The 144,179-nt window shown below is 37.2% G+C and overlaps 1 protein-coding gene across 1 annotated transcript; it reads right to left on the reverse strand.

Moving 5' to 3' along the window:
* Window positions 1-41,642: 41,642 nt before the first annotated feature.
* On the reverse strand, window positions 41,643-113,474 carry LOC149791213 (alkylglycerol monooxygenase-like). Its single transcript, XM_089969682.1, has 11 exons — window positions 113,301-113,474; window positions 109,452-109,579; window positions 106,022-106,173; window positions 103,286-103,389; window positions 65,916-66,011; window positions 63,487-63,619; window positions 57,753-57,832; window positions 56,149-56,283; window positions 55,733-55,849; window positions 51,873-51,955; window positions 41,643-44,842 (listed from the first exon to the last, which is right to left on the reverse strand). Exons 1-11 carry the CDS (start codon window positions 113,415-113,417, stop codon window positions 44,638-44,640), a joined length of 1,350 nt encoding a protein of 449 aa, XP_089825808.1. The 5' UTR covers window positions 113,418-113,474; the 3' UTR covers window positions 41,643-44,637.
* Between the last annotated feature and the right edge of the window lie 30,705 nt (window positions 113,475-144,179).

The following is a 144,179-nucleotide window of genomic DNA, read 5'->3' on the forward strand; positions in this document are numbered from 1 at the left end:
GTCCCATTCTATGCGGATTGGTCTTGTTCCATGTTTGCCACTTGTATAGTCCCAACTAGCCTATGCGGATTGATCTGATTCCAAGTCAAACACTCTTATAGTCCCACTCATCCTACGCGGATTGACATGATTCCACGTCAACTACTCGTATCGTCTCATCCTATGCAGATTGGTCAAGTTCCACGTATACCATTTGTACAGTCCCACCCAACCTATGCTGATTGGTTTAGTTCCATGCCTACCATTTGTATTGTCTCACCCAGCCTATGCGGATAGGACAAGTTCACAGTCTACCATTTGTATAGTCCCACCCAGCCTATGCTGCGGATTGATCTTGTCAGCTAGTTCTATATTTGTTGAAGTGCATTTATCGGCATCTAGACAAATTGATTTTGCAACACTAATTACTGCCGTGTTCAAATGCTATCCTACTAATTAATTAAACATCCTAGATAGACCGATCTTATCACATGGCATGGCATTTTCATCTGAGGTGATAGCTGTCGTACACAAAGGCAACATCCACCTTGTCAGAGAGCCGTCATAATTTTCAGACTTGTCCAATACTTGCAATAATACACATCCACAAAATAATTTTCAGACTTGGCCAATGCTTGCAATAATATACATCCACAAACTAGGCCGATAGGTGAAATGCCATACAAACTATTGGAAGAGTCTGTTGGATGTCGCATACTTGCATTAATTCATCGAATCTGATATACTTGACTTGACCGGCATTTGAAGTAAATGTACAACTTAATCCGAGTAGGCAGGTAACTCTCATTCCGTTGAAATTATATGATTAATTCCAAGGCAGGTAACTTTCATTCCGTTGAAATTATAGTATTAGTCCAATAGTTTTCGTATAAACACATTAATCCGTATAAGCCTATACGTACAATACAATTCAAACTCTTGGCAAACTATATTGTTATCGTAGAAATCCAGCATAATCGACAATGAGGACGGTTGTAATACTATTATGAATATAGGACTGGACCTATTGTTGTCATACAAATACACCAGTTTGCCTTATCGGATTGTGTAACTCCATAGCAACTATTGAACTTGACCTATAACCTGAATGGATAGATCCTATCCCATGGCACCGTTTGAGCTTCATGCATTGATGTCGCACACAACTGCCTTGTCAGGGAACCACAATTACATTGCAACTTTCATTCTAGTCAGAGAGTTATAATTAAAATGCACACCGAGGTTTTGACGTATCCATGGAAACAGTTGATTAGTTCTATAGCTGCAATACAAATAAATCAATCGACATAGGCATATCTATCTCATTAAAAGGAAATGTTGGATTATAAAATGTTTGTGCTGACAAAATGTCAACCAATATAGGAGAATAAATGCAATTAATAAAAACCATTTGGACTAGTCTGATATAATGTCATAGCAAATACTAGTTGCCAAGATTTGTTTTAAAATATATCAGATACAGTGGATAGATCTAATTGGAAAGTAACTTGTGTGATACGCGTTAAAGTGTGAAAACTATATGACTTTAAAGAGATAAACTGCAACAAACAGGTTCGTCACGCATGTTCAGTTGTTTCTGCACTGACACATTCGAATGGAGAGATCATTAGAAGGGGCCCCGAGTGGCCGAGTGGTCTAAAGCGCTCATCGTTACGGATCACTGCCATCTCACCTCTGTCTGCGTGAGTTCGAATCTCGGATTCAGCCAATGTGGGTATGTGAGAAAGCCTTCCAGTAGCTTCTCGTGGGTCGGTGGTTCTTCTCGGGGTTTTCCCGGGTTTTTCCTGAATACTGGCCGCCATGTATAGCCTATCCTGTGCTGAAAAAGGGCATTAAACCCTACAACAACAACAACAAGAGAACTTTAGAAAAGATTAATTCAGGAAGAGTAAAGGAGTACAAAATCAAGATCATCTAAGATACACGTATGAAACGCTGTATCTCGTCCAACCTCTAACTTCATTTAATAATTCAAACTGTACACATAACAAATCTGGAAATTCAAAGTAGAATATTTCCGAAATCAAAGATTTGGCTGACCTCTTGGTTTTAGTCTTCAACCTTTTATTTCAGATCTTATCTTGCAATATCTTTCCTCGTCTAATTATTCGACATGGAGACTGAACTGCGACGCGTAATTTACTCACACCTAGTAGGTTTTCATTCACGTAGCCCAGTGCTGTCTAACCCGCGGCCCGCGGGCTGATTTTAAATGGCCCGCCAGAGCTCGAGCAGCTATATACATGTAGTCGTTGCTTTTCAGTTTAGCAGCAGAGAGGGCGAACAGACCATAGAATTCTGACAAACAAATAAAACAAACAAAATAAAATCATCTCGTAGAAAGGTCCAGATTTTTGCAAATAAACGATTCCTTGAAATGATTTTACTTTTTTGTTGAAACCAACCCCATCAATAAAACCCTAGTTCGAAAAGGTAGCTGAAAAATAAAGTACTCTACGTGTTTATTTATTTTTTGTTTCATTTCCACGGACGACCATCGTTGGTAGGCGCCCTCTCTGCTGCTATTAATTAAAAAATTGTTATATTAAAAATAATGGTACATCCAGAATCTCATACTGCAAGAATAGCACGAGAACGATTAGAAGCAATTAAAAAATTTCTTCCCGTGCGAGATTCATTTAGAAAAAATCTACAAGCGCAGCAAGAAGCACGAGTTGAATACGAAGAGGACACTAAAAAACTGTTTAATCCCGTCACTGCAGCTACTGAGAAAGTTACAACAGTCATCAAAGAGGATCTTCTTCCGGTATCAAAACAAACAGCAGAACAAACCGAAAAAATAGCAAGAAGAACTAAACAGACAAAGAAGATTTTACGAGATCTTCCACCTGGCATAGCCAGGGAAATAGCTGCGGCTCAACCTTCAACTTTTGATGAGGAAATACTTGAAGAAATTGGAAAACTTCGTGATGAAGTCGCCAACGTGCAAAAAGAACATACACCTGAACCCGAACTAGTAGAAAAAATGTAGAATTGATTGCAAAATTTAGGAAAGGGTTTGTTGAAGAAATTAGAAATATTAAAAAAGAACAATTACCCGAGGTAATATTAAATAGTATATTTAATAAATCTAGTGTTTTAAAACCCCGTCATGAAAACGTAAATGATGATAATCTTATTAAATATATATATCGCGTATATTACAACAAAAAACAAGCTAGAGGTCAAGAATATAAAATTATTGAAGAAGTAAAAAGACTTTATAGAGAGAGACTGAAACAACAAGAATAACTCTCCCAGTATCAACTTCCTCCACCTTTACAACGTAAAAAAATTCCTGCGCCGGCAATGACATATTCACCGGTAGAATCACCACATGGATTTCAAAGAAGCGACTCACCGGTCACCACTGAAGTACTTTATCCTGTGATGCAACCACCAGTATTTAAAACACCTCAAGATGAACCTAAAACAGGATCTGGTTTATGTCCCGATAATATTATTAATGATGTGTCACGGTTAAAAGTTCTCACAGGAGGAAAACGTGCCGGAAATAATTCACCATAAATAATTAATGAAGCATCTGATATTTGTCGGCGATTATTTCAAGGGGGTATCATGGATATCGGCGTTTACCGAGAACTTATCGATGAACTTGCTGATGACTAGTTGTTAAATAAATGGTAAATTAAAAAAGATGATCATACATAATAATCATCGTAAACCAGTACAGGTCAGAGCGGTAAACTCACGATTACCAATCTACAGAGCTACTTACGGAGATGGACTTGGTGATGTTGTACGGGGATTATTTACAAGAATAGCTCCAAAAGCAGCAAAACAATTATCAATGAAAGCTATTGATATTGTTCGTGATAAAGCTCCTAGTGCAATTGTCAATGTTGCTGGTAAGGCGTTCTCGGCAATCAAAGAAAGACTAGCACGATTATTGCGACGAAAACAACAACCGGTAAAATTACCAAGTACTGAGGTGATGCCAGCAGACGTAAGTAAAATAATAAATCAGGCTGCAAATCAAAAACTAGCGGCGATATCTGAAAAAGCAGAAAAAATATAACAGCAAATTTAATAGCAGGAAGCGGTCTTCGTCGACGATGATTTAGATCATCATTTGGAAAAATGGTAATTATAATAAAAATGTTCAGGCGCGAATCAGACCCAGCATTTGATATGGAGGCACCTGTCCTTAAGTATGAATCTGTACGTGATTATCAGTTTTATTCTTATGACGCAATACAACCAAATCAGCGGGGGAGAATAGAACTACAGGTTCATGATACAAGTAGATATTTCTTGCCCGCTGAGGCGTTTATTGAAGTAGAAGGTAGACTTGTAACGAATGTTGTAGCTAATACGCCATATGCTGCTAATTTGCGTGTTGGTTTTGTCAACAACGGGGTTATGGCGTTGTTTGATAGCGCCACTTATATGACTGATGGAAAAAATATTGAATCGATTCAGAAGGATGTTGATGTTGCTACAACAATAATTGGTCTAGCGAGATATTCTGACGATTTTACAAGATCAGCTGGTCCAACAATGATGTTTGCCAAGGATATTACCAACAACGCTGATTATGTTCAGTATACCAAAATACGGACACCACGAGATACTGCATCTGATCCACAACCGGCTGACTTTGAGCACGCAGACAGACCAGGTGCTGCTTTTGATATTATAGGAAATGTCAATGCGACTTACAACTTAGGGTTTGCAACACGTCGAACAGCGTTGTCGGGAGATGACAGAACTTTTTCATGTGCAATTCCATTATCTCACATCTTTGGATTTTGCAGAAATGTTAGAAAGGTCATCTTTGGAGCTAAACACACAATTGTGCTCGTAAGAAAAGGTGATGATAATGATGAAATCTGGCGAGGTGCTGGTGTTCCTGATGGTAAAGTAAATATATCAAAACTTTCATTATGGATGCCAGTAATGACTCCATCAATTACTGAGGAACAAAAATTACTTTCTTTTATGGATCAGGATGGTAAATCATTGCTATCATGGTTAACAGTAACCACAGATGCCATTCAAAGTAATGTTAATGGTTTATTTACATGGCATATAGCATCACAACAGGGTGTTTCTTCACCACGACATATTTTTATTGCGCTGCAAAATAATGACCGGACAAATAATCAAGAACGTTCACATATGATATTTGACAATCTTGGAGTTAATGAAGTTTCCTTACGGATAAATGGACATCAAGAACCAGCTGAAGATATATTGTTAAATTTTGATCAAAATCATGTAGCGCGTGCATATCATCGTTTAATGTCATTCATGGGACGTGATCAAAATATAGATACTGGTTTGCAAATATCACAATTAGATTTTACAGGTCTATATCTTATTTATTATTTTTCACTGGAACATCTTGATTTGTCCAAACAGTCTGTCGTTGATATACACTTTCGAGCTCGTGTTACTAACCCACCAGGTGCTGGTGCCTTCTACAGAGCAATCGCGGTCATACTCAGCGATAAAGCCATGTTACTTGAAGGCGGTAGTGGTCGAATGAGAGTCGTTGATGCACCAGTGGAAAATATTTAATCATGTTATTTAGAAAAATATTATTTATATAAAAATGTCGTATGGTCATGTTAATGCTATTCTGACTCCTGGTCAGGTACAAAAGCTTCAATCAAAAACCGCCAACAAATGCGGAAATAAAATATCACTAAAACGAGATCAGATTAGTGGTGGTCCAAACAAATTATCGTTGACAAATAATCAGATTAAACATTTCAATAAAGCCCTAGAATCAAAAACTGGAGTTCAATTTCATCTTTCTCCGAGCGCCATCAAAGACATGATTAAAACGGGTGGTATATTTCCACTTCTTGCGGCTATTCCAGCGTTAATAGCTGCTGCTGCTCCAGCCGTAGCAAAAGCAGCCGCATTAGGTGCTGTTGGAACAGCTGCTGCAATGGCTCTAAAGAAAGCAACTGGAAATGGATACAAAGAAAGGGACGCGGTCTAAGATTACCCGGATCTCGTTGCGGAAGAGGTCTAAGGCTTCCACGTTAGACGTTCCAGCATCAAATTTTGATTTACTTGATGTTGCTAAAAAATTAAAAATAAAAACCTTTAGAGGTGTTTTTATGCGAGATCAATTACCGGACCGACCAAACAAACTTGAAACAGGTATTATTAATTTCGACTCGAATTCAGGACCCGGTACTCATTGGGTATCATACGCGGCTGATCCACGTGGAATCGTTTATTTTGATTCGTACGGGTTAGCTCCACCCGTTGAATTTATCAAGTATGTCGCACCACTCCACGCAAGAACCTCTGGTTCAAAAGTTTGGTACTCAACGCTACCCACACAAACAATGACAGATCCGCCAATATGTGGCCGTGAAGTAATTAATGTACTTAACGCTATATCAAAATCATCCAAACCGCCACATAAAGTCGTGCATGATTATACAAGCAACCGATTCGTTTCGCGTAAAGCGTTTTAAACAAGAGGTCTTATTATAATGGTCGATATTTACGGAAGAAGATCCTCACGCGTTAAGAGAACATCCGGCGACGTTGATCTGTCGAAGTATGCGACTAAAGATGAACTTGCTGATATCATGAACCTGGCTGGAGTTGACCAAGATGAAGTTGTTATTTTTCAAGATCGATATGGTAAACTAAAAACGAGCAATATCAGATGGAATGATATAGTTCGACGAGTACTCGGTGCAGTTACAGATAATATTCCCGTATTTACCGACGGCGGCAGAATCAGTGATTCAAGTATGTCGTTTGCAACCATCAGAGATGAAATTGCAAGAAGCGTTGCTAATCGTGTGAGAAACACCGGCGACACAATGACGGGTGAACTCAACATGAACGGAAATAAAATAGTAGTTTTAAGAGATCCGGTGAAGATGCTGCAACTAAAAAGTATGTTGACACGTAGGTAATAAATTATCCACGTTACGGGCTGAGTATGATGTTCACGTAGGTACATTTTCAAGATTTCGCAGAAACCATCAAAAAACCGCTGAAGATTTTTTTGGTTCTCCGCAAACTGTTGTCATAAAACTTTCTGATATCAAGACCAACATTGACACGATCAAACAAACACAGCAAGATATCAAGACCAACATTGACACGGTCAAACAAACACAGCAAGATATCAAGACCAACATTGACACGATCGAACAAACACAGCAAAACATCGTAGCGGCGATTCCTGAGATCGTGAACAAAACCAGTTTGATTAAAATTCCAGCCGGAATAACTCCCGGACATATCACAAACATCGTATACACGGTATCATCGGGATTTGCAACATGGTCTCAGCAAAATAAAACTATCAAATATACCGCAACAGTCACTGGCGTGTACAGGTTGTCTGTGTTCAGTGCTGAAAAATTTGAAATATTTACAACGTTTCCATGGCGTCATTCAACGGATAGGTTTTCCGGGGTTGTATCTGTTATATTAAATAGCGGAACCGAAGAAATTTTTATTCTGGAAGCAGCTGATAAGAAATTAACCGCAACATCTTACTGGTGGTGTTTGGAATTTGTAGCTGAAACACCTCAGTTGGTTACTGCATAAAAATATATGGACGGTGCACAATACAGATACAATCAAGCGCGTGAATGGCAGGCGGCGTTAAAAGATCAAGTCGAACAATATACAGTAAAAGTAAAAAGATATCGACGACGATTAGTTATCGTCGACGTGATTGTTTATTCAGTATCCGCTGTTGTTGCTGGAACGGGTGTTATATTATCAGCGGTGACAATGATGGCACCAGTAGCCGTAACTATTTGTATTTCAGCAGCAACAACTATTGCAGGTGTGCTGAATATCATCGCAAAAACAATATGTACTTGCACGAACGAAAAATTATCCGATTACATAATAAAATTACACACAGCGACGGTAGCATACTCGAAATTATCCTCGTTGTTATCAGCGAGTCTCAGTGATGGAATTATATCTGATTTCGAGTTTTCAATGATAACTAAAATATATCATGAAGGTATCGGTATTAAAGATACAAGTATTAATAATGACAGAATTACTCCAGCAGATCGTGACTAACACAACTCGGCCAAAGATAACGATGATCTCGGTAAGTTCATCTGATCCTGAATTTAGTATTAATTTTCCTACTGCAATTCCAGTAAAAGAAATAGCGTAAGCTCAATTACGGGTATATTACAGCTGGCCAAATATCAGATCAAAATCATTTCATGGTACATCAGCAAATAATTCGCTCGTATTTGCTAACAAGAACAAACCAGATGGTACTCCTGACTGGATAGATGTTGGAATACTCACTGGCAGTTATGAGATTGAAGATATCAATGAGGAATTTCAACGTAGAATAAAATCAATAACCGGAAAAGAAGCAAAAATATCAATTAACGTTCATGAACCGACGCTATCTTCAACGGTTGAGATACATTCTCCCGATTATGCCGTTGATATTTATCAATCCACGATAAGATCCGTACTAGGTTGGCCTGATATTCCCCCGGTGCATGAAGGACCACCAGAACCAACTCGGGATGATTTTACATCAACGAAAAGTTTTCATCATAATATTAAAATGAATTATACAAGTTTCTGGTGGAACATAGAAAAACGTGTATGGGATAAACGGGATCAATTTCGTGTCCATAATATTGGTGAGTACTATTGGCTCTTACACAACGCTGATGGCGGTAATAACCTGTATAATTCATTTTACGATATAAATATCAGTAATGTCATTAGTATCATAAATTCAGACCATAAAGAACAACTAGACAATTTACGTGATAGTTTTCGAGAATATTTGTCTGATTTGACATCTACGCGTGAAGAAATTATTAAACGAGTAGAAATTTTAAATCATATAACTGATACTATTGAATATTTTCATAATAGAATCATAAACCTGGTTTTTGAATCATCGGGCGATCATAGAAGGTTTTTTGCAACCAAATACAAAATACCCGAAGCTGACATTGTAACGTTTAAGTTTCCTGATTATAATCCAGATGGATTAAGAAAATCTGTCAATGATGTCATTGATGAACATTTTCCTAAAATACTCGATACATGGAGAAAACTAGCACCACTTGCAACTGTTCTCAGACATAATAATGATCCACATGGCGGTGGCAGACACGTTTCTCCGGGAATCGTTAATATAACCAGCACGATCGTGGTCAATCTGGTTTGTGACGTAGTCGATGGCAGCTATCAAATAGATCTCGGAAGATCAAATCAGGCTCAACAAGGATATATTTTATATACATTTACACCACAAGTTTCCTCTGGAAGTTTAATCGTGCAAGAACCAACTAATCCTGTGTATTTGCGGTGTCACAATAATATGTTAACACGAATAAATTTTAAGCTCACAGATCACCTTAATCGCTTAATTGACATACGTGGAGAAGAGCTTGTGATAAATCTATATGTGAAATCTTAATTAATCAAGTAAATATTATATAATGTACCAGCACGTGAGGGTTTTTATACATGACAAAGAAGTACTTGAAAAAGCCATCAGAACAGTGTTTTCACAAAACACAGAACAAGTTAACGTTAATTTAGTTATTGATGAATACGGAAGTGAGGATTTCTTATTAACACAAGAACAGTTAGATGAGCTCCGTCAAAAACGTATTATCGAGATCATTTGTAGCAGAGATCAGATTCTAAATGATGCACATTCCTGTATTAAAGTCGATCAACTTAAAAAAAATAATATTCCAGAATAAATAAAATAAGGAGTGGAACAGAAATATTATTTTATTTTATTTTATTTTATTTTATCAGAAATATTTTATTTTATCAGAAATATTTTATTTTATTTTATTTTATTTTATCAGAAGTATTTTATTTTTTTCTGAATTTCAGTGAAAAATCAACAAATTTCGTGTTTTTGAGGGGTATTTTACCCATTTTGGGTGATTTTGTCTATTAGATCGTCGGGTAAAGTTGCCTTATTCTCTAATTGATTTTAATTGAATAAAATATCAAAACCAGTAAAAACCAGTAAATCAGTAAAAAATTACATACTTTTTGAGCTAATTTTACTGATATTTGAGCTAATTTTACTGATATTTGAACTAATTTTACTGATTTTTTGTAATTTTTACTGGTTTTTTGTGATTTTTACTGGTTTTGATATTTTATTTAATTAAAATCAATTAGAGAATCAGGCAACTTTACCCGACGATCTAATAGACAATTCAGAAAATAAAATAAAATATTTAGAATAAATAAATCTGAGTACCAACTAACCCATCAGAGTCATAAATTTGATCATTTTACATAAATCTGAGTACCAACTAACCCATTAGAGTTATAAATTTGATTGGTTTGTATGATTCTGAGTACCAACTAACCCATCAAATTCAGAAAAAATAATAATAATTCAGAAAAAATAAATAATAATTCAGAAAAAAATAATAATAATTCAGAAAAAAATAAATCTGAGTATCAACTAACCCATCAGAATTATAAATTTGATCATTTTATACAAATCTGAGTAACCCATCAATTTCAGAAATAAATAATAATTCAGAAAAAATATGATAATTCAGAATAATTCTGAGTACCAACTAACCCATCAATTTCAGAAATAAATAATAATTCACAATAAATATGATAATTCATAAATAAATAATAATTCAGAATAATTCTGACTACCAACTAACCCATCAAAATTATGAGTTTGATCATTTCACATAATTCTGACTACCAAATAACCCATCAATTTCAGAAAAAAAATAAAATATTTCAGAATAAATATGATAATTCAGAATAAAGAAAAAATTTCAGAATAAATAAAATAATTCAGAATAAATGAATAATAATTCAGAATAAATAAATATAATCCCAGAATAAATAAAATAATTCAGAATAAATAAAATAATTCAGAATAAATAAATAATAATTCAGAATAAATAAATATAATCCCAGAATAAATAAATAATAATTCATACAGGGTTGCTTTGGTCGTTACCTGCTGACATAATTTTTCTTAAGTATCTTATGCGGGTGCTGATTGTTTTTTTAGTTTGATACTCGCTGGATAATTTCGATCTGACCTTTTCTACTGCGACAGAAAGAGGAACAAATTCATTTACTTGATCATCGTTCACCATAGCTAGTGAACTTATATTGAGATGATAGAACATACTTATTTTCATTCTTAAGCTCTTCTAACGTTTCAAAATCAGATATTATTTTTTCAGGATTTAGTTCATCAGATATATTAATTCCGTTTTCTTCTAGTTTTTTGATAGCAGAAATAATGTCTTTGATATTTTCATGGTTCATTATATAATATATAAATCTTTAAAATAAATTTTTTTTATCCCTATAGAACCCCTATCGAGTCTTTAGCGAGTTCGTCGGGATGTTTCAAGGACAGTACAACATACACAATGAATGAAGAGCCCCTATTCGAGTGTATTAGCGAGCTCAGATTATGCATGGGACGGCACAAACATATATTATGAAATGAACTTCTATTCGAGTTTTTTTTTAGCAAGTTCATTAAGTATGAAATGAGATGTAATGAATGAATGAAATGAAATGAGATGTAATGAATGAAATGAAATGAGGCCATTTTCTCCGCTCAACAGAACACCCGCCCACCAAATAATCAACCAGTGGGAAATACAAAAACATGTATCTACCACGTTTGACATGGTAGGAGGGTGTTCTGAGAGCGGAGAGGGGCTGGCGGAGCCCCAATTAATTATAAAAATCGCAATTATGCGTACACCACCGACCAGTTGTCAGCCATGGGGATTCGATCCTGGACCGCGAGCGTCACAGTCCAATACGATACCGATTGAGCCATCGAATCTTGTTACAAACATATGTTTCGGAAGTTAATATATAGCTAAGGAACTAATTTCAAATATATTTGCACTAAAACAACGGTTTCTGAATAATAATAATTTCTACATTTAAATAACTATTTCTGCATTAAAATAACGGTTTCTGAATTATAACAGCGGTTTCTGAATATATCTGTATTATAAAACAGACTGCAAATACAAACCTGCGAAATCACTAACGGATTGTGAAATACACCTGTACACCATAACAACGGTTTCTAAGCTGATTGTAAATGCAGCATATACAGCAACCTGCGGATCAATAACAGCGGTTGTAAAATTGCCCTGATTTCTCGTAATGTTGTATGATGGGAAATATTTAAAAACCATAAATATACTTCTATGAGTAATTAATTACGACGTAATTAGTTAAACTGACTAATTACGATCATAAAAAATCAAAAATCTACGAAGAAAACTATATCTTACAAAGTAATCTCCCCTTTATATGATCAAAAATTCAGTAGTGTATGGAGGAAATACTGTGACATAAATTCGAGGTGGTGATGATAATTATTGATATCGGAAGGTGATTCTCTGTTTATATTTTCTCGAGAAAGCGGTTTTATATATATTTTCCGCGACTTTTTGTACCGAATGCGAGTGAATATCAAAATATTTCGCAGCAGAGCATATCGAACGAAATATAATTACTTCGCCAGTTTCTGTGTTTGTGGAATTTACCGCCCTTCTAGAAACTGTCTTACATCTTCCAGTATTACCACGTGTATTATTCTCAGTCTGTGAGATAGCTTGTAACTTGGATAAATTATTGTTTTGAGGATCCCCGTCAATATGATCAATAAAAAGACCGTCATTGATCACTCCGAAGAAACACTCGTACGTAAATCTATGACACAGATAATGTTTCTTTCCTCCCTCGTATGTGAACATTAGATAACCATGATTATTAATATAACCAACTGGTTTTTTTAACCTGCAGTGTCTGATCACACCATTAATATCTGATTCATAGTTTGTTATTGTGGGATGTGGGACAAATTTTTATTTTGCTCCTTTTATACAATAATATTATTTGTTTAAATCATTGTTTGTCTGAAATCTTGATATATAATCCTCCACGGATTTTATAGCGTTTTCACCATTATTATTTTTTTTGTCATGATATCTTTTAAGTTCTCTGCACCGTTTTCCACCGCACTTTCCACATAATTCTGTTTTGTCTCGCACCCCAATACCACACCGCAGACATGGTATTGGTCCTAGATTTCCTCGTCGTATGCCCTGTAAGTGCATCCAACAAAATTCACCTCTACAAGATTTATTGCATCGATTTACTGAACCGATCATCAACCATCTGCACTGAGACATTGTATATATAATATTTTATATTTAAATATTTGTTTTAATTATATGAACGAGTTTGAGAAATTATCCCAAACTAGGCCTGTTAAATATAAATTTAATTTCGACAGATTATCTCCTAACTTACCAGTACGAGATCTGGTTGATCCGAAAAATAAAAGTTTGATCTCGAAAATTCACGACGCCAAGAAAGAATTTTACACGGATGGTGCATCTCATACATGGTCAACGTTCAAGATTATTCGCGATACTGTCAAGGACGCTGCAATGAATGACAAGCGAGCGGCAACTATCATTAACTACATCGCTGAATACGAGGGCAATCAAAAATATTTCTTCAAAGTAAAATTTATTGTATTAACAGAAACAGGTAGTTGGATTATCCGTGACAAATATGATCCTGTCCTTGGTAATAATAAAACTGTCATATTAAGTAAAAATTCCAGACCGGGTCTATTGACGGGTATTGACAAACCGTATTATGAGCGAGCGTATCCTGTAACAGCGGTTATTTATGGAATCTATGAGATAAATAAAAAACCCAGCGTTGATAGGCTGGCACCCATGAAATTTTCAAAAATAAATTGTGTAGCCGAACGAGTAATAGAACACTTTACAAACGCGATGCGTGGAAACGGATTAACTGATTCAAGGCGTGAAAAAATAAACTCATGGGCTGATTCAGTTAAGGATACCGGTGCTGCAACGAAAGATGTTGCTGAATTAGGAAAAATATTAAAATTTCCAATAAATGTATCAACAATAACGGGAGAAGTACTGTACCAATCGAAATATAAATCGAAAGGAGCTTCATTAAATATTATTGATCATAACGCGCACGCATGGACTAGCGCAGTAACAATATTTCCACGTGATCGAACTGTTAGATTTTACCCCTCAGATAATTCTGGGGTAGATATGTTTGATTTTATTAACGAAATAAGTAAAAACGATCCTGTATCAGTATGGTTATTTAAAAGTAATGAAGAAGGTGGATTTGATCAGTTTGTTAGACCAAACGGTGAAATATATCGAACAGAATCTCTCCATGACGAGATGAAAAATCTCGCGGAGAAGTTTTCCAAGTACAAGCACACGGAAAATACTGACAAATTACTAACTAATTGTTTTACCGTTCCATCTGTTGCGGCTCATTTCGCTAGAGAAAGAAATTCATGGAAACCAACACGATTTGATTTACTCGAGGACGTACGCGCAAGTTGCGTCGAATACGGACACGGCGGATTGCGGAATACCAAATATAATTACAAAGATGTTATTTCGGTTGATATGGTTGCATGTTATCCAGGAAGTTTTCTAGGATACGGAGATTGTTCTATGTACTTTAAAAGATTTGGTCACCCTACAAACGAGATGACGCGAGTGGCAATTAATGGACCATTACCTGATTTTGATCTGACTGGATTTGCTTGTATTGAATCATTCGAGTTTAATGAAAATCTTCACAAGATTTGTTATGTTTGGTTTGGCAGACATTTTTGCGAAAAACGTTGGGTGCCTATAGTTTTATTACGATATATGCTAGATTGTGCGATACTGACATCGTTGGTGGTCAGTGAGGCGATTATATCATATCATGCACAGACCGAAGTTTGGTTGCCCATGCCAGATTCTATCAGTATTGATGAAGTTATTAAGGAATTTAAGGAAAAATGTCCTGATGTTTCCGAAGATGATATTATCAAAGAAGCTCCTAAAATTCTCGAGATTAAACTTAAAACCGCAAAAGATCTCGGTAGAAAAATTATAGGTAAATTTACTCAAGGTGGTGCATACGATCATAGAAGACATCACGCACGGTTAATTTTAGATGATGCCGAGTACGATTTTATAATCGCTGATACAACAGCGAGAAATATATTTGTAAATCGAGAAAGTGTTTATTTATCCGACGGAACAAAATTGGGTACGATCGTTAGTTATATAAATGACGTCTCCCCACAATATACTCATCTAAGATCTTCTATGTTGGCTTATGTTTCTATAAATTTATTATCGATGATTAATAGATTTCCTGAGACCGCAGTCAGAGTCGCAACAGATTCGTTTTATATTTCGAGTAAATATTTAGAATCTGTTATGAAATTTACAAGTAATGATGAACGATAGGGTTCGTGGAGGTTAAAAAAAGAATTATTACACAATTATACAGAATCAGCAGATGTTCCAATGAGAGATTTTTATCGTAAGGGTAATAAAATATCAGAAATGTCGAAAGCACCATCGTTGAGTGATCCAATAACTAGATATAAGACAGTATATCTCAATGGACCTGGTGGTTGCGGCAAAACGACTCGAGCGATTAATGTTTTTAGAAATTCAGACATGATCGTGCTGACACCCACACATAGACTTGCACGCGAGATGAAACAACGGCAAGTACAATCGTGCACGTATCATAGTTTCTTTCGATGGCGCGGGGATACATGGACTCCTGAACGAATGGGAGAAAAATATATACCTAAAATAATTATTTGGGACGAGATATGCACGGTGTCATTGGATACAATAAAAATGTTTCTTGATTGGTTGTTGACGAAAAATACCGCTATAATAATGTGTGGCGATCATGGTCAACCACCGCCTTTTGTTGGACCATCTCCACATGATTGGTTAAAAAATTTCGTTGATTATTACGAAGAAATGGATGATGATCATAGAGCTCTCGATGCAAATTTAAAGGAGTTTAAAAAATTAATCAGATTACAATCAAACAAAATTCAGTGTGAAATAATACGTGGAGTGATCTCAGAGACCTCAATGAGTAATTTTTTAAATTTATGGAGACCCAACGATTTGATAGTAGCAAGCAGAAAAATAATCAGAGACGCTTTACAACAGCAGTTATTTCAACTACAAAAAGAAAAATATTCAGAATTACCCGTACCGTTGTGTTATAGACTTTCAGATACACGAAAACAAAATATTAATGTTGATATTCCAGGACAGACTAAAAAACAGAATCTCGTATTAAATGATATTGTCGCCGTTGATATCAGTGTAGTCGAAGATGCATTACGCGCTGACAAATCTTCATGGGTGTTGGGATGCGCTATGACGATCCACTCGTCTCAGGGATTAACTATTTCTGATACACGAGTTTGTATTGTGGACGATCGCATCGAGTGGTCAAATTTAGTTTATTTAGCGGTATCGAGGGTCAGAAAAATATCTCAATTACGGAGAATTATAATTCCTGAAATCGTTGATAAATTTGACATCATTGATGATGATATAATAAGAAAAAAATTAATCGGATACAAACAATCTGATAAAAAAAATAAGCGCGACTTTGATCTTGATGTTGAATTTATTATTGAGTTAAAACAGCAGCAGAATAATCATTGCGCAAGTTGCAATTGTATAATGTTATGGCTGTATTCGAGTAATGATTCAAGACAATTTACCGTAGATAGAAAAGATAATAGTCGCGGTCATACACGAGAAAATACCATGTTGACCTGTCTTGAGTGTAATCGGCGTCGCGGCGCCAGCGCCTTGGGTGCTAGTTAAGTGATCGCCGTGGTAGTTGTGTATCATCGGGGATTATTTGTAGTTGTTCACGTGTAAATCCACGTTGAGGAGCAGCCGAATCGAATCTGTAGATTGCAGGTCTACCTGAGGATCTTGTCACGGTGGATATTTTGTGTGTGGTAACACTCCAAATAGGATCAGTCGCTCTTTTTTTACCACCTTCAAGTTCACCAGGCTCATACAAATATCTAACTGTAACATCACCCAAAATTTTTTGTTTTTCAACATCTTTTCGTTGTGTTGGTATATTTTTTTTGTAATTACATTAATGGGTTTCATGTTGGTTGTTCGTGTGATCTCGCTATTTAATGCAGCTATCACACCTGGTAATCTTGCAACCCATTCGCGAGATCTTTTATCTTGAATAAATTCCCTCGCGTATTGATATCCAAATACCCGCTCGGCGAGTGTTCGATTAAATCGCTCAACAATTGCCTGATCACGATGAATTGCAGTATGACCTCGTCGTATTTTGGTATTATGTTGTTTCATCAACGATGATACTGGACCAAGAAATTCCTCACCACTATCAACCTGTAATAATTGTGGCCATCGTAGACCACTTTGTGGTCCACCACCTTGTTGATAAATTCGTTCAAACGCATCGGCTACTTCAGATGATGTTTTCGTTGATAGCGGCTCTGCCTCTTTATACCTACTTGCAACATCAACAGCGGTTAGCGCGTATTTGTATGTTTTTCTGCGTACAGTATCATGCGGTAAAAACAGAATATCAGCTTGATGAACTTCGTTAGGAACATTAACATCGAAATACGCGTACTGAATTCGTTTCGGTGGTGGTAGATAAATTTGCCATATTGATTGTTTGGATAACCACGCTTTAGCAGTAGAATGTTTAACCGCTGCTGCATCAGCAAGTTTACTAATTGATGCTTTGCCTCTCCAGTATCCTCTTGGTGAATAATAAATTAATTCCATTATATATTACCAGACCCTAATACGAGTTTACTTTTCATCGCAGATCTTACTAACCAATTAGCTAATTTTTCTTTGATATTTTTATTTTTTTATAGAATCTAGCGTGCGAATTAATTTCACATCTGCAATATGTCTATCTTGTAGATTTTTACTTTTATAAGCTACATCATGAGCGTGACAAGCTCGATCAAGAGCGTTTATTGGTTTCTCGCCTGGTTTTGGTTGATCTTGATTATCGAGCCTGATATCAAGTCTGGTACCAGGACCGCAATAATTATATCCTGGTAGATGTTTTTCTCCGCTGTATTTAGCCCATGGAGTACCTGGAAACTTTGACATCAAATTAGCAATATCACCACCGCGCTTATTAGGTAAAAATGAAAATTTCTTTCTACCGCATACAGAACATTTTCCACCATACGCTATGTTTTTTATTTTTTGTTGTAACCGTAGCTAAATCAGTAGTTGGAGTTTTAGATCTACAGCGTAAGCAATATAAATTCATGTTATAATATATATGGATATAATTGATTTCTCAGCGACAAGAAAACGAGAACCTGTTAAGCATCATCCTGCGCTACCCAATTCCATCAGAATGATTATCATAGGACCATCTGGATCGGGTAAGACGCAATTATTACTTAATCTGATAATGAGATGGTTAAAATGGGATAAATTATATTTAGTAGCACCATCCGCTGATGATCAACGATGTTATGATGTACTTAAAGATTTCAATGAAAACGCAAGATTACTGGATGAAGGTAATGATGTTATAGAGTTTATAACCGATATTGATGAAGCACCGTCCGTAGATGTTTTAGACAGATTTATTAATAATTTAGTTGTATACGACGATGTGATGCTGGATAAACAAACAAATCCAGCCAGAATATTTTCCCGAGGTAGACATAAAAATACAGATGTGATCTATATTACTCAACGATATACACAAATTCCGAAGGTGATTAGAGACAACTGCAATATTTTAGTTGTGTTTAATGGTGTAGACACACACACGCTGCGAAATATTCATCAAACTTGGTGCAGCGGTGACATGGATATAATTAAATTCAGAAATTTCTTTTCACGAGCGCAAGTTACTCCGCATGGATTTATAACAATAAATTTACATGATCCTAGAACAAGATATCGTGTGGGTCTTGATAAAATCTTTTAATTAATAGCAGCAGAGAGGGCGCCTAGCAAGTTTGTCGTCCGTGGAAATTAAACAAAAAATAAATAAACACGCAGAGTACTTTATTTTTCAGCTACCTTTTCGAACTAGGGTTTTATTGATGGGGTTGGTTTCAACAAAAAAATAAAAACATTTCAAGGAAACGTTTATTTGTAAAAATCTGGACCTTTCTAGGAGATGATTTTATTTTGTTTGTTTTATTTGTTTGTCGGAATTCTATGGTCTGTTCGCCCTCTCTGCTGCTAGTTTTCTGCTGCGACACTCGGCTTCAAATAAAAAAAAATTCAGTGGCCCATGGTGTCAAAAAGGTTGAACAGCACTGACGTACCCTTTCATGCTGAAAGAACAACGGAGACACTGAGAATAACAAGAAACAAGAGATACTAGACATATAGTACAAAATACTATTTGGACTATTTTTGCATTAGTATGCTACATAAAAATATCAGTTACTTTCTATGGAATAAGATCAATCACCCTAAAATGGTTTATGAATAGCGACAGTGTCACAATGTTAACTCTTATGTCTCATCAGCCATGGAAATTTACGTTTTGTTGAGTCAAACTTATGAAAGTTGGTAGCAAAGTTTGAGTATACTTTGACACCGGCACAATTTTATATCGAATTAAAAACAAAAATGTTGTCGTCGAAAATTGTGCAAAGTGTATTCGGTCTGTTTAGATGGATCCGCCCAACTGATTAAGGTATCTGCACGGCATCTATCGGTTTCGCGTGAAACTTCTTAAGATCACAATAATCTGCCTAGTTGTCTAATCATCTAGTTGATTTTGGATTACGTAGATCCGCTAATTAATGTCTCTGTACGACAACAATCAGATACATTATTAACTGATCGTTATAACCATTCTCCAAGGCTGATTGATGTACATGGATGTGCATGAGCTTTATGGGACTAGTTTGGTATGGACTCTTAACGTTATGGACTCTTAACGATCAGCATCGATTCATTGATGTGAAAGATTTATGGGACTAGTTTGGTACACGTTATGGACTTTTAACGATCAGCATAAATTCATTGATGTGTAAAGATTTATGGGACTAGTTTGGTACACGTTATGGACTCTTAAAGATCAGCATCAATTTATTGATGTGTAAAGATTTGTATGAGAACAATCGGACTTGTCCGATGCATATCATGTAATTATAACTGTATGCATGCCTAAGTTGACTGATGTGTATATATGTATGTGAGATTCGTCTGACTTGTCATATACTTGTTATATGGACTCACAACTATCCTCATAGTCTGACTGATGTTCATTGACTTGTCCAAGAACTATTGTACTAGTCTTACAATTGCTATGTAGTTACATGTATCCACTAAAGCTAATTCATATATACAGATATGTGTGAGATCTGACTTGTCCTATATTTGCTATGGAATCACAACGATCTTATATATCTGAATAGTACACGCAGATCTGTACGAGTTCTATCATATTATCATTTACTTGTCATGGAATACTACAGATCTGTACAATCACTATCATATTATCATTTACTTGTCATGAAATACTACAGATCTGTACGAGTGTTATCATATTATCATTTACTTGTTATGGAATATTACAGATCTGTACAAGTACTATCATATTATCATTTGCTTGTCATGGAATAATACAGATCTGTACGATTGCTATCATATTATCATATTACTTTTCATGTAATACTACAGAACTATACGCGTGCTATAATATATTCATGTACTTGTCATGGCATACTACAGATCTGTACGATTACTATCATATTATCATTACTTGTTATGGAATACTACAGATCTGTACGAGTACTATCATATTATCATGTACTTGTCATGGAATACTACAGATCTGTAAGACTACTATCATATTATCACTCACTTGTCAAGGAATACTACAGATCTGTACAAGTACTATCATATTATCATTTACTTGTCATGGAATACTACAGATCTGTATGATTACTATCATATTATCATATTACTTGTCATGAATACTTTAGATCTAAACGCGTACTATCATATTATCATTTACTTGTCATGGAATACTACAGATCTAAACGCCTACTATCATATTATCATTTATTTGTCAATGAATACTACAGATCTAAACGCGTACTATCATATTATCATTTACTTGCCTCGCAATACTACAGATCTGTACGAGTACTATCATATTATCATATTACTTTTCATGTAATACTACAGATCTATACGCGTGCTATAAGATAATCATGTACTTGTCATGGCATACTACAGATCTGTACGATTACTATCATATTATCATTACTTGTTATAGAATACTACAGATATGTACGAGTACTATCATATCATGTACTTGTCATGGAATACTACAGATCTGTACGACTACTATCATATTATCATTTACTTGTCAAGGAATACTACAGATCTGTACGAGTACTATCATATTATCATTTACTTGTTATGGAATACTACAGATCTGTACAAGTACTGTCATATTATCATTTACTTGTCATGGAATACTACAGATCTAAACGCGTACTATCATATTATCATTTACTTGTCAATGAATACTACAGATCTAAACGCGTACCATCATATTACCATTTACTTGCCTCGCAGTACTACAGATCTGTACGAGTACTATCATATTACTTATCATGGAATACTACAGATCTATACGCGTACTATCATATTATCATGTACTTGTCATGGAATAAATACAGATCTGTACGATTACTATCATAATATCATTTACTTGCCATGGAATACTACAGATCTGTAAGAGTGCTATCATATTATCATGTACTTGTCATGGAATGCTACAGATGTGTAAGAGTGCTATCATATTATCATTTACGTGTTATGGAATACTACAGATCTGTACAAGTACTATCATATTATCATTTGCTTGCCATGGAATACTACAGAGCTGTACGAGTGCTATCATATTATCATGTACTTGTCATAGAATACTACAGAGCTGTACGAGTGCTATCATGTTATCATATTACTTGTCATGGAATAATACAGAGCAGTACGAGTGCTATCATATCATCATATTACTTTTTCATGGAATACTACAGATCCGTACGAGTAATATCATATTATATTACTTTATCATGGAATACTACAGATCCGTACGAGTAATATCATATTATATTACTTTTTCATGGAATACTACAGATCCGTACGAGTAATATCATATTATCATGTTACTTTTTCATGGAATACTACAGATCCTTCAAGCTCTTTGATGTATACAGATGCACATTATATATCTGTCGGACTAGTCATTTGCCTGAAATGGAATCACAACGATCCTCCAATAAAAATACAGTGTTATTTAATGAAATACTGTTGGGGGGGGGTATAGGCTAACACTCTGTGGGGGAAGATGTCTAGTTGGATAGCGACAAGAGTATACAACACACAGGTTGAATGTATTTTATTTGCACATTTAACGCCTCGTTAGCATTATTATTCCACGGGATTGTGAGTCTTTTCCAATAAACACAAAGAGACAGATTGTCCGAGCTGGGATGAGTGGGTATCGAACCCGCACTCCTTGGATTACTAGTCCAACGCTATTCCATTCCAGCTGGGCCAATTGCTCCTTCACAACGGTTAGCCTCGATGAACACTTGCTGTTGTGCAAACATGTAGGCCTAATCTTTTGCTGTTGTTGTTTCTGAGTTTCCTAATTATTGTTTGTTTGTTTCGCAAAATAAACAGTTTTGCCCTTGTGTGATTTTTAACCGCAGATTTTGAATTATTGAAATAGGCATGGCAAATCGGAACAATAACAAAGTGGGCGGAATCTAAAATGCAGTGCTATGACAAATGTAATGATGTAGACCGGTGATCAGTTTGAAATACATTCCTCACTTAGAACCATTCCGACAACAAGCCATGTGTTGATATGTTTATACGTCAGCAAATGTGATAAAACGACTCTGTATTGACCTGAATTGTACGTAATCTCGTGAATGTATGCTTGTGCTACTAATAAATATCCCTTCTCCTAACCGCACCCAGATGACGTCATAAGCAACGCCGCTGACTGCACGTACAGTTTGACCACATAATCGGTATCGTTTTTTGATGCATCGTTTCTGTCATGTCAACAGTACATACTGGAAAGGTTCAAAGCATTTGACAGGGTTAGATCTGCATGCCTGAACTTTAAATATGTTATCCTTTACTTTAGGCAAATTCTTTCGAATGCAAGGTTCACTTGATGACGAAAACAAAATTCTGCAAGTTTATGGCAGATTTCAGCTTGTGTTAGTGGCAGTTGTGTTATCGGAGCTGTAAGGGTAGGTAACAACTGCGAGGATTATCAAAACTTATCTTTCCCGCTATATACTTTAGCTCGGTGCGATTAAGCTTATTGATACAGTAGAGAATTTTAGTGCCCACTCTGTCACGGATTTTGACGTTAAACTAGGTACATTATGGAATAAGAAATAATTATGTACCTCAGAAGAATTCACTTTAATGAGATATGCATAATATCGATTGCAATTTCACTCCCACTCTGTTTGTACCACAGTCCTACAGATCATGATGAGTAATATCAAAGACTAAGTCATTCAGAAACATCAAATTCTCTCTCTCTCTCTCTCTCTCTCTCTCTCTCACACACACACACACACACACACACACACACACATGTACCTAACAACACTCCCATCTCCACGCAGATAATCACATCCATACCGCCTACTTCAACTTGTCATGCTACGGCCCATTTTTACATACCTGTCATGATACACTCTACTTCTATTTTTCATGATAAAGTGGTATTCTACTTAATATGATACAATATACTTCAACGATGATACAGTCTACTTGTACTTGACATGATACAGTCTAATTCAACATGCCATGATACAACCTACTTTAACCTACCATGATACAGTCTACTTTAACCTACCATGATACAACCTACTTCTACTTTACATGATACGGTCTAATTCAACATGCCATGATACTGACTACTTCTACTTCAACGATGATACAGTCTACTTGTACTTGACATGATACAGTCTAATTCAACATGCCATGATACAACCTACTTTAACCTACCATGATACAGTCTACTTTAACCTACCATGATACAACCTACTTCTACTTTACATGATACGGTCTAATTCAACATGCCATGATACTGACTACTTCTACTTCAACGATGATACAGTCTACTTGTACTTGACATGATACAGTCTAATTCAACATGCCATGATACAACCTACTTCTACTTGACATGATGCAGTCTACTTGAACCTACCATGGTACAGTCTTCTTCAACCTGCCATGATACAACTTACTTTTACTTGTCGTGATACAGCTGCCGTCTCGTACCTTCCATGATACGGCCTACTTGTTCTTTACAGGATACAGCCTTATTTTACTTGTCATGATGCAGACTACGTCTACCTGCCGTGATACAAATTACTCCAACTTGTCGTCATACAGCTAAGTTGTTACAGCCTACTGCTAATTCAGAAGATAAAGTCCATAACGTGTGATACAGCCTACTTCTACTTGTGTAGGATACATCCCATTTCAACTTTACAGAATACAGCGTACTTCTACTTTCCATATTACAGCCTACGTCTACTTTTCATGATACATCCCACTTACATGATACATGATACATCTAATTGTACTTTACATGATACATTCCACTTCCCTTTTTCAATATAATGCCTACTTCTGCCTTACTAGATACGGCCTCTTGCAACATGTCATGACAGCCAGCTTCTACTTACCGTGACACGGCCTACTTCTTTAACATAGTATGTAATATATATTGATGTGTAAAATCAACGGTCACACTCGTTTGTAGTTTGCATGGATGCTTCGACCAAAATGATAATATGGCATGTACTTTCTATGAAAATTTCAAATCCATGGATGACATGTTAGTTATAATTTTTGGATGGCTTTTTAAGGTCAGTTTGAGTACATATTGCCAGATATATCATGCCAAGGAAATCGGAGTATTGTGCCTTTTCCAATATAAAAACACAAAGTCAAATACAAAGAGACAAAACACTTTAAGACTCAAAACAAGTAAACCGTTTGAAAAACAAAGCCGACATGTACTCAGCAAAACACTGAGGAAGAAAATTGTATACCTTTCCCAAAATGTATAAAGTTGGTAATATCTTGGAGAAAGTTGGTAATATCTTGGAGACAGAGAACCTTACATCACTGAAAGCCAAGTACAAAATAGTTCATTGCGGAATTTTTCTAACTGTTCTGAAAATGTTGGCATGATTGTTTCAAAAGAAAAAGTAAAGCTTGCTAATAACTTTGAATTGCCGCCTAGACTGCGCTCGTGGCAATGAGGATGTTTCTTAGCGTGTCGAAATATCTGATATCTTTCAATAAGAGTCACTTCCTTATTGAACACGGGGTTTACCATCGCTTCACTGATATCATATAACATTTTCTGATTGTACTATCACAACTTCCTAGTATCAAATAAACAAAGAATATTTTATTGGACACGGGATTGACCATCTCTTGGGCTGATATCATACATCATGTTCAAGTTGTAATTTCACTTCCTAGTATCAATTATGCAAGTATTTCTTGTTTCAAATAAATATAGATTTAGGCTGTTTATATTCAGAGCAGATTCTTATTATTATTAAACAAATGCATATTATGGGAAACATGTATCACTTGGTTTGTTTTATTGATAAACTTCATTATGGAAAATATGGATTGCTTGGTTTGTTTTATTGATCATTGCGGTATAGGAAACATGAATCTCATGGTTTGTTTTAGTGATAATATCTAAAGTGTACACATATAAAGTTTTTTAACAGTTTCATAGAAGTAAATAACCGTGTAGCTTGCTTCCACAATGTAAAGTATTCTATAGAGAAAACGACACGATTTGCCATCCAGCGCATACGATTTCGAAAACATGTTCTATAAAGTGGAATGCGAATAACTGCGAGCAAATAAAAACATAATTGTGTTAAGCAGTCTAACTCGACGTGGATTGTTCATTGAGATCAATTCTTTTAGTGTAGTGCACAGGCCGGATAGAGTCCGCTCTAACAATAACTACAAGTAACAACTCTGTTCTTAAAAGGAACACATCTATAAACATTTTCGGGTCGTGGAATGATTAGATTGAGAAGAATAAGATTTTGTATAAGTACGATCATTTCCACTCTTGGAAAGCTTCAGAAAAGCGAGTTACGGGTGTCTTTTTATCGGATTCAGACACGTGTCCGTGTTCAAGTCGAGGTGAGCTTTTGCAAGCCGAACAGATGGTAGTTGCCTCCCAGTTTTATGATAGTTGTTGTTGTTGTGAGGTTTATCGCCATTTTTCAGCACACGATAGGCTATACATGGCGGCCAGTATTAATGGTGGAGGAAGAACCCTGGAAAATCCCGGAAAGAACCACCGACCCACGAGAAGCTACTGGCAAGCTTTCTCACATACCCACATTTGCCGAATCCGAGACTCGAACCCACACAGACAGAGGTGAGATGGCATTGATCCGTAACGAAGAGCTCTTTAGACCACTCGGCCACTTTGGGCCCCGTTTTATGATAGCAGGGTTACGTCAAACATTGCTTGTTCGCATGAATTTATATGTACGTTTGAGTACCTTATATAGCTTGATAACGTTCGAACTCTTGAAACTGATAACGTCTGAACTCTTGAAATTGATAACGTCCGAACTCTTGAAATTCATAACGTCTGAACTCTTGAAATTGATAACGTCTGAACTCTTGAGACTGATAACGTCTGAACTCATGAAATTTGAATAGCACATTCCTACATTATTAAAGACATTCAACTTACGATTCCAATACTTCCAGTAATTATTGATTTAAATAAAATGAAATTTCAAGTTATGCAGTGCGATTTCAATGAAAGTTTTCTACTAATTTCCTTTCATCAATGTAACTATCAGGAAGTATTAACCGCTTTAGGAACTCGGTCATCGTGCTCGGTTGTCCATTATAGCATATTTCTATGTTGTATTCAAAAGGATACAAATAAAATCGCCGTGCATTTCACTGGTGTAGGCATATTTGGAAACAACGATCGAAAATGAGGACTCATTTGAGTTACATACGTATTCTAATCAAGGCAATTCGATTATGTAATATTCAATTTCACTTCCTTATTTCAAAGAGTCATGGACGTCTAGATTCAAGCAATTCTGAATCTGGCTTTTTCCTTTTCTTTTCTGTATTCTTAATTTGACGGGTAAAACAGCAAATTTGTAAATCACTTGATATATTTCATTATTAATCCAGTACTTACGTACAAACAAACAGACAGATCTGACACATGTATATTTAAGTCGGTAAACGTAATCTGAATCGTGCATGCTGGGTATTAATGTACATTTCAAGTCGTCTTTAAATTACAGGTATTAATATACCTTTCAAGTCGTCTTTAAATTGCAGGCATTAATGTACATCTCCATTCGTCTTTAAATTGCAGGTAATAAAACAAATATGCATGTACGTCCATGTATTTGTATGCTGATAGCACATTACTGTAACTAACCTGAAGTACATCACGTGGTACCTAAGCCAATGGTTTAGTGATGTAATAGCTTTTAGCGCCGTATGTAACCCGATATATGTAACTTGCAAGCTGGTCACATATTACAGCGCTGTAAATCTTCAAATCAAAGTTTCACTTAACGTCTCCGAATTTCTTCCTCAAGACGTTTTGATATATTTCCAAATGTTTTATTGACATCAATGAGTTTTGACAAGAATATTGAGCAGACATCATGGACAAGAATACTGACGTAATATCCTGAGGTTTTCCTATACGGAATATTGCTTCATCTCTGAGAAAAGTAATTGGTATTGTCAAAAATATTAAGATAATATAGAATCCTCGTTCAAGGGGAACGTTTGGGAATTTTAATGAAACTGTGGCCTGATATGCATATAAATTACAAGCTATACACACATTATAGTACTGTAAATAAGCCAAATAACGTGCAAGAGAAGCACACATTTCAGTTTTGTAAATAACCCAATATTCATGTAACGTAAAAGAGAAGTACACATTATCGTTTTGTAAATAACCCAGTATGCATGTAGAGTACAAGAGAAGCACACATTATAGTTTTGTAAATAACCTAATTAATGAAATGTACAAGCTAAGAACTTACTATGGTGATGTTGAAAACCTGATGCATAGTGTAGTGATGTAAATAATTTATTATGCATGCATCGTACAAGTTAAACACGTGGTGTTGTGAGGTAATTAATTTATTATGCATGCATCGTACAAGTTAAACACGTGGTGTTGTGAGGTAATTTATTATGCATGCATCGTACAAGTTAAACACATGGTGTTGTGAGGTAATTAATTTGTTATGCATGCATCGTTCAAGTTAAACACATGGTGTTGTGATGTAAATAATTTATTATGCATTCATCGTACAAGTTAAACACATGGTGTTGTGAGGTAATTAATTTATTATGCATGCATCGTACAAGTTAAACACATGGTGTTGTGAGGTAAATAATTTATTATGCATGCATCGTACAAGTTAAACACATGGTGTTGTGAGGTAAATAATTTATTATGCATGCATCCTACAAGTTAAACACATGGTGTTGTGAGGTAATTAATTTATTATGCATGCATCCTACAAGTTAAACACATGGTGTTGTGAGGTAATTAATTTATTATGCATGCATCCTACAAGTTAAACACATGGTGTTGTGAGGTAATTAATTTATTATGCCTGCATCGTACAAGTTAAACACATGGTGTTGTGAGGTAATTAATTTATTATGCATGCATCGTACAAGTTAAACACATGGTGTTGTGAGGTAATTAATTTATTATGCATGTGTCGTATAAGTTATACACATGTTATAGTCAGGAACTAATTTGTTATGCATACAGCATATAAGTAAAACACATGGCATAGTGAGGTAACTAATTTGTTATGCATGTATCGTACAAGTTCAACACATGGCATAGGTAATTAACTGTCATGATGTATGTAATGTACAGGCTATGCACATATTGCTGTACTGTAAGAAACTTCATTCATGTAACAAACAGTATAGCGACGTAAATAACCTCATTCATGTAACAAACAGTATAGCAATGTAAATAACCTCATACATGTAACAAACAGTATAGCGATGTAAATAACCTCATACATGTAACAAACATTATAGCGATGTAAATAACCTCATGCATGTAACAAACATTATAGCGATGTAAATAACCTCATACATGTAACAAACAGTATAGCGATGTAAATAACCTCATACATGTAACAAACAGTATAGCAATGTAAATAACCTCATTCATGTAACAAACAGTATAGCGATGTAAATAACCTCATTCATGTAACAAACATTATGGCGATGTAAATAATCTCATACATGTAACAAACAGTATAGCGATGTAAATAACCTCGTACATGTAACAAACATTATAGCGATGCAAATAGCCTCATTCATGTAACAAACAGTATAGCGATGTAAATAACCTCATTCATGTAACAAACAGTATAGCGATGTAAATAACCTCATACATGTAACAAACAGTATAGCGATGTAAATAACCTCATACATGTAACAAACATTATAGCAATGTAAATAACCTCATGCATGTAACAAACATTATAGCGATGTAAATAACCTCATACATGTAACAAACAGTATAGCGATGTAAATAACCTCATACATGTAACAAACATTATAGCGATGTAAATAACCTCATTCATGTAACAAACAGTATAGCGATGCAAATAACCTCATACATGTAACAAACAGTATAGCGATGTAAATAACCTCATACATGTAACAAACAGTATAGCGATGTAAATAACCTCATTCATGTAACAAACATTATAGCGATGTAAATAACCTCATACATGTAACAAACAGTATAGCGATGTAAATAAATTCGTACATGTAACAAACATTATAGCGATGCAAATAGCCTCATTCATGTAACAAACAGTATAGCGATGTAAATAACCTCATTCATATAACAAACAGTATAGCGATGTAAATAACCTCATACATGTAACAAACATTATACATGTAACAAACAGTATAGCGATGTAAATAACCTCGTACATGTAACAAACAGTATAGCGATGTAAATAACCTCGTACATGTAACAAACAGTATAGCGATGTAAATAACCTCATTCATGTAACAAACATTATAGTGATGTAAATAACCTCATTCATGTAACAAACAGTATAGCGATGTAAATAACCTCATACATGTAACATAAAAGCTAGGCACATATTATTGTGCTGTTAATAACATCGCATCTAACATTATACAGTACTGTCAACAGCCCAATAAATCTAGCAAAATACTGTAATGAAAATAACCTGATGCCTTTAAACATGCAAGAAAAACCATACGATGGTGTTGTAAATAATCGGACTTAGGTAACGCAAATGCAAACCGCATTCTATAACGTTGTGTGTGTGTGTGTGTGTGTGTGTGTGATTTGGATTTTTAACGCAGCTTTCACAATCTTTCAGTCATATCGCTACGATGTCTGCAGTGTGGCAGTTTATAGTCATGTCTAGCACTGGGGCATCATGCCGCAGACATGTAGCATGATGTCCCACCCAGTCACATTACCCTGACACCAGGCCGACCAGTCCTAACACTAACCTCTTAATGCTGAGCGCCAAGCAAGGCAGCTGTTAGTACCATTTTTGTAGGGGCCCCGAGTGGCCGAGTGGTCTAAAGCGCTCTCCGTTACGGATCACTGCCATCTCACCTCTGTCTGCGTGGGTTCGAGTCTCGGATTCGGCTAATATGGGTATGTGAGAAAGCTTGACAGTAGCTTCTCGTGGGTCGGTGGTTTTTTCCGGGGGTTTTCCCTGGTTCTTCCTCCACCATTAATACTGGCCGCCATGTATAGCATATCCTGTGCTGAAAAATGGCGTTAAACCCTACAACAACAACAACAACAACCATTTTTGCAAGGCTTTGGTATGACTCGGCCGGGGATCGAACCCACGACCTCTCGCATCCGAGGCGGACGCTCTAACCACTAGTCCACCGGAGTGGTTATAACGTTGTAAATAACCGGATACATGTAACATGCATGCTCTTATAAAGTATGTGTCACATTCTTTTAATGAAATGAACTATCTTTAGTATAATAATTAAATAAATAAATAAATATTATTAGAAATAGAGAGTGAATTTCATTTGTAAAGTTATATAGAGTACTTTTAATAGCAGTCTCAATTCCAAACGTTTTATGGGGGCCCCGAGTGGCCGAGTGGTCTAAAGCGTTCTCCGTTACGGATCACTGCCATCTCACCTCTGTCTGCGCCGGTTCGAGTATCAGATTCAGCCAATGTAGGTATGTGAGAAAGCATGCCAGTAGCTTCTCGTGGGTCGGTGGTTCTTTCTGGGGTTTTCCCGGGTTCTTCCTCCACCATTAATACTGGCCGCCATATATAGCCTATCGTGTGCTGAAAAATGGCGTTAAACCCCACAACAACAACAACCAAACGTTTTATTCATCTAAATAGGAATCCAGAATATTTTTCAAAATTATGAACGCAGACCTCGTCTCTCTTTCTCGAATACTGAACGTTATTCGGTTATGTCTAATAAGATAAGATAAAAAGGAAATAAAGAAAACATAAAAACAATGTTCCGAACGTTGTTAATTCACCAAAGTTGACATTAAAACGTGGAGTCCCAACTGAACAGCAGTGAAAACAAATGAAACACCACTAATTTTGTCGCAATAATCGCACTTTAAAGGCATCCATTATTTGCACTCGATTAAAGAACATGCTTCCATGTATATATGAACTAAGAATAGTTGTGATATACATATAATTTTCATCAATTAAAGTGTTTTAGCAAGAGGTACAATATATAAAACCCACGGATTCCATCTTGTGGAGGCAGCTGCGACCGCCATACAATTTTAGTCTTGCACATATCAAGGTCTTTCCGTCCTTATTCTTTCAAAGTTGTGGTACATCATCTCTTTCTTGTCTGTATCTCGTGCATCTCCAATCTGATTATAATTATATCTTCAAAGTCATGCGTAAAGATGTGATGGAAAAAAAGAGGTCCAGTTCTGTTGACCTTGTAGCCCACCAATTAAATCACAACTTTAAAATGTTTGAACGTGACACAAGTCATTCGGGGCATATCGTTACTAATGATTACCTTCCCGAGCGCGAACTTGTAACGCTTTATCTGATTGGCTACAAAAATAAGTGGACTGTGAAAGGTCACTGAAAAATAAACTTGTATCGATGTCTGTCAGATTTACACGTCTCATTATATTTGACCAGGTAGGAAAAATCGCTTTCATCCGTCGCTAATCAGCCCTTGCTATGGATATTTTATCAAATATTTTACAAAAATACATACTTTATACGCATATCAGGCCATGTTTTCACTAAATGTTTCAAACGTTCTCGTAAAAGAAGAATTTTACATTATCTTGTTTATGATACTTCAGACAGTAACAATTACTTTTCACAGAGTTATATATTAGTGGAAATAGACGACAAAATTAAGGGTATTTTTGGTACAAAATTTAACTCAAGGAAACCTTTATACTGTAAACTTAAATTAGAGGAAATCCTGTAACTTTTCTCCGAGATAAGGCAGGACCCCTTTAAGGAAAATCCAATACATGATGTATGCCGAATATTCTGTGCATAAATCATTGCTACCAATAAAGTAGTTCGAGATTGATCAAAAGGTCTTGAGGAAGAAATTTGGAGTTGTCAAGTGAAACTGTAGCTTGGATAATTATAGCACTGTACAATATACATAGCTTGTAGGTTACATGCAACGATTTACTTACTTGTATATGTTCAGCACTGAATCAGAAAAACTTGTGAACATTCTATTTACCAAATGTCATTGAAGGAGCAAAATCGTTGAGGCAGGTAGCGAATTAATCGTAAATGGTACAAGGTAAACACATTTATCTCCCCTGAGGTCAAAAACTGTTACGCGGAAATTATACTCGGGGTTTGGTATGGTTTGCAATCGTTTCTCAAACTTTCAGGGAATGTTTTTCTGCTTTTTTTTGAAAAGAAACCCATCTTTGGTAGAAGATACACGTGTCCTTACATTTTATGAGGTAGGAGAGATCACTTTAATCCTTCGCTTATCAACCTCTGTGATGGATATTTTTATAATAATTTTACAAAAATGCCGTCTTTCCCTTGGTTAGGCGTTTGGACACCTATACAGTTTGTACTATAAAACATACAATCGGACAGGAACCTAGTAGGACACCTATACAGTTTGTACTACATAACATACAATTGGACAGGAGCCTAGTGGGACATCTATACAGTTTGTACTAAATAACATACAATCGGACAGGAACCTAGTGGGACACCTATACAGTTTGTACTACATAACATACAATCCGACAGGAGCCTAGTGGGACACCTATACAGTTTGTACTATATAACATACACATGTTAAATCTTTGTTTTGAAATAGATCCCCGCAAAATATTTCTTTGCTTTTTTATTCCCTCTTACGACCGGCAATGAACCAAGCAATTAATATAGTTGGATAAGGGTTCGGACATGACTTTAGTGGGACATCTATATAGCTTGTAATGTACAATATAGCTGGTAAAATGTTCCGACAGGAGTCTAGTCGGATATCTATACAGTTCATATCTTGTAGCATAATTTCTAATTCATCTAACCTTAATACTCCTCCTCCAAGCTTGATATTTACACGCATTCAGTAAGTCACCACATATTTGTTCTAGGTGATAATTTAAATAAACATAGTAATGCTGATTCCAGTCTGATCAATCGTTAATTGTTTCCTCGAGATAACTGCCAAAAGTGTCAAAGGTTTAAGTAAAAAGGTTATTATTAATGCCGAAGAGAAAGTTGTTTTCAAAGGTTTATACACACACAGATATATATATACTGTTACGACTGTGTGATCTTAAACTAAGTAACATAAAAGAGCAAAAACCTACACTTTTTTTAACTGAACGAATAATTTAGTTACCTAGAATGAAAAGCGAAAATTATATTTAAAAAATGACAGTATAGTGAATTGAATCCCAGGTAGTCCTAAAAGTTCTATCACGAGTCCAAACGAATTCCAGTGGTAATCCAAATGAATTCCAATATCTGAATGTGCTGATGTACCCGTAGCATTGAATGTACTAATGTGTCGAAAGTTTAGCTGTATATCAATGATATAATCCAAAATATCCTAGAATGAATTCACAATAGTTCCAAAATAATAATTTAGTCCAAGAAGTATTAATGATCATTTTACAATTCTAGTGAATATTTTAAATAAATCCACCTAAAATTGAAAACTTAACACAATAATAAGACTGATTCTACTCAGGATGTTACGGTAGAAATAAGGAATTATAAGGTAATCAACTTTAAAATAAAAGCATCAGCCACAATTTAAGAAACAGGATGAGGATAAGTCTGGTCTCTTGCCAATATTTAATAATGAACACGTAAAACAGTAGGTTCACCAGGAATTTTCAAGAAGAACACCAATGTCCTGAATTCAAACTCAAGTAAACAGATATACCTCCAGTAATAATGATCTGAATATTGAATCTATATAGAAAAAATAGCTATTTATTATGTTGATTACAACCAAAAATGCCACTAGTCAGGTAGAACGTTTACTTGATTACCGAAGTAGATTATATGCTATAGATTCACATAACATAATTTTCAGAAAAGCCAACACACAATGCAAATTATATATATATATATATATATATATATATATATATATATATATATATATATATATATATATATATATATATATAGTTATGAGCGAGCCTATGGTTTTAAAATAAGTAACAGAAAAGAATGAGGACAACAAGCTTTGCAAAATTTAATAGATAATTTATTTCCCTAGAATACAAAGTGAAATATGAGAAAAAAGAACTTACGGTATTGCTAATTAAATCCAAAAATAATCCGTGAATTAAAGTTACAAGTCCTAGTTATAAAAGTCCTGAATAAAACTCAGTTCAAGTCCCAAAGAGGTCCAAAATTGAAGGCAATAATGTTATCTGTTATGGTCTGCTTAGTGCTGATGTGTCAACAGTCTGTTTTTGAATCACAGAAATATTATTAAAAAAATCAATTGACAATAGTCAGATAAGACATTATAGTCAGGCAAGGCTCTATAGTAAGGCAAGTCACTATAGTAAGGCAAGGCACAAGTAAGGCAAGGCACAATAGCAAGGCAAGACACAATAGTCAGATAAGACATTATAGTAAGGCAAGACACTATAGTAAGGCAAGGCACAATAGTCAGATAAGACATTATAGTAAGGCAAGACACTACACTCAGATAAGACATTATTGTAAGGCAAGACACGATAGTCAGATAAGACATTATAGTAAGGCAAGACACTATAGTAAGGCAAGGCACTATAGTCAGATAAGACACTATAGTAAGTCCAGACACAACAGTAAGGCAAGACACAATAGTGAGATAAGACACTATAGTCAGATAACACATTATAATACATCAAAAAACTAAAGTCAGATAAGACATTATAGTAAGGAAAGACACTATAGTTAGATAAGACATTAATATATGTCAAGACAAAATAGTCAGACAAGAAACTATAGTCAGATAAGACATATTAAGTCAAGACACAATTGTAAGGCAAGACACTAAAGTCAGATAAGACATTATAGTTGTTGTTGTTGTTGTTATTGTGGGGTTTAACGCCATTTTTCAGCACACGATAGGCTATACATGGCGGCCAGTATTAATGGTGGAGGAAGAACCCGGAAAACCCCGGAAAGAACCACCGACCCACGAGAAGCTACTGGCAAGCTTTCTCACATGCCCACATTGGCTGAATCTTAGACTCGAACCGCCGCAGACAGAGGTGAGATGGCAGTGATCCTTAAAGAAGAGCACTTTAGACCACTTGGCCACTCGGGGCCCCAGACATTATAGTAAGTCAAGACACAATAGTAAAGCAAGACACTATAGTCAGCTAAGACATTAAAGTATGTCAAGACACTATAGTAAGGAAGGACACTATAGTCAGATAAGACACTATTGTAAGTCAAGACACAGTGGTAATAGGGTTCATACAGAATTCTGAATGATAAATTCAAAGACTTTTCCCAAATTTTCAAAGACCACAAACATAGATTTCCAAGACCTATTTTCTTACCTTTGGCATGGCTTGTAAGGTCTCCTTCTCCCATCAAAGCCAAGTTGTCTTTTTACACAATGTATCAAATACCTTTCTTTGTTTTATCCATTTTCAGCCATTCCTTGTATTTCTCTTTTTTAAGCCAGATATCATTGAAAGAGCAAAGACCTGGCATTTTTAAACATGAGGTGAAACAAAACTGAAGATGTAAATCGACTCAACAAATTTTGAATCCTCTGATGTTACTTTCGTGAACTAACTATGAGGAGTGAGTGCTTGTTCAATGTAACTAAAATTCAATTGGCTGAACAGTCTCGTTAAAAAAAGTCATGAATTAGTGCAATGAACATTTCAATTGGCCAAAGCTGATGGACTTGTACAATCAAATTGAATGATTCATCAAAAGAAAGAAGCCAGGAAAACCGACTACATCCGAATCTAACAACTTTAGGCAATTTTATTTGTGATCATAATAATAAGAGTAACAATAATAATGAGGACTTTGTATAGCGCCTTATCTTTAGAAGCTCTAAGTGCTTTACAACATTAGACAACACCTAAAATCATATATACTGATATCATTTTAAAAAAAAATAAAACACTATGAAATTAGAAAACAAAAACGTGCTGAAAATAGTTATGGTGCTGACTTCCTTTGATAAAGGGTGCATTGTTTTCATTGAAGATTGTAGCCAGCTTGCTTTGATGAAGAGTGCATGTGTTACTGAAGTCGTCACCAAGGCCAACTTTGGATGGCTAAACAAATGCTTGTTTGTTATTGCTGTAGCAATGAAACTGAATGGGTCATCTGAAGAAAGAAACCAGAAAAACTTGACTACATCCGAATCTAACAACCTTGGACAATTTTATTTGTGATTATGGAAAGAAATTAAAATGTTTGGGTTTATTCAATTTTCAAAGACTTTTAAAGACCTCAGGCTAATCTGCTCGATTTTCCCAAACATTCAAAGCCTTGAAAATGCTACCTCATTTTCCCCAAACTCTCAGAGACCTTCAAAGAGTGTATGAACCATGTAGTAAGACAAGACACTATAGTAAGACAAGACACTATAGTATGGCAAGCCACTATAACAAGACAAGACAATATAGTAAAACACTATATAAAAGCATGTTACTAGAGTAAGACAACACATTCTATATTAAGGCAAGATGTTATATTAAGGTAAGACACTATAGTAAGACAAGACACTATATTAAGGCAAGACACTATAGCAAGAGAAGACACTACAGTAAGACAAGACACACTATAGTAAGGCCAGTTACTGAAGTAACACAACACACACTATATTAAGGCAAGACAATATAGTAAGACAAGACACACTAACATAAGACTGTAAGACAAAACCAACTATAGTAAGGCAAGTTACTATAGTAAGATAACACACACAATAGTAAAGCAAGTTACTATAGTAAGACAATGCACGCTATATTAAGGCAAGAAAATATAGTAAGACAAGACACACTAACTTAAGACTGTAAGACAAGACCAACTATAGTAAGGCAAGTTACTATAGTAAGACAATGCACACTATAGTAAGGAAAGTCATTATATGAAGGCAAGACACTATAGTGAGACAAGACATAAAGGCAATTGTTCAGTCCATTTTATACTATTGATAAACACAAATCACAACTTTTGGCAGATACATCTGAATGAATAAAAATGAAAGGAAACAATGAATGTAAGTGATAATTATAAAACCATAAAAGAAAATAATGAGACGGTTGCTAAAATGGAAACCTGCATGGAATGCAAATGAACTGCATAATGATCACAATTTTAGCACAAAGACATGAAGAAAAAATGTAAAGTTGGAAAAATGATCCCTTTTAGAGTCTGTATGTAGCATTTGTTGAAACTAATTAACTAGGAGCTAATTAACTTTATGAAAAATGTTGCAAATATAGATTATTCGTATTTGGATTTTACGAATCTGCCACTAAAACACAAATAGATGGACTGATTTCATTTTTTCTATTATCTTTTTCTTTCCCTACCCATTGGAGAGTAAACCCCATCATAACAGACACGTTCTATAGACAGAAAATCCAGAACATTTTCATTTTTTGACTTAGCAGACACCTGTTTATAATGGATACAAACAGTAAGTCTCAATAGGATCCATACAAAACTGCTTTACTGTATATATGATTTTTCTCCCCGCCATCAAATATTTACCACAAGCTGAAGCTTACACTGCATTGTGAACTAGTCCTAGTTGTTGTTGTTTTTTATTTGTTTACCGCCATTTTTCAGCACAAGATAGGCTATACATGGCAACCAGTATAAATGGTGGAGGAAGAACCCGGGAAAGCCCTGGAAAGAACCACCAACCCACGAGAAGCTACTGGCAAGCTTTCTCACATACCTGCATTGGCTGAACCCGAGACTCAAACCCACACAGACAAAGGTGAGATGGCAATGATCCGTAATGGTGAGTGCTTTAGACCACTCAGCCCCCACTAGTCCCATTAGTATACACTCTTGTCATAAATCACTGAATAATGCTAGCTTATAGACAGCGTTTTATACAGATATTTATCTAGACCAATTATGTACACAGACTGAATTTTGAATAGTTCTCAAAACTTTAAAATAACGGCAGGTAAATTAAATGCTGTGAAAGTTCCAGTAGACCCAGCAGGTGATGTAGAGAAATGAAGATGGAAATCGATGGGATTGGGAGGAATCTTCGGTTCAAGTCTGCAAGGCAGGGTGTCACTCCTTTAGGTATGATCTAACAACAATGAGGGAACTTAAAAAATGCCTGTTTCACCATTTATAGATTAAGGTAGCGATGCTGATGCCTCCTGCGCTACCTGTGAAGTAGTTGAAGAAGGAGGTCAATGATGGTGGCCCACTACACTGGCAGCACCTAGGAGTCTGATCCCATTACTGCTACCATGTTGCTAATTAGAGTATCTTGGGAGGCTTGAGAGCAAGTCAAGAGACATCTCTTGAAAACTTAGTCCCCGAGATAGCAGTAATATGTAGTTAGACTAATCCACAAGAGTGCCTGTAATGACTGAGCATTGCCTAGCAGCACTATGTGAGGTAGACTCAACCATGTCTAACTGGTTTCATGAGGTGCATTGCTACCAACCTTCCAGGCTCACAATTAGTGAAAACAGGGTAAAAATTAGCTAATTTGGACATGAATTAGTGAAAATACCATGACAATAAATCCATCTGCTCTTACGGTCAATACTATACTATATCAAGATTGCAATATTAAATGAATGTTTAATGGCAGAATGCACAGCCAATTATTGATATATTCCAAATTAAACTTCACTTTTTGAGCAATACATTTCTTTTTCCTTGGTGGTGAAGCCATTTTCAAGATCTTACATGCGATGCCGAATGGTAACTCAAATAAGTGTTGGTGATGCATGTACAGAGCAAAATTCCAGTTAGGCCCCAGTTTCTCTCAAAAGCATTTGTAAAACTAATCTTATACATATAGATTAAAAAAGGCTAAAATGCTTGCTACCGGGCCAACTGTACCAATCGGCTGTAGTTCTACTAATATTGCCACTGGACCGTTTTGGCAACTGCCAATATCACGACCAGTGCTTAACGGGAAATCGGCTATTTTATTAAAGATTTAAAATAAATGAGAATTGGAGAATTCATGAACTTTTGGCTTGCGGCGTGAATCCGCGAATCACTGAAAAAGTCATGAAATTCATGCCAAAATCGTAAGGGCTGGCAGCTATGAAGGTGGGTTCTTGAGTATTATGGTACTAAACTGGTCATCATACTCGTGAAGAGCTTGGCAGCACTATGCAAGTCATGGGACTGGACAAGTTTGTTTACTGTCTGATGATACTGTTTTATCGATTGTGGTCATGACCCATGTAATCAGAGTTATATGGTCAAGTCTGGTCATGAAGAAACATGGCCACATTGGCTGACATGATGTCAGTATCTATGGTTAGGATGCAGTATGAGATATTGATCCAGTTATCCAGTCCAGAATCGTGCTTGCTGCTGCTCTCCATCTTGCTGCCAGGAAAAGATATTTTGTATGAAAGTCTGACAAGCAATCAAGAAATGAAAACCATAGAAGCTACACATACTGAGTGGTTTTCAGACTGGCCTTACCCAGGGTCTAAATCTGCAATACAAAATAGAGCAGACCCTCTATAGACATAGTGTACTAAGCGTCCAGCTTTATGAACTTGTGAATATCCATTCAGATTTACCCACTATGATCAATACCTGTACAGGAGTGGGAGTACAAGTGACCTGTTGAATCAGAGCATTGCTATTCAATATCAAACTAGAATGCTAATCAATCTAGGTCTTTCTAATCTTTCTTTAATGGTGTACCTTCCAGCATGATGTATGCAGTAACTAACGGAACCAGCCTTTTTACCGAGAAGAGTCCTTTGATGATATTCCAGGTCTTCATATTTTTAAAAGAGATTATACAAACTATCTGACTTTTCATTTTAAGGATTTTACCTTTTTTGACTTCATCTTTGTCATTCTTTTTATATGCCTGCCATAAATGTATTTATTTGTCAGTCTGTCTGTCTGCCCATTTGTTCCTTATTTCATATCTACAAAAAAGCATCTACCATTACCACTCCCTTAATCCCTAGAGGAAACTAATGACTCATCCTTTTCGGGATGAGCCCTGTAATGATATTCCAGCTGTAGTTGTTGTTCTAGGGTTTAACACCATTTTTCAGCACAAGATAGGCTATACATGGCGGCCAGTATAATTGGTGGAGGAAGAACCCTGGAAAACCCAGGGAAGAACCACTGACCCACGAGAAGCTACTGGCAGGTTTTCCCATGTACCTACGCTAGCCGAACCTTGGACTCGAACCCACGCAGACAGAGGTGAGATGGCAGTGATCCGGAACGGTGAGCGCTTTAGACCACTCGGCCATATTCCAGCTGTAAAGGTCTTGGTTGTTTTGAAAGAATTTATATAAGCTATCTGACTTTGTATTTTAAGGATAGTACCTCTTTTATATCAGATATCGACTTTGTATTTTAAGGATAGTACCTCTTTTTTCTCTCATCTTAATTGGGGGGGGGGGCAGGGCCTGTGCTGGGCAATAGTGCCCTGTATAAAATAAACATTTGGCACCCTGCCCTGTGCAAGGCAATAGTGCCCTGTATAAAATAAACATTTGGCACCCTGCCCTGTGCAAGGCAATAGTGCCCTGTATAAAATAAACATTTGCCCCCCCCCCCAAATCATTAGAATATTTGCTGACTCTTAAGAATGTGATGCAAGTTATGACCAAATAAAAAGATTTTTGAATGAAGAAAAACTAAAGATTTTTTTCTTTCATTTAACTATTTGTCTGTTTCTTGTGCCAATTTCTTCTCCAATTTTGAATGTGCAAACAGACTAATGACTTCATCGATAACGAGATGCATGCGACATCTATTTGTATCTCAATAAAGGCCAATCTCATTCCAAATGAATTCAGAAACAAATATTTCACCTAAAACTGTCACTAAGCCATGTCTTATATTAAAAACATGCAAGTTACCAGCCATGGTCTTCAATGTAACAAATAAAATAATGTACAAGGTAAAATGACTGTATTAAGTGATTTATTTCTCAATTTGTATGCTGTAAATGTTTACTACTCATATTCTGAGTTCCATGAAACAGTCTTAATTTTTTTGGTAGAGCAATAAAATGAAGGAATGACGCTACATGCAAATCAGGGCAAAGACATGTTGGCAATCTAAAAATAATTAATTATGCCTAAATGTAAATCACTGTCATAGACACATTGGTAAACTAAAAGTAATTAATTATGCCTAAATGTAAATCACTGCCATAGACACATTGGTAAACTAAAAGTAATTATGCCTAAATGTAAATCACTGCCATAGACACATTGGTAAACTAAAAGTAGTTAATTATACCTAAATGTAAATTACTGGCATAGACATATTGGTAAAGTAAAGGTAATTAATGACAATTACACGTAAATCAGTATAACTTAGAGTATAAGACTAACTAATGCATAAATCACTAGTACAGACATGTTGGTATGTCAGAACAAAACTACAAAATACTCAAGGATTACATCTATGTCTAAATCACTAGTATAGACATGTTGGTATGTCAGAACAAAACTACAAAATACTCAAGGATTACATCTATGTCTAAATCACTAGTACAGACATGTTGGTATGTCAGAACAAAACTACAAAATACTCAAGGATTACATCTATGTCTAAATCACTAGTACAGACATGTTGGTATGTCAGAACAAAACTACAAAATACTCAAGGATTACATCTATGTATAAATGACTGGTGTGGTCATGTTGGTTATGTTACAGTAAGACTACACAAAATGAACTAATGATGCCATCGTGTAAATCTTTGGTATGGACATGTTGGTATATTTGAAAAGAGTACACAACACAAGGATTATATCTATGTATAAATGACTGGTGTAGACATGTTGGTATGTTTGAAAAGAGAACACAACACAAATTATTGATACCTACATGTAAATCTCAGGTACAAACATGTTGGTAGGTCACAGCAAAACTATATAAACCTAATTAATGATACATTCCTGTAAATCACTGGAATGGCATGTTGGTATGTCTGAGCATAAATAAAGTACAGAAAATGAATTAATGACGACGACATGTAAATCACAGTTAAAGTCAAAATTTTTATGAGAGAGCAAAAATAGACAAAATGAATTTATGAATGATGCTTTTGTGTAAATCACAGATTTGCACTAATAATGTTTATATGTCATTTGTATAAGTAAATCACAGATATCCCCTAATGATTCCTGTATGTACATCACAGGTGTCCCCTAATGATTCCTGCATATCAAATAGATTCCCCTAATGATTCCTGCATGCAAATTATATATTTGCATTAATAATTGTTACATGTACATCAGGTCTGCATTAATATCTAAGATTTGCATTAACAATTGTTACAGGTAAATAAGATTTGCATTAATAATTGTTACAGGTAAATAAGATTTGCATTAATAATTGTTACAGGTAAATAAGATTTGCACAGATTTGTATCAATTCCAATGGTTTAGAAAAAAGTCTAAAATTACCTTAGAAAATCAGGCATAACTTTCAAATATTTAAACTGGATGTGTGTGTGATTTTACCCATCATGTTTAAAGTGGATTTCTTTGTGCCTACTTTCACTAATGAACGCATAATGTTTACCGTTTAATGAAATAGATTTCTTGATGCATACCCATTGATACCATTTGGATTATTATGTTCACACAGGTGACTGTACCAATGACCAAATAACAGCAAACAAAACTTAAATCATGATTATGGTAAATGTCTCAAGAATGATCCTGTAATATACAGGATTTTATTATAGCAAGAGTCTCAAGAATGGCCTTGTTATATGCATGTCCTAATTATAGCAAGAGCTTCAAAAATGACCTTGTAATATGCAGGGTCTAATTATAGCAAGGGTCTCAAGAATGACCTTGTAATATGCTGGATTTTATTATAGCATGGGTCTCAAGAATGATCTTGTAATTTGCAGGGTCTAATTATAGCAACAGTCTCAAGAATGACCTTGTAATATGCAGGATTTTATGATAGCAAGAGTCTCAAGAATCGCTGTGTAATATGCAGGATCCAATTATAGCAAGGGTCTCAAGAATGACCTTGTAGTATGCAGGATTTTATTATAGCATGGGTCTCCAGAATCTCTGTGTAATATGCAGGATCTAATTATAGCAAGGGTCTCAAGAATGGCCTTGTAATATGCAGGATTTTATTATAGCAAGAGTCTCAAGAATGACCTTGTAATATGCAGGATTTTATTATAGCATGGGTCTCAAGAATCGCTGTGTAATATGCAGGATCCAATTATAGCAAGGGTATCAAGAATGACCTTGTAATATGTTGGATTTTATTACAGCAAGAGTCTCAAGAATGACCTTGTAATATGCAGGGTCTAATTATAGCAAGAGTCTCAAGAACTACCTTGTAATCTGCAGGATCTAATTATAGCAAGAGTCTCAAGAATGACCTTGTAATATGCAGGATCTAATTATAGCATGGGTCTCAAGAACGACCTTGTAATCTGCAGGATCTAATTATAGCATGGGTCTCAAGAATGACCTTGTGATATGCAGGATCTAATTATAGCATGGGTCTCAAGAATGACCTTGTAATATGCAGGATTTTATTATAGCATGGGTCTCAAGAATCGCAGTGTAATATGCAGGATCTAATTATAGCAAGGGTCTCAAGAATGACCTTGTAATATGTTGGATTTTATTATAGCAATGGTCTCAAGAACGACCTTGTGATATGCAGGATCTAATTATAGCATGGGTCTCAAGAATGACCTTGTAATATGCAGTATCTAATTATAGCATTGGTCTCAAGAATGGCCTTGTAATATGCAGGGTCTAATTATAAAAGATCTTATAATATGCAGGTGAGAAAAAGAAAAGACAAAGAAGACAATTTATTGGGGATTATAAATTATCTCATAACAGAATTGATTGCTTGACAAATCTATCTGAACACTGAAATTTTTACAAGTTTTACACATTTTGGTCAGTTGATCTTAGCTTTTTCTCTTGACTGTAGTTTGAACAGAACCCCAATCCAGATTGATGCTGACAAAGTGAAGAAGATCCTTAGTAAATAGATGCTGACAGACTGCTCTCCTAATGAGTCACAAAATCCAAACTGGTGTAGAATAATTTCACAAAGAATGCAACCCAGACAACGGACTATCTCAAAATATACTCCAGACAGTCTGAAAAAAAAAATCAGAATAGATATATTCATAGGGAGAAATCTTTGCTTACAACTTAAATTATATTGTTAAATCATCATGGTAAATTATATTGGTAAATCATATTGGTAAATTATATTGGTAAATCATCATGGTAAATTATATTGGTAAATCTTCATGGTAAATTATATTGGTAAATCTTCATGGTGAATTATATTGGTAAATCATCATGGTAAATTATATTGGTAAATCTTCATGGTAAATTATATTGGTAAATCTTCATGGTAAATTATATTGGTAAATCTTCATGGTAAATTATCATGGTAAATCATCATGGTAAATTATATTGGTAAATCATCATGGTAAATTATCATGGTAAATCATCATGGTAAATCATCATGGTAAATTCTATTGGTAAATCATCATGGTAAATTATATTGGTAAATCATCATGGTAAATTATATTGGTAAATCATCATGGTCTTTATAACTGACATTATTTCAGTTCTTTGTGAAGATAATTCAACTGAATCTTGTCCAAAAGTGTGTTTGTGTGATTTGGATTTTAAATGTAGCTTTAAAAATTTTCAGTCACATTACAACAATTCTGCAGTGTGACAGTTTATAGTGATGTCTTGCACTGGGGCATCATGATGCAGACATGTAGCATGATGTCCCACCCAGTCACATTATCCTGACACCAGGCGGACCAGTCCTAACACTAACCTCTTAATGATGAGCGCCAAGTGAGGCAGCTGTTAGAACCATTTTTGTAAGTCTTTGGCATGACTTGGCCGGGGATCGAACCCACGACCTCCTGCATCTGAGGCGGACGCACTAACCACTAGGCCACCAGAGCGGTTTGTCCAAAATTAAACTGGAATCTACAATAAATTCTACTTGGACAAATGATAATAAATTCTCACTTGGACAAAATGAATCTTGTCCACAAGTGAACTGAAAACTATAATAAATGCTCACTTAGAAAAATTGAAAATGCAGAGTGAGTGACCAATAAAGGTGAGTGCCTTTTAAGACAACTCAGCTACTAGGGTCCTTCCCTGCAAATAAAGTTAAATCTTTGATTAATGCTTACTTGGACAAATGAAAAACAATCCACCAGCTACCTGCAAAACTATAATTTAAAGCTTTTCTCATGGTGACTGAAAAAATGACATTTAATTATGTCTTTAAAATTACTTGAAATATAAGAATAAATGAATAAGTTCTAGCTTGAGTCAATTCAAGAGAGTTACAGCTAGAAGCCCTTCAAGAGAGCTCTAGCTTGAGTCAATTCAAGAGAGTTACAGCTAGAAGCCCTAAGAGAGCTGTAGGTAGAGACCCTTCAAGAGAGTTACAGCTAGAAGCCTTAAGATAGCTGTAGGTAGAGTCCCTTCAAGAGAGTTACAGCTAGAAGCCCTTCAAGAGAGTTACAGCTAGAAGCCCTAAAAGAGCTGAAGGTAGAGTCCCTTCAAGAGAGTTACAGCTAGAAGCCCTAAGAGAGCTAAGGCTACAGTCCCTTCAAGAGAGTTACAGCTAGAAGCCCTTCAAGAGAGCTTTAGCTTTAGTCCCTTCAAGAGAGTTACAGCTAGAAGCCCTAAAAGAGCTGAAGGTAGAGTCCCTTCAAGAGAGTTACAGCTAGAAGCCCTTCAAGAGAGCTTTAGCTTTAGTCCCTTCAAGAGAGTTACAGCTAGAAGCCCTAAAAGAGCTGAAGGTAGAGTCCCTTCAAGAGAGTTACAGCTAGAAGCCCTTCAAGAGAGCTGCAGCTAGAAGCCCTTCAAGAGAGTTGCAGCTAGTGTCTCTACAAGAGAACTATAGAATTCTACAGCTAGGCTCTGCTCAAGAGAGCTAAAGCTAGAATCCCTTCCAGAGAGCTATAGCTGTAGTCCCTTCAGGAGAGCTATAGCTGTAGTCCCTTCAAGAGAACTATAACCAGAGTTCCTACAAGACAGCTAATGCTATAGTCTCTTCAAGAGACTTACAGCTGGAGTCCCTACAAGACAGTGTTATGCATATTTGGTTTAATTTATATTTGATTTAATTTAAGGGCTTGTAAATTTTAAAATCTTTTTATATTTTATTTCATTACATGTCAAAGTAACGTAATTTTGTTTACTAGGAATTTGATATTTTCCACAAATTAGTTTGACCTGACTGTTTTGTCGAAAACACCTAAAAATAGAACTTTGTATCCTAGTTCCTGACCCTGATTGAAAATCCTTGATTGAAAATCAAGTAAACAACTTCTAATTTTTTTTTATTCTTAATGTGTGATTGATAATAGTGAAATCGAGGCTGACTGGGACTACATGACTTTAGACCTAAATACTTCTACCCTATTCTTGAAATTCTGGAGGGTTGACCCTCATCCGGGAATCTGTTTTGCATCTTAAGTTACTGTATAACCTGTCTTTATAGAGAAATTAGTCAGCTCAGCTTTTACACTGGAAAGTGTTTGTTTGTGACCAGTTTTGAGTCAAAATTTTATGTCTTGGAATTATTCTTTTTCCTTGAAATATTTGAGTGCTTATGCAGAATTCTTGAACAAAGACATTTCTTGAAATTTTATTCGCAAATTCAAACACCAGAATATTATTGTCTGTGGAATAACTTTAGATACTACAGCATCATACTAACAACAGTATACATCATCGCCTTCCATTTTTTGTCAGGACTCGAACTTGAATTCATTAGAACATTTCATTACTAGGACTTCTAAAATTTAATTCATGGATTATTCTTGGATTATTTCTGGATTATATTTCTTAAAACCGTAAGTTCTTATTTTTTCATTTTTACAGTGTTTTTCCAGGGAAATAAATTATTTGTTAAATATTTCAAAGCTTGTTTTTACTCTTTCTTTGTTACTGTTTATTAGAACCTAAACACATAACATAAGAATATTGGAAACAAGATGGCCGCTATCGCTTAACCGGCTTGAAGCAGCTGTTCCATTTTTTAGTGCCGTTTTCATGATATTTGTGCCTGTTGCCTGTCTTCACCTATGTTATTGTGTTCATTATGTATTGGCTGTTCAATTCGTATGTGTTTCTTCATAACCTTGTTTTGGAAATGAGAACAATTAGACTTTTTCTCAGCTGTCTTGCTCCACTGTTTTTGAACAAACTGCCATCATGTGATACTCGCCAGTCAACCCGTTTGTGCTATGATGACCCTCATTAATTGCTTTAAATGATCACTCCTTGGCTCTCCACGCTACATTGTGCTCTAGACTAAATGAACTGGGACTACATTCATCATTACCTAAATGTAAACTAAAGTGAAAAAAGAAACGTTGTTTCAAAGCTGGCCAGCGTAGAAAAGGAAGAAGAATTCCAGTTATCTCCCTTATTTTGGCTCAACAATTAAAAAAAAATTTGACCGTTACTTTAGATAACCTAATTCAAATCCCTACTAATTTGTCAACCTTTGTGTCAACTATCCAAGAGATACCTCTGCGTATTGCATTATTCAATGCCCAGTCAGTAGGACCACCGGAAAAGCGCACAGAAATAGTTAATTTTATCAACGACCAGAATACTGACATCTTTTTCCTGACAGAAACATGGTTAAAAACATCAGGCGATAAGCCCAAGTGTGTGGATCTAACATTCACTGGTTACTCCATCAAGTCATTCCCCCGTAACTCTCGTGGAGGTGGAATTGCTGTCATCACAAAGAACTCCATGATCAAACGTCTTAACCACACCACAACATTCAATTTTGACCACACATCGTTTGAACTAGTCCAAACCACATTCACAATGGAGCAAAGGTCAGTCCATTTTTTTCTGCCTATACCGCCCTCCTCCTAGTAGAAAAAGCAAGCTGGCTGAATCTCTCTTTTTGGAGCAGTTTCCGAATCTCCTGGAGTATGGAAATTCGATAGGTGGCAACCTGATTATTTTTGGAGATTTCAACTTTCACTTTGACTGTCCCGGAAACCCAAACACATCAAAACTCATAGATTCCATTGTTTTCAACCTTAAACAGTCAGTTAGCCAACCCATCCATAAACATGGTCACATTTTAGACTGGATTCTTCATAGACCTGATGATAACATTCTACGGTCCTCCCTAGTATCCCATGACCTTGCATCAGATCACCTCTGCATTATATGCCATCTTGATGTATCCCTAACCCTCCACCTTTATCTGCTCTAAGAGAAATCTCCGTATGATAAATAGAACCAAACTAATGTACAACTTCCAAGCAAACCTAACAACTTGCTTACAGCAGAACAACTCAATAACTGCCTGCGTTCATTGCTTGACAAACATAAGCCAGCTACCAAATGCATTGTATCAATTCAAAAGTGTTCTCCATGGTATAGCAGTGTTAGGGACCAGCTTCACACTGCTAAAAGAGACCACCGTAAAGCTGAGAGGCTTTGGCTATCCACCAGTCTCACTTTTCATAAGCAAATCTATAAAGCCATTAAGAAGAATGTCACAAATATAGTCCATGCAGCGAAATCAGCCCACTACACTACTAAGATCATGGAAAGTTCCAGCTGCAAAGAGCTCTTCGAGATTACTAACAAGCTAATGTCAAGGAACAAATCTACACCACTTCCAACTACCTTCTCTCCAGTCGACCTTCCGGACATGTTTGCAAATTTCTTCTGTGACAAAGTACAAACCATTAGAGATAAGCTTGACACCACAATTTCAACTGACTCATCGTCACCATACAGTTGGGATACAGAATTTGAGCGGCAACCATTAGCAGCATTTGAACCTGTCTCTATGGATTTCGTACGTACAATCCTAATGAAGAGTGCACCAAAGTCATGTGAACTTGATCCAATTCCAACATCACTGCTGCTTGAGTGCTTAGATCCAGTTTTGCCTTCACTAACTGATGTTATTAATACCTCTCTCTCATCTGGGGAATTCCCATCATTTTTCAAAACTGCCATTGTAAAGCCTCTGCTGAAGAAACCAACACTAGAGCATAACAATTTAAAGAACTACTGCCCAGTTTCTAATCTCCCATTTATGTAAAAAATCTTAGAAAAGGTTGTTCTATCCCAGCTTGTATCTCATCTGAATTCAAACAGTCTTTTTAGCAATGTACAATCTGCATACCGTTCTTGCCACAGTACTGAAACTACTCTTCTAAAAGTAGTTAATGACATTCTCTCTGCGTTGGATAGCGGAAAGATTACAGTCCTCACCCTCCTTGATTTGTCTGCAGCATTTGACACAACAGACCATGATATATTACTTCACCATCTCCAGCATGTATTTGGCATTCATGATACAGCCTTACTGTGGTTCAAGTCCTACTTGGTCAACAGGACACAAATTGTATCTGCAAATGGAATACACTCTAGCCCAGTTGATCTATGTTGTGGTGTTCCACAGGGGTCTGTTCTTGGACCTGTTATCTTCATTCTATTCACTCAGCCGCTCTCAAGTGTCATAGATCATCATCCAGTGTCTCACCAATTGTACGCTGATGAAACCCAAATATACAAATCTAGCCACCCAACTGAAGTTGATGCTACCATCCAAGGTGTAGAGAGGTGCATTTCTGATGTGAAATCATGGATGACATGTAACAAGCTGCAGATGAATGATGATAAAACTGAGGCCATTCTGATCACAACACAAAAACTTTCTCATTCACATCCTTTACCTCAAACAATAAATATCAGTGAAACCACATTAAATTCACACAATCAGTACGAAACCTACGTGTTACTCTGGACAGTACTCTCACACTGCACCAACATGTCATGAACATATGCAAGGCTGCATATCTTGAGCTGAGACGCATCAGCTCCATTCGCAAATATCTTTCAGATGATGCCACTAAAACACTTGTGTGTTCATTTAACTCAATTCTGTCTGGTTCATCTCAATATCAGCTCCAGAAACTTCAAAAAGTTCAAACACAGCTGCTCAGATCATACTTAGAGTACCACGATCAGAAAACACCTCCCCGCTGCTCTGTACCCTATAGTGGCAATCCATTCGATCCAGAATCAAACACAAAATTTGTTCTCTGTGCTACGTTTCAATGTTGGACTCTAGTACAACATACCTATCCGACTTCACCAATGTGTACACACCAGCAAGATACTTACGCTCCTCTTCTGACAAGCGTATACTCATTATTCCCACTATGAAAACAAAGTCATATGGACAGTGTTCTTTTGCATACCAGGGCCCAGCAACGTGGAATTAATTGCCCACTGAACTTAGACACAAAGACACAGTGATCACTTTCAAAAGTGCTCTCAAAACTCACTTATTTCGACTGCAAGAACAAACTTAAAGACCTAATAATGTTTCCTACCTTAAATATTCTCAGCATGTTTTTTTATGTTTTCTAATTTCATGGTGTTTGTTTTTGTAATCATATCATTATGTTTTTTATCTTATAGGTGTTGTCTAATGTTGTAAAGCGCTTAGAGCTTCTAAAGATTACGTGCTATACAAAGTTATCATTATTATTATTATATATAGCTAGAGTCCCTTCAAGAGATCTACAGTTAAAGCTAAAGTCCCTTCAAGAGATACAGAGTTAAAGCTAGAGTTCCTTCAAGAGATCTAGAGTTAAAGCTAGAGTCCCTTCAAGAGATCTAGAGTTAAAGCTAGAGTCCCTTCAAGAGATCTAGAGTTAAAGCTAGAGTCCCATCAATATATCTAGAGTTAAAGCTAGAGTCCCTTCAAGATATCTAGAGTTAAAGCTCGAGTCCCTTCAAGAGATCTAGAGTTAAATCTAGAGTCTCTTCAAGATATCTAGAGTTAAAGCTAGAGTCCCTTCAAGAGATCTAGAGTTAAAGCTAGAGTCCCTTCAATATATCTAGAGTTAAAGCTAGAGTCCCTTCAAAAGATCTAGAGTTAAAGTCCCATCAAGAAAGCTATAATTAAAGTTTCTTTAAGGCTATCAGAATAATCTATATAGCACTGATGTTTTATATTTCTCAGAGTTAGGAATTTTCCTTATGGTGTCAAAGTGAAACCTTCAACTAATATCAATATCAGGTAATGTATATCAGTTTAATGTATCACATTACATATGCATTTACTTCACTCACTTTCCATCCAGTATCTGTCCAAAGCAGGTCAGGGACATTCCGATGTAAGTAAGAGATAGAATTACTGCAGTCTGTGACAAGCCCTGTGAATATAGAACATCAAACTTGACATCAATGTGTTATGTTCCCTATTTGATTTACATCAGATTCGAGTCCTATGTTCCCCATTTGATTTACATCAGATTCGAGTCCTATGTTCCCCATTTGATTTACATCAGATTCGAGTCTATGTTCCCCATTTGATTTACATCAGATTTGAGTCCTATGTTCCCCATTTGATTTACATTTGATTCAAGTCCTATGTTCCCCATTTGATTTACATCAGATTCAAGTCTATGTTCCCCATTTGATTTACATCAGATTCGAGTCTATGTTCCCCATTTGATTTGCATCAAATTCGAGTCCTATGTTGTTTTCTTTAACAAGATTTATTCAAGAAATCATTTTCTTGCATGATTTATAAAAAATATATGGGGCTTGAGTAGAAAGCTGGAAGTTTGTTAAAAACTATCTCCCCTATTATAGAGAAATTTTAACAATCAATATTTGTCTACCGACATAATGTAGATGAATCATATACAAATATAAAATTATACTTAATCAGTTTTAATATATATAATTATTTAAAAATATCATTTAAGGGTAAAAAAAAAGATGGAATGCACTTGTGTGTTCATGACCTGTGTGTAAAATTTAAAATCATTTTGATAATTTTATCAAAGTTTGAACTGCCATAAATATTTGCATATTAATTTCATCAGAATACATTGATTGTTGAATAATAAAGTCTTAATTGTAAACTGGGTCAGTAATGTAAAGAGAATGCAATGTCTCTAAGTTGTATATTTCTGAAATTCTAACAGAAAGTGTTCATTTGTTTTCTCTTGTTGGCACGTGCATTACCTACTGTTAGAAACATGATTCAGGAATAAATCGTTATTTAAGTTACAGCGTCTGGTTCTCAATTCAGGAATAAATCATTATTTAAGTTACAGTGCCTGGTTCTCAATTCAGGAATAAATCGTTATTTAAGTTACAGCGTCTGGTTCTCAATTCAGGAATAAATCGTTATTTAAGTTACAGCGTCTGGTTCTCAAATCAGGAATAAATCGTTATTTAAGTTACAGCATCTGGTTCTCAGTTGCATATGCTGAGCTTGATCTGTCTGAGCATCAACAAAATAATACAAAGAAATTTTATTTTTATTCTGATTCAGGAAAGTTTTAAAATTCTGAGTGGATGGGTTACTTATTATTTGAATCAGGTAATGTGTTCCACAGTTGAATTGTGGACAGCATAAATGAATTTTGATAAAGTCTCATGCGGCACAAAGGTGGTAGAATAGCATTTGATGATCAAGTGGTATAGGTATCATTGTTAATAACGGGACGTTGAATTCTACCTTGTAACTATTTTGGAGCAAAACCATCGTATATTTTAAACAACTGATTTAATTTATGCTTATAGTGTCAATACTTCAGGCTGTTCCCACATGCTGATATACACTAACTTACAGCAATCACTTTATCCTCTGGTTTTTAAAAGAAAGGAAATGTAAAATATGATTTGGAACTACTGACACCTACCTATGTTGAGAATAATTTCCAATTAAATCACACAATATGGAGCCAAAGGAGACATAAAACAAATCTGAATATTGTTCCGTAACATCGTTTATGGTGATCACAGCCAGAAGCAAATAAACTGTGCTCATCAAACTTGTGTGAATTTCTACAGCTTGGTTTTCGGGTTTTTCGGACACTGACAGAAAATGTCAAGTGAAACTCCTTTCAGCAGGAAGAGATATCAAAGACAACCCTTTCATTACTCAGCCAAATGGTTCTGTCAAATTCCAAACTAGACAATCAATCAAGTGTACAAAATGAACAGAGCAAAACGGTTTGCTTATAGGCAGGTGGTGGGAGCAGGATTGCAACTGTTTTGGAAATCTTTAATTGTTAATTACAGCTGGGTTTATTTAGACATGACCTGTTTCAGACCAGTACAGAATTTTAATTGTTTGGAAATCTTTAATTGCTAATTATTGCTGGGTTTATTTAGACATGACCTGTTTCAGACCAGTATAGAATTTCAATTGTTTGGAAATCTTTAATTGTTAATTACAGCTGGGTTTATTTAGACATGACCTGTTTCAGACTCATACTGATCAATTTTATACTTGAGTTTTTTCACAGTGTAAGGCTGAAATGAAAATCTTTGATTTTGACTTAAGCTTTTAAATCTGGTGGCCTAGTGGTTAAAGTGTCTGCCTTGGATGCAGCAGGTGGTCGATTTTGATTTAAGCTTAATTTTGAGCTTTCTGTATAAATGAGTGCAAATGAACAGAATTAACAGCAAATATCAGATACATAAAGAATACCCAGACTAAAAAAATATGTAAGGTTAAATTTAAATACATTCATATGCTTTTTTGAAACGACATAGGATCAGGAAACAAAGGTATCAAGGATACATTCTACTTCTATCCCATGTTTAGTAGTCATATATGTTGATAATATATTTTTGTGCAATAGTTTATAACTGACAATCTGAAGTGAAAGCCATCTCCTATCTATGTGCATCTCTCTTCTATGACTATTACTGTAACTATTATATATATATGTGTGTGTGTGTGTGTGTGTGTGTCTCATTTCACAATTCAAAAAGATATTTGAAAATCCAGAAAAAGTATTATCCATGACAGATTTTTAATTGACAGTATACTCAACCTCTTGTATCTTAAAATATGGTCTATTTGTAGCATGAATCAGAATTTAACTATTAAAAAATAAACTGGACTGTAAAATGAATATTACCCAATTTTTACTTTCTGAATAGTCAGATCGCTTAGAAAATATTTGCTTAATTTAATATGATATTTAAAGTCATTCTCTTCCTTTGTACTTTGTAAACATTTATTATTTTGTTGTCACGAACATTTATTTAGAATAACACAGTTCTCAAAGTTTACAAAGGAAAGAGCAATTGGCCACGAAATCTGGACCAGCAGGACACTTTACATGTAAATTTCTTCCAAATCAGGACACTTTACATGTAAATTTCTTCCAATGCTATGATTGTATATATTATGAAAACAATTGTTTTAAAGTTACTATATGCTTCTATATCATATGTACAATACTGAAAGATTTTTATGCCAAGATACTTTCTGGTATAATTGGTCAAATTCCAGGATGCTTTCTGGCATAGCTGGTCAAATTCTATAATGCTTTCTGGTATTGTTTGTTAAATTCCAGGATGCTTTTTGGTAAGGTTGGTTAACTAGCTGATTATCATTTGCATATGCACAAAAAGTAAAATTTGTAAATGTGTATTAGACGTCTTATGTTTACAGTTTCTGCAAAAAACAATATTCACAGATTTTACCTTTTACATACACATTTTTTTTCTAATTGTCCCAACATGGTTGTAGTCATCAGCAGCTTTTGTATATGAATTACATACTGAAGCTAATGAATGGGAATCTTGAATTCTGTGCAGTGTTTTTGTATTAATTGGTACTTTTTGTCAAATTCTTTTTTGAGCAGATCAAAAAGTCGCTTGAAATTGCTTCTGTTTTAAGAATGGAGGCCACATCTGAATATGGATCGGCATCGTTTTGTATACAACAACAAAAACCAATTTATTCTAGGATGATGTTAAATTTGTTCAATTCTATATATCAGTTTTTGAAATGTTGAAAATCCAGATTGTTGACAAATACAAAAGAGATAATGGATGCAGTACCATACAATTAGCTCACTTGGTCTTATGGATACATGAGATAATACGATGTTAATAAGCCAGCTACAACAAAGCTCCATTAATACATGCTATGAAAATCTCCAAGCAATATTTACATCTTTTCTTGCCAATACTTCTTGGTACACATATAATTCCACAAGAAAATGTATGGCCACGTAGATGTTGATCCAAAAGTTTACATGAGGTCCGTATCTATTTACCGGTGCTTTTACCTGAAACATAAAATTATTTTCATTTGAAGACTACAGCAACCATGTGAGAAAAATATATAAACATATCCTGTTGTGGTTTGGATATTTCTGAGAGAAATGGACACTTTCATTACATATAAGCTCTATATATATTTTAATAATACCAATAAATTGTACATCACTTTCTACTGCCACCCTTGACAATTGTGTCTTTTCATATATTTAATAATATCAAAAAGCTACACTCTACATATATCTTTCTTGAATAAATATAAATAGGAACTAGGTCAGAAAAATAATAATCTATGTCAGCATAGAACCTTTGGAATATCCTCTATATCACCAGTTCTTGGTTTCCCAGGTAACCATCCTGGACCACATAACAGAACTCCCAATTTATTCAGCATCCCTCCTGTATTGCGAATCCTGTGTAGAAGGTATCCTATGTAACCAAACTAATGAAAAAGAAACAGTATATATTGAAATATATATATATATATATATATATATATATATATATATATATATATATATATATATATATATATAACTAATCAATGAAATATTACAAAAATGTTTCAGTCATATGTATTCTTAAATACAAGAAGTTGTTTCGAATTGTTGAAAATGGTTTAAGTATAGCAGACTGTAAATGTTAGAGTTTCTCAATAAGATGTATCCCACCCCCAATTATGCTAGTGAGCTATAGAAAAACATAAGCATGATAAATTAAGGTACAACACTGTCCCCTATATGATATCTTAGAGTCAAACCCATTTACAAGTAATACATTATAACCTGTCTTGGGAGACCACCATTTCCATTTCTGCCAACATATTATGGTCTTTAAAGGGAGATCATTTCTCAATATAACAGACTAGTTTAACAATTGCATTAAATATCTGGTCTCACAAGACAGGTGGTATCTCTTTGGAAATCATTTCTCCATTATACATATTAATTCATGCACTGAGTATCTGGTCTATTAAAACTAGTGGTCTCTCCACTAGAGGTTATTTCTTTATATAACAATATTTTATGTAATGAGTATCTGGTCTCTCAAGTAAGGTTTGTTTCTCCTCAGAGGTCATCCTCTATATAAAATATTTGTTTCCACACTGAGTATCTTGTCCAAGAATGAGTGTCTCTGATTGGGTATAATTTCTCTATCTGACATTTTAGTCAGTCTCTCAGTGCAGATAATTTCTCTATCTGACATCTGAATCAGTCTCAGTGGAGATCATTTCTCTATCTGACATTTGAGTCAGTCTCTCAGTGGAGATCATTTCTATTTCTGACATTTGAGTCAGTCTCTCAGTGGAGATAATTTCTCTTTCTGACATTTCAGTCAGTCTCTCAGTGGAGATAATTTCTCTATCTGATACTTGAGTCAGTCTCTCAGTGGAGATCAATTCTCTATCTGACATTAAAGTCAGTCTCTCAGAACAGCTGGTCTTTCATAGCAGTTGACTTTCAAGACAGGTTTTACTGTATAATCTTGACTAAAGTGTAACTTAACACCTAAATATCAAAATATTATCGTACTGATTATAATAATCACACTCTGCGGTTACCATCATACAAAAAATGTCTCCAATCCTAGACATCAACAGTTGCTATATATGAATCTAATTAGTATAGTGATAGAGAGAGCAGGATACAGAGGGAGAATGAAATAAGCATTGATAATACTGATCACATGGTCTACCTTCAATAAATTTAATATCTGTATAGCAGGACAACTCCAGAACTTTGGGTCACTCCAGAATTATAGCACCATTTCCAGAAATTTAACGACAGATGAAAATGTAATATTTTAGCAAATTCATGAAAATGAATACCCACAAAGTCATTCCCAGTAATGAAGGCTTTAAAGTATTTTTCTATCTATAAACAGTTTCAAACAGTTTATGACAGAACAGACCTGGACAGAAAAGGGCTCAAAAGTATTGATGTTATGAGTCAGTCCATATACCACCTCTTCCTCCTCTGCCTTGAAAGTTCCTAAAAATAAATACAAGAAAATTGTGCTTTACAAAATACCGTGCACTAATAAGATACATTTGATGGATCTAAAGGATCAGTTCAAGCATGATTTAAATACCAGACATGAAAAGCAGATTTTTCATTCTGCTTTGTAATCTTTGACTGCTTTTTGTTTGGATGAATAATACAAGTTATGGCAGCAAAATGTAGTCTTAAAGCCCCAATAGCACCATTAAGTGCAAGAAGTCAGATATGCCAAGTCAAGAAGTTGTATGTGCCAAATCATCTGAATAACAGTAACTCTTAAGGACATTGGTCCTCAACATCACTGTGTTCATTTAAAACCAGATAATACTGATGTTTCAGAATACTGTGATCAATGTAATTTCTCCCTTAAAATGAGAAATCCCACAATTTTTCACGTGTATAAATTATTCCTATGTATATCAACAACATCCATGGGTCAACAAGCCCGGCTGAAGGCTGGAACATAAGATCAACAATGTCATCATTGTAAACATAAGAATCTAACACCCTGCCATGTCTTCAGCCCAAGTTCACCTAGCTGATCACCAATGTTCACCCAAGTCTTATTTTATCACATGCACACCTTTCATTATCAGATAACTTTAAATAAGTGGGCCTGCCTCTCTTCAGTCCCTCTTGAATCAATTTGTGTGCCATGTGCAAATGTTGTTGTTATTATATTACTGTCACTAATGACATTTGTCGAATGTATCACATCACTAATATTGCAGCACTCTGGAAAAAGACTGCACATATGAGGAACTTTGTTGACTAAATTAAGGGGAGGCACCCCCTAATTCTAAACCAAATATCTGAATGTTGTTTAAACCTAACATCTTGATATTTCAAATAAAGTCAAATTTATGATAAACTGCAGCATTGGGGCATTAAACTTGGATGCCATTTTGACAATGTCTCTGCCAGTCACAGATTACACCTGGATGTCATTTTGACAATGTCTCTGCCAGTCACAGATTACATCTGGATGTCATTTTGGCAATGTCTCTGCCAGTCACAGATTACACTTGGATATCATTTTGACAATGTCTCTGCCAGTCACAGATTACACCTGGATATCATTTTGACAATGTCTCTGCCAGTCACAGATTACACGTGGATGTCATTCTGACAATGTCTCTGCCAGTTACAGATTACACTTGGATATCATTTTGACAATGTCTCTGCCAGTCACAGATTACACCTGGATGTCATTTTGACAATGTCTCTGCCAATCACAGATTACACCTGGATATCATTTTGACAATGTCTCTGCAGTTACAGATTATACATGGATGTCATTTTGACAATGTCTCTGCCAGTCACAGATTACACCTGGATATCATTTTGACAATGTCTCTGCCAGTCACAGATTACACCTGGATGTCATTTTGACAATGTCTCTGCCAGTCACAGATTACACCTGGATGTCATTTTGACAATGTCTCTGCCACTCAGATTACACCTGGATGTCATTATGACAATGTCTCTGCCAGTCACAGATTACACCTGGATATCATTTTGGCAATGTCTCTGCCAGTCACAGATTACACCTGGATGTCATTTTGACAATGTCTCTGCCAGTCACAGATTACACCTGGATATCATTTTGACAATATCTCTGCCAGTCACAGATTACACCTGGATGTTATTTTGACAATGTCTCTGCCAGTCACCGATTACACCTGGATGTCATTTTGACAATGTCTCTGCCAGTCACAGATTACACTTGGATATCATTTTGACAATGTCTCTGCCAGTCACAGATTACATCTGGATATCATTTTGGCAATGTCTCTGCCAGTCACAGAATACATCTGGATATCATTTTGGCAATGTCTCTGCCAGTCACAGATTACACCTGGATGTCATTATGACAATGTCTCTGCCAGTCACAGATTACACCTGGATATCATTTTGGCAATGTCTCTGCCAGTCACAGATTACACCTGGATGTCATTTTGACAATGTCTCTGCCAGTCACAGATTACACCTGGATGTCATTTTGACAATGTCTCTGCCAGTCACAGATTACACTTGGATATCATTTTGACAATGTCTCTGCCAGTCACAGATTATACCTGGATGTCATTATGACAATGTCTCTGCCAGTCACAGATTACACCTGGATATCATTTTGGCAATGTCTCTGCCAGTCACAGATTACACCTGGATGTCATTTTGACAATGTCTCTGCCAGTCACAGATTACACCTGGATATCATTTTGACAATATCTCTGCCAGTCACAGATTACACCTGGATGTTATTTTGACAATGTCTCTGCCAGTCACCGATTACACCTGGATGTCATTTTGACAATGTCTCTGCCAGTCACAGATTACACTTGGATATCATTTTGACAATGTCTCTGCCAGTCACAGATTACATCTGGATATCATTTTGGCAATGTCTCTGCCAGTCACAGAATACATCTGGATATCATTTTGGCAATGTCTCTGCCAGTCACAGATTACACCTGGATGTCATTATGACAATGTCTCTGCCAGTCACAGATTACACCTGGATATCATTTTGGCAATGTCTCTGCCAGTCACAGATTACACCTGGATGTCATTTTGACAATGTCTCTGCCAGTCACAGATTACACCTGGATGTCATTTTGACAATGTCTCTGCCAGTCACAGATTACACTTGGATATCATTTTGACAATGTCTCTGCCAGTCACAGATTATACCTGGATGTCATTATGACAATGTCTCTGCCAGTCACAGATTACACCTGGATATCATTTTGGCAATGTCTCTGCCAGTCACAGATTACACCTGGATGTCATTTTGACAATGTCTCTGCCAGTCACAGATTACACTTGGATATCATTTTGACAATGTCTCTGCCAGTCACAGATTACACTTGGATGTCATTATGACAATGTCTCTGCCAGTCACAGAATACATCTGGATATCATTTTGGCAATGTCTCTGCCAGTCACAGATTACACTTGGATGTCATTTTGACAATGTCTCTGCCAGTCACAGATTACACTTGGATGTCATTATGACAATGTCTCTGCCAATCACAGATTACACTTGGATGTCATTTTGACAATGTCTCTGCCAGTCACAGATTACACTTGGATGTCATTATGACAATGTCTCTGCCAATCACAGATTACACTTGGATGTCATTTTGACAATGTCTCTGCCAGTCACAGATTACACTTGGATATCATTTTGACAATGTCTCTGCCAGTCACTGATTACACCTGGATGTCATTTTGACAATGTCTCTGCCAATCACAGATTACACTTGGATGTCATTTTGACAATGTCTCTGCCAATCACAGATTACACTTGGATGTCATTTTGACAATGTCTCTGCCAGTCACAGATTACACTTGGATATCATTTTGACAATGTCTCTGCCAATCACAGATTACACTTGGATGTCATTATGACAATGTCTCTGCCAGTCACAGAATACATCTGGATATCATTTTGGCAATGTCTCTGCCAGTCACAGATTACGCTTGGATGTCATTATGACAATGTCTCTGCCAGTCACAGATTACATCTGGATATCATTTTGGCAATGTCTCTGCCAGTCACTGATTACATCTGGATGTCATTTTGACAATGTCTCTGCCAGTCACAGATTACACTTGGATGTCATTTTGACAATGTCTCTGCCAATCACAGATTACACTTGGATGTCATTTTGACAATGTCTCTGCCAGTCACTGATTACACCTGGATGTCATTTTGACAATGTCTCTGCCAGTCACAGATTACACTTGGATGTCATTTTGACAATGTCTCTGCCAATCACCAAAATACCAATACACTTGATCTCATTCTGACATTATCTCTCTCTGAAATTAAACATCACCAGTCATCCAAACTGATTTATTCATTCATTCTCATCAACTGGTATTCTCTGATACTTTAATTACTACCAATAACCAATTCATAATCCAATTTTCACAATTGACTTACCTATGTGATCATCTATATATCACACTCATTCTCAGTTTCCAAGTCAATATCACATCTGGCTATGTTTATTTCTACCTCTTTTTCTTCTTCTTATTATCATTAACCTTTTCAGCAAATTGATCCCACCCCCAAACTGATACTAGTGACTGTGCACTCTATAACACAGTTTGCTTTTGCTTTACCTATAGAAATACAGAACAGGTATATATATATACATACATGGACCTCCACTAACAACCATGCAGGGTTATCTCCCTTGTACTGTGCAGTGTTTGGCACACAGAGTGAGAACAGGGTCACTTCTGACCCCATCAATTATAGGAAACAGTTTAAATATATTTTAATTCACATTTTCTTTCTAACTGTCTTCTTTGCTTTGTGTTCTTGACCTCTGAGAAAGGACTTGGTAAATCTTATTTGTACTCAAACTAGATAAAACTAGTTTTCCCTGCTTTGTTACTTGTGATTTTGTATATATATATATATATATATATATATATATATATATATATATATATATATATATACACATAAATTATAAAGATCTGAAATACAACAATTTGAAAGAGAAGGCCATTCTTTCATGTTAGGACTGTTATGTATATTTGATTTAATTTATATCTGATTTAATTTAGTTGTTTGTAAGTTTTAAAATTTTATTTTTAGTTTCATTACATGTCAAAGTAATGTAATTTTGTTTACTAGGAATTTGATATTTTCCAGAAAATTAAGTTTGACATGACCCTTTTCATAAACACCTACTATTAGAAACACCGTTTCTATTTTTGACTTAGTTTCTGACCTTGATTCAGAGATCACTGAGACAAAAAAAGAGACTTTTATTTTAATTTTATTCTTGGAGTAAAATTGGTTTTTATTAAGGTCATACTGGGAGTACGTAATTTTAGATGTAAACAGCCTCTATTTTGCAATTTTCTGGGTTTCCAAAATGGCACAGTATTTAGATCTAATAGTGATGTTCAGAGAGATATTTCTCAGTTTGGGCTTTTACCTTGGACACTGGAAAAGTGTTTGTTTGTGACCAGTTTGGAGTTATATTTTAATTTTTATTTAGATTATTTGGATTCTAAAAGATCAATTCTTTTTCCTGAAAATATTTGACTGCTCATAAAGAATTCTTGTACAAATACATTTCTTTAAATTTTATTCATAAATTCAAACACCTGAATATTATTGTCTGTGGAATAACAAAGAAATGTAGACACTACAAAACCATAATGACAGTATACATCATTACCTTCCATTTTGGATTTTTCTTTGGGACTCAAACTTGAATTCATAAGATCATTTCATTACTAGAACTTCTAAAATTTAATTCATGGATTATTTTTGGATTTGATTCTTAAAACCATAAGTTCTTATTTTTTCATTTTTACAGTGTTTTTCCAGGGAAATATATTATTTGTTAAATTTTTCAAAGCTTGTTCTTTTCACTCTTTCTTTTGTTACTGTTTATTTGAGCCTAAACAAGTAACATAAGAGGAACATGAACTTAACATTCCATGAAAATCCAAACATCTAGTAAACTTGATACTGCCACCACATAACCATTCTGCTTCACTTTCCGACTAAATGGGCTTTGTGTAAATGAGTTCACACTTTACTAAAGACAGCAAGAACATGGAGTTTGTCAATATAGCACACACTCAGTCTTGATGGAATGTTAACTTACCAAACAGCCTATCCCATATTATCAGAGTGCCAGCATAGTTTTTATCAATACAGTAAGGATTCCGTCCATGATGGACTCGGTGATGACTTGGTGTGTTTAAGATATATTCCAGTGGTCCCAGAGATTTAATATACTGTAAATACATATTTGTATTTATTAATGTGATCCTAAACTAGACAGAATCCTTAACTATAACTGTCATAAAACATACAAAATCCTTAACTGTAACTCATAAAACATACAAAATCTTTAACAACTACTGTCATAAAACATGCAAAATCCCAACTATAACTGTCACAAACCATACAAAATTGTTAACTATAACTGTCATAAAACACATATAATTCTTAACTCTGTCATAAGCCATACAGAATCCATAACTTTAATTGTCATAAAACATACAGAATCTTATCCTGGATATGCATTCGGAAGCAAAATTAAGTGTCCTATTAGCAAATGCTCTTTGTCCTAGCATCTACTAGCAGTCACATTCCTATTGGACTGGCATAAGACATTAAGCCCCTTGTAAGTTAGATATTTGTCAACAGAAAATGAAGACTGTTATGATGACTAAAATGGCAACAAGGAAAAGACTTGGTCTGGCCAAGTTAATTTTCTAATGTCACTCATCTTGAATCAGAAAAAAATGCACTCACCCAGAAACAAAACATATGAGGGACAGATATGGGACATGTTAAAAATATATGTAACCATTCACAGAGGGACAGATATGGGACATGGTAAAAATATATGTATCCATTTATAAAGAGACAGATATGGGACATGGCAAGAATATATGTACCCATTCATAGATGGACAGATTTAGGACATGGTAAGAATATATGTACCCATTTATAGAGGGACAGATATGGGACATGGTAAGAATATACATACCCATTCATATAGGGACAGATATAGGACATGGTAAGAATATATGTACCCATTCATTAAGGGACATATATGGGACATGGTAAGAATATATGTAACTATTCATAGACAGACAGATTTAGGACATGGTAAGAATATATGAACCCATTCATAGAGGGACAGACATGGGACCTGGTAAGAATATATGTACCCTTCACAGAGGGACATATACTGGATACGGTAAGAATATATGTACCTGTTCATAGAGGGAGAGATATGGGACATGGTAAGAATATATGTACCCATTCATAGAGGGACAGATACAGGACATGGTAAGAATATATGTACCCATTCATGGAGAGACAGATATGGGACATGGTAAGAATATATGTACCCATTCACAGAGGGACAGATACAGGACATGGTAAGAATATATGTACCCATTCATAGAGGGACAGATACGGGACATGGTAAGAATGTATGTACCTATTCATAGAGGGACAGATATGGGACATGGTAAGAATATATGTACCCATTCATAGAGGGACATATACAGGACATGGTAAGAATATATGTACCCATTTATAGAGGGACAGATATTGGACATGGTAAGAATATATGTACCAATTCATACAGGGACAGATGCAGGACATGGTAAAAATATATGTATCCATTCATGGAGAGACAGATATGGGACATGGTAAGAATATATGTACCAATTCATAGGCGGACAGATACAGGACATGGCAAAAATATATATACCCATTCATGGAGAGACAGATATGGGACATGGTAAGAATATATGTACCCATTCATAGAGGGACAGATATGGGACATGGTAAGAATACATGTACCCATTCATAGAGGGACAGATACAGGATATGGTAAGAATATATGTACCCATTTATAGAGGCACAGATATAGTAGGAAAATACGTACCCATTCATAGAGGGACAGGTATGGGACATTGTAAGAATATATGTACCCATTCATGAAGGGACAGATTAATAGAGGGACAGATACAGGACATGGTAAGAATATATGTACCCTTTCATAGAGGGACAGATATGGGACATGGTAAGAATATATGTACCCATTCATAGAGTGACAGATATGGGACATGGTAAGAATATATGTACCCATTCATAGAGTGACATATATGGGACATGGTAACAATATATGTACCCATTTATAGAATATGGCATTACCATCAATTTCCAAATTGTTTTTTTCTTCAAAGATATGAATTTCAAAGTTATCAAAATTACAGGAGCACTAGATATAACTGTTGATAACAAAATAGAGATAACTCTTTGCTGTGAATTTCATCCAAAACAAGTAGTCCTTCAACAAAAACAAAATTTCTTTTCTTAATTGAATATGTCTATTTTCTGTAAAAAATCTGCAAAATAAAAATGAATTAAATCTTCATATGTAACTATGAGCATATATACAAACTATAAATACCATAAATACGTTCATATATTTGTTTCTTTTTCTCTAAACCAGCATCCTCTGTCTGAAAGATATGAAAACTACAAAGAATTTCTCTCCACACTCACCTGTGTGTGAATCCAGAACTGGTACAAAATATTGAGCTCCATATGTACAAGAAACACTGATGGTGGGATGAAAAGGGCCAAGGGGAGATAAAACACCTGTAAAGCAAAGAAAACAAGAATTAAGATAGAAGTGCAGAAAACATCTGAATAAATAGGATGCTGCCGTTTTGGGAGTTTAACACCATTTCTTAGTACAAGTTAGGCTAATATCATGGCCAGTGTATCTGGTGAAGTAATAACCTGAAAAAAAACCCGGTAAGAACCAATGAACCATGGTAATCTAGAGTAAATATGTAAAATGTCATATATCCATATATTTATTACATACCCATTTAATTTTACATGGCAGATGTGGCAGCTGATACAGATATTCAATTTGTGATCTGTAGTGCACATCTACAATTTCCATATCACACATCTATAATTTCTGTATCACACATCTATAATTTCCATATAACATATCTATAATTTCCGTATCACACATCTATAATTTCTGTATCGCACAGCTATAATTTCCATTTCGCAAACCTGGAATGGAACTACTTTTACAACTTGAAATACTCAGTAACAGTCTACTTCTAAAATATGGGGATGATTTATTGCTATACAGTTTAACCTATTAAAACACAAGTTTGTAATTGTGAAAAATACAGCCATATTGGGTCAGAATGGCTGCTTTTGCCACCAAGGATAATTGGAAAGTACCATTCAGTTTATGCATCTTTCAACGTATCTACCGCTGAGAAATTAGACTAAGCTGATGTTGAAAATATTTTGGACAAAATGTTTGATAATGTTCAGATGAAGATGTTGTGCAAAGTGATACCAAAAACCAGAGAGGGAGAGAACAAGTACTTTGCTGCTGCAATTTTGTACTGAATGTTTAACAAATCAATAAAAGTAAGAAAGAGTCAGTGGGTCATGTCAAGATTTAAAGCATGGTTAAAAATACCAACATGGTTGGAGAAAATGTTACCCCTTTTTATTTATACACCTAAATTGATGTCTACTTGGTTACATTAATGAAACTGGATGGTTCCAATTTTTATGAACTGACCAGGTTTTCTACAATTTGATTGGATGTAAACGGTCACGTAATAACTGATCTGGAATTTTGTAATACTGCAGACTACTTTTGGTTCCCTGTTTCCAGGCCATTTTATGTGAAGTGTTATCTATATCAATGTCTTGCATCATAATAAAAACAAAAACCCACCTCCACCCCAGTGATATCCGATCAACATTTACAAGCCCCAGATTAAAATCGCCGATTAGAAGTTAAAACAGTGTACTTGCACAGACCATCCAGCATTCCAATACTCTCTCCTTTTGCGAGGAAAGCATATGACAGGCTTTACAAGCCAATCTTCAGAATTTATTGCATTTCACATTGATAACATGCTCCAGCAGCTGTTAAAGGTCAGGGTCACATCATGAGTTGGGGATCTCACTATGCTGTAACAACAGTGACCATATGCAAGTGTACTGTTAAAAACAGGAATAGTCTAGATTAAACAGCATCAACCGTTGTTTTTAATTAAACAAAATGATCGCAACAAGCTCCTAGGATAACTGCCACAACCTGCTCTGACACAGTACCAAATATTACTACATAAAAGTAAGACCACTCTTGGCTAACGAAGATGGGGCTAATTATTCTGATGCAGTGAAGAGGCTAATGAAAGAAAACTTTGAGCTACCTAAACACGAATGCTTTGTTAATAAAATCTGCTGATATGATGAGAGAAAGAATGTAAATGGGGATTTTAAGGATTAAATGATCATGATTGGGTATTTATTACGTGTAAATTGTTGCCTAATCACTTAAAAAATTTATCATAACTTTGTGACTGAATAGGTAACAATTTACACATTGATAAATACCCAACCATGATCATTTAATCCTATATTATTTATACACTTAAATTAGTGTCTACTTGGTTACTTTAATGGAACTGGAAAGTTTGTACCTTGAACCAGATACTTTTAATAGTTACAACACAGCATAGACAGATCATTATGAGACACACAGCATAGACAGATCATTATGAGACACACAGCATAGACAGATCATTATGAGACACACAGCATAGACAGATTATTATGAGACACACAGCATAGATAGATCATTTGGCAAGACTTCAACATCTGATCTTCAAACGTGTTTGCTAACTGCCACACACAACAACAATTTTTTCTGTATTTTTTTTGTCTGACATCTGCCATCAGTAATGTCAACAAAAAAAGGCGAAGAAATACTTGTTGGACTAATTGCCACAAAGTGTTGAATTCTGGGCACAAGGACCTTAAACAAAAAGGTCTAAGATAGCATCTGAACCACACACCTGCTGACCTCATTGTTCCCAGGTGCAGCACTGATGACAAAGAAATGAGACATTTCACAATGTAAATCATCAAAAAATATAAAAAAATCACTCAAAAACCATTTCAGCTTCAGTCTTTTTTTTCTTCTTAAGGAACAGGTTCAAGTGGAGGAACTTTCAATTTGTCTATTATTCGTTCTGAGGAAACAAATTTGTTTAGTAAATCTGAGCATAAAATGGATAAACATTTGCAAGATAAAGGTAGACATATGAAAAAGAGAGCAGCAGGTGGTTTGAGTATGACACAAATTTAGAAGAATTACATCTTGTTACAATGTTGTTCAGAGTTTTACATTACTAGGGTACAAGTAGGGAATTGTATGTTTGTTTACATTTTAAATTCTTGCAACCATTAAAGTAGGAAGCAAATTTTTAAGAAATTGTGTTTCTCCAAGAATATTTACCCAATCATATTACCTTAGGATTATTAGGCTGCTACCTCACAAACCCAGCCCTACTAAAAGAGGAAAATCATCTTTCCTGTCTATCTCCAACAGACAAAGGGCAATAACTCTTGATCATTGTCTCCTCTTGCAACCATCAGGAGTTGCTAGCTTTTAAACTTAGCAAGATAATAATGAAGACACTAGCATGGCAGGGTGGTTGAGAGGGCTTTTAATTATTGCAATTCTCGGAGAAAAAATTTTACTTAAAAATTGGCTTTTCACATTACATTTGGAAAATAAGTAATAGGAAAAGGGGATGCCGAGTATTCAACCTCTATTTCAGGTATCCTTCTAAGGAAGAATAGCTGGATTCCCCATGTGAACAATAACCCATTCTCCTAATTACATATGAAATAATGCCAGGGTTCCCTTGATCTTTGACCCTTATCTACAGTTAAGAAGATGAAGATTGAAATTTTCTTACCTACAAAATTTCAGTGGCAAATTCAGCAAAGCTAACAGGCTGTGTTGATTGATTTATTTGGGTCTTATTGCTGCCATTTTTCCTACCAGATTCAAGGTTTGCCTCTGCAATGCAAATTCTCTGTGATAAAAACTCGAGAAGGTTGACTCTGCATGCCAGCCAAGAGTCTCCATTATAGGATCAAAACATTACATTTGAACATGAGGCTTACAGATATGGCTGTAGTCTTCATGAGGTGACTGACTATGTGAGACTTCAGAGTACACTGTGTGTATAACCCACTTCAGCCACAAAGTAAGGGAAGAAGGGTGATGTCCTGTTTCCCTGCTTTCACCAGAAGAGGGATTAGCGTGCGCCATGACTTGTTTCTGTGAGTTTTAAGTAGTGCTTGAGAGCAGGATCTTGCATGGCTGCTTCTCTTAACATGTTTATGGAAGAGAAGGAGCAAAAGATTGACTCTTTGTTTACAAAGCCTGATTGTGTCAAGAGGTCAAAAGAACAATCCGATCAGACCTGAAGATGGTTTGGGTTAATGGAAAGGGCATGTAGCTTGTTTACCTTGCATGTGGAAGCTAAAGCTATCAGGAAACACATCTTATATGATATTAACTTTAGTGAAGCGTGCGCTAGAGGATAGAATTTACTCGAATTAAGCCATGTTAAAACCCATGACAGGTTCCATTTTGGAAACAGAGTGCAGGAGTTTGGTCGACTGAGATCAAAATTGACTAAAAGATCTGAAAGGTCTTTATCATGTGTGATTTGGATTTTTAACGTAGCTTTAACAATTTTTCAGTCACATTGCTATGATGTCTGCAGTGTCACAGTTTATAGTGATGTCTAGCACTGGGGCATCATGCTGCAGACATGTATCATGATGTTTCATCCAGTCATATTATTCTGACACCAGGCCGACCAGCCCTAACTCTAACCTCTTAATGCTGAGAGCCTAGCGAGGCAGCTGTTTGTACAATTTTTATAAGTCTTTGGTACGACCTGGCCAGGGTTCAAGCCTGTGACCTCCTGCATCCAAGGCAGGTGCTCTAACCACAAGGCCACCATAGCAGTTCTTTGTTATGCTGAATAACATATATAGCATGATGCCGGAATGTATCTGATATCACAGAGTGGTAACCTTTAATAGTGATTGGGGCCAACTGTTTTTCCTCAAAAAGCCAGAGGAAAAAGTCAGCCAGTTGAAAGACTGAGGCAATCAGAGTGGCAATATTATTGGTCTTGCAGCAGTCTCAAAAACATGCCACCTTCCCCCGCAAGTCTTCAGAGTGGAGGGCCTTCTTGCTCTCAAGATTCTCTCCACAATCAAAGGATTAAATTGTTGGTCTCAAAACGCAATCCTGATAAGAACCAAGTATGCAGAAGAAGATGGTCCAGGCAGGGATGGAACACCCATGACCATAATTGCTTGAGAAGATTCGGGTAGGTGGGGATCTTTATGGGCAGGTTTATTGCTAGATCGAGTAGACCCGCAACCCAGTACTTGTCCCATCTGCTTGAGAAGATTCGGGTAGGTGGGGATCTTTATGGGCAGGTTTATTGCTAGTTCGAGTAGACCCGCAACCCAGTACTTGTCCCATCTGCTTGAGAAGATTTGGGTAGGTGGGGATCTTTATGGGCAGGTTTACTGCTAGATCGAGTAGACCTACAACCCAGTACTTGTCCCATCTGCTTGAGAAGATTCGGTAGGTGGGGAGCTTTATGGGCAGGTTTATTGCTAAATCGAGTAGACCCGCAACCCAGTACTTGTCCCATCTGCTTGAGAAGATTCGGGTAGGTGGGGATCTTTATGGACAGGTTTATTGCTAGATCGAGTAGACTCACAACCCAGAACTTGTCCCATCTGCTTGAGAAGATTCGGGTAGGTGGGGATCTTTATGGACAGATTTATTGCTAGATCGAGTAGACCCGCAACCCAGTACTTGTCCCATCTGCTTGAGAAGATTCAGGTAGGTGGGGATCTTTACGGACAGATTTATTGCTAGATCGAGTAGACTCGCAACCCAGAACTTGTCCCATCTGCTTGAGAAGATTCGGGTAGGTGGGGATCTTTATGGACAGGTTTATTGCTAGATCGAGTAGACTCACAACCCAGAACTTGTCCCATCTGCTTGAGAAGATTCGGGTAGGTGGGGATCTTTATGGGCAGGTTTATTGCTAGTTCGAGTAGACCCGCAACCCAGTACTTGTCCCATCTGCTTGAGACGATTTGGGTAGGTGGGGATCTTTATGGGCAGGTTTACTGCTAGATCGAGTAGACCTACAACCCAGTACTTGTCCCATCTGCTTGAGAAGATTCGGTAGGTGGGGAGCTTTATGGGCAGGTTTATTGCTAAATCGAGTCGACCCGCAACCCAGTACTTGTCCCATCTGCTTGAGAAGATTTGGGTAGGTGGGGATCTTTATGGACAGATTTATTGCTAGATCGAGTAGACCCGCAACCCAGTACTTGTCCCATCTGCTTGAGAAGATTCGGGTAGGTGGGGATCTTTATGGACAGATTTATTGCTAGATCGAGTAGACTCGCAACCCAGAACTTGTCCCATCTGCTTGAGAAGATTCGGGTAGGCGGGGATCTTTATGGACAGATTTATTGCTAGATCGAGTAGACTCGCAACCCAGTACTTGTCCCATCTGCTTGAGAAGATTCGGGTAGGTGGGGATCTTTATGGACAGATTTATTGCTAGTTCGAGTAGACTCACAACCCAGAACTTGTCCCATCTGCTTGAGAAGATTCGGGTAGGTGGGGATCTTTATGGGCAGGTTTATTGCTAGATCGAGTAGACTCGCAACCCAGAACTTGTCCCATCTGAAAGGGGATATCAGTCTTCTTTTGCAATTCTATCCTTGTAACTACTGGATTATTTTTAGTATCAGGACTGTGGGAGGGTAGGCAAATGCTCAGAACCTCTCCCAACTGATTTACAGTGCATATATGGCCTAAGCTTCTGGATCTGGGACTGAAGAGACAAAGGAGGATAATTTATGATTCCACATTGTCACAAAAAGGATAATTATCGGACTTTTCCAGAGTGCACAAAACTTAGTGAAGACCCAGTGATGGAGAGACCATTCAGTGTGAAGGACTTGACCTCTCCTGGATAAAGTGTTTGCCAAGAAACTGTGTCTGCCAGGAATGTGCCTGACTTGTATGTTGATGTGGAGATTGTTGCACCAACATAGAAAATGCCAAAGCAGAACACACAAGGTTGGGTGATTTGGTGTCTCCCTGTTTGAGGAGATAGGTCAGCACCACCGAATTGTCAGAAAAAATGAGCACCGTTTTGCCTGAGATTTGATTTTCCCAGGAGTGAAATGAATTGATGACAGCCATTGTTTCAATAATGATGATGTTCAGAGGCTGCCAATGACAATGGAGAAACCTGGCAACAGGTGGGCACCCCAACCGTATGAACCAGTACATACCGTTCTTTCCACTTAGGGCTTCTCCAGTGGGATTCATATGTTCAGCCAATCAGGGTTGTGCCATTGATATGGGGATGATCAAATCTCAGGTATGATCATGAATGATTGAGAGGACTCAAAAAAGGGCGGTATTGTGCTAGCAATATCATTTGAAAGGGCATAAAAAGACAAGATGAACAGGATAAAGTTCAAATCATTTAAACCAAGGAGTTGCAAGAACTCTTTCACTGAAATCTAAGTCCTGTTGGAAACAGACTCGGCAAGTTTAACAATTTTTATCACATGAAAAAAATAAGGAAGCTGCACCAGATTCCAGTTGGTTAAGAACTCTAAAACCAGTTAGACAAAATTCTGGGACTGAGGTCTGACTTTTCCCAGTTCACTAGAGAGCTGAAATATCTACAAGACAGAGGAGACTATTCCTGCCTTGGAGTAGGATTGAACTGACCATGCGTTTATGGAGTATATCATCTGGGTACGTTACCGTCACTGTAGATTACATCAATCAGAACAAAGAGAATGGAATGCATAATCTGGCTAAAAGACCATTGTGGGAATTGATCAATGGTGTCATGGCAGGCAAATTTCTGCAACACAGGATGGATAGGGATGCAAAAGTATGTGTTGTTCAGGTTGAGACTGATGGCATACTCACCCCTTCAGACAGAGATGTGGATTTATTTCAGTCTTCATCTAAAATTTTGGGAGAGCAGTGAATCAGTTGAGGTGACTGAAGCTGATGATGGGCCTCAACTTCCAAATTAGAAAGAGCCTTGAATAAAACCACTGGGAATGTGATCTCTGCACTGCCTGAGTTTTGATGAGTGACCATATCTCCTTTTGTAGGCCATCCTTCTCACGATCTGACAGCACATCTGTGATGAGGGGAAAGGAGATAGGATGGGGTTCAATGCCTCCAAAACTTTCTGATTTGTTGTCCAAAAAATCAACATAGACCCATATGAGGTCATCTTTAAAGCAGGAGTATGATATGATTTGAGCGATGCGGACTGTAGATATGCAGAAGTGTGACATTATGATACGATTTGAGTATTGCGGACTATAGATATGCAGGAGTATGATATGATATGATCTGAGCGATGTGGACTGTAAATATGCAGAAGGATGATATTATGATACGATTTGAGTGATGCGGACCGTAGATATGCAGGAGTATGATACTATGATATGATCTGATTGATGTGGACCGTAAATATGCAGAAGTATGATATAATGATATGATTTGAGCGATGTGAACTGTAGATATGCAGGAGTATGATATTATGATATGATCTGAGAGATGTGGACCGTAAATATGCAGAAGTATGATATTATGACATGATTTGAGCGATGCAGACCATAGATATGCAGGAGTATGATATTATGATATGATCTGAGTGATACGGACCATAGATATGCATCCTGTTGGATTAGGTCTAAGTCAGCTGAAGCAGTCAAGGCATAGTATGCTGAGCTGCTGTTAAGGACCCAAGCAATCCTGGCCATCACATCCCAAGCATGGCGACTGTTGGATTATTCCGTGAGCTGGAAGATTGCCAGTGAGGCAAATCTAACATGGAAGATGCTATCAAGATATTCTGACACAACTTGGACATGGCATGAAATACATTCCTATCTACTTTGTAGTACCATGGAGCTGACATGTGGATGGCTGTTAAATTCTTGTCCAGAGCTGATATGTGGATGGCTGCTAAATTTCTGTCGAGAGCCGGAAGATCTGTACTGAAGGTGATGGATACCAGTGATAGGAGAATGTTGCTTGAATGTGGCTGTCTGAGAAAAATGACTTTTAATTGCCCACGTCACCAATCTGACCTTACAGCTGGTCATAGTCTCTTTAATCTTTGTGAATTGGGGAAGGAGCTGGAAGGACGGTGTCTCTTCCACATCCACCATTGCCTTGATTTTGTAATTCTGGGTGGCAGTAAGTGGTGGTGGTCATTTCAAAATGACCTGATTGATTTCCACGATGGCAGCTTGAAAGCTGAATTTAATCAGCTCAATTGTCGGATCTGAATAAGACTGATTTGCTGGCACGTCATCATACTCACTGTGTTTTGAATTCCCTTACAGGTCGACTTGTAGGTCTGTATAAGCCAGGTGGCATCTAGGAATCTGGCCAGTCATATCTGGAGATGTCACTAGCTCACCCTTGAGGGGAGGTAGTGAACAATTAAAAGTCAGACAATGTCTGCACTGGCAGCTCGTGTGAACAGCATATGGTCTGCCCTAATGCTCGTGGTTATCTAAGATGGTCTCGCTATCACCAGTATGGCTGCTACAAAGGCCTGGCTGGCTTGACATTCTCACTGCAGCTAGATGAACAGATCTGTCACTAAGATCCTCATATGATCTATCTGGCTGCACCTTTTAAACAAAAAGATCCCCATGCTGAGACGGCTGGATGGCCAGCTGGATGCCTGGTGATGTTGAGACAGCTGTTGATAGCATGGACAACCAATAACGGTGATGCAGTATTAAGAACTGGATCCAAGAGATCTGCATGAACCCAATGTGTCCAAACTTACAGGCCTGAAGGTCATGCTTGGATATGCAGGTGGGCTTACACCCACTGGGCTGCCTAAAATTGGGTGAATATTCCCCAATGAGTCAGAAAAAAGTATGAAAGCAAGTAACAGAAAAGGGGTAAAATTAGCCCTGATGTCAGAAGTTGCATCACTGTTACCTTTACCAGACAACACATCTGTTCTAAAGATGGCCGTAACCTTTCTGCATTCTCTTCCACTCGTGCTGCAAATGTAATTGTGGCTACTGGTTGCACCCAACAAACTTTTATTGTGGGGGAGCTTGCTGAGGACATCAGCGCTTTCCTTCCCCTTAGCTGCTTTTTGGATCACTACAGTTCAGGTGCCTTCCAACCACATGTTTACATATGCTGCATGGCAACAAAGAAGTACATTTTTGGACAGACAATGCAAGAATTGTGGTTATCCTACCTTACCTTCAACATTTTGCACTTTAAACACTTAAAATGACACAAGAAAAGAATAAAGCTGAAATCAGCAATGTATCTGAAGTTACTGGCTAGCTAAATCTTTTTTAACTAACAGAAAAGTGAAAAACTGTTGAATCTGGAACCAATGGCCATGCTATAAACTTATGCATAATGCTTAGTTTAACAAGTCTATCAAAATTATATGAAACAAAAACATCAAATAAGAAACCAAGTTTAAATTATCAATGCAGCACCGTAGAACAAACTAATGTAGCAGGAGCATATGTTTTATAATTTTATGGTCATGTTTTAATTAGGCAGAAGTAGGTATTTTATTATTTTATGTAGTTAATGTTATTACTGAGTGAAATACAGTCATCAGTTGCAATTATTGTGTTATTCTCAGTTCACACATATTTAGCCATTTAGGTAACCTTGAACCAGGATTACCTGTTAAGAGTTTTGTTCACTGAGCAATGCAACTACCCTGACTGCTGGTCATGCTGGGTTGTTCTATTGTATGACAAGTGGTAAACAACTTTCTGATTGGTTAGTTTGCTACTTGTCTGTATAAACAACATAGTATGAACAGCATATTAGTGGTCAGTCCATTAGAGTTTCTGAAGGGTGCTGGTCATGGCATTGCATTATAGTGCCTGATGATTCTTGTGCTTGCAAGATGCAAATTGGCCTTTGTCCCATATGATAAGGTAAATAGATTTATAATATGATTAATGTAATAGTTTATTTTATATGTACTCTGCATATTTCTCGGGAATGCATGTTGATGTATTTTAGTACATTTTAATAGGTTATCAACCTACATTTTATTATTAGCATATCGTTCTGTCCATACCTTTGTCTGTCTGTCTGTTCCCTACTTTTGCTCTAAACACTGACTGTTGTTTAGGTTTAGTTGATCCATTTTCTCTCTAGATGGATAATTAATAACTATATGGAGTTGTAAGTTATTCATATTGAATATACTGTAAAGAGAATCAATGTAAACATGCAGAACAATAATGCACTGATGACAATATTATTTATTATTGTAGTAAATGTATTTTTTATTGTATTTGTAGGGTGTATGTAACAAAGCAAGGAGAAATGTCTCAATCTCCACCTATGAACCCAATAATGCATAATAAATCCAATACTGAACAAAACACTGGACTTGTATTTTCTCATCAATGAGTAGAAGGCAAGTGCGGTAACACTAATATAAGCTCCGTTATGAAAGGATTAAGCCAAAAATAGTCAAAGTCATCCTAGCTTATAGGAGATCAATGACAGCATGGTGGGAAGGGGTCTTAAAAGACAAAGTCTCAAAAGTTGACAAATCACTTAAATTTGTAAAAATAATGTAAACAACCTGCAGCGGATTGATAAATCCTCAGAACAGATTGAAAAGGATCATTGGAATAAGAAGAGAACATTAGAAATAGAAGAGAACATTGGAATTAGAACAGAACATTAGAATTAGAACAGAACATTGGAATTAGAACAGAAACACAGCTTGGACTGTTGGAGGATAAACTGTACAATGTGATCAGTACAGCAGCGCAGCTAAAAAAATCTGGTGACGTCTGGGGAGGTAATGGGCAAGAGTTATTGCCCTTTGTCTATCTGAGAAGAAAAGAATGATTTTTGTCTTTTAGTAGGGCTAGATTTGTGAGGTAGCAAGCTAATATTCTTATTACAATGTGATTGGGGAACATACATTTAGAGGAAATGGAAACAAAATTATAATGTTCAGAATTTTCTTGAAAAAAATATTCAAATGATTATTAAATTTTCAGTCTGCATCTTAGAAAGAAAATGAATCAGGTTTTGTTAAAAATATGTGCTTAAATTATCATTTTAAGTTCAATGGATCAATAATAAAAACATAAAAATTGAGCTTGAATGTACTATAAATTAAAGAGTTTTCTGCATAAAACTGAATCCATTTTATAATTGTTATTATGTCAAACTTGCCTTGAAATGTTTGGAATAAGCAGGTAAAAATGATGCTTACTAGTCACAGGAAAACATGAATGCAGGTGCCTGAAAAATGTATAGTTAATTGTATAATGAAAAAAATAAAACAAAAATAAAAATAAAAAATAAATAAATAAATAAAATAATTTGATAATTAATGTATTACGTGTGCATGAGAGGGCAGACAAGAGGTGGGTTGTCATTGGTCACCAAAACTGATAATCTTGGTAAATACTGTATTATATCTTTATGAAAGAAAGAGTAGGTGGAAATAGTTAATGAAGTAACTGAACACTGACAAAGGAAGCAAAGATAAGGAGCGAAATTTGTCTGGGATACTGCAGACTATTTCAGGTGGAGACAAAACTGGAGATGGTTGGCAGGTTTGCCTACTGTGGTGTCTCCATAAGAAAGAAACATGAACAAACTAAAATTGTAATAATGAGAGTGACTTATAGTACAGTAGCTTAGAGGGCTACTCATCACTCCAATTACTAAATGAATTAGACATTCATTGACTGGATAGATAGATGGCTACTCATTACTCCAATTACTAAATGAATTAGACATTCATTGACTGGATAGATAGATGGCTACTCATTACTCCAATTACTAAATGAATTAGACATTGAATTGCACAATGACTGGATAGATAGATGGCTACTCATTACTCCAATTACTAAATGAATTAGACATTGAATTGCACATTGACTGGATAAATAGATGGCTACTCATTACTCCAATTACTAAATGAATTAGACATTCATTGACTGGATAGGTAGATGGCTACTCATTACTCCAATTACTAAATGAATTAGACATTGAATTGCACATTGACTGGATAGATAGATGGCTACTCATTACTCCAATTACTAAATGAATTAGACATTCATTGACTGGATAGATAGATGGCTACTCATTACTCCAATTACTAAATGAATTAGACATTGAATTGCACATTGACTGGATAAATAGATGGCTACTCATTACTCCAATTACTAAATGAATTAGACATTCATTGACTGGATAGATAGATGGCTACTCATTACTCCAATTACTAAATGAATTAGACATTGAATTGCACATTGACTGGATAGATAGATGGCTACTCATTACTCCAATTACTAAATGAATTAGACATTCATTGACTGGATAGATAGATGGCTACTCATTACTCCAATTACTAAATGAATTAGACATTGAATTGCACATTGACTGGATAAATAGATGGCTACTCATTACTCCAATTACTAAATGAATTAGACATTCATTGACTGGATAGATAGATGGCTACTCATTACTCCAATTACTAAATGAATTAGACATTGAATTGCACATTGACTGGATAGATAGATGGCTACTCATTACTCCAATTACTAAATGAATTAGACATTCATTGACTGGATAGATAGATGGCTACTCATTACTCCAATTACTAAATGAATTAGACATTGAATTGCACATTGACTGGATAGATAGATGGCTACTCATTACTCCAATTACTAAATGATTTAGACATTCATTGACTGGATAGATAGATGGCTACTCATTACTCCAATTACTAAATGAATTAGACATTCATTGACTGGATAGATAGATGGCTACTCATTACTCCAATTACTAAATGAATTAGACATTGAATTGCACATTGACTGGATAGATAGATGGCTACTCATTACTCCAATTACTAAATGAATTAGACATTCATTGACTGGATAGATAGATGGCTACTCATCACTCCAATTACTAAATGAATTAGACATTCATTGACTGGATAGATAGATGGCTACTCATCACTCCAATTACTAAATTAATTAGACATTGAATTGCACATTGACTGGATAGATAGATGGCTACTCATTACTCCAATTACTAAATGAATTAGACATTCATTGACTGGATAGATAGATGGCTACTCATTACTCCAATTACTAAATGAATTAGACATTGAATTGCACATTGACTGGATAGATAGATGGCTACTCATTACTCCAATTACTAAATGAATTAGACATTCATTGACTGGATAGATAGATGGCTACTCATTACTCCAATTACTAAATGAATTAGACATTCATTGACTGGATAGATAGATGGCTACTCATCACTCCAATTACTAAATGAATTAGACATTGAATTGCACATTGACTGGATAGATAGATGGCTACTCATTACTCCAATTACTAAATGAATTAGACATTCATTGACTGGATAGATAGATGGCTACTCATCACTCCAATTACTAAATGAATTAGACATTGAATTGCACACTGACTGGATAGATAGATGGCTACTCATTACTCCAATTACTAAATGAATTAGACATTCATTGACTGGATAGATAGATGGCTACTCATCACTCCAATTACTAAATGAATTAGACATTGAATTGCACATTGACTGGATAGATAGATGGCTACTCATTACTCCAATTACTAAATGAATTAGACATTCATTGACTGGATAGATAGATGGCTACTCATTACTCCAATTACTAAATGAATTAGACATTCATTGACTGGATAGATAGATGGCTACTCATCACTCCAATTACTAAATGAATTAGACATTGAATTGCACATTGACTGGATAGATAGATGGCTACTCATTACTCCAATTACTAAATGAATTAGACATTCATTGACTGGATAGATAGATGGCTACTCATTACTCCAATTACTAAATGAATTAGACATTCATTGACTGGATAGATAGATGGCTACTCATCACTCCAATTACTAAATGAATTAGACATTGAATTGCACATTGACTGGATAGATAGATGGCTACTCATTACTCCAATTACTAAATGAATTAGACATTGAATTGCACATTGACTGGATAGATAGATGGCTACTCATTACTCCAATTACTAAATGAATTAGACATTCATTGACTGGATAGATAGATGGCTACTCATTACTCCAATTACTAAATGAATTAGACATTCATTGACTGGATAGATAGATGGCTACTCATCACTCCAATTACTAAATGAATTAGACATTGAATTGCACATTGACTGGATAGATAGATGGCTACTCATTACTCCAATTACTAAATGAATTAGACATTGAATTGCACATTGACTGGATAGATAGATGGCTACTCATTACTCCAATTACTAAATGAATTAGACATTCATTGACTGGATAGATAGATGGCTACTCATCACTCCAATTACTAAATGAATTAGACATTGAATTGCACATTGACTGGATAGATAGATGGCTACTCATTACTCCAATTACTAAATGAATTAGACATTCATTGACTGGATAGATAGATGGCTACTCATCACTCCAATTACTAAATGAATTAGACATTGAATTGCACATTGACTGGATAGATAGATGGCTACTCATCACTCCAATTACTAAATGAATTAGACATTGAATTGCACATTGACTGGATAGATAGATGGCTACTCATTACTCCAATTACTAAATGAATTAGACATTCATTGACTGGATAGATAGATGGCTACTCATCACTCCAATTACTAAATGAATTAGACATTGAATTGCACATTGACTGGATAGATAGATGGCTACTCATTACTCCAATTACTAAATGAATTAGACATTCATTGACTGGATAGATAGATGGCTACTCATCACTCCAATTACTAAATGAATTAGACATTGAATTGCACATTGACTGGATAGATAGATGGCTACTCATCACTCCAATTACTAAATGAATTAGACATTGAATTGCACATTGACTGGATAGATAGATGGCTACTCATTACTCCAATTACTAAATGAATTAGACATTCATTGACTGGATAGATAGATGGCTACTCATTACTCCAATTACTAAATGAATTAGACATTCATTGACTGGATAGATAGATGGCTACTCATCACTCCAATTACTAAATGAATTAGACATTGAATTGCACATTGACTGGATAGATAGATGGCTACTCATCACTCCAATTACTAAATGAATTAGACATTGAATTGCACATTGACTGGATAGATAGATGGCTACTCATTACTCCAATTACTAAATGAATTAGACATTCATTGACTGGATAGATAGATGGCTACTCATCACTCCAATTACTAAATGAATTAGACATTGAATTGCACATTGACTGGATAGATAGATGGCTACTCATTACTCCAATTACTAAATGAATTAGACATTAGCAGCAGAGGGGGCGAACAGACCGAAACTATTTTCACAATAAACCCCTCCAGGAAACTATTCCTCGATAGAGGGCTTATTTCGACGAAATAAACCCTTCTATTCAGAATACAAAACAAAAAAAATGTCCCCCGAAAACTTGAAGAGTTTCCACGGAAACGCTCTGCGTTTCTCACGCGGGGTCGTTATTGAAAAATCCATGATCGGTCCAGCCCCCCCTGCTGCTCTACGAAGACGAAGATTTCCAAGGAAACATTTTTCTTTAACGGAATTAAATCATTGATAAATAAATAATGGCAAATATCGGAGAAGCACTCACAACTAGATTGGCACGACAACGACTAGCCGCGATTAAAAAATTTATTCCGGTCCATGATTCCGTTAAAAAAAAATTACGAGCAAGACAAGAAGCGCTAGTTGAGTTTGCAACATCTGCGGAGGAATTATTTAAGCCTATTACAGCAGCTACTGGTGAAGTTAAAACTGCAATTGTAGGAAAACCTGATCCTGCTGACCCTACCAAAACAAAACGAGGGTTACTTCAAGCAATAGAAGAACTTAAACAGCAACAGGCAGATGCAGGTGTTGTAGTTGATCCAGGTGCCGCCGGAGTAGCGACAGTTGCTAAGGAAACATTTATTAATAAATTTACCGAAGATGGTATTACTAAAATAAAAAATATTCCACTTACTAGCGTGGATGAACTTAAGGAGTTTTCTGCTTGGATTGTCTTAAATTATCCTAACCGGCAAGAATTTCTAAAACCAGGAACTGCCTCGGGTATAACCCAGGCTGATTGGAGGGATTATGTTTACAAAATAAACCGAGGTATTTCTCGAATATCTAGCACTGATGATACCTATAATTTTATAAAAACTGGCGTAATTGGGGTTAATAAGGAACTAAGAGACCAACAAATGAAGGCAAAGGAAAAGGAAAGGCAGGAAAAAATACAGGAAATGGAAATAAAAAAGCAGGAAAGGGAGGAAGAAAAGAAGAAAAAAATACAGGAAAAGGAAATGAAAAAACAGTCGAAACTACAGGGGAAGAAACCACCAGCTCTAAAAATAGACCCCGTAATGATACCGCCTGATCCAGTGCCTGAATTTTTATCGCGTGAACAAATGGGGGCTCCCGATGATGATGATACCACTCCTGTTTCGTCGCCCACCCCTCCCGATATATCAGAAAAAAGAAAAAAATTAGAGGGGGAACTAGCCAATTTAAATATTATATTAAACGAATTAAACAAGGAAATAAGAGAACAAAAAAAAATAAAAACTGCTTCTGGTAAAATGGTTTTATCACATAAAATAGATCAGAAAAATGATGTAATTTCTGATATTGAAAGGGTACAAAAGGAAATAGGGAAACTGGGAAAAGGATACACCGGTCGCGGATATAACAACCACATTTGTCCTGATAATATCATCAATGATGTGTCCCGGTTAGAAGTTCTCATAGGAGGAAGACGCGCCGGAAACAACTCTCCGGAAATTATAAATGAAGCCGCAGATATCTGTCAGAGACTATTTCAGCGTGGCATTATGGATATCGGCGTTTACCGGGGACTCATTGATGAACTCGCAGACGGTTACCACAGCGACTAGCAAATTTAGTTAGAGAAACAATAATTAAATAAAATGATCGTGCACAATTCTCAACCTAGACACGCTAGCGTGTTACCAGTCCGCGTAGTGAACTCGCGATTACCAGTCTACAGAGCAACCTACGGAGATGGTCTCGGTGATACAGTTACTGGTTTGTTTTCAAGAATAGCCCCTAAGGTGTTACCGATTGCAAAACAATTGTCGATGAAAGCTATTGATGTTGTCAAGGATAAAGCCCTTGGAACTGTTGGTGATCTTGCCGGGAAGGCATTCGCGTCAATCAAGGATAGACTGTTACGGTTAACTCGTAGATCAAAAAAACCGCCACCGGTGAAACTGGCCAGTACTGAACTTATGCCCGCGGACGTCAGTAAAGTAATAAATCAGGCTGCCAATCAAAAACTTGCAGAGCTTGTAACCCAAACACCCGAACAAATAAATACAAGCCTGATATCAGGAAGCGGATTTCGTTTTAGAAGACAATAATTTTATATAATGTTCAAACCTATATCTGATCCAGCGTTCGACATGGATGCACCAACACTAAAAGATGAGTCCGTGCGCGATTATCAGTATTATTCTTATGAGGCAACAGTACCTAATCAACGCGGACGAATTGAATTACGAGTCCAGGATACAAGTAGATATTTCCTGCCCGCTGAAGCATTTCTTGAAGTCACGGGTGAACTTGTAACAAATGTTGACGCTAATACAGCATACGGAGCTAATGTTCGAGTTGGTTTTGTTAACAACGGTATCATGGCGCTGTTCAAAAGTGCTTCATACAGCATTGACGGAAGAGAAATTGAAATAATTCAGGATAATGTCGACGTTGCTACAACAATCCTGGGATTAGCGAGATACTCAGATGATTACACTAGATCAGCTGGTCCGACTATGATGTTCGCTAAGGATAATTCTGATCATCCTGAACACAGATCTACTATTCAAGTACAAACAGCACGAGGCACTGCTTTAGACCCACAACCGGCTGGATTTGCGGCCAGGCCAGGTGATAATTTTCCAATATTAAGGCCTAGTCCAGATTACAATTTAGGTTTTGCTACGCGTAAATTAATGTTATCAGGTGAACGTAGGAGATTTTCATGCGCAATTCCACTGTCTCACATCTTTGGATTTTGCAGACATGTCAGAAAGGTTATTTTTGGAGCCAATCATACAGTTGTACTTAACCGAAAAAGTGATGACGTTGACGCTATCTGGCGAGAAGACGGTGTTGCTGGCGGTAAAGTAATATTATTCAAGCTTGCTTTGTGGATGCCAGTGATGTCCCCATCGATCACTGAAGAGCAACGATTACTCTCTTTCATGGACACAGGTGGTAAATCACTGATATCGTGGTTAACAACATCAACAGATTCCATTCAAGGTGCCGGTGCTGGGCAGTTCACGTGGCACATAGCATCACAACAGGGAATATCAGCGCCGCGACATATTTTTGTTGCACTCCAGCAAAATGCGAGGTTGGCTTCCCAACTACAGAGTAATATGATATTTGACAAACTTGGTGTCTCTGAGGTTTCACTGCGAATAAACGGGCATCAGGAACCATCCGAGGATATACTGATAGATTATGAGCGAAATGAAGTTGCACGGGCGTATCATCGTTTGATGACATTTATGGGACGTGATCAGAATATTGATACCGGGTTGCAGATATCACAACTGGATTTTACAACGCTGTATCCGATTTATTACTTTTCGCTGGAACATTTGGATCTAACAAAACAATCTGTCGTTGATATACACTTCAAAGCTCGTGTAGGTGAGTTTCCCGCCGGCCCGCCTGCTGGTTTTAGAGCGATCGCTGTCATACTCTCCGATAAAGCAATGCTGCTTGAAGGTGTTGGCGGACGAATGAGAGTTATTGACGCTCCAATCGAGAATATGTAACGCAATTAAAATCAAACTTAGGATATAATGTCATACAGTCACGTTAATGTCACCTTGACTTCCGGTCAAACGAAGAAATTGCAATCGAAGAACGCAGGCACGTGCGGGACATCAATAACGTTAAAACGAGATCAACTTGTTGGTGGTCCAAACAAGCTGTCGTTGACTAATACTCAGCTTAAACATTTTAATAAGGCACTAACAGCAAAAACCGGTGTCCGACTTGATTTCTCTGCTGCAGCTATCAAGGACATGACTAAAACCGGTGGAATATTTCCTCTTCTCGCAGCAATACCGGCGTTGATTGCCGCGGCAGCACCAGCCGTAGCAAAAGCTGCAGCGTTAGGTGCAGTTGGAACCGCAGCTGGAATGGCACTAAAGAAAGCAACCGGACACGGGTATAAGAAAAAAAAGGGGAGATCCACTCGCGGATCAGGGCTAAGACTACCAGGAACTCCACCATCATGGTATCCAAAAAAATTCTAACGCAGAAACTCAGAGAGTTTCCATTGAAGCTTCCAGCTTCTAATTTTGATTTACTCGATGCTGTTAAAAAATTGCGTATAAAACATTTCAGAGGAGTATTTATGCGAGATCAATTACCGACGCGGCCGAATAATCCAGAAACTGGCATTATCAATCTCGACAACAAAGATGGTCCTGGAACTCACTGGGTTGCTTACGCGATCGATCCACGTGGAATTATCTATTTCGATTCGTACGGTTTAGCACCGCCAACTGAGTTTCTCAGGTATGTCCGCGGAGTGCCTCGCACTCTCAACAGCAGATTTTTTAATATTCCAGTGTGGCAGTCGACGCTACCAACACAAACATTAGTTGATCCGCCCATTTGTGGAAACGAGGTTTTAAATGTTCTTGATGCAATCTCAAGAAATCCAGCAACTCCTCCGCATCGAGTAGTGCATGAATATACCGCATCGAGAAACGCTAGCGTTTCCAATGCTTAGCATTTCTGGAAGTCCAAAGGACTTCTCACGCATTTAAAAAACAGCAATAAGAATAATGGTGGATATTTACGGAAGACCTTTCACAAGAAAAGTCAAACCAAGCACAGATGTTGATCTCTCAAAATATGCGACCCGAGATGAAGTCGATAATCTTTTGAATATAGCTGGAGTTGACCCAGATGAAATTGCTATTTTTCAGGACAAGCAGGGAAAACTAAGAACGAGCAACATTAAGTTCAATGACATAATTCGCAAAGTTCTTGGAGCTACCAAGGATAACTTCGTTGCATTTAGTGATGGCGGCCGGATCAAGGACTCGAACATATCAATCGCAAGCATCAAAGACAGTATTGATAAAGGTGTTGATAAATGTGTGAAAAAAGCCGGTGACACGATGACAGGCGAACTTAGCATGAATGGAAACAAAATAACCGTTCTAAAAAATCCGGAAGGTCTCGAAGATGCTGCAAATAAACAATACGTAGACACCGTTGATGATAAACTAGCCACGTTGCGGTCAGAGTATGATGTTCACGTGAACGGGTTTAAAAGACTCCAAAGAAACTTTCAAAAAACTAGTGAAACCGTGGATAAGTTCTTTGGGCCTCCTCCAGTCGTCGATATGAAGCTTTCTGAAATCAAAACCAACATTGACACGATTAAACAAAGACAGGACCTGATAATATCGGGTATTCCTGATATCGTTAACAAAACCAGTTTGATTAAAGTTCCCACTGGAGTTACTCCGGGGCATATCACCAACATCGTATTCACGGTATCATCGGGATTCGCAACATGGTCACGACAAAATAACACTATCAAATATACAGCAACAGCCACCGGTGTTTACAGGTTGTCTGTGTTTTCAGCCGCTAAATTTGAAATCTTCACAACATATCCTTGGAGACATTCCACCGATAAGTATTCCGGGGTTGTAACCGTAATACTAAACAGCGGAACCGAGGAAACATTTATGCTTGTAGCCGCCGACGATACTTTAACAGCAACATCTTACTGGTGGTGTTTGGAATTCGTCGCTGCAACACCTCAATTGGTTACCGCGTAATTGAAAATCGGCAGCGATTTTTAAATAATATGTCAACGACGCCAGATGCTCAACAATATCGATACAATCAAGTCCGTGAGTGGCAATCTGAGTTAAAAACTGTCATCGAAGTAACCAGTCAAAAAGTAAAAAAATACAAGCGCCGCATAACAGTGCTGGATATTATGGTTTATTCAGTATCTGCCGTTGTTGCATCCGCGGGAGTAATACTATCAGCGGTCACTCCGGTAATTGCAGTCGCGGCCACGATCTCTGTTTGTACGACCACTACCGCGGCAGGAGTTTTCGGCATCATAGCAAAAAAAATATCCTCGTGTGCTAACACAAAATTACACGATTACACGACAAAATTAAATACAGCCACGACCGCATATCAGAAATTATCATCGCTGATATCATCATCGTTAGACGCGCAAGGTAGCGACGCCGCGTCGATATCAGATTCTGAATTCAAACTAATGTCAGATGTGTACAATGACTATTTGAAAACTAAACAAATAAATAATGTCACTGATGGCAACGCCACAGGAACTGCTTCAACAAATAGTCACAAACACAACACCGGTAAGGACCACAATGATCTCAGTGTCCTCGACGACACCAGAATTCAGCATTAATTTTCGAACTCCAATTGCCGTGAATGAAATCGCGTTGTCGAAGCTCAGTGCGTATCACAGCTGGCCTAATGTCAGAGCGGAATCATTTGGCGGTCAGCAGCCGAATAATTCGTTCGTGTTTTCGTGGAAAACCAAAGCCAACTCTGACGAATTCGACTGGGATACAATTACGCTACCCACTGGGAGTTATCAGATCGAAGAAATCAACAATGAGATACAACGCCAAATAAAACGAATCACCGGCAAGGAAGCCAAAATATCTATAGCCGCGCACGAACCAACGCTGTCTGCGGTCATTGAAATCTCAACACCGGGATACGCCGTGGATATTTATAGCAGCTCAATCAGGACCGTATTAGGATGGCCACAAAAACAACCCGGGTTCGTGCCGGGTCCGGAACTGCCACCGAAGTCGGATTTCACGACCACGAAGGAAGAAGTACACGACCTTGTCGACAGGGTTGGCGACGATGGTTTTGTTTTATTTCGACCCCAACCACTAATAGAAAAAGTCGAATTCACTGCAATTCACGAAGATGGTTTGGGTTTAGGATTTAATCCGTCCGGGAATCATTATCTCAAGATTCTACATGTAACCGCGATAGAACCTCAGATATTTGTTCCGATCAAACAAATGCATAAAGAACAATTGGAACTGTTGCGGGCATATTTCCAGGATTATATTTCTGATACGACAAGTGGAAACGCTAGCAGTTCTCGCACGAACATTATCACGACGTTAGAAAAACTAAACAAACTCGCATCCGCAATGGAAAAAACAAATCAAATAGTAATTCAAAAATTTCTGGATGATCCCGACAAAGGAATAAAATTTGCGACGTTGTATAATATCCGCGTGGAAGATATTCCTAGTTTTAAATTTCCTGGGTATAACGCACCCGTGCTGCGAAAATCAGTCCAGGATCTCATCGAGGAATCCTACAAAGATATCACTGACGCGTACGCGCGAACAAAACCGCAGCCGGTTATTCTCAAGCACGACAACAGCACTACCGCGGACGGCAGACACATCTCACCCGGGATCGTAAATATCACAGATGTTATTGCGGTCAATCTTGTATGTGACGTCATCGATGGCAGTTACAGCGCTGACACTACTACGACGGCCCAACAGGGGTTTATCCTGTATACGTTCACACCAAAAGACCCCCCCGGTTTTCTGATTGTGCAAGAACCAATCAATGTGGTCTATCTGCGGTGTAATAATCCGTGGTTGTCAACGATAAATTTTAAACTCACCGACCAACGGGGGGGGTTGTTGGACCTGCGTGGCGAGACTGTCTCCGTGAACTTACTGGTGAAGTCCTGAAACACGAAGAGTTACCGCGCATAGCATTTCCACATTTAAAAAATTACAGTTGTGTATAATGCACGAGTATATCCATGTCCGAGTTCGCGTACATGACAAACAAATTCTCAACGCGGCAATCAGGACCGCATTTGGAAACGCTAGCGTTTCTGCGGAACCTGACACTGTCGAATTCCCCGTCGGAATAGTCGTTGACGACCACGGCAACGAAGACTTCTTGTTGACACGGCCACAACAAGAACAGTTACAGAAGTATCACACGATCACAGTTTTTTGTGACCAAGAACACATCATGAACTATTCTCATTCGTGTATTGATGCTGAAACACTCAAGCAAATCCTGGAACTCAAAGAGTTCTGAGAAATCAGAGATTTCCACGATTGCTCAGAAATGTTTCACATTTCCAACGCTAGCGTTTCCATAGTAGAATTTCAAAGACAAAAAAAAATAATACTTTTTTTTTACCCTTGGAAACTCACAATGGGGGGGGGTCAAAGCATTTCTGAGAAGTCAAAGACTTCCAACGCGAGCGTTTCTAAGTCTCTTGGACTTCTGGAAACACTGGCGTGGATGAGAAGTCAGAGACTTCCAGAGAAACCCCTTTGACTTCTGCGTCTGAATTCTTTATTTGACTTTTTAACAATCTCACTCGGGAATTAATTAATTTTCGAGTCTCATACTCGTGTGATAGTGTGCGACGAATACTTTCAACTGCACGCGTCAACGGAATAAATTCAGATACCTGTTCGTGGGTAACTGTGGCAAGTGATCTATAAATGCAATTTTGCAGCATTTTAATGAACCTATATCTCGCGGGAAGAGTATTCTTCTTCGTTGATAGCTCATTCAAGGATTCAAAATCTGACATAATTGTTTTAGCGTCTGTTAAAATATTAAAACCCCGCTGCTTCAATTTTTGAATTTCATCAATTACGACATTAATATTTTCGTAATTCATATATTATAACCATTTTTTTTATCTAACTGAGAAGTCATTGACTTCCAGAGAAGTCATTGACTTACAAAGTTGAAACATTTTTCGTTTTCGAGTTATCGTCGTCGACGATATAACAGAATGAAATCTTCTGTTTGAGCTTCTTTGAAAATGCTGTTTTGTGGATCCCGGTTGCGACATTCTGTACAGAAGGTGGACAAATACCGAAATACCTACCGGCGGCGTTTATTGAGGGGAATACAATTTCTTCACCTGTAATTGCGTTTATAGATTTAATAGCTCTTCTTGCAACTGTTTTACAACGCCCTGTGTTACCCAGTAGGCAGTTCTTGCTCTGAGTGACCACGCGAAGATTGTTTATAGAGTTATCAAGTATGTTACCGTTAATGTGATCAATGACAAGACCTTTAGGAATCTCTCCAAAGAAACATTCGTAGATAAAACGATGGCAGTAATAATGTTTTCTTCCTTTTTCAGCAGTGAACATTCGATAACCAGTATTAGTTGCAAATCCGAGTGGTCGTCTTCGCGTGCAGTGTCTGACTATGCCGTCGCGTGATGCTTCATAATTTTTAATAGTTGGATGTGGAACAAATTCTTGTTCGGGGACGAATTCTTGATTCATTATACTATAAGCAAATCATTTGTCTAATTCATAATTTGTCTGAAAACTTATTTATGTAATCACGCTCCGAGAACGTGTTCGAGGCTGGATATTTTTTATCATAATACCGTTTTAGTTCTCGATAGCGTTTCCCCCCACACGCTGAACATAATTGCGTTTTTCCTCGTACTCCAATGCCGCATCTGATACACGGTATCGGTCCTAGACTCCCACCGCGGACCTGTTGAGCATGTTGTCCACAGTATTCGTGTCTGCATGGTTTGCTACACGGCGCTGATGAATTTAGTTTAATCCACTTGCATTGGTGCATATAATATATTTGTCTATTTAAATACTTGTCTTAATTATAATAATGAGTTTTGAAAGACTATCCAGAATAAAACCTGGAAATCTCCAATTTCCCCGAGGTCGATTCGATCTTGACCGGTTAACTTTTGATCGACGACGACGAGAACTCACACTCGTAATTGGTGTTATCAAGAACGCCAAAGAAGAGTTTCGTCGTGATGGTGCCGCACATGTGTGGTCTTCGTATAAAATCATTTCTGAAAATGCCATCATTGATGGTACCATCAACGATACAATCGCGTCGAACATAATTGGGTATCTCGATGATAAAAAATATTTCATTCAGATAAAATTTATCGTTGGCGTCGACGACACGGAAACAGGTGAAACAACGTGGATTATCAGAGACAAACTAGACCCTATTCTTGATGCCCGGCGGGGGAAAACCGTCGTCGTAACCAAAGACTCAAACCCGGGAGTACTTGTTGGGATTGATACACCGTATTATGCCAGAGCGTATCCTGTGACCGCAGTCATTTATGGAATTTATCCGATGAAGAAACCACGCGTTGATAAACTCGCCCCGATGAAGATGTCAGAGTCATTGATAAAATCCCCAGGGTTGAATTGTGTAGCCGAGCGAGTAATGGAACATTTTAAAAATGCCGCGCGAGGAAACGGCCTAACACCGCTAAGACAGACTAAAATAGCAGCGTGGGCGGCAAAAGTAGTGGATGAAGGAGCGTCAGTAAATGATGTTGCCGAGCTCGAACGATTACTAAAATTTCCTATAACGGTTTCATCGTTGACCGGTGAGGTATTGTACAAGAGTAAATATGATTCCCGTGGAGCACCAATAACTATTATCGATCATAACAGTCACGCCTGGACTGACTCGGTTAGGATATTTCCTCGAGATCGTGTTGTAAAGTATTATTCCGAGTTGGAAAATGACAATGGTGAAAATGAAAGTGGAAGTCCAGGGACTGAAACTCAAAGAGTTTCTGGAAATGCAAGCATTTCTATGTTTGATTTTATTTATCAGATAAGTAAAACCGATCCAGTGTCGGTGTGGTTATTCCGAAGTGACCTCGAGGGAGAGTTTGATCAGTTTGTGAAACCCAACGGGGAGGTATACAGAACGGCGGCATTACATCACGAAATGAAAAAACTCGCAGAAAAATATCATGCGACGGACACTGATACGTTACTGACGCAGTGTTTTACTGTCCCGGGTGTTGTCACGCATATAGCCCGAGAACGAAATTCATGGAGACCAACCCCGAAGAGTTTTCTCGAGGATATTCAACAGAGCTGTATCGAATACGGACACGGTGGTTTGTGGAATACCCAGTATGATCACCGCGATATGATATCCGTGGATATGACGGCATGTTATCCAGGAAGTTTTCTTGGGCGTGGAGAATGTAGTGAGTATTTTGCGCGGTTTGGTCATATTACAAGCTCGATGACAAGAGTTGCTGTGAACGGACCATTACCTGATTTTGATCTGACGGGGGTTGCTTGTGTGTCGTCGTTTAAACTCGCTACGGGTTTACATCCTGTGTGTTATGCTTGGTTTGGTAAACATTTCGTTGAGAAGCGATGGGCCCCAATAGTGTTATTGCGATACATGCTTGACAGTCGAATACTGCTGTCGCTGACGGTCAGTGAAGCGATTATATGCTACTGTCGTCAAACCGAAGTTTGGTTGCCAACTCCGCAAGTCATCGAAGAAACTAATAATTTCCAGGAGTATCCAGAATCTTTTATCGACACTATCATCGAAAGAACTCCTAAAATTTCCCAAACTGATGAAAGCGCCGCAAAAGATCTAGGACGAAGAATAATAGGAAAATTTACTCAAGGTGGAGCGTATGATCATAAACTACATCATAGTCGATTAATCATGGACGAGGCCGAATTGGATCTTATTGTCGCTGATGCCGCCACGAATAATACGTTTTGTACCCGCGAAGATGTGTTTCTGTCAAACGGGGAAAAATTAGGAACTGTTTTTAGTTATATCGACGGAGAATCATCTCAGTACACACATTTGAGATCTTCGATGCTAGCTTATGTATCAATAAACCTATTGTCGATGATTAATAGGTTTCCCGTTGACGCAGTGAGAGTTGCAACGGATTCATTCTATATCGATAAAAAACACTTAGCGGCGTTGAATAAGGTTATACCGAATGATCCATCGTGGGGTTCATGGAGAATAAAAAATGAAATGTTGCATGGATATTGTGAATCAGCTGATGTTGAAATCGAGGATGAATATCGCGGCGCAGAAATATCTGGGAAATTTTCAATTTCTACGACAACTTCGCTGCCGCCGGTGCACGATCCTGTTGTGAGACATAGAACAGTTTATCTCAACGGGGCTGGTGGTTCCGGTAAGACAACTCGCGCGATAGAATTATTTAGAAACTCTGACATGATTGTGCTAACACCCACACATAGACTTGCCAGGGAGATGCGACAACGGGATGTTAACGCGTGTACGTATCACAGTTTTTTCAAATACAGCGGCGGCACATGGACTCCTACGCGAATGGGAACGAAATATATCCCTGGAATAATAATCTGGGATGAGATAGACACTGTGCCGTTGGATACATTAAAACAGTTTCTGGATTGGCTGCTAAAGAAAAATACCGCAGTGGTGATGTGCGGCGATCATGGTCAACCACCCCCATTTACAGGTGAATCTCCACACACGTGGCTGAAAACTTTTGTAGATTATTATGAGGAAATAACTAACGATGTTAGAGCACTCGATGAAACGCTGAAAGAGTTTAAGGCGTTGATCAGGCTACAAACCAATAAAGTCCAGTGTGAGATAATGCGTGAAATAATTCCACAGACGGAGCTGAGCGACTTTTGGGAAACGTGGAAACCAAGTGATCTCATAGTGGCAAGTAGAAAGATAGTCAGGGACACACTTCAGCAGCGGTTATTTCAGTTACATCAGAAGAAATTTCCAATGCTGGTAGTGCCATTGTGTTATAGACCAGCTGATACGCGATTGCAGAATATTGATGTTGATATTCCAACGCGCGCGTCGTCGGTGGAGAAACAGAATTTAGTATTAAATGATATTGTCACAGTTGATATTGATGCTGTTGAACAGGCACTAGCGATGAATAAATCCCCGTGGACGCTAGGATACGCTATGACCATCCACAGTTCGCAGGGACTAACTATTTCAGATACAACAGTTTGGATTGTTGATGATCGCATCGAGTGGTCAAATTTAGTTTATTTAGCCGTGTCAAGAGTAAGAAGGATAGGTCAGTTACGAAGAATTGTATTAGATGATGTTGTCAACGACAGCATCAACAGCTCAATCGCTGATGACACAATAAGAAAGAAATTAGCCGGTTACAAACAGAGCGACAAAAAAAATGGTAACGAGTTTGATCTCGACGAAACATTTATTATACAATTACAACAACAGCAGAATAATCACTGCGCGAGTTGTAATTGTTTATTGCTGTGGCAGTATTCGAAAAATAATCCAAGGCAATTTACCGTAGATAGAATAGATAGTAATCGCGGTCATACGCGTGAAAATGTAATGCTGACCTGTCTTGAGTGTAATCGACGCAGAGGTGCTGCTGCAGTTATTTAAGTGATCGAGGTGGTAATTGTGTATCCGCGGGGATCACCTGAAGTTGCTCGCGTGTGAACCCACGCTGAGGAGCAGTTGAATCTAATCTGTAGATTGCGTTTCTCCCAGTTGATCTGGTTATGCTAGATATCTTATGTGTTGTAACGCTCCATATAGGATCAGTTGCCCTTTTTTTTCCTCCTTCGAGTTCGCCGGGTTCGTATAAATACCTAACGGTGACATTACCCAGTAGTGGGGACGCTAGCGTCGTTGGCTGCGTTGAAACACGTTCACTGACGCGGGGTATATATTTTTTTGTGATTGCATTTACAGGTCTCATGTTTGTTGTTCTGGTAATTTCATTATTCAGTGCGGCTATCACGTTTGGCAGTCTTGCAACCCATTCACGAGATCTCGTATCGTAAATGAATTCCCTCGCGTACTGGTATCCGAATAATCTCTCAGCGAGTGTTCTATTAAATCGCTCAACAATTGCCTGATCCCGATGAATTTCAGTATGTCCTCGTCGTATGGTAACGTTATGCTGCTTTGTCAGTGATGATACCGCGCCCTGAAATTCCTTGCCAGGATCAACTTGTAATAATCGTGGCCAGTTTAGAGGTCCTCGTTGATAAATTCGCGAAAACGCAGAGGCAACTTCGGACGCTGTTTTAGTCGCTAACGGTTCTGCTTCTTTGTATCTACTGGCAACATCAACTACTGTTAGCGCGTATTTGTATATTTTTCTGCGGACAGTATCATGAGGCAGGAATAGTATGTCAGCCTGATGAACTTCATTGGGGGTACTAACATCAAAATGTGCAAAATTGATTTGTCGAGGTGGTGGTAAGTAGATTTGCCATATTGCTTGTTTTGACAGCCATTTTTTGGCAACCTCGCGTGTTACTGATGCCGCGTTGGCGAGTTTATTAATTGCTGAGTTACCTCTCCAGTATCCGGCCGGGGAATAATAAATCGCTTCCATTGTTATTAATTATCCAGCCCCGATTACTAATTTAGATTTCATCGCTGATCTTACTAACCAATTAGCGAGTGACTCCTTAAATGATTTATTTTTTATGGCGCTTAGTGCATGAATTAATTTCACATCCGCGATATGCCTGTCTTGTAGATCTTTACTTCGATAAGCAACATCATGCATGTGACACGCTGCGTCGATAGCGTTTATCGGATACTCTCCCGGTTTTGGTTTAGATTGTTCATCAAGTCTGATATCTAGTCGGGTCCCTGGACCGCAGTAATTGTATCCTGGGAGATGTTTTTCTCCAGGATATTTAGCCCAAGGGGTACCTGGAAGTCGTCCGAGGGTTGCTGCGATGTCACCTCCGCGTTTGTCAGGCTTTTTTTTTGAAATCTAAATTTTTTTGTGCCACATCGCGTACACGTACCAGAAAGTGCTAGTCTGTTATTTTTTGTTGTAACCGTTGTTAGATCATTCGTAGGGGTTCGTGCCCGACACTTCACACAATATAGATCCATAATTATTATTCCTTATATACAAATGGAGATCACTGATTTTTCTGCGACGCGAAGGAAAGAACCAGTCAAGCATAATTCCGCGCTACCAAATTCTATCAGAATGATCATCATAGGACCGTCAGGATCAGGTAAAACACAGCTGTTGCTGAACATGATAATGAAGTGGATGAAGTGGGACAAACTATACTTGATAGCTCCGTCTGTGGATGATCAACGTTGTTATGATGTTATAAAAGATTTTAATGAGAGTGCAAAAGCGCTGAGTGAAGACGGCGAGGATGTTGTTGAATTTATAACTGATATTGAAGAAGCTCCGTCCGTGGAAGACCTCGACGGGGAAATAAATAACCTAGTAGTGTATGATGATGTGATGCTGGACAAGCAAAAAAATCCTGCAAGAATATTTTCACGAGGTCGTCATAAAAACACTGATGTGATTTATGTTACTCAGCGTTATACACAAATTCCAAAAGTAATCAGGGATAACTGTAATCTTCTTGCGGTGTTTAATGGAGTTGATGTTCACACGCTGAGAAATATTCATCAAACCTGGTGTAGCGGCGATATGGACATAAATAAATTTAAAAATTTATTTAGTCGCGCTCAAAGAAACCAGCACGGATTTGTGACAATAAATTTACACGACCCGCGGACACGATACCGTATCGGACTTGATACATTGTATGGTTAACATAAAAATGTTTCCTTGGAAATCTTCGTCTTCGTAGAGCAGCAGGGGGGGCTGGACCGATCATGGATTTTTCAATAACGACCCCGCGTGAGAAACGCAGAGCGTTTCCATGGAAACTCTTCAAGTTTTCGGGGGACATTTTTTTTGTTTTGTATTCTGAATAGAAGGGTTTATTTCGTCGAAATAAGCCCTCTATCGAGGAATAGTTTCCTGGAGGGGTTTATTGTGAAAATAGTTTCGGTCTGTTCGCCCCCTCTGCTGCTACATTGAATTGCACATTGACTGGATAGATAGATGGCTACTCATTACTCCAATTACTAAATGAATTAGACATTCATTGACTGGATAGATAGATGGCTACTCATCACTCCAATTACTAAATGAATTAGACATTGAATTGCACATTGACTGGATAGATAGATGGCTACTCATTACTCCAATTACTAAATGAATTAGACATTCATTGACTGGATAGATAGATGGCTACTCATCACTCCAATTACTAAATGAATTAGACATTGAATTGCACATTGACTGGATAGATAGATGGCTACTCATTACTCCAATTACTAAATGAATTAGACATTCATTGACTGGATAGATAGATGGCTACTCATCACTCCAATTACTAAATGAATTAGACATTGAATTGCACATTGACTGGATAGATAGATGGCTACTCATTACTCCAATTACTAAATGAATTAGACATTCATTGACTGGATAGATAGATGGCTACTCATCACTCCAATTACTAAATGAATTAGACATTCATTGACTGGATAGATAGATGGCTACTCATCACTCCAATTACTAAATGAATTAGACATTGAATTGCACATTGACTGGATAGATAGATGGCTACTCATCACTCCAATTACTAAATGAATTAGACATTGAATTGCACATTGACTGGATAGATAGATGGCTACTCATTACTCCAATTACTAAATGAATTAGACATTGAATTGCACATTGACTGGATAGATAGATGGCTACTCATTACTCCAATTACTAAATGAATTAGACATTCATTGACTGGATAGATAGATGGCTACTCATCACTCCAATTACTAAATGAATTAGACATTGAATTGCACATTGACTGGATAGATAGATGGCTACTCATTACTCCAATTACTAAATGAATTAGACATTCATTGACTGGATAGATAGATGGCTACTCATCACTCCAATTACTAAATGAATTAGACATTGAATTGCACATTGACTGGATAGATAGATGGCTACTCATCACTCCAATTACTAAATGAATTAGACATTGAATTGCACATTGACTGGATAGATAGATGGCTACTCATTACTCCAATTACTAAATGAATTAGACATTCATTGACTGGATAGATAGATGGCTACTCATCACTCCAATTACTAAATGAATTAGACATTGAATTGCACATTGACTGGATAGATAGATGGCTACTCATCACTCCAATTACTAAATGAATTAGACATTGAATTGCACATTGACTGGATAGATAGATGGCTACTCATTACTCCAATTACTAAATGAATTAGACATTCATTGACTGGATAGATAGATGGCTACTCATTACTCCAATTACTAAATGAATTAGACATTCATTGACTGGATAGATAGATGGCTACTCATTACTCCAATTACTAAATGAATTAGACATTGAATTGCACATTGACTGGATAGATAGATGGCTACTCATTACTCCAATTACTAAATGATTTAGACATTCATTGACTGGATAGATAGATGGCTACTCATTACTCCAATTACTAAATGAATTAGACATTCATTGACTGGATAGATAGATGGCTACTCATTACTCCAATTACTAAATGAATTAGACATTGAATTGCACATTGACTGGATAGATAGATGGCTACTCATTACTCCAATTACTAAATGAATTAGACATTCATTGACTGGATAGATAGATGGCTACTCATCACTCCAATTACTAAATGAATTAGACATTCATTGACTGGATAGATAGATGGCTACTCATCACTCCAATTACTAAATTAATTAGACATTGAATTGCACATTGACTGGATAGATAGATGGCTACTCATTACTCCAATTACTAAATGAATTAGACATTCATTGACTGGATAGATAGATGGCTACTCATTACTCCAATTACTAAATGAATTAGACATTGAATTGCACATTGACTGGATAGATAGATGGCTACTCATTACTCCAATTACTAAATGAATTAGACATTCATTGACTGGATAGATAGATGGCTACTCATTACTCCAATTACTAAATGAATTAGACATTCATTGACTGGATAGATAGATGGCTACTCATCACTCCAATTACTAAATGAATTAGACATTGAATTGCACATTGACTGGATAGATAGATGGCTACTCATTACTCCAATTACTAAATGAATTAGACATTCATTGACTGGATAGATAGATGGCTACTCATCACTCCAATTACTAAATGAATTAGACATTGAATTGCACACTGACTGGATAGATAGATGGCTACTCATTACTCCAATTACTAAATGAATTAGACATTCATTGACTGGATAGATAGATGGCTACTCATCACTCCAATTACTAAATGAATTAGACATTGAATTGCACATTGACTGGATAGATAGATGGCTACTCATTACTCCAATTACTAAATGAATTAGACATTCATTGACTGGATAGATAGATGGCTACTCATTACTCCAATTACTAAATGAATTAGACATTCATTGACTGGATAGATAGATGGCTACTCATCACTCCAATTACTAAATGAATTAGACATTGAATTGCACATTGACTGGATAGATAGATGGCTACTCATTACTCCAATTACTAAATGAATTAGACATTCATTGACTGGATAGATAGATGGCTACTCATTACTCCAATTACTAAATGAATTAGACATTCATTGACTGGATAGATAGATGGCTACTCATCACTCCAATTACTAAATGAATTAGACATTGAATTGCACATTGACTGGATAGATAGATGGCTACTCATTACTCCAATTACTAAATGAATTAGACATTGAATTGCACATTGACTGGATAGATAGATGGCTACTCATTACTCCAATTACTAAATGAATTAGACATTCATTGACTGGATAGATAGATGGCTACTCATTACTCCAATTACTAAATGAATTAGACATTCATTGACTGGATAGATAGATGGCTACTCATCACTCCAATTACTAAATGAATTAGACATTGAATTGCACATTGACTGGATAGATAGATGGCTACTCATTACTCCAATTACTAAATGAATTAGACATTGAATTGCACATTGACTGGATAGATAGATGGCTACTCATTACTCCAATTACTAAATGAATTAGACATTCATTGACTGGATAGATAGATGGCTACTCATCACTCCAATTACTAAATGAATTAGACATTGAATTGCACATTGACTGGATAGATAGATGGCTACTCATTACTCCAGCTACTCATCACTCCAATTACTAAATGAATTAGACATTGAATTGCACATTGACTGGATAGATAGATGGCTACTCATCACTCCAATTACTAAATGAATTAGACATTGAATTGCACATTGACTGGATAGATAGATGGCTACTCATTACTCCAATTACTAAATGAATTAGACATTCATTGACTGGATAGATAGATGGCTACTCATCACTCCAATTACTAAATGAATTAAACATTGAATTGCACATTGACTGGATAGATAGATGGCTACTCATTACTCCAATTACTAAATGAATTAGACATTCATTGACTGGATAGATAGATGGCTACTCATCACTCCAATTACTAAATGAATTAGACATTGAATTGCACATTGACTGGATAGATAGATGGCTACTCATCACTCCAATTACTAAATGAATTAGACATTGAATTGCACATTGACTGGATAGATAGATGGCTACTCATTACTCCAATTACTAAATGAATTAGACATTCATTGACTGGATAGATAGATGGCTACTCATTACTCCAATTACTAAATGAATTAGACATTCATTGACTGGATAGATAGATGGCTACTCATCACTCCAATTACTAAATGAATTAGACATTGAATTGCACATTGACTGGATAGATAGATGGCTACTCATCACTCCAATTACTAAATGAATTAGACATTGAATTGCACATTGACTGGATAGATAGATGGCTACTCATTACTCCAATTACTAAATGAATTAGACATTCATTGACTGGATAGATAGATGGCTACTCATCACTCCAATTACTAAATGAATTAGACATTGAATTGCACATTGACTGGATAGATAGATGGCTACTCATTACTCCAATTACTAAATGAATTAGACATTGAATTGCACATTGACTGGATAGATAGATGGCTACTCATTACTCCAATTACTAAATGAATTAGACATTCATTGACTGGATAGATAGATGGCTACTCATCACTCCAATTACTAAATGAATTAGACATTGAATTGCACATTGACTGGATAGATAGATGGCTACTCATTACTCCAATTACTAAATGAATTAGACATTCATTGACTGGATAGATAGATGGCTACTCATCACTCCAATTACTAAATGAATTAGACATTGAATTGCACATTGACTGGATAGATAGATGGCTACTCATTACTCCAATTACTAAATGAATTAGACATTCATTGACTGGATAGATAGATGGCTACTCATCACTCCAATTACTAAATGAATTAGACATTGAATTGCACATTGACTGGATAGATAGATGGCTACTCATTACTCCAATTACTAAATGAATTAGACATTCATTGACTGGATAGATAGATGGCTACTCATCACTCCAATTACTAAATGAATTAGACATTCATTGACTGGATAGATAGATGGCTACTCATCACTCCAATTACTAAATGAATTAGACATTGAATTGCACATTGACTGGATAGATAGATGGCTACTCATCACTCCAATTACTAAATGAATTAGACATTGAATTGCACATTGACTGGATAGATAGATGGCTACTCATTACTCCAATTACTAAATGAATTAGACATTGAATTGCACATTGACTGGATAGATAGATGGCTACTCATTACTCCAATTACTAAATGAATTAGACATTCATTGACTGGATAGATAGATGGCTACTCATCACTCCAATTACTAAATGAATTAGACATTGAATTGCACATTGACTGGATAGATAGATGGCTACTCATTACTCCAATTACTAAATGAATTAGACATTCATTGACTGGATAGATAGATGGCTACTCATCACTCCAATTACTAAATGAATTAGACATTGAATTGCACATTGACTGGATAGATAGATGGCTACTCATCACTCCAATTACTAAATGAATTAGACATTGAATTGCACATTGACTGGATAGATAGATGGCTACTCATTACTCCAATTACTAAATGAATTAGACATTCATTGACTGGATAGATAGATGGCTACTCATCACTCCAATTACTAAATGAATTAGACATTGAATTGCACATTGACTGGATAGATAGATGGCTACTCATCACTCCAATTACTAAATGAATTAGACATTGAATTGCACATTGACTGGATAGATAGATGGCTACTCATTACTCCAATTACTAAATGAATTAGACATTCATTGACTGGATAGATAGATGGCTACTCATTACTCCAATTACTAAATGAATTAGACATTCATTGACTGGATAGATAGATGGCTACTCATCACTCCAATTACTAAATGAATTAGACACTGAATTGCACATTGACTGGATAGATAGATGGCTACTCATTACTCCAATTACTAAATGAATTAGACATTCATTGACTGGATAGATAGATGGCTACTCATTACTCCAATTACTAAATAAACTAAATGAATTAGACATTGAATTGCACAGAGTATATTATGGATATTGAGGTCTATCTTTAAGTCCTGAATTTCTTAGAATTTAAAAAAAAATGAGTGAGCATATATATTTGATGCTGCAAGGTATTTCTTCTTTGTTCACAGAAATCTCAAACTCTTTAATTATCTCAGAGAGAGAGAGACAGAGAGAGAGAAATTAGTCTTGGAATAAACGACTATTGCCCCATTTTCATTTTAGCAACAAATTCAATTCAGTTTAACTGTGGACAATAAATAATTCACTTGTAATTGCCAACTATATCAGAGGCTATTCAATATGATGTAAAATCTCATGAACAAGTCATTAACATTATGTGTTACCCTATTCTAAACTCAAATAAATGTGTTGAGAAATCATTATGTCATCCCATTACTGCCCTCCAAAAATGTCAAGAGAAATCATTGTCATCCCATTATTACCCTCCATAAATGTCTAGAGAAATTATTGTGTCATCCCATTACTACCCTCCATAAATATGTACAGAAATCAACAAGCAACTTACCCATGATGTGTAGATCTGGAGAACGGACTGGCGGAGAGCAGTGGAATAATTGTAATCCTCTGAACTGTGGTGAACTTGATGAGCAGCCCACATAAAATTCACCTCTACAATTATTGAGATCAAAATATTAAAACAATTTTCTCTAATTGCACCTTCATGTATTTTAATTCTTACTACTTTCACCAAAGGGCACACAGATTATATTTGCAATTTATTGAATGTATAGGACTTTCTTCACATATTTTGAATTTAATACTGAAGCTGAATGAAAACAAGTACATTTTGCTAATTTAATAATTAGGACATGTAGGATGCATAAACTGCCCCCACCCCTTCACAAGGAATGGTCATGCCCCCATCTCCACAAGGAATGGTCATGCTCCAAAATGGACTGGTTAAATTCAATTTCTTTTCCTATTGCAACTTATTTCACTCAAGTTAGTCCTGGACTGTTGAAAAGCATGTATTTCATTCTCTTTATGCTGATAATTGAGTTGGAGATAGTGTAATATCCCCCATCTATCTGTCAATATTGTAATATTCTCAATATATGTCAATACTGTAATATTCTCAATATATGTCAATATTGTAATATTCCCAATCTATGTCAATATTGTAATAAACCCAATCTATCCAGCTGTCAATTTTGTAATAACCCTGATCTATCTGTCAATATTGTAATATCCCACATCTATCTGTCAATATTGCAATATTCCCATCTATGTGTCAATATTGTAATAACCCCAATCTATCCAGCTGTCAATATTGTAATAACCCCAATCTATCTGTCAATATTGTAATATCCCACATATATGTCAATATTGTAATATTCTCAATATGTCAATATTGTAATATTCCCAATCTGTCAATATTGTAATAACCCCAATCTATCCCGCTGTTAATATTTTAATAACCCCAATCTATCTGTCAATATTCTAATATCCCACATCTGTCAATATTGTAATATTCCCAATCTATCTGTCAGTATTGTAATAACCCCAATCTATCTGTCAATATTGTAATAACCCCAATCTATGTCAATACTGTAATATCCCACATCTGTAAATATTGTAATATCCCACATCTATCTGTCAATATTGTAATATTCCCAATCTATCAGTCAATATTGTAATATTTCCAATCTGTAAATATTGTAATATACACAATCTGTAAACACTGTAATATACCCAATCTGTCTGTCAATACTCTTGTTATTGTGGGGGCTTAATGTCATTTTTCAGCACACAATAGGCTATGCATGGCAGCCAGTATTAATGGTGGAGGAAGAAAGTGGGAAAACCCAGGGAAGAACCACCGACCCACGAGAAGCTACTGGCAAGCTTTCTCACATACTCACATTGGCTGAATCCTATACTCAAACCCATGCAGACAGAGGTGAGATGGCAGTGATCCACTCGGGGCCGCCTGTCAGTACTGTAATATCCCAAATCTGTCTAACAATCATCAAGTTTTCTACAAACTGCTACACTGAAATCCATGAAGTTTTGTACCTATACTTCCCTTGAAGTAACAATCTTCAAAAATCAACCTCAACTTTTTGTGACCTCACTTAGGATACAAGTCCCATGTATAGCTCTCATGAACACCATCATAATTTTGGGCACTGTATAGCAGGACTCATTGTAGGGTCAGACATTTGACTTCTAGCTCCCATTAAGAGAGGGAGATATGAAAGATTTCAGACAGAAAAATGGGAGGAAAGTTTATATATAATTGATATTTGCAAGAGCTCAATAGACTGTATCAGAAATTTAGGTGGTTACCAATTTGTGTGGTATTATGTGTTCTTAATGAATTTGAAAGATCCAGCAGTAAATCTGCAATGTTTAATGATCACTACACCCTCCATTTCTTACTCTGTTTTGTTCAAAGAGATTAACATAGCTACTAGTATTTGATAAATCCATGTAAATACTGTAATCTGATAATGAAATATTATCTTTTACATGTGTTTGATTTTTTTTCTAACCTACTGAAGAAAAAATATTAAAGCATTTTATATTGTTTCAACGTACATATATTGATAAGGTATCTGGAGGCATCAATTTGCACTTACTGCCTTAAATCGATATGAGACAAGGACAGCAGAAACAAAAAAAAACATTACATATTCAAATATTAGTAATATTGAAAATGATAGAAAGAATAATAAAAAATAACAGTATATCAAATAATCACAGGTCAATATTTTTTATGATATAGTTTGTATCTACTTAGCAAATGTAAGCGCCAACCCAACTTGATGTAAGATGTCATACCATAACGGAATATACAATAGGTTTCTGCATTAATTTGACCACTAGCCTGTTAACTGTCAAGGCTTTAGAAAGTTGGCAAGAATTAAAATATAAATACAAACTGATAAATTGATAATTATTTTTCATTCTGTATTCTTATACTCTGCCAATTTTTTTTTGACATGTAAATTTATATAGTTGGGTAATGCAGATTTGTGTCTTTAAAGTATTATTTCATTTAATTGTTTGCAAATATATCCTTGGTTACTTTATCTGAGGTCCACATGGGAGAACAGCTTTTAGCAAACTGACATACCCTCCATATCTAGGAAGTAAACTGTATTACTCTTTCAAAATTATGGCATTATAATAATTAATGCTCTCATTATTATTATTATTATTTAATTATTAATATTATTAATTATTATTACTAATATTATCAGAATTGCCATCTAGATAAGACTGCTGTATCGCCCACCATGAGCCATTCTGTGGAACCAGTAGTATCCAAAATCCACACCAAGAAAACAGAGCCACCATGTCCAGGCTGAGTCCCATGGCAGCTTGATTAAGTTGTAATGCTCATAAACCCACACATAGGAAGTTATGGTGATTGTACGCAGTACCAATCTGTAAAACAGAGTGTTAAAAATTTGAAAATACCTATTTCATCATTTTTTTCTCCAACCAACTACTTAGCTTGTATCTACATGTATGTATGGATGTATGTAAATACATACATACATATGCATGTATGTATGTATTTATGCACAGCTCTCCTTCATTACTAAGCACTAAGCAGTAGGTGGGATCTAGATAATATTATGTACAGATCCAATGTATAGTGAGATCAGCAGTAGAAACTGAATCATAATATAAACCATGGTATAGTGAAAGGAGTGGTAGAAACTAAATCACGGTATAGTAAGAGCAGTAATGTGTTAGAAACTGAATGATATCGTGAGAACAGTAGTAGAAACTGAATCATGATATAGTGAGAAAAGCAGTAGAACTTGAACCCTGGTATAGTGAGAACCATGGTAGAAACTGAATCACAGTATAGTGAAGGAGTGGTAGAAACTAAATCGTGGTATAGTGAGAGCAGTGGTAGAAACTGAATCATGATATAGTGAGAACAGCAGTAGAACTTCAACCCTGGAAAAGTGAGAACCATGGTAGAAACTGAATCATGGTATAGTGAAGGAGTGGTAGAAACTAAATCGTGGTATAGTGAGAGCAGTGGTAGAAACTGAATCATGATATAGTGAGAACAGCAGTAGAAATTGAACCCTGGTATAGTGAGAACCATGGTAGAAACTGAATCATGGTATAGTGAGAACAGCAGTAGAAATTGAGCCCTGGTAAAGTGAGAACCATAGTAGAAACTGAATTGTGGTATAGTGAAGGAGTGGTAGAAACTTAATCATGATATATTGAGAACAGTTGTAGAAACTGTATCACGGTATAGTGAGAACAGTAGTGTGTGTGTGTGATTAGGATTTTTAATGTAGCTTTAACAATGTTTCAGTCATATTGCTACGATGTCTGCAGTGTGGCAGTTTATAGTGATATCTAGCAGTGGGGCATCATGCCGCAGACACGTAGCATGATGTCCCACCCAGTCACATTATCCTGGCACCAGGCCGACCAGTCCTAACACTAACCTCTTAATGCTGAGCGCCTAGCGAGGCAGCTATTAGTGCCATTTTTGTAAGTCTTTGGTATGACTTGACCGGGGTTCAAACCCATGACCTTCTGCTTCTGAGGTGGATGCTCTAACCACTAGGCCACCAGAGTGGTAGTGAGAACGAAACTTAATCATGGTATAGTGAGAACTACATAACAATTACCAAACAGTAAACATCATGGATTAGATTGCAGGGTACAGTATCAAAACCTTTGATGATAAAAAACTGAATTTTTTTTTCATTTCTTGTTATATAACTGGAACTTCATTGCTACAAGGTTTTAAATTGTATGATGCATTAATCAAGTCAACTTCATTGCTACAAGGTTTTAAATTGTATGATGCATTAATCAAGTCAACTTCATTGCTGCAAGGTTTTAAATTGTATGATGCATTAATCAAGTCAGCTTCATTGCTACAAGGTTTTAAATTGTATGATACATTAATCAAGTCAACTTCATTGCTACAAGGTTTTAAATTGTATGATGCATTAATCAAGTCAACTTCATTGCTACAAGGTTTTAAATTGTATGATGCATTAATCAAGTCAGCTTCATTGCTACAAGGTTTTAAATTGTATGATGCATTAATCAAGTCAGCTGGTACATATGACATAGAATTTATTCACTCGTGCAACATTTTGCAAAGAAAAGAAAAACAAAACTTGACTAACTGCCTCTGCCAATTACTTTTTAAAGTAAACAAATAGTCTGAAAGACACAAGCAAATATATCTGTAATTCAAATGTTTCTTCAAAATTCAGATGGAAGCAAAAAGCTAATAGTTAAGTAAATGGTTATTTCAGAGTGTAGTGAACCTTGTTCCTGTCACATGTCAATGATCATGTGTCACATGTCAATGATCATGTGTCACATGTCAATGATCACATGTCACATATCAATGATCACTTGTCACATGTCAATGATCACATGTCACATGTCAATGATCACATGTCATATGTCACATGTCATTGATCATGTTTACAATACATTCCTTAATAAAGAGACTATATCACTGAGTACTTGTAGGTGGAAGGAAAAAGTGCTAGTGAAATTTATTTCTGAAAGCCAATTTTATGCTTCACATGAACTTATTTACAAAAAGATAATTCTTCATGAAAAGTAGAGCTCAAGTATTAGGATATGTATGTGAATATACATTATGAGTGTAGTGTAGTGTAGTGTAGTGTACACTGTAGTGTAATACCTGTCTGAGTTTTATCAAACACGTTCATTATACATTGAAAACAGATACTATAAATTTTACCATCAGCATAGTCCAACACATCATTGATTACCAACACAGTTTCACATTGATATGCTCCAATCCACTCAATTTCTCAATGATATGCCCCAATCCACTCCATTTCACATTGATATGCTCCAATCCAATCCATTTCACATTTATATGCTCCAATTCACTCCACTTCATATTGATATGCACCAATCCACTCCTTTTCACATTGATCTGCTCCAATCCGTAACAATTCACATTGATATGATGAAAGAAAGTGGATCAGAAAACCTTGGGTAGCAAATATGTGTCAAACTGTGCTGTGATTCATTCTAGTCAAATTACTGGTGTAATGTAAATTCCACATTGCAATCTTATGGATCCATTTTGATTAACCTCCAAATTATCTCTCTTATGTTTTTTTAATCATGCTGACTTACAAGATTATAAGCTGATTATATCAGCAGTTTCCTTACATGTTAAATTTACCACAACTGTGCTGATTGCCAAAATGGGAATAGAAGAATACATTTAATGTTAAATTTACCACAATTGTGTTGATTGCCAAAACAGGAATAGAAAAACACATTTGATATGTTATAGTTGGAAATTCTGACCAATCACACTTTGCATCGCTTTGTGTGAATAAGGCAATGCTGTTTGGATCAATTAAGTCTTGCTTCAGTTATTTATGCCTATTCAAGCCATGACACTTGTACTGACTACCACGTATAATTCTTGGATAAAAGAAAATCCTTGAATTATTAATTTTAGCTTTAGTTGACTCCCCCATCAAAAGTCAGGGTCCACCCTTACTGACCTCACATCCAATATCAATAACCTTTTTCTGTCACAAAGAGCTTTGGGAGAAAATTAAGAAATCAAGCATATGTCCTTGGTTGTCATTTTACTCACATCCAAAATAATTATATCAGGCAATTGACAACAGATTTACACTATTTACAAATTTACTCTATGTGAAACTTACGATGGCAGTCGTGAAAACATGCCAGCACTCATGGAGGTGATAGAATCATTCAACCTGCTGATGCCATCCTTCTTGTACATTGAAATGACTCCTTCAATAAGCACAAACATTGTGAAGAATGGAACAGCCTGAAATACATCAACATTACATTATAGTATGGTTCTTACTAAACCCTGGGTATCCTGCATCAAAGCCTCATTTCAAAAAGTACAGGACGTTCATTACACGGGTTGAATTATATTCTTCCATTTAAAGTAGCCCATCACGTATTGTGGTACACATGCATGCCTCCACTGAACACTGTTATTGTGCAAATGTGCTGTACAATTATGTACCATTTGTATGGTGTGCCCCATTATAAATTGAGCTTGCATATATCACACTGTATACATGCATGCCTCCACTGAACACTGTGCTGTACAGTATGTAGCAGTGTGCCCCACTATAAAGTGAGCTTGCATATATCACACTGTACACATGTATGCCTCCACTGAACACTGTGCTGTACAATATTTAGCAGTGTGCCCCACTATAAAGTGAGCTTGCATATATCACAATGTACATGTGAATGGCTCAGCTGAATATTATTACAGTGAGAAACTAATGTGTATGTTGAATACATATCAAGTAATGACCATATTTATTGTGTATTCTTCTTTCCCTATTATTTTTATAGTAACAACATCTGTTCTGCCATATGGAACACATTATAATGTATGCATTTGTATTGCCTATATTTTTTGCACAACGTTTTGAACTTTTAAGAGTGCCAATAATTATATCATAATAAAAAACAATTATAACTTTCCACCCATTCATTGGTACACAAACAAAATATATTTTTGGTAACAAACATTTATTCAAAAAATGAGATCACCCAAAAAATAATTATGATTTTTGTATAAAGGTCCCAGGTGATATTCACAATTTGGTTTTTGTTATTTGTAGCATACTTCTCATTTTCATACTTCCCTGAAACTTTAACTTTTCAACCAGCATCAATAACTGATTCTATGCAGTAACCTTTCCTCACATTTTATTCAGAAAAATCTGATTTATATCTTCGGTGGTGTTTCTGTATTGGTGGTGTTGTCGGTTGCAAATGGATCAATTAACTGTTCAAGTTTATGTACCTGTTCATAACTCTAAAATTTAATTTCATGTGAAACAACCATGGTGGTGTTGTTGTCAGTTATGATGGGATCAATTAATTCTTCAAGTTTATTTAGCAGCTCATAACTCTAAAATTACACATAGGAATTTTATGAACTTTTTATAAAGAATATACTTAATGTTTAGGATGCTCTTCTTTTTCCTTGAGTGAATTTCCAAAATAAGTCTTTCTATGCCAAATTTTTTTCTGGATTTTATATATATATATATATATATATATATATATATATATATATATATATATATATATGGGACCCTGTGTGCATGGCAGGTCTGAGTAAACCAAAGAAAACCGGGAGAAGATCAAACCAAACACTGAAGTAATTATCTAGGCCTGTTCTTCTTTTGTTGTGTTCGCACAATAATGCACAGAGAAAAATATTTTTATTTTACCAACAGGTCTCAAAGAGCAATTAGTAAGTGTCAAAATCCACATTGTTGGCCAATACTATTATAAATGTTTTAAAGTGTATGTCAACATTGTTATATACGCACCACTACTGATCTTATATAAAATATAAATTGTTCTAAAATCTGATAGTAATGTACAGTAGTTTTACAAAATTCTGTTTATTCCTGGCTGCTGAGTGATCTTACTTGACATCATAGTTACCATCACCAAATTTCAGATGAAATTTAGCAATCACAATCGACTTTTACAATATTCTCCAGCCAATAAACTTGGTAAAAACAACTGCGGAAATCTCGTTTTAACATTACTAATGTGGAAGTTAGTAAACATTCTTTGCAATACGCTACAATTCCGTGACATAAGGATAGCATTTAACTCATTTGGGGGACCCCAAGTGGCCAAGTGATCTAAGCTTTTACTGACCAATGCCATGTCACTGTGTTGGTTTGAGCTAGTTATGGGATTGGTTCATGTGGGTATTTGAGAAAGCTTGCCAGAAGCTTCCTGTGTTATGATCATTCTTTCTGTGGTTTTCCCAGGTTCTTCCTTCACCAAATAAACTGGCTGCCCTGTACAGCTTGTCATGTGATGAAAATGATGTTAAACCACAACAATGACAATAATCCAGTTTGTCATGGATCACACTTCTTGGCTGACCATGTCAAACATGTCAGTTCACTTTAACACTGATTTTGTCAGATGTTTTTCGTAGGATTGTTATAGCTATACAATACTCATGCAAGGAATACTGCTCTGTGAGAAGTTAAATAACTGAATAACCTTTAATTTTCAGTACCACACACCTAAACGATCTGCATGACTTTCAGTTTTGGGTCTGATCAGGTAATTTTCTGGCGTGGGGCCATGTACTTTCTATGCCAAAAGAAAATTACATCCCCATCTCTGAAATGTAGGAAAACCTGATCTTTCTCTGATTAGCAAAAACATGACCTTATTCTAATTGGAATAAATATAATAAAACATATCCATATTGGAAACAATATCCCTTGAAGCCCATCCTACCCTAAGATTGATACCCTGTACTTGATCTTGAGGTCTCACTGGACAGTTTCATATTTTGACACCTCCCTAATTTTTAAGGTAGAAGGCATGAACCTAATTATCAGAAGTCTAGCATTTATAATTTCACACACAAGCTAAATATGTAATGTGGTTTAAATTTACTTTGAGTTAGGCTTGGAAATGGGTTGGCTTGTTGGTGACTGCCTGTCAGAGTTAGACTAGCACTGGAGATAATGCATAACTGGGCTGCAAATGAAAAGCCGACTTGGCTTACATATTTACGTATGTCTGCTACAGAGGTAAATATCTGACAATTGTAGCATGCAACCCGGTCTAGATCTTACATTGGACTCTATTAAACTAACTTAACTTCCAGATTTTCTCAGATTTTTCCATCCTCCCTATAACTGTTCCTGACAGTGACATATTACAATCTTTTGCAAGATCATAAGGTTATTAACCTTACATCGGAAGCCTATAACAATATCACTGCCTAGAGAACACGCACCACCCAGCCTCTGTCCTTATCTGATAGTCTCTCCATTTTACGGCACCATTAAACAAACACACTGACCTAGTGTGACCTCTATCACTTAACAGGCTAGGTTTGGGTACTATTTACAAAGTCAGCAAAGATACCTTGCTACAAAATCTAGATGGTTGAGGGGTGATGAAAATTATGCTAATTTGTTATAGTACTAGTGAACTTTATTCATGCATAAGGCACATACTGGTTCTTTTGGCTGCCTTGTCACAGAAAATATTCAAAATAGCTCTTTGCTGTCAAAAATGAATGTAAAAAAGAGGGGCTGGTGGCAGTGTTGGTTCAGTGTAAAAGCCACCAGTTGTATAAGGAATTAACCCGATTGTAGCAGTCAAAATCTCACATGCACGCTTTCTATAAAAATCATTAATTTATTTTTATTTGTATGTTCAGTGTAAAATTATTCTCATTTTTCTGCAATAGGTCACTGTCGGATGAAAATTAACCAAAAAAACTGTCCAGTGAGACCTGAACGTCTTAATGACATTGGTGCACCGCCATAAAAAGACATGCTCTAAAGCCGGGTTTAAAAAAATGTGGAAATTTGCAATTGATATAATGTTGCTTTTTTCTTCTTTTTTTTCTAATTTGACGTAATCTATTTCATAATTTAATAAATGTTTGTTCTTTACTAAAAGGGTGAGGGGCGTAGGGTGTTTTATCCACCCTACTTAAACCAATCACATCGCATCTGTACCTCATTGGTATAAATAGGAACATCTTCCACAAATTCGAATGACGTCTCATTGGGTGTGACAGAGTAAAACATCCGTCGTAGACCAAATGTAAAGGGTACTTTTCTTAAACTGGCCATTTTTGGTTTTCAAAACCAAAAGTTACAACAGATAAACATGAAATTTGTATCAACCAGTCTCATGATAGACTGCTACTTCGTAATGTTTACCTAATGCCCGATTGGAGCACAGATGACGAAAACGTCACTTGGTTAGATTATATCAATTCAGTTTTTCATTAATATATATATATATATATATATATATATATATATATATATATATATATATATATATATATATATCTTAAGCTTGTAATAGCGAAATGAGATCTAATTCTCGATATCATAGAAACCCTATGACATGGAATATATGTTTTTTTTTGTTTTGTTTTTATTAAAAGAAGCAATAAAATGAGAATGGAAGCTGCGATGATAGAAATACAACTGAAATCTATGTATAAACATCTTTTTCGCAAAATTGACGTCAGCTCATAAGCGCCGCTAAGTTTTCACACCGATATTATTATCGTACTGGGTCATTGTTGGTGTGTGAAAATGCTTGACAGTAGTTTCCCCTGGGTTGGTGGACTTTACAGAGTTTTTCCGGCGTTCTTCCTCCGTGCATAGCATATCGTCTGCTGAATAAAAAGTCATCAAACCCACCCACAACAACAAAAATTCACACATCATAATGTTTCAGATTAAAATAAATGTCAGGTATACAAAATTAAAGTACACTGCATATGCTACCACTCGTGACTAGTTGTATAGGATTGTGGGACTCATACAATGAGTGACATTACGCTGTAGGTTAACATGCAAGGAGCACTGGAGATCCATGGGAAATACTGTGTTAAAATGGTCCATAAGTTAACATGCGGGGTAAACTATATGGTCGTACGTGAAATCCTATGTTGAAAAGTCCATACGTTTAATATTGGGACAGTATTACAGGTTTAAAAGTGTTTACCGGGTCAAAAGTGTGTATAGGGTCTAAAGGGAATGGTGATGTTATAATTTTGATTACTATCCATACACATCATTAGTCCGAATTTCCTTTGACATTTGCCACCCCAGTTTTTATATTTGGACATTTATGTTGGGGTGTAGGGTCAGAGTCCATTCCATATCGAAACGTTGGAATTCGCCGACACCATTTCGGCATGGGGCAGCAGCTTACTAGCCGGCAGAGCAAACTTGAACGACCTTTCATCAAAATATACCTGCATGAAATTGATAGTAATTTGATTTGTTTTCTCAGAAATTGCGATCATATCATTCGTTATGTCTTTAATCCACTGACAGACGAGATGAAAGTACATCGTTGCTTAAATCTGACCTGGATCTGGACATTTGCATTCCTAGGCACGTGAGTAGTATATGGGGATACATTAGCCTCAATGGGAATTAGCATTACAGAACCCCTTGGGAACGTTTAGCCTCAACGGAAATTTAACATGGGGAAAAATCGTGGGACAATATAGCCTCAAGGGGACTTTAACATGGGGAAAAAAGTCTTGGGTCACTCTAGCCTCAAGGGGAATTGAACATGGGGAAAAAGTCTTGGGTCACTCTAGCCTCAAGGGGAATTGAACATGGAAAAAAAATCTTGGGTCTGTTGAGTGACAAGGGAAAATGGAACAGGGTCGGGACCCTATTTTAATAGGGTTCCGACCTGATGGGTCTATGAAAAGGGAACATACGAAAATTGAAACAGGGAGGATTCTCTATTTTTTTAAAAAATAAAAAAAAAAAGGGTAGGCAATTGAAAGTCTATCTCTTTTCGAGAAATGTGGGTGGCCTTGAAAAGGGCCTTTGGATTTATGTTAATATGCCCTTAACATAAAGGGCATCTGTGGCATCTTCTTGGCCTCAAGCTGCGTCTTACTGCAGGGCCATAAATCAGAGTCCTCTTGAGGCATCCTTGTCTTTCCACATACACTCTTCGTATCCACAGACTGGTGTCTGACTTGTGGACAACTGTCCACTTGGATCGGACATACATTAGCATGTCCGTCCTGAACATCATTGTTGACACAAGGGTGGAAGATTCAACGTCAGTCCACATGCTGCGTCGACGAGAACAGGTAAGTCAATGCCGTGAACTGCGCTTATTTATATGTAGTATAAGGATTGAAACGGATTGAGTTCATTGACCAATCCAAACACGCGTTACAAAATTCAGTCAGCTCGCATCCAATCCGAAGAGAACAGTCTGTGACGTCACGTGGTCTATATAGATTCGCTACCGCCTGTGTGCAGTCAATCGATGCGAGACAGTGATTCAACATGACGGAAACTCAGAAAACGATCCATTGGGGTGCACCAGCAGTGGAGACTACACAAGGGAACCCGGACTTACTTTCAGAAGAGGTACATTGGAATTTTGTGGATTTTCTTACCTCGCAAGAATTTGTTCCGGAACCTTCGTCACCTTCATTACCATACGTGGAGAAATTTAGACAGAGACAGAAAGAAGAATTGGAGAAATTTATACAACGACAAAAGGAAGCGGAACAAGCTTTTCTTTTACAGCAACAACAGCAAGAAGAGGTAAGAAAAAAACAACAACAACAACAAGAAGCAGCAGCAAAGAAACAAGAGGGTGAAAATCAAACGGTCACGGTACTGTTAGACATTTTAGCGGAGTTAAGAAGTCTGAAACAAATGTATCAGACTTCTTTATCACGACCGAAGAGAATACGACCTTCCCGAGCTAAACACGCCAACCCTGTGACTAAGCCTACCCTACCACCCTTAGTGATTTCAACCCAATCATCATCATCAGAAGTAGGCCTCGGCCGTGGCAAAGGCTTAAGGCAGTTAAAGTTGATTGCTTAAACTCACCCCTACACCAAAAACCAAAGGCCCTTTTCAGGGCCACCCACATCTCTCGAAAAGAGATAGACTTTCAATTGCCAATAACTCAACCCCCCCCCCAAAAAAAAAACCCCAACCCATTTTACTCCTATAGTACGTGTGTATGAATGTGTGAGTGTACGTTCTTATTTTAAAATCAAAACCCAAAGACACTTACCTTTTATACCTAATTTATTCTTTTATCAGTAGTTACAATCCAATTCACAATTCACAACAGAGCACTTTAAAAAGTTCATGGACTTCTTCTGTCTCATTGTTTAGTCTCTCTGTTTTTTGAATTTCTTCACCGTCACAGTCTTTTCCTCCTCTTCCTCCTCACTTTCTCCCCTTCTTTTCTTCTCCTGTTTCTTTTTCTTCACCTGTCTGCTTTCTTCCTCCTCTTCTTCTTCCTCTGAAGAATTCCTCTCTTCTTCTGACTCCTCTTGTTTCTTTTTTGGTCAATCTGGAGACCAATGTCCTTTTTCTTGACAATAATAACAGGTATCTTGACTTTTGTCTCTTTTAACCCCTTTTTTTCTTTTTTGACGGTCTGGACACTCTGAAGACCAATGCCCTTTCTTCTGACAGATATAGCAAGTATCTTGACTTTTATCTCGAAAGGAATGGGAGTAGTCCGTCGGCTGGTCTGAAGAAAATTTTATAATGACCCCTCGCAACGCTCTGATGAAATGTTCGATTTGGGTAGTCTCTTCCATCGTTGTGCTCGGTTCGAGAGTGAAATGAATAGTGAAAGGACAAGACACATACCCTTTTATATACGCTGGTCTGCCAGGACTATAAATTAGTCTGTGGTGTTTAAACTTTAGTCATTTGACATTTTTCACTCAAGATGAAACGATCCAATTCATTTGAGAAGAAAGAAGAAGAAAGTAAGAGGCAGAAACGTGATCTATCGCCTCGTACCAGGGCTGAAGTCTTGGCACAAATTCATGCCAGTGATTTTGAAGAGGACATGAGTGAACCAGAATCCAAACCCTCTAAACAAAGTTCACCACCCTTAGTTAACCCTGAAAAGTACTATGACATTCGATAGACAAAAAAACGCTCCTCTAGAAAATTTAGAACCACGGCTTACAAATACACGGTGAAGTTTAAAGATTTCAAGGCTGAAGTACCGTTGGAGAAAGCAGAAGGGTTCATCACTGGGGTGTGGGATTCTTTACTCACCACACTCAAGCGACAATGTCAACCCAAAGAAGACGATCGCTTGAGGCTTTCCATACAACACGACGGCTTGAAATCCCCTGTTTGGATCGAGTTTAGAAGCCCTGCAGAATTGACCGCTTCCAAAGTCATGGACAAAATTCAACACGTACAACAATCCAGTGACCAGTTTGACATCACCGATGGAAAAGCCACAGTGGACATGACCCACGTCTCTCCTCCTCAAGGGTCTGGACGCAAAAAGATGTTATTGGTGGACGAGCTTCGCAGCACCAAAAAGAGTCTCGTCCGAATTCACAACCCTGAAGACCAGATGTGTTTAGCCAGGGCCATCGTGGTGGGACGAACATATGCCGATAAGAACGACACGGCAGAATGGAAAAAAGCCTGGAAAACTATTCGACAATCGGACCGAGCCAAACAACGAAACGAAGCAGAACAACTGTTACAACAAGCTGGCTTGCCCAAAGACACACCCTGTGGCATTCCTGAGATGCAAAAATTGCAAGATGCCCTAGCTCTACGATACACCTTGAAAGTGCATCCTCAAGAAATGCGTGGGCCTCTGTTGTTTCGAGGGAAAGACTTTAAGGACGGAAAATACATTCATGTCTATCATCACGATGACCATTTCGATACCATTACCAGTATCACTGGATTCCTGGGATACGGTTATTACTGTGAGAAATGTGACTATGGCTATAACAATCGAGAGCAACACAAGCATTGTGGCTCGAAATGCTCAAGATCTTTGGCCTCTCCACCCTGTCTGAACGAAGGGCAAGAACCAGTGCATTGTTCTGCTTGTCTGCGCACGTTTGTCAGCACTGCCTGTTTCCAACAACATCTGAAGACGCAAGGTTGACAGAAGAAATGCGCTTGTCAACTGCTGAGATTGTGCCCTACGTGTGGACAAGGCATACGTACCAACAGTGCCAAGGCACACGTATGTTCAGGAAAGAAAAAATGTCACATTTGTCACCACATCGTGGACTTGGAACACGAATGCTACGTGCAAAAGTACCAATCCCCACCAGAGAAAGAGGATGGACACAAGAAGAAAGGCAATTTCATCTTTTTCGTTTTCGAATGCATGCAAGAGACCGGTATTCACATTCCTAATTTCTGCGTGGCTCATCGAGCGTGCGACAAGTATATTCAAGAACCTATCTTCAGTCATTGCCCTCACTGCAGCAAGATTCCTGGAGGGCGTTAAAAAATCTTTCAAGGACCGAACACGCTAGCCGATTTTGCCCAATGGGTCTTAGACCCCATCGACAAGACGTGGAGCCAAGAGGACATCGAACGTTACGGAGATTGTCATCGTCATGCCACGGTGATGGCTCACAATTTCTCCGGATACGATGGACAGTTTCTTTTGAGGCACTATACGGAACATGGCACCGAACGACCTAAAGTGACTTTGAACGGAGCCAAAATCATTTTCATGCAAGTGGGACAAGTGCAGTTTAAAGATTCGATGAGTTACTTAGCCGTGCCTTTGAGTCGAATGCCTAAAACGTTTGGAATGACAGAAATGGCTAAAGGGTACTTTCCACACTTTTTCATTACGGAAGCCAATCAACACGCCGTTCTACCCCATTTGCCTGAGGCTCATTATTACGACCCCGACAACATGCGTACCGAACAACGAGAAGCTTTCTACGCTTGGTACCAGGCTCACGCCTCCGACCCTTTCGACTTTCAGGAAGAAATGCTAAAGCATTGTCGTTCCGACGTGGACATTTTACGGCGATGCTGTGGAAAATTTCGAGAACTGTTCATGGAACACGGAGGGGTCGATCCTTTGAAAGAAGCTTGCACCATTGCCAAAGCGTATTCCTTAGTGTACCGCCAACGAGTCATTCCTGGAAACACCGTGGCTGTCATCAGTCCTCAAACGACCAACTATGTCAAACGTCAATACTCGGTCAAAGCCCTACGCTGGTTACATTACTTGTGCGACAAGGAAGACAAATGGATTCAGCATGCCCGCAACGGAGGAGGTGAAAAGACCATCGGAACGCATTCGGTCGATGGCTGGGACTTAGAAAACCCCAAGATCGTGTACGAGTTTAACGGTTGCTTATTTCACGGATGTCCCGTCTGTTACCCTGACCGCGACACTAAAAATCAGTTTTTACAACGAACCATGGAAGACTTGTACCAGGCCATTTGTCAGCGACGCCTAAATTTAGAACAGGAAGGATACCAAGTGGTGGAAATGTGGGAACACTAGTACGATCACCGTTTGAAAACCGATCCCGAATTTAAACGCCTCGTGGAAAGTTACCAGTTCATGGACCCGCTGAACCCGAGGGATAGTTTGTACGGAGGAAGGACCAATGCCACCTGTTTGCTGTACCAAGCCGACGAAGAGAAAGAAGAAATGAAATACTTGGACGTGTGTTCGCTGTATCCCTACGCGTGCAAATATTGTCGCTTTCCTGTAGGGCACCCACAATTGTTGACGGAACACATCGACCTGAAAAACATTCGACAATACGAAGGTCTGATGAAGTGTGAAGTTTTGCCTGACACGGACTTGTACCATCCCGTGTTACCTCACCATTGCCAAGGCAAACTGATGTTTCCTTTGTGCCGTACTTGTGCCGAAACGTGCAACCAAGAGCAACCTTGCCATAACACCCAGGAAGTGCAGGCCTTGACGGGGACGTCGGTCAGCGTAGAATTGTTCAAAGCTCTGGACATGGGATATCAACTGTTAGAAGCGTACGAAAGTTGTCACTTTCCCAAGACAGAACAATATCACAAGGGTGACCCCACTCAGAAAGGCATTTTCGCCGACTACGTGGATGCTTTTTTGAAACTGAAGCAAGAAGCCAGCGGTTATCCGTCCTGGTGTCACACTCCCGAAGACCAAAAGACATTCAAAGAGAAGTACTGGGCACAAGAAGGCATCCCTTTAGACCACATCGAGAAAAACGAAGGCAGGCGATCGTTTGCCAAAGTGATGTTAAATTGCTTGTGGGGTAAAATGGCACAACGACCGTGTTTACCCAAGACGGAATATTTGACAGAACCTTCCCGCTACTTCCAGATGATTCACGACAAAACAAATACATGAAACACGCGGACGTCGTTCGCGAGGATTTGATCTTAGTGAATTACGAAGAAGATCTGGACTTTGTACAAGACGACCCCATTGGAAATGTCATCATTGCGGCTTACGTGACAGCCCATGCTCGCTTAAAATTGTACGAAGCTTTAGAACTGTTAGGGGAACGTGTCCTGTACTTTGACACGGATAGTTGCATTTACATCCATCACCCGAGTCAACAGCACCCTGGTATCGAAGGAGACCGTTTAGGAGCCTGGACAGACGAGCATCCCGACGACAAGATTCTAAGTTTCGCCAGTGGCGGTCCAAAAAATTACGGCTACGAATACCGGGACAAACAAGGAGAAGTGCACACGACAAGTAAAGTGAAAGGATTGACTCTGAATTATCGTACCAGTCGAGTGGTCAACTTTGGGGTACTGAAAGAAGCCTTGCAGTCTGGAAAAGATCAACACATTAAAGTGACCACCTATCAACCCAACAAGATTGTACGTTTACCCACTCACCACATCGTCAGTCGACCCTTGGAAAAAGTCTATCAAATCGTGTACCAGAAGCGAGTGCGACTGCCCAATCATTTCACCTTACCGTATGTACACGTCGGTATTGGTCTGTATATAAAAAGGAACCCTAGGCAAGATCGATAGTTCATTGTGACTACCAAGACCAAGCGAACAAGATGAATACTTTCAGAGAAACACAAAACAAGTTCAGACAGGCACAATTCAAGTGTGGGGCTTCTGAAGTGGAATGCGATTGTGAGCCTTGCGATGGGAACGATGCTGTACGCTGTGACCTTAGCGATGGCGTAAAGCATCATGGGAACTTTGTTTTCACTGCCCCTATCATGGAAAGTGATGCTGTGCGTGCCAAACCTGAGGGATGCGAAAGCGATGCCTCTCGTCCTCTTGGACACTTTACTGGGTTTCGTTTTAAAGGTGAATGTTCACCTTCACGTCTACCCCCCTACGGATGTCATCCAGCCCTGAGCAAACTCCTGTCCATGTCACCCAACCCTCATCGAAACGAACCTGTGAAAGACGAATATTCGTTCCCTGTGCGTTTGTCGGAATACTGCGACTTTGAAAATCGTCTTCAATCGTTCAAAGGAAAATGGCCTAAGTATCTGGGAGGACCGACCCCCGAAGAATTAGCCAGAGCCGGATTGTTCTACTTGGGTGAAGGGGATAAAGTCAAGTGCTTCAGTTGCGGTGTGTCACTTCACCACTGGGAACCGCAAGATTCGGCCTACCTAGAACATGCTCGTTGGTCACCGAATTGTCATTACTTACCCTTAGTGGGACCGAGACATTGAAGTAACTTACCATGTCGTTGAAGAAGAAACCAGACTGGCTAGGAGTGAAATGTTGGACATCACCGAGAACGAAGATCTCTGGCTAGAAAGTACGTGTATTGTTTCCGAAACAAAGAGACTATAAAAACAGGCTGCCATGCCACAACTTATGTCACATGTAATTGAACAGATTCCGTGGAAGGAACTCAATGACCATATTCAAACCGTGGATAATTACCATCGATTATTACAAGAACTGTATCCATTCAATTTGGGTCGACAAGTGGTGTGTGTCTTAGTGACTTGTTTTCTGGGATTTCGTTTACCAGCCGATTCCTTGTGGACTCTTTACGATCAGTACTTACCACCTCAATGGCCTTAAATGGTCACGAAAGACTCCTTTTGCTCAAATCCTTGCGTTTTCATTTGGATACTTCTCGACCTCAACGGGGAAAAAAGATTCGTCAACTTTTAGCTACAGAAGACGTGTATGACAATGTGTGTGTAGCTTGTGACTTACACCCCCACTGGACAGATGTTCGTGACTGGAGAAAGGGGGGTTTTGAGACTTGGACCCAAGAAGTGGCCCAGTATGCACGAGAATTGTTCAAGGAAAAAAGTTACTTTTCAACCTGTGTTAGTGACAGTGCCAGAAGAACCCGTCACCGAGAACAACCACTCGCTTCAGGACAGGACTGTCATGGACATTCCTGAAAGGTCATTCCGGGAGGACACTTGTGTGACAATGCCTCATGTAGAGACTGTAAGAACATTACACACTGTCCCTAGGACATCTTGGTTACCCAAAACATGTTGTACAGAGACTTGTTTATATTCCACTTTGATTGTTTTGATGTGTTTTTTATTCCTGTACATAACTATTTGGCTTTTATGTATTTCTGTCTTTCGTGTTGTTCATATTTGAAATATTCAATAAACGTGTCCTGAAAAAAGTATTTAAACTCTCGTCTTGTTTGTTTTCGTGTCACAAGTGACATTCCTGACACTGTGGCTACCTCTGCTGGCTCTGCTCCCTCTATTTCTACTGTCAAAGTCATCGACGAACACTTAGATCGTGCCAGTTGGGAGGCTTTGTATCTTCGCCATCCCTTTAACATGCTCATTGCTGGACCCAGCGGTTCAGGCAAAACCGAATTCGTCAAACGTTTGATCGAACATAAACATCATTTGATCGATCATCCACCTCAACGAGTTACAAAGAGTGGCAATCGGCGTACAGCCTCTTGCGAGAAAGTCAAGGCGATTCCATCGTGTTTGTGGAAGGCATTCCTAAAGAAGACGACGGCATCGTCTCTGACTCCCGTCAAACCCATTTGGTCATTTTTGACGACATGTTAGGAGAAGACGAAGAAGAAATTAAACTGTGGTTCACGCGCAAAGGGCATCATCGTAATGCCAGTGTCGTTTACTTCACTCAAAATTTGTTTCAACAAAGTAAAGCCCATCGCACCATCAGTCTCAATGCGCATTACGTGGTCTTGTTTAAAAGCCCTCGAGATAAATCGCAAGTGCAAGTCTTAGCCAAACAGTTAGGAACACCTTGGCTGACTCAGGCGTACGACGATGCCACTCAAACTCCACACGCCTATTTACTCGTCGATTTGAAACCTACGACCCCCGATGATTTGCGATTTCGTACCCACTTGTTTCACCACTGGTGCCAAGACGGAGGGCCTGTCCTGTACACGTCTCCGTCCTCGACTTAATTTCATTCCACAAAAAAATCTATAAACACCTCAGACACTTTTCGTCTGTCTCACACAACGTCAACATGACGTCCCTTCAGTCGCATCTTCCCGTCAAATTGATTCGTGCCTTGTATGGTATCAGTCGAGAAAAAAACCCACAAACACGAGGTCGTGTCTTAGAAGCTAGTCTCAAAGAAGTCTTACGATGGTTCACGGTGACAGCACGTCAATTACTCCAAGGGATCATTCAGATTCCTCATCAAACCAAACGCTTTTTCGATCGACACAAAGTCGCTTTGACCCAACTGGCCGATCGCCGCATCGACACTCAAACCAAAAAACAAATCATTTTGAAACCTGGAGGGAGCGGTACTCTAGGAGGGGTCATCATTCGCTCTCTCTTAAGATGGGATCTTAATGCCCCAAAAGTTCTCCCCAAGAAAAAAGTCAAACGAAGCTCCAAGAAGAAGAAAAAGACCAGGTCCCCAAGGAGACCTTCTCCAATTGGCGGGACCCTCCTCTTACCAGACACCACCCCAGAAAAAGAAAAGAAGCCCCCTGAAAAAGAAACAGAGAAAAAGTCCCCAGAAAAAGAAAAGTCCACAGAAGAAAACTAATCGCAAGAGAGGCACTTCGGCCAGGACGCAACCTTACACGCGCAAACCACGACCTGCCACGGCGGTGACTGCGTCTTCGGCAGCCTCAAGTTCATTCATTTCTCCGTTGATGACACCAAGAACTGAAGAGTACTTGGAGACGTTGATCACACCAAGAACTTCTCCGTTGATGACCCCAAGAACTTCTCCAGTAGCAGGACCCTCCAATTTAGTGGCAGTGGCTGCTGCTCACAAAGTACCTTCTCCCAAAATCAAAGTCCAAGAAAGATCGGGCATGTTACAAAGTTTACTGGATTTGTCCAAGCAAGAACTGGCTCGATTTAGTCCGTTGCGTACCCCTGCACGACGTGTCATGCCTGTCCTCAAATTGATACGACGTAAAGACAATCAGTGGCGACGCGTTCCAGTATAAAAAAGGTGTGTGACCAAGTAGGGTATCAGTGTTTTGGTGCTCCTGAAGATATCACCCTCCAGAAAACATCCCTCTTCTAAACAACCCCAAGGAAAGAAAAGGAAAGGACTGCCACCACGTTTACTCAAACATGGGGACATGTTATCTGTCCTGTCCAAAGCTTCTCCACCCCTACGAAAAGAACTCATTCAATCAGCTTCCAAAGAGGTCATCGATACCGTGTGCGAATGTTGTTTGAACGTCTTGAAAGGCACGATCCCTTTGTCCAACCACCAGAAACAATGCTTCGGCAAACATCGTCACGTTCTTCGCCAACTGGTTCAAAAGAAAATCCCCCTTCGTCAAAAGAAGAAGATGTTGGTCCAACGTGGAGGCATTTTACCCCTCTTGTTAGGCCCCTTGCCGAAAGGAGTCTTGGGAACCATGTTGGGAGGACTGATGGGAGCAAGATAAAAAGGCCCTCTGAAGTCCCAAGATCTCAGAATCGACCCCTGACAACCCCATGGAAGGACGAAAACTAGCTTTAGTGCTTTACAAACGATGGAAGGAATACCATCGTTGGCAAGAACAACGCACCCCGCATTTACCTCCCAATCCCCATTTGAGCGAAATGTCCCAGTTACAACACGAATTGCAGTCCTTGATGGATCGCCAAGATTTGTCCGAAACAGAAAAATCGCAAAAGTACGGTCAACTCTTGCAACGACTACAACTCTTTCACCAGAAAGCTTTAGACGAAACAGCTCTACCCACTCTGAAAGATTTTAAGACCTTGATGAAAAGTCCAGCACCATCACCAGTACCACCACCACCACTACCAGTGACCAAGACAGAAGAAGAAGAAGAAGAAGAAGGGTTTCAAACTCCACCAGAAAAAAGTGCGCAAGTTAACAACACCACCTACCTCCAGAATTGGATGGATTAAAAAGATGATGACCACCCCTTCTTCATCACAAGAGAAAAAGAAAGTGAAGACAGAAGTGAAGACAGAAGTGAAACAAGAACCGATATCCCCTGTTCCGACATCCTCTTCTGTGACACCTGTTGCTGGTCGCACAAATAAAGCATTGCAATCCAAGAAAGTACCCCAAGAGAAAAAGAGTAGCATCTTCCAAGAGTGGGTGCCTTCTTAACACACAGACACAAAATGGAAAAAGTCTTAGCCATCATTTACTACGATCCCTCGCATCCTGCAGGTTACGCAGGAGTTCAAAAATTGTATCGTGCTGCCAAAATGCGACTGAAAATTCTCCGTTTACCTCAAGTGCAACGATGGTTACAAGAACAAGCTACCTACACTTTACACAAACCCATTCGACGCAAGTGTTCCAGAAGTCGCACCCAAGTGGAAGGCATCGATCATCAATGGCAAGCCGATTTAGCCGATGTCTCTCATTTGGCCAGCTACAATCGTGGCTACAAATATTTGTTTTGTGTCATCGACGTCTTTTCCAAATTTGCCTGGGTCGTACCCTTGACTTCCAAATCGAGCAGCGAGTTAATGCGAGCCCTGCAACGAGTGTTGAAACAAAGCGATCGTCACCCTCTTCGATGGCAAACGGACAAAGGCACCGAATTTCTGAATCAAGCTTTCCAAAAAGAATTAAAGAAACGTGGCATTCATTTTTTTACTCAAGTCCTCAATGTCCTTCCCAATCAAAATTTTTTTGATGTGGAAGTTCATGACGAACAATTGCAACAGTACTTGGATACCTATGGCAAATATGACAAGAAAACCCCTGGCACAAAAAATCAAAAGTACACCACCTATCACTTGTTCGTTCCCCCAGGCTATTATTTTAGTGGTCAACATTTGGTGAGCATCATAGCCTCCAGGTTTAATGTCGTGTTTCTGAAAGCTTTGGAAAGTGTCAAAAAATGTGTCACCATGGAATACCACAAAGCAGCTCGTCGCTTCTTGATGAAATTTGACGGGAGTAAAATCGTGTCCATTTTATTTTGTCCTGAATTGTTTGACATGTTGGGCGGAGACATGGACATGAGAATGGCCATGATGAAAAAAACGAATTGCCAGTCATTTACGACAACGAGACTTTTAGCAAGTTATTTCGTGCCCCGGTAGAACTGAACCAAGGACTGAATTTGATGTTTGTGTACTCCGATGTGGTGGAGTATAACGTGGTGGGACACACCTCTGTGCCGTTACTGCGTGTCATTCCTTTCAAAGTTTATTCTGCCACGGTCACTGACGAAGAAGGTAGAAACACTTACCACGTTCACCGCGAATTTGTACATCCTCACTATTTGCCTGTCAGTAAGTCTTATTTGGACACGGTCAACATTGCTATAAAAGGAGATCTGGGACAAAATATTCCGTTCACCAAAGGAAAAGTCACGGTGAAACTCCATTTTCGATAACGGTTCTCTCACGAGTTGTAATTCATGTATCCAGTGTACCGAGGGGTTGCTCGACAGCGAGGACACGGTTTAGGAGATATGTTAAAATCGGCCTTTCGTTCGGTGGCCCCGGTGTTGAAACCGATGGTGACACGCGGATTGCACGCCTTGAAAGATGCGGCACTGACGCAAGGCAAAGAATTTCTCCAAAATGTCATCATCGACAAACAAAATCCTAAAGAAGCCTTCATGAGGGCAGGCAAAAATGTCTTGCTGCAAACGGGCAAAGACCTTTTGGGCCGACGAGATACACCTATAAATGCCCTGCACGCTACCGAGTCAAGCATTCAGCAAGGACAAGGCAGAAAGAGACGACGAAGAAAACACCCTTTCACCAGACTTCACACGTCTAAAGCTAGAAAGGCAAAGAAAAGAAGAACCGTTCGAGACTTAGACGTTTTCGATTATTGAGAAAGAGAAACAAATGATGCACCGAGAGTCTTGCGCCTGTTCCAAGTCGGAACTGGATCTGTTTGCCATGCCCCCCACCATGATGACCATGCAAGAATCCCAGTGGGTGGAATTTCATCCCGTCTCCTCTTTGACGGATTCCGCTCCCATCGAGTTTGAAATCAAAGGACAACCCGAAGATTACATCGATCTGAATAGCAGTTACCTGTATTTGAAAGTGAAAGTGATCAAAACGGACAACACCAATCCAGGAGGCGATGCTAGAGTAGCTCCTGTCAACAATTTCATGCATTCCTTGTTCAGCGAAGTGGACTTGTACTTGAATAACAAACTGGTCAGCAGCAGCATGGATACTTACCCATATCGTGCCTACCTGGAAAATCTCTTGACGTACGGAAAAGAAGCCAAGAATACCCATCTGGATGCTTGCGTGGTATGGAAACCTGACACGGCAGGTGTAGGCACGTTTAGCGACACAGTCCTGACAGAAGATGACAATCCTCACAATGTGGGGTTTAACGACCGTCGTAAGAAAATTCTGCAAGGGCGAAGTTTAGAACTGATGGATCGTTTGCATTTGGACATGTGGTTACAAGGAAAGTATTTGCTGAACGGGGTGGATATCCGTCTGAGACTAAATCGTAGCAGTGCCGCTTTCCATTTGATGGCCCATGCCAATGAATACAAAACTATCATTCAAGAAGCCCGACTTTACGTGCGTCGTGTGGAAGTGTTACCTAAAGTGGGAAACGACGTCAGTCAGACGTTGAGCAGAACGACCGCCAAGTATCCGATACGACGTGTAGAAGTGAAAACGTTCACCATTCCCGCTGGACAGCGATCCATGATCGAAGATCATCTGTTCCAAGGACAGTTACCCAAACGTTTGATTGTTGGTATCGTCAGGAATTCAGCCTTCAACGGAACCCACGATCAAAATCCTTTTGAGTTTCAACATTACAATGTGTCCATGATCGAAGTCAGTCGCGACGGCAAGACCTTGTGTACCCGACCCTTTGAGCCTAACTTTGGTGTCGCGAAGAATTATTTGAGATCGTACTTGTCCCTGTATGAAGCCACGGGACAGCTAGGAACCAACACCAGTCACGTTATTATGCAGGAGGCTATGCTTTGTGGGGTTTTGATTTCACTCCAGACCAAGGCAGTGACGAGGGACATTTCCACCCTATAAAATCGGGTCAGATTCGTGTGGAACTTCAGTTTGCAAATCCACCTCTAGATCACACAGTGAACGTCATCCTGTATGCAGAATTTGATAATACCATAGAAATCAACAGTTTGAGAGAAGTCATTCTAGACTATTAGAAGCCATGGAAGACTGTTATCCCTCTTTACCTAGTGGAGAAACTTTGAAGATGGAATGTGAGGAGACCGGGGAAGAAGAATCTCAAGACAAAGACGAAGAAGTTATCATGATGAAGTCAAGATGGCCAGAACAAGAAGCCCATTTAGTCTCCTGTTTTGCCAAACACTTGGTCGAAAAAATGACGCAATTGATCAAGAAAGATTGCTATGGATGTCAAAACGATCATCCCAGTCAAATTCAACACGAGAAATGTCTGATGTTAAGTCAAGAAGAAAAATTGAACGAGTATCTGGACGAAGCTTGGAGTCTCATCTCGGACGAAGTCGTGTTGCATCAGTGGTATAAAGACTTGCGTGAACATTCTTGTCCACCATTAACCACTCAAGAGATCCATCGTATCGAAGCTCTTCTGAATCAGAGTGGGGAGACGAAGCGAAGAAACGGTTATTTGTCAGACATTTTCAAGCAAAAAGTCAGGATCGAATTGATGACTTATTATTACCTGTGAAGAAGAAAAAAAGAACACACAAAACATGGATACCTGGGAACTTTATTACCTTTTGAACCACAGTTCGTACACGGCTTCTTGGAATCCTGTCGTCTGTGCTAAAGATGAACTCCCTCATCGCAAACCTCAAGACCATCTAGTTGATGTGATCAACACGGACGACAGTCATCTCCCAGGAACCCACTGGGTAGCCGTCTACTTTCCTCAAGAAGGATGTGTGGAATATTTCGATTCATACGGATTGCCCCCTTTGGAAGACGATATCATTGACTTTATGAGAAGAAATGCTCAGACCACCCGATTCAATGATGTGAAATTACAAGGCACAGATTCCTTGATGTGTGGACAATATTGTGTGTATTTTCTGCATCATCGCAGCCTGGGCTATTCCTTTGAACATTTAGTGACTCATTTTGATCCTCGTTCTTCTTCTAGAAACGATGTGAAAGTAGATCGATGGTTTTGTGACCATTATGCTTATCTTTTGTCTCAAGCTAGGAAACGTAGTGTCCGTCAATGGCCTAATGACTTCCATCAGTGGAAATCACAATTTCATTCACAACGTTGTCAACCCTGTTTAAAGTAGAGTGTTAATTGAAAAAAATGTTTGTCATTAGAAAAAAATGTTTGATGTTATATTGTTGAGTTATTGTTAAAAATGTTAGAGTTGTTTGTTAGTGTTAAGTTATTTTGAATAAAAAATGTTGTGTTTTGAAAAAAAAAATGCCTTTGTCTTTTGTTTGGCTATAAGAATGTTGATTCATGCTCTTTGACTTCTTACTATCCCTCTCATGACACTCATTGAACGTTCCGGCTCGAAAACCGTGGAGGGATGTTTTCCTTCACTTCCGCGCTTTGACTTTAAAGCCGGGGTAGTTTCCACTCTAACCATCCATTGTCGACTCATCCTCCTAAGAAGATGTGCTCCAAACTAGCTAAGCTAAACGAAGCCTACGTGAACTTGCATAGGGTCAGACACAGTCTGATACCGAAGCCAGAAGAGATAGAGAATGTGAGAATGCTAAAAGTCACTGAAGACCTGATAGAAGAGCTCTTCAGAGAAGAAGTGAACAGGGAGAAAGAAGAATGGACAGAGAAGTACAGACTTCAGAAACAGCAGAGACAGCAGCAACAGCAGCAACAGCAGCAGCAACCTGAACCTGACAGAGGCTTTGTCGATTGTCGTATCGACACCAAAGAGTTCTTCTTCTCTTTCCGAAGAAGCAGACCTATCGTCAGAAAGTTTATCGTCAGAGGACGTCGCATTCTTAGAAACTAAAAGATTGCCATAGCAAACAAAAAAAAATCCCTTTTCAGGGCTACCCCAATACTCTAGAAAAGAAATAACAATCTATTTGCCAATGTGTGTATGTAGAGTAGTGTGAATATAAACACTGACTCATTTTTATAGTGTGAGTGTAATTGTTTGTGTATATGATTGTGTGTTTGTAAGTGCTCACGTACGTTTGTGTGGATAATAGATTAAGATCATGTTTTTTTTGGAGTTTGACGTGTGTTAGAGTAGATTTGGGGTTTGATTGCTTTGCGTATGTGGATAGTATATTGAAGTGATTAATGAAAATTTTTAAATTAGTAATGGGTAGTATAAAAAAGTCAGTGAGTGTTTCTTTTTGGTCCGCGCGTTGTTTGGTCATGATCTAGGTAATATCAATTTTGTTTTAGGGGATGTTTTCCTTCACGTCCGCGCTTTCACTATAAATTGAAAATCACTCGGCAGTCTAGCTACCCTTGTTGATTGATCAACACCAGAATGTACACCAGACTAGCAAAACTGCTTGAACTTCATATTAAAATAGGGTCCCGACCCTGTTTCATTTTCCCTTGTCACTCAACAGACCCAAGATTTTTCTTCCATGTTCAATTCCCCTTGAGGCTAGAGTGACCCAAGACTTTTTCCCCGTGTTCAATTCCCCTTGAGGCTAGAGTGACCCAAGACTTTTTTCCCATGTTAAATTCCCCTTGAGGCTATATTGTCCCACGATTTTTCCCCATGTTAAATTTCCATTGAGGCTAAACGTTCCCAAGGGGTTCTGTAATGCTAATTCCCATTGAGGCTAATGTATCCCCATATACTACTCACGTGATTATACAACTTTCGCAACCTACATGTCACTGACATCAGAGGTCATACAGTCACGTCATATCAACAATGCACCATTTCTAGTGTTGCTGTAGGAAAAAAAAGGTAACATAGAAATGAAAGTCACGTAAATTTTATACAAAAATGAAGTAAAAAACCCCATAAACTTCTCAAATTTTTATTGTGAAAACAACGATCTTAAATCTGTAAATGTAGCAGCAGTTTGAAGAAAACCAGAGTCACTACGCAGTCACGTCACACCAACAAAAAATACAATCGCTGACACGTGCTCTGTACTTCTTGAAAATGGTTTCTCCACCCTGCTGCTATACCGATAGGTTTCTGGTCGTTGTTCTCAGAATAAATATGTTGAGAATTAAGTGTGCATTATATGTATTCAAAGGCATTAAGTGATTGCTATATAATATGTCCAAATTCTATGTACAACAACTTTGGAAATTTGTTTATTGTCGATATCACGTGACTATATGACCTCGGATGCCATTGACACGTAGGTTGCGAGATTTGTATAGTCATGTGACTCGGAATGCAACTGACCAGATTCAGGTCAAACTTCAGCAACGACGTACTTTCGGCTCGTCTGTCAACGGATTAAAGACATGACAAATGATATGCTCACGAGTTTTGAGAAAATAAATAATTTTTTTTTATAGATTTCATGCAGGTATATCTCGATGACAGATCGTTCACGTTTGTTGGGCCGGCTAGTAAGCGGCTACCCCATGCCGACACCAAAATGGTGTCGGCGAATTCCAACTTTTCGATAGGGACTCTAACCCTACACCCCAACATAAATGTCCAAATATCAAAAATGGGGTGACAAAGGTCAGAGGAAACTCGGACTATCACATTAAAATATAAAATTCAGCATCCTCTCTTTAATTACTATGAAAACATGCACCAAATATACACGCCATCACCCGAATTTTGATTACTATCCAAACACACACACTTACTATGTAACAAAATGGACATGAGATAATAATAATAATGATAATAATAATAATAATAATAATAATAATAATAATGAGGACTTTGTATAGCGCCTAATCTTTAGAAGCTCTAAGCGCTTTACAACATTAGACAACACATACAAGATAAAAAAAAAAGTTAATAATATTATTACAAAAACAAACACCATGAAATTAGAAAAACATTAAAAAGTAAAAAACATGCTGAGAATATTTTAGGTAGGAAACATTATTAGGTCTTTAAGTTTGTTCTTGCAGCCGAAATAAGTGAGTTTTGAGAGCCCTCTTGAATGTGTCACTGTGTCGTTATGTCTAAGTTCAGTGGGCAATTCATTCCACGTTCCTGGGCCCTGGTATGCAAAAGAACGCTGTCCATATGACTTTGTTTTCATAGTGGGAATAATGAGTATACGATTGTCAGAAGAAGAGCGTAAGTATCTTGCTGGTGTTCACATGGGTGAGGTCGGATAGGTATGTTGGACTAGAGTCCGACAGTAAAACGTAGCACAGAGAACAAATTTTGTGTTTGATTCTGGATCGAATGGATAGCCAGTGTAGGGTGCAGAGCAGCGGGGAGGTGTGCTCTGATCGTCGTACTCTAAGTATGATCCGAGCAGCTGTGTTTTGAACTTTTTGAAGTTTCTTGAGTAGATATTGCGATGAACCAGACATAACTGCTTTACAATAGTCCAGTCTTGAAAGTACTAATGAACACACAAGTGTTTTAGTGGTATCAACTGAAAGATATTTGCGAATTGAGCTGATGCGTCTCAGCTCAAGATATGCAGCCTTGCATATGTTCAGGACATGTTGGTGCAGTGTGAGATTACTATCTAGAGTAACACCTAGATTTCGTACTGATTGTGTGAATTTAATGTTGGCGTTGCTGATATTTATTGTTTTAGGTAAAGGATGTGAACGAGAAAGTCTTTGTGCTGTGATCAGAATGGCCTCAGTTTTATCATCATTCATCTGCAGCTTGTTACAAGTCATCCATGATTTCACGTTAGAAATGCACCTATCTACACCTTGGATGGTTGCATCAACTTCAGTTGGATGCCTAGATTTGTATATTTGGGTGTCATCAGCGTACAATTGGTGAGACACTGGGTGAGACACTGGATGATGATCTAGATTTGTATATATGATGGCTAGATTTGTATATGTGGGTGTCATCAGCGTACAATTGGTGAGACACTGGATGAGACACTGGTTGATGATCTATGACACTTGAGAGCGACTGAGTGTACTGAAGGAAGAGAACAGGTCCAAGAACAGACCCCTGTGCAACACCACAACATAGATCAACCGGGCTGCACTGTATTCCATTTGCAAATACAATTGGTGTAGGACGTGAACCACAGTAAGGCTGTATCATGAATGCCAAATATATGCTGGAGACGATGAAGTAATATATCTTGGTCTATTGTGTCAAATGCAAAGACAAATCAAGGAGGGTGAGGACTGTAATCTTTCCGCTATCCAACGAAGAGAGAATGTCATTAACTACTTTGAGAAGAGTAGTTAAAGTACTGTGGGAAGGCCGATATGCAGATTATACATTGCTAAAAAGACTATTTGAATTTAGATGAGATGCAAGCTGGGATAGAACAACCTTTTCTAAGATTGTTTATATAAATGGGAGATTAGAAACTGGGCGGTAGTTTTTTAAATCGTTATGGTCTAGTGTTGGTTTCTTCAGCAGAGGCTTTACAATGGCAGTTTTGAAAAATGATGGGAATTTTCCGGATGAGAGAGAGGTATTAATAACATCAGTTAGTGAAGGCAATACTGGATCTAAGGACTGAAGGAGCAGTGATGTTGGAATTCGATCAAGTTCACATGACTTTGGTACTCTCTAAATCACGATTGTACGTACGAAATCCATATAGACAGGTTCAAATGCTGCTAATGGTTGCCGCTCAAATTCTGTATCCCACCTGTATGGTGACGACGAGTCAATTGAAATTGTGATGTCAAGCTTATCTCTAACGACTTGTACTTTGTCACAGAAGAAATTTGGAAACATGTCTGGAAGGTGGACTGGAGAGAAGGTAGTTGGAAGTGGTGTTGATTTGTTCCTTGACATTAGCTTGTTAGTAATCTCGAAGAGCTCTTTGTAGCTGGAACTTTCCATGATCTTAGTAGTGTAGTGGGCTGATTTCGCTGCATGGACTATAAAAGGTAAAGAGACCCCTTTTGGCTTATTAAAGTATTAAGGCTTATTGCTGTATTAAGGCAGCATTGCCTAAGACCGGGCCGAAATGGATTGAAATGCTTCACAAATCCAAACCCGCGTTTAAAGTTCAGTCAGAGCGTGGGATTTCGCTTCCAATCAGAAGAGATCGGAAGTATGACGTCACGTTAAATGTATAGGTGCATCAGAGTTCGGACGGAGTGTGTATGTGTGCGATTATTATTTTTCTAGTACCTTTCACAATTTTCAGTCATATTTCTACCATGTCTGCAGTGTGGCAGTTTATAGTGATGACTAGCGATTGGCCATCACGCCGCAGACATGTAGCATCATGTCCCACGCAGTCACATTATCATAACACAAGGTCGACCAGTCATAACACTGACCTCTTAATGCTGAACTCCAGGCGAGGCAGAAGTTAGTATAATTTTTATAATTCTTTGGTATGGCTCAACCCGGGTTCGAACCCGCGAGCTCCATCATCCGAGGCGGACGCTCTAAACACTTAGGCCTCCGGAGCGGACGGTCTATCCGATCGGCGCGTTTATGTACCACATATATGACTGACACAATACATACAATGCATTGCTGTGTGTCTCTACTACAACTACCACTACAGATATGACCAATATTCATCTTCCCAAAGAGCACAATTTAAATGTTGCTTTGGCTGGTTTTCTGTTGTCATCTCAAAGGTTTTTGACTGTAATGGTAGTACTACCTTCACCTCCTTTTCCGTTGCTACCATTGGTGGATGATTTCATACCGAGAAAGAAAGAACTGGAGATTGTTTTGCAACGACAAGAAGAAGAAGAAAAAACTAGTCAGAAAAAACATTCCTTCAACAAGGGCAAGAAAAGACAACAAAAAGAAAAAGAAGCAGAGAACGGAAATACTTTGAAATGTGAATCGAATCGAGCCTGACCACCCTTCGCTGATTCGTCAACTGCTACAATCATCAGTTAAGCTTATTGAAACTTTAGTAGACCTAAAGCTTGGTCAAGTCAAGAATCTCCATACAGACTACAAATGTTCCATAGAACAATTATACATCTGAAACTGAACAGTTGGTGTCGGATTAGGGGTGTTTGACAAAGTTTTAAGAAATGAGGTCTGTCATTACACATTTCTGGGTGTTGCTAGGTTTGTGGTAGCATTGGAGAGAGATTGGAATTTCGTAGCCAGCGATGCGCATAGCATGTGTCTGGAGCAGTGTTTTCTGTTAGTTTCTGGTATAAATATTTTATCACACTTGAGTGAATGTGATATGTTAGGAAGTAACCTGTTTTCTGCCTTAAGTTAAAAAGTACAAATACCCTTGTACTAATTTGAACTATTATAAAGTTATGTTACTCCACTGATATTAATTATCACATATATAGTTAATAATTAATAAAGATGATAAAAAATTAAGCTTTACCGGAGAAAGATATGCTACAAAGTTATCTCCCTTCTTGAGCTCAATACGTAGCAACAAGCGAGGTAACTATTCAATTACTCTGCCAGAGAAAGATTTAGCGTGACCGAGTTATGTCCCTTTAACAATAAAAATTTAGTATAATAATCGCTGTATTACGACATTTTTGACACATTTAAATACCTATACAATTTGCGACTGAGGAAATGGGACAAAATTTATTATAGATAATTTTCCACTTTTCTCAACAACGATAGAAATTTCTTATCTATAAATTGACAGTTGTATCATGACATTTTACCATACACAAAAATACCTTACATCACTGCAACTGTGGAAACTATCCAAAATATTATATTATATAGATAATTGTATACTTCCCACATCAACAATAAAATCATTAAATTGATAAAAATAAGTGTTATAACAATAAATATTATAACAATGAGTATAATAACGCAAAATAATTAGATAAAATAAATAGCAGTATAATATTAGTAACAAGACTAAATTACTCTACCGGAGAGCCACAGAGTTATCTTCTATGAACAATAATGAAAAATTATCTTTTGTTTATATTTTTTTGAGATTGCAGATTTGGTAATATGATCTGCAACATATTTTACCGAACGCTCTGAAATACCAAAATATTTTCCAGCTTCGTGCATTGATTGAAATAACATTTCTTCACAAATTTCTGTATTTACAGACTTAACAAGTCTTGCAATTTTTGAATGTTTGCATGTATTTCCAAAACTGATGTTCTTATGTGTGTAACAGTTCGTAAATTACAAAAATCATTATTTTTCTTATCTGAATTAATATGATCGATTACAAGACCGTCCTTGAGTACCCCCTGAAAACATTCGTAGACAAACCTATGACAGATATATTTTATTTTACCCGTTACTGAATATGAGATTTCCAGTATTAAGGACACAACCGACTGGATTTTTTTATTATACAGTGCCTGGTGATACCATCACGAAATGATTCATACTTCTTGATCATATGATTCTCACAATTTTTTTTGTTCCATTTGTATATAATAATATCATTTGTTTAAATGATCATTTGTCATTATTGTCGTTGTTATTCTTTATCATAACATATTTTGAGATCTCTGTATTTTTTACCACCACATCGCATACATAACTGTGTTTTTCATCCGACTCCGACACACCACTTGAAACACGATTTAGGTCCTAAGCTCCCTCTCCGTACACTTGATAAAAGATATCCGCAGAATTTGTTTACACAAACTTTGTCACAAGGACTTATAGAACCTAGCATAAGCCAACTGCATTTGTTATTTGTTTCAATCATTATATATATATATATATCTATATATATATATATATATATATATATATATATATATATATATATATATATATATATATATATATATATAAATTTAAATATATATTTGCATTAATTATAATATAAACGAGATACTATCCATGATTAAATTTAAGCCTTCTTAAAATAAATTTAATCTTGACAGAATATCCCCCGACTTAACGATGCGAGCCCTCGTTGATCCAGCGAATGAAAGTTTTATTAATACTATTCATGACGCCGAGAAAGAGTTTAGCAAGGATGGTGCATCTCATGTGTGGTCGACGTTCAAATTCATACGCAACACAGATGGTGTCTACAAAGGCGTCGATGCTACAATGAACGACAAACGAGCGGCAACGATTATTAATTATCTCGACAATCAAAGATATTTTTTTCAGAATAAAGTTTATTCTATTAGCAGAAACAAACAATACTTGGATTATCAGTGACAAACGTGACACTGTCCGTCATAATGAAAAATTGTCGTATTATGTAAAAATTCCAAACCAGGAATTTTGACTGGTATTGACGACCCGAATTATGAAAGAGCGTATCCTGTAACCGTCATTATTTATGGAATGTATCTGATAAATGATAAACCTGGCGTTAATGATCTAAAACCGATGAAATTTTCAGAAATAAATTGTGTAGCCGACCGAGTAACGGAACATTTTTACAAACACGATACGTGGAAACGTTTTAGCAGATACAAGACGTAAAATAATAAACGAGTGGGGAGAAATAGTTTAAGATAACGGAGCATCTGTCAAAGACGTCGGTAAGCTAGGAACAAAATTAAAATCCCCTATAATGGTAATAACACTAAGCGGAGAGATTTTATACGAATCAAATTATAAATCGACAGGAGCTTTGATTGAAATTATTGATCATAATGCGTATGAGTAGACTCATGTAGTCCAAGAAATTAAATTGTTAAATGTTACCAAGGAGATATATTTGATTATATTAGCGAAATAAGTAAAAGTGATCCTGTATCAGTGTGGTTATTTCAAAGTTCCGATAATACAAATTATGATCAGTTTGTACGGCCAAATGGAGATATTTATCGTACAGAATCTCTCCAAGAAGAAATGAAAAGTTTTGCATTGAAATGTACCCACGACGATGCTGAACAAAAATACTGAGTAATTGTTTTACCGTTCCGTCAGTTGCTGCTCATTTTGCTAGAGAGACAAATTCGTGCAAACCAACACGATTGGATTTTCTTGAAGAAATACAAGGCAGCTGTGTCGAATACGGACACGGTGAATTAAAGAATACTAAATATGATTATAGGGATGATATTTCGGTTGATATTGTTGCATGTTACCCGCGAAGTTTTCTTGGTGTGGGAGTGTGTTCTAAGTATTTTGAGCGATTTGGACATCCCACACACGAGATGACCAGAGTATCAATAAGTGGGCCATTACCAGATTTTAATCTGACTGGATTAGCTTGTATCGAGTCATTTAAGTTCGCTGAAAATCTTCATTCGATTTGTTATGCCTGGTTTGGCAAACATGAAAAAATGTGGGCACCAACAATATTATTACGGTATATGCTTCATATAAAAATACTATTATTGTTAACAGTAAGTGAAGCAATTATATCATATCGTCCGCAGGACAAAGTTCGGTTATCATAACAAAAGAAATATTTTGATGATGAAAATCCAGATATAACTGATTCTGAGAATAAAATCGCAAATGATCTTGGCAGAAAAATAATCAGTAAATTTACTCAGTGAGGATCATATGATCATACACGACATTGTACAAGATTGATTAAAGATGATGCTGAGTTAGATTTTTATAATTGCTGATACAATGAATAGAAATACGTTTATCAGTCGAACTAAAGTTAATTTATCAGACAGAACTAAATTAGGTACAATTATGAGTTATACTGATGGTGAGTCACCGCAGTTTACTCATTTAAGATCTTCAATGCTCGGGTACTTTTCGATAAATCTATTATCAATGATAAATAGAGTTTCAGAGTTGCTACGGATTCATTTAGTATCGATAAAAAATTACCGGATTGCTAGAACAACTACATATCGGCACTTATGCATCATGGGATGAATGGAGAATAAAACAAGAATATATACTTAATTATTCTGAGTCCTCCGTAGTTTAAACTGTGTTTATTGCCCCCTAAAATCAAATATCAAAATTGTCATCAGCACCATCTGCATTTGATCCTGTAGCTAGACGTAAAACAGATTATCTCAATGGGGCTGGTTGTTGTGGTAAAACAACTCTTGTAATAGAAATAGTTGTATTAACACCTACACACATAATCGCAAGAGGTGATAAAGGATTCTAGGTTTGGAATTGAACTTTTTGGTGTGGTCCATTTACTTTTCTTTCTGAATATTTTCCTCTGATTTATTTACTGACTGCAAGGCTTGGGCCTTGAGTATTAATCGCCTGATAAACTCTTCGGTGTCCTTTTTCAGCTTCCCTCTGTCATATGTCTTTGGACGTGGAAAGAAACTCAAACCCTTCGATGGATTCTTAATTGCAAATCATAAAAGACATCTACGCCAGAATGCCTTAGGAAAAATATTTTTAAATTCTGCTCAATGGTATTTTAAAAAATTCATTTGAATGTTTTATACTTTCAGTGTCAGTGTCCGATCGGAATTACTCGTACAAAATTTTAAATACCTTCAATACAGAACACATTCTGTGAGATGAAGCCAACATCTGTTTCGAACTTTCATCTAACAGAAGAAACCGTTTAAAGGTATTTATTGCATTATTTGTAGAAATGTGAGGGACGCTTTTCCTGTATCCTGTCTGTAATATTTGGTCAAATATTGTCAATTGGTTTTGGAGAAGAACTCATGTAAACAAGTTGATATATTCATTATCAATGGCGGCCATATTTAGCATGATTTATATCATATGCGATCCTAATGTAATATAATGCTTTCTGTCTAGCTTGATATAATTCAGATCAATTTGGTTTCGAAAATGAAATTATTATGTATTTTCGTTACTTTGCAATATTCGATGGTGGGACTATTATCTGTTATATGAATACATGAAATGAAAACATTTCATATTGTAATTCTTTATGTCAAATTTAGTTGAGTTCAGCTTAAGGTCGTTATTTATAGCAGCCATATTTTACGAAAGATTGCTATTCTTTGTATAAAATGGAAAACGGTTATTTCAGGAGTGCTTTATGTCTAATTTTATAATCTTATTTTGAATGGATTTTGAGAGTACACTTAGAATCGTCTCTATGTTATTATCAGCCGCCATAGTTGATGTTGGATCCGCATCATTTCTACAAAGTTTTAAAAGCCACGCATTCCAGGGCGATTTCTCACAAACTTAGTAGATTTCCATCTGCGGTATATCCGAAAAGAGGCTGTTGAGAACTATTTATTTGTATTACTAGCATCCAAATTTAAAGGCGGATATGCATCATTTGAACACTTTTTAAAGCCCTTCAAGCACAGATAATATATCTCTATTTTTTGCAGGTGGTTCAGTTGTATTTGAGAAGTTTAAAATATCTAATGTTGAGAAAATCGGGAAACACACACTAAATTTTCTTAGGACCAGATACGCTAAATGTCTACTACATTCATATTCATCCCTGCGTCATTGGGAAATCTCTAATACCTTGTCAGCAACAATTATATTTATCGATAATATTGTTGTCGAGAGAGGAAACTACTTTTCATTTGCATCGAAGTATTGTCTGTTACGAATTATGTGCATTTTCCTGTATATAATCTTTAAATTCTAAATCAGTCAACAAATCTATTTTGTTATATTAAAAAAGTATTGTATAGGTGTTGTTTCAAAATTTTATTGCACCGAAGAATCTAATGCCATACCAAATGGTGTCCTTGAGTTTTAACAAAGAGTATCAACTTTAAATGTTGGTTATATGCTGAAGCAAGGAAAATATGTTTAATTGCCCGGGGTGTCGTGTGCTTGAGTGACACGTTGTAATACAGATTCAACCTTTATGTAGTATTTTTTGTTGTTTACCTTTGATGTTTTCCAGGAAGTTTTGACGCAAATACTCAGTATGTAATCAGATAAGGGTATGACCAATACAATGTTTGAGGAAATTTCAAACCACGAACCAGCTATTTGAAAGGAGTGTATCTTATTTATCAAAAACAGTTCCTTATGATAGATTTTACATAGCATAAAATACATAGTTGTCAAATGAATATCAAGAATCTTGTAGCATGATATATGGTTAGTTAGCTAATTCGATCAGGGAGAGATAAACAGGGATATTCATCAATAGGCAGACGGTTATATCAATCTATATTTAGTAGCTAAAGTCATGTCCATAGTCTATACTGGTGTATGAGAAAAAGTAAGACGAGATTATGTAATTCAAAGCCAGCTACAAGACACCAGTTATTTTTAGTTATACTTAACTATATGAAATTATGTCACGTAGCATTTGATTGATTATGATTAAATGTATGAAGTTATGCCAGACAAAGTTTGTTTTAATAGACTTTGTTATATGACATGCAAATTGGGATTCGTAATGCATAGCTATATGAGATTATGGCAGGCAATGATTCCTTATTAATAGCTATATGAGGTTATGGCAGACAATGATTGCTTATGGATAGCTATATGAGTTTACGGTAGGCAATGATTGCTTATGGATAGCGATATGAGGTTATTTCAGGCAATGATTGTTTATGGATAGCTATATGAGGTTATGGCAGGCAATGGTTGCTTATGGATAGCTATATGAGTTTACGGTAGGCAATGATTGCTTATGGATAGCGATATGAGGTTATTTCAGGCAATGATTGCTTATGGATAGCTATATGAGGTTATGGCAGGCAATGATTCCTTATGGATAGCTATATGAGGTTATGGCAGGCAGTGATTGCTTATGGATAGCTATATGAAATTAGGCCAGGTAATGGATGCTTCATAATGCTGAATTATGCTATGCAAAGCTATGATATTATGCCAGACTATTATAAACAGCTATATGACATTAAATACAATGTGTGGTTCATTATTCATACTGTTATGAAATCATGGCAGGCAATATTTGATTAATGCTTGCCTGTATGATATTTTGCCAGTCAGTCAAGGTCTATTGAATAGTATGAACTATATGAAGTTACACCATTGTTTGACTATGCTAAATAATATGAAATAATTAGAGGAAAAGCTCGATTGTAAATGTTTAGTTTGCTCTGTAGTAATAATGGTTTAGTATAGGTTTTATCAGTCTTTCTAATCACTTGTTAGTTGTATAAAACAACACGCATCTGGTCCGTTGATGGTAGGCGTTGTGACGTCTTAACTATGGAACTTGTATTGCAATTGAACTTTTATAAATAAATAAGAATATCTAGGGTCGAAAGAACACACGGATATTTTTCATTCGTCTGTAGTGTTGATTTGTTTCTACATTGTTATCTTTTTAAGGATTTGATTATCTTTTGATGTATCACTTTCTATCTTCCGTTCTTTATTTTGTTTAAATCTGATCCTGTCACACGTATGTACTTGTGAGCTGACCTTACCCTTTCCATTTGTGAAGAGAACGAGGAAGATCCATGTAGCAAAGGGAGGACAACATTATCCGCGGGAATTATCAAATGTCAGTTGGAAGTCTATATGAAAAACAAATGTTAGGACGTTTTGCCAGTATTAATATATATTAAAGTGTGAAATATAATCCTTTCTTTCTTTATTTCACATTTTACTTGATTGTATACTTAAACGTCTTATATTTTATATTGCAGGTCGGTTTTAAAAGACAAATATTAGTTCCAGTGTCATACCTTTAAAAAAGATTTGTATCATTAGTCAACACTAGTCAGGTTGGTCTCTGTCAAGTTCTGTGACCCACAAAATCTTCCTGCTTATATCCTTTAGATTGTAAATAGAATGCTTATAAACATTCATGAGAGGCTCGATACGGGGCAGGTCACCATGGTGTAAGCATGTAAAGAGAATATTTAGGAACAGCAAGGAGAGGCCCACACAGGGTAGATTATCGTGGTATAAGCCAGCAGACATCGTTTGGGAAGAATGCAACATTTATTTGGTAAGCAGTAGAGGAAATTAAACAATAGCTTCAATTACTCGATTTTTACATTTAAAAACCGTTTATACACTGATACGCATAAAAATACACCTTTGATTCGTAACATCGATATATACTATAAAAGTCTACATTAAGGAAGACAAACTGGCATACCCACATGCATCTCTTGCTTCAATACAATTATAATGGGATTAAAAAGTCTATTCTTTTTGTTATCCCTTGGAATACTTGACCTCAGCCTTTTGTTTAGAATATATTCGACCTACCTATAGCTATAAAATGTGTATTTTAAGTCATGCTGATTATGGGAGAAGAACGTCATCTTTGTACCTATTAGTTATTAGGGAACATGATTCATTCTTGGCTATTCCATTCTAAGGAAGTTTGAAATTAGTATCATCTACTTTATTTTGAAACTACTTATGATGCGATTAAATAGTTACGATTGGAAAGGCAGGCACTCTGTTTCCTGTTTGATATTATCTATATTAGTACGTCTGGATTGATAATACAAATGCCCGTTCCCCACCCGAAGTACTCTCTTTATCTATCTGTATTGAAAGTTTGACTGATTGTCTGATTGAGAGAGAGAGAGGGAGGGAGAGAGGGAGAATATGTCTGCTTCACGTCTGTGTGTATGTCTATGCCTATGTCTGTCTGTATATCTCTGCAGTTATAGCTAGTCTGGGGAATGATGTAGACTTCTAATCATCAACCATTAGCCATTACTCATTTGCCAATTTTTGAAGCATTTTCTTTTACAAAATAAATTGAATATCTAATGGGGTCAACATTACTGGTGATTATCTATGTGTTTCAACTATATCAAATGTTAACACATTTAGTTTCTTCCCTTGTGCGTTTCTTGTTTATCTTTCTTTCGTCCGTCTTTCGTTGT

The sequence above is a fragment of the Sinohyriopsis cumingii genome, chromosome 9, assembly GCF_028554795.1.
Source record: "Sinohyriopsis cumingii isolate HCF-2022 chromosome 9, ASM2855479v2, whole genome shotgun sequence".
Taxonomy (NCBI): domain Eukaryota; kingdom Metazoa; phylum Mollusca; class Bivalvia; order Unionida; family Unionidae; genus Sinohyriopsis; species Sinohyriopsis cumingii.

Bases quoted from the DNA above. Each gene is read 5' to 3' on its own strand.
- LOC149791213 (XM_089969682.1), bottom strand. From the start codon at position 113,417: ATGGCCAGTTTAAGAAAAGTACCCTTTACATTTGGTCTACGACGGATG. The intron at 109,580-113,300 runs GTACAGATGCGA...GATGTATTTCAG, and splicing joins TTCCTATTTATACCAATGAG to GCTGTTCCATTCTTCACAAT. The intron at 103,390-106,021 runs GTGGGCGATACA...CAATAATTGTAG, and splicing joins GTTCCACAGAATGGCTCATG to AGGTGAATTTTATGTGGGCT.